The 138,030-nt window shown below is 45.0% G+C and overlaps 16 protein-coding genes, 1 non-coding gene and 1 pseudogene across 25 annotated transcripts in view; 12 read left to right on the top strand and 6 right to left on the bottom strand.

The window, feature by feature from the left end:
- The window catches only part of LOC101774666 (60S ribosomal protein L10), a 2,271-nt gene extending 2,115 nt beyond the window's left edge, over positions 1-156 (top strand). Inside the window, exon 4 of the mRNA XM_004977071.3 lies at positions 1-156. This exon is cut by the window's left edge and continues 110 nt beyond it. The gene's annotated coding sequence lies outside the window, so the exon portion shown is untranslated.
- A 26,331-nt stretch (positions 157-26,487) lies between these two features.
- LOC101774257 (acyl-coenzyme A oxidase 4, peroxisomal) lies at positions 26,488-30,809 on the bottom strand. The gene is made up of 13 exons (XM_004977070.3): positions 30,650-30,809; positions 30,430-30,531; positions 29,400-29,506; positions 28,873-28,950; positions 28,664-28,787; positions 28,479-28,552; positions 28,289-28,348; positions 28,063-28,172; positions 27,749-27,908; positions 27,581-27,657; positions 27,321-27,492; positions 27,121-27,213; positions 26,488-26,915 (listed from the first exon to the last, which is right to left on the bottom strand). The coding sequence occupies exons 1-13, from the start codon at positions 30,663-30,665 to the stop codon at positions 26,787-26,789; spliced, it is 1,302 nt and encodes a 433-aa protein (XP_004977127.1). The 5' UTR covers positions 30,666-30,809; the 3' UTR covers positions 26,488-26,786.
- Positions 30,810-32,251: 1,442 nt separating this feature from the next.
- Positions 32,252-38,633, bottom strand: LOC101773857 (acyl-coenzyme A oxidase 4, peroxisomal). The gene is made up of 13 exons (XM_004977069.3): positions 38,500-38,633; positions 38,258-38,374; positions 34,867-34,973; positions 34,563-34,640; positions 34,327-34,450; positions 34,139-34,212; positions 33,962-34,021; positions 33,737-33,846; positions 33,429-33,588; positions 33,271-33,347; positions 33,012-33,183; positions 32,808-32,900; positions 32,252-32,596 (listed from the first exon to the last, which is right to left on the bottom strand). Exons 1-13 carry the CDS (start codon positions 38,513-38,515, stop codon positions 32,468-32,470), a joined length of 1,317 nt encoding a protein of 438 aa, XP_004977126.1. The 5' UTR covers positions 38,516-38,633; the 3' UTR covers positions 32,252-32,467.
- A 3,477-nt stretch (positions 38,634-42,110) lies between these two features.
- LOC101767805 (transcription factor bHLH51) lies at positions 42,111-43,567 on the top strand. The gene is made up of 3 exons (XM_004978225.2): positions 42,111-42,409; positions 42,556-42,905; positions 42,991-43,567. The coding sequence occupies exons 2-3, from the start codon at positions 42,609-42,611 to the stop codon at positions 43,486-43,488; spliced, it is 795 nt and encodes a 264-aa protein (XP_004978282.1). The 5' UTR covers positions 42,111-42,409; positions 42,556-42,608; the 3' UTR covers positions 43,489-43,567.
- A 1,157-nt stretch (positions 43,568-44,724) lies between these two features.
- Positions 44,725-46,211, bottom strand: LOC101773594 (protein NSP-INTERACTING KINASE 3-like). Its single transcript, XM_012847645.2, has 6 exons — positions 46,015-46,211; positions 45,769-45,907; positions 45,568-45,638; positions 45,329-45,472; positions 45,073-45,216; positions 44,725-44,953 (listed from the first exon to the last, which is right to left on the bottom strand). The coding sequence occupies exons 2-6, from the start codon at positions 45,823-45,825 to the stop codon at positions 44,875-44,877; spliced, it is 495 nt and encodes a 164-aa protein (XP_012703099.1). The 5' UTR covers positions 45,826-45,907; positions 46,015-46,211; the 3' UTR covers positions 44,725-44,874.
- A 4,642-nt stretch (positions 46,212-50,853) lies between these two features.
- LOC101772907 (6-phosphofructo-2-kinase/fructose-2,6-bisphosphatase) lies at positions 50,854-59,502 on the top strand. The gene is made up of 23 exons (XM_004977067.4): positions 50,854-51,186; positions 51,290-51,353; positions 51,804-52,102; positions 52,510-52,725; positions 53,089-53,286; positions 53,870-53,962; positions 54,503-54,601; positions 54,707-54,736; positions 55,470-55,523; positions 56,206-56,259; positions 56,343-56,420; positions 56,649-56,740; positions 56,921-56,978; positions 57,075-57,149; positions 57,444-57,491; positions 57,661-57,758; positions 57,989-58,064; positions 58,160-58,222; positions 58,308-58,399; positions 58,633-58,701; positions 58,834-58,897; positions 58,973-59,038; positions 59,125-59,502. Exons 1-23 carry the CDS (start codon positions 50,944-50,946, stop codon positions 59,200-59,202), a joined length of 2,307 nt encoding a protein of 768 aa, XP_004977124.1. The 5' UTR covers positions 50,854-50,943; the 3' UTR covers positions 59,203-59,502.
- Positions 59,503-62,576: 3,074 nt separating this feature from the next.
- On the top strand, positions 62,577-63,922 carry LOC101772501 (E3 ubiquitin-protein ligase ATL41). The gene has a single exon (XM_004977066.3). It carries the CDS (start codon positions 62,601-62,603, stop codon positions 63,120-63,122), a length of 522 nt encoding a protein of 173 aa, XP_004977123.1. The 5' UTR covers positions 62,577-62,600; the 3' UTR covers positions 63,123-63,922.
- Positions 63,923-69,514: 5,592 nt separating this feature from the next.
- LOC101771029 (probable E3 ubiquitin-protein ligase HIP1) lies at positions 69,515-76,682 on the top strand. Of its 7 annotated transcripts, none has more exons than XM_004977065.4 (7): positions 69,515-69,717; positions 74,256-74,371; positions 74,461-75,144; positions 75,376-75,833; positions 75,915-76,013; positions 76,100-76,246; positions 76,346-76,682. In XM_004977065.4, the coding sequence occupies exons 2-7, from the start codon at positions 74,290-74,292 to the stop codon at positions 76,490-76,492; spliced, it is 1,617 nt and encodes a 538-aa protein (XP_004977122.1). In that variant the 5' UTR covers positions 69,515-69,717; positions 74,256-74,289; the 3' UTR covers positions 76,493-76,682. The 7 variants fall into 7 exon arrangements, with proteins under 7 accessions (XP_004977122.1, XP_012703162.1, XP_022684514.1 ...); XM_012847708.2 differs by having other exon boundaries at positions 71,528-74,371; XM_022828779.1 differs by having other exon boundaries at positions 71,214-74,371.
- Positions 76,683-78,090: 1,408 nt separating this feature from the next.
- On the top strand, positions 78,091-79,285 carry LOC101770626 (fasciclin-like arabinogalactan protein 11). Its single transcript, XM_004977060.4, has one exon. The coding sequence runs from the start codon at positions 78,281-78,283 to the stop codon at positions 79,058-79,060; it is 780 nt and encodes a 259-aa protein (XP_004977117.1). The 5' UTR covers positions 78,091-78,280; the 3' UTR covers positions 79,061-79,285.
- Positions 79,286-80,473: 1,188 nt separating this feature from the next.
- On the top strand, positions 80,474-84,191 carry LOC101770231 (PHD finger protein ALFIN-LIKE 1). The gene is made up of 5 exons (XM_004977059.2): positions 80,474-80,684; positions 80,774-80,806; positions 80,917-81,139; positions 83,370-83,499; positions 83,577-84,191. Exons 1-5 carry the CDS (start codon positions 80,567-80,569, stop codon positions 83,826-83,828), a joined length of 756 nt encoding a protein of 251 aa, XP_004977116.1. The 5' UTR covers positions 80,474-80,566; the 3' UTR covers positions 83,829-84,191.
- Positions 84,192-84,421: 230 nt separating this feature from the next.
- Positions 84,422-90,762, bottom strand: LOC101769827 (arginine--tRNA ligase, chloroplastic/mitochondrial). 2 transcript variants are annotated; one of them, XM_004977058.4, is made up of 18 exons: positions 90,612-90,762; positions 89,971-90,083; positions 89,764-89,885; positions 89,580-89,655; positions 89,307-89,408; positions 89,006-89,221; positions 88,269-88,349; positions 87,430-87,513; positions 87,252-87,356; positions 86,744-86,922; positions 86,498-86,582; positions 86,220-86,421; positions 86,077-86,146; positions 85,889-85,958; positions 85,464-85,553; positions 85,255-85,323; positions 84,922-85,020; positions 84,422-84,734 (listed from the first exon to the last, which is right to left on the bottom strand). In XM_004977058.4, exons 1-18 carry the CDS (start codon positions 90,706-90,708, stop codon positions 84,624-84,626), a joined length of 1,971 nt encoding a protein of 656 aa, XP_004977115.1. In that variant the 5' UTR covers positions 90,709-90,762; the 3' UTR covers positions 84,422-84,623. The 2 variants fall into 2 exon arrangements, with proteins under 2 accessions (XP_004977115.1, XP_022683939.1); XM_022828204.1 differs by having other exon boundaries at positions 89,971-90,087; positions 90,612-90,713.
- Positions 90,763-100,149: 9,387 nt separating this feature from the next.
- Positions 100,150-101,882, top strand: LOC111255696 (annotated as a pseudogene).
- A 1,955-nt stretch (positions 101,883-103,837) lies between these two features.
- Positions 103,838-108,056, top strand: LOC101769424 (serine/arginine-rich splicing factor RS2Z33-like). The gene is made up of 7 exons (XM_022828052.1): positions 103,838-104,017; positions 105,107-105,258; positions 106,252-106,291; positions 106,424-106,519; positions 106,758-106,945; positions 107,027-107,140; positions 107,579-108,056. The coding sequence occupies exons 2-7, from the start codon at positions 105,113-105,115 to the stop codon at positions 107,757-107,759; spliced, it is 765 nt and encodes a 254-aa protein (XP_022683787.1). The 5' UTR covers positions 103,838-104,017; positions 105,107-105,112; the 3' UTR covers positions 107,760-108,056.
- A 446-nt stretch (positions 108,057-108,502) lies between these two features.
- LOC101769025 (receptor-like protein kinase HERK 1) lies at positions 108,503-112,483 on the bottom strand. The gene is made up of 2 exons (XM_004977057.4): positions 111,815-112,483; positions 108,503-111,647 (listed from the first exon to the last, which is right to left on the bottom strand). The coding sequence occupies exon 2, from the start codon at positions 111,303-111,305 to the stop codon at positions 108,795-108,797; it is 2,511 nt and encodes an 836-aa protein (XP_004977114.1). The 5' UTR covers positions 111,306-111,647; positions 111,815-112,483; the 3' UTR covers positions 108,503-108,794.
- A 2,469-nt stretch (positions 112,484-114,952) lies between these two features.
- On the top strand, positions 114,953-118,925 carry LOC101768339 (dihydroorotase, mitochondrial). 2 transcript variants are annotated; one of them, XM_004977056.4, is made up of 8 exons: positions 114,953-115,118; positions 116,404-116,696; positions 116,801-116,982; positions 117,312-117,445; positions 117,633-117,798; positions 117,871-117,987; positions 118,160-118,320; positions 118,539-118,925. In XM_004977056.4, the coding sequence occupies exons 2-8, from the start codon at positions 116,449-116,451 to the stop codon at positions 118,740-118,742; spliced, it is 1,212 nt and encodes a 403-aa protein (XP_004977113.2). In that variant the 5' UTR covers positions 114,953-115,118; positions 116,404-116,448; the 3' UTR covers positions 118,743-118,925. The 2 variants fall into 2 exon arrangements, with proteins under 2 accessions (XP_004977113.2, XP_022684424.1); XM_022828689.1 differs by having other exon boundaries at positions 114,956-115,111; positions 116,401-116,696.
- Positions 118,926-120,817: 1,892 nt separating this feature from the next.
- On the top strand, positions 120,818-122,824 carry LOC101767937 (uncharacterized protein C227.17c). Its single transcript, XM_004977054.2, has 2 exons — positions 120,818-121,229; positions 122,132-122,824. The coding sequence occupies exon 2, from the start codon at positions 122,140-122,142 to the stop codon at positions 122,512-122,514; it is 375 nt and encodes a 124-aa protein (XP_004977111.1). The 5' UTR covers positions 120,818-121,229; positions 122,132-122,139; the 3' UTR covers positions 122,515-122,824.
- Positions 122,825-125,060: 2,236 nt separating this feature from the next.
- Positions 125,061-133,097, top strand: LOC101767268 (cytadherence high molecular weight protein 2). Its single transcript, XM_004977053.3, has 18 exons — positions 125,061-125,355; positions 126,058-126,264; positions 126,418-126,513; positions 126,609-126,661; positions 126,771-126,867; positions 127,731-127,804; positions 128,143-128,260; positions 128,609-128,719; positions 129,232-129,308; positions 129,870-129,936; positions 130,392-130,457; positions 131,070-131,177; positions 131,335-131,465; positions 131,617-131,683; positions 131,783-131,850; positions 131,937-132,030; positions 132,295-132,365; positions 132,453-133,097. Exons 1-18 carry the CDS (start codon positions 125,212-125,214, stop codon positions 132,793-132,795), a joined length of 1,992 nt encoding a protein of 663 aa, XP_004977110.1. The 5' UTR covers positions 125,061-125,211; the 3' UTR covers positions 132,796-133,097.
- Positions 133,098-133,380: 283 nt separating this feature from the next.
- Positions 133,381-133,454, bottom strand: TRNAR-UCG. Its single transcript has one exon. It is a non-coding gene; the product is annotated as a tRNA-Arg (tRNA).
- Positions 133,455-138,030: the final 4,576 nt, after the last annotated feature.

Genomic DNA, 138,030 nt, shown 5'->3' with positions numbered 1-138,030 from the left:
TCTTGTTTTGCTTTCTGGAACAGGAACTAAGTGTTTTTGGTATTACAGAGCCCTGTTTGAATTGGCGTTATGCGGTTGAATTAGTTATCTTGTGTCGTATTTGATTGAGAATGTGCTGCTGCTGAATGCCCCTATCGAGGATTATGGTTCTGAATCTATCGTTAATGCGGTGGTGTTTATGGTGCCACGTTAGCATGACAATTGGAATGGTCCAAAGGTTTGAGGACGAATGCTCATTTTCAGAGAATTGTTTCTGTGCCATTAGCATCCGTAGGGTGGTGTGGTCACTACTATAAAATTGTGGTGCTGATAGGAGCAACTACAAACAGGTCCTTATTAGCACAATCCTGTTAAAAACCAGACACTTGACAGGTGATTGTGCTCTCGCTGTGTGCTGGTTTTTGCGTACATTGGTTTCGAAGTTAGAATTTGGAAGTTCTTTAATATATTTTAAGGACCTTGAATTGCTGTTTAAAATTAGTTTGGGGGTCGTGCGGGCTCCACTAACGGCGAGTTTAGAGGAGACAGAAATACTAATCTGATCATTGTGATTGGACGTGGTGGTGGAAGGCAGAGAGGGCTGGGTAGGAGTAAGGGGAAGGAGGAAAATAATAAATTAGATAAAGAGACGTGAAGGATGATTTCTATAACAATTCTATAAGGCCTGTTCTAATAATCATAATTTAGATACAAATTAGTTAAGCTAATATAAGTGTACGTGAAATATATTTGTATATTATTATTGACCATATGGGAGAGATACTTTCCTACACTCTAGTTGAATAGCATGCTATAAGTTGCACGTTAGAAACATAGTATGAGGATATATAGAATTAATTTTCATCTCCCACCCCCATAAATTTAAGATAGGTTTATATCTAAACTTTGAAAGTTGTGGAATGACACATTCCAGGATAAATAGCCTACTCCATTAAGTAGATTCCAATTTCTTCAAAATGATGGGATACAAATGGGCCTAAGAGGAAATGTTACTAAACGTAACATTGAAAACGATTGTACGAGGCATATGTGTAATTGAGCATGAATATGTGGAGCTAAATGAATCGTACCCTCTGAATTTGTGCACTTGATGTCTTGTGGTTGTGGCTGGTTGGTCATTTCACGGGATGCTACTCATGCATGTTAATTCTTCTGGCCTCTTGGGCGCAGAAAGTTAATTAGTAGCTCCCATGAAAGATGTGCTCCGATCCTATAAGAGAGCAATACAGAGCCTACAACTCCCATGAAGATGGATGTGCGGTCTTGCCCATACGGAGTTTTGGAAGCTTGATTTGGTTAAGGGTTCTGTTGGATTTTGGCCCACGTGGTCCAATTTAAAAATTTCAAAGCATGCACAACCTTTAGTCCCATACTGCTAGTTTAATGAGAAGTTACCTTACTTAAATATTTAAATCTTCTCTATACAAAATAGGTGCAAATGAGAGAGAAGGAGGTTGTTCCTACACGCACGCGCAGCTCGTGCGTGACTTGGCGCGACGCGTACATGTATAGTAGGCTTTTTTTATGCTGAGCTTAATGGCGTTTCAATTCTCCATTTTCGCTATGCTGAACCTCTTGCTGCTGCGCCTTGTCGACCTTTCGGATTCGGCGTGCACCGGACTTGAAGTAAAGCGGGATCTCCGAACCACTGTAGCGTCTACACGCGACCGTTTGGTGATTCTGCAACATCTACTTCAACATGTTCCACTTCGTTCTGCGCAGGAGCATTGAGTAATTTCCTTGCGCAATTATGTTCTAGTTAGTCAGTATGTTGCCTGTTTACATGTGTTATATGCTTGCATCATTTTTTATCTATATATTTCTCCTCCAAACTGTACTTTAGGCACATATTTCCAACAGCTTCTGCATTTTGACTAATTGTATTACTTTTTTTTCTTTCTAAGTTGGTTAGGTGGCTCTAGTACCAATCCTCAGGTTCTGAGTTCGACTTCTCGTAGAAGCGAATTTTAGACTGGGATTAAAAAAATCCCCTCGTCTGTCCCACACCCTGTCCCACACCAAAGTATAGGTTTAAGGCCCGATCTAGGTTGTTGGTCGTCTCACACGGACTACGATGCCCCTATGTAAGGGTGGGGTAGGGGTTTGGGGGTTTTCTCGACCCGCGTGAGAAGGTCTTCTTCTTAGCAAAATGCCTGGGGGTTGTCTTACCCCTGCAGGTCGAGTTTTTTTTTCTAAATAGAGAACAATCACAACACAAACGCTCACATGCACACATGCAGAGCAGCTCTATCTATAACCATCTCGAAAGACTAACCCGACAAATCTTGTAATCATAAATGTCTGTTGTCGACAAGCACATCGTTGTCGGCTAATTTCTGAAATAAATTTAGAAAAATATGAGCACATTTGCCGAGTCGAGAACTTGAACTCAGGTGGGCAGGTTGCACCACAAGAAATCTGAGTCCGTGCTCGCATTTTGCTGAATTTAACCGATGTTATTCTTTCAATGCCAATGGTGACTACATCAATCTTGAGGATCTGCCGACTCAGTATTTTAGAGGTGCTTGTAAGAGTAGGATTGCGCACGTGTATCCGTAGGGTTAAGTGTGCGAGAAGCTTACAACTCTCAGGTACAAGGGTAACCTTCTCGCTTAGATACTCTCAGTTGTATAGTGATCTTCGTTTACACCCTATGGAAATTCCTCCACGATTTCATCCATTTCGAGACACGTAGGCTGGCGAGGTATCAGGGGCCATGCTGTTGAACAATTCCGTAATCAGGATACTTTCTTTAGTGCACCATCTGCCTTGCATGGGTCCACCGGAGCTAACGTGTCCACAGCCGGCCGGAGTTGCCGTTTGCACGCCGCTGGACCGGGTACACACCAAACCAAGAGACTCTAGGGAGGTCCAGCTGACTCGTTCCTTAGGTCATCCAGATTGAACTTCACTTGCCCAGGCAGCCTGTTAGTTCTGAAGAAGACTACACATAAGAGTGTACTGCTCGTCCTGAACAAGTGACGATCACAATTAATTGGCAATCTCCAAGCAACCTAGCTATCATATAATATGGTAATATATAGGAGTCCAATATTTAAAAAATTTCTGGTGGACACAAAGTTGTTCAGGCCATATCCAAATTGGCCTACTTTGATCATACAATTTGGGATGCTAAATAACGACGAAATCTTAGAATTAGTCATAGTGAACTCTCCCATTGAAGGGTTATCATCCGGGGCCATTAGTCGACGCGCGTTCGTCGCGACGGGTTAGCGGCGACTGAACGGTCCTCCTACTGTTCGTCTTCTTCGTTCTTCTTTCTTTTTCTTTCCATGTTCTTTTTCTTTCCATGTTCCTCCACCACAGCCCGCGGCCAGCGGCGACCACGCCGCCGTGCCGCTCCGCCCGCCTCCCACCCCGCCCTTCCCTAACCGTTGCCGTGATTCGCCCCCGCCGCCGGCACCGCCCACCGGGGATCCTTCACCACCCGGCCGGCGGCGCCATCGCCGCCCGGCAACCCGCAACCACCGCCGGGCCGTCGCCACCCCCGACCATCCTCTAAGGCCGCCGGCGGCCACCGGCCCGCGACCGCTGAGTCCACCTCACGCCACGGCCGCCTTCATCCGGCCATCCTGGTCCTTGAGCGGTCGCCGTCTGAAGGAAGGGGACGGAGAGGCGGAAGCCTGGAACGTATAGGGTCGCACGTGTGTCGAGTCTTTGCACGACGCGTGTCCGTCCGCTGTAGTTGGGTAGCGGCGCACGTACCAGGATTTTGGTTATCATCACACACAGGTGGAGTTTACATGCATCTTCCCTGCAAGTAGAGGCCAGCCATGAACACACATTTTATGATTGCTGGTCAATATCTGAATTAGCTATCCTGTAGAATTTGGCAGAGCATGGTTGGAAGATAGGTGTTAGTTGCATTTTTTCCACAATATCTATTCTAAACCTAAATCAGTGTCGTTGCGAAAAATCACTAGGCCCTCGCTTAGAGCCTAGGGGGCTCGACATACGTGGGCAGGAGGGAGGCAGGGCGATAAGAGTAGGATTTGTGGCATAAAGGCCATGGAAAATTGCAGGGGCGAACAAGATCTTGGTACACATTCACAGCTAATTATTATTTTTTTCTTGAACACTAGGTTCTTGCACAATGCACTACGAACTTTGCATGTGTCGAGCTATCGTGTTTTGGCGTACTATACAAAGTGGTATCGTGGTACAATCACATTACTGCACCGAATCGAAATGAAATATGTGAATTCAATGAGCTGTAACGCCCAATCATGTGAGCAATTAAGTGAAAAATACTACTCCAATGAATCGTGTGTATCATGCACTTGCAGCCTTTGTGTGGGCTCCTATATATGGCCTCTTGGCTGAGCATGTTGATGAATAGTATCTCCCATGGAAAATGTGCGCCTAGCTATAAAAGGCATACTAAGTTTACAATATATACCTTCTCATATCATCACGCCCGGTTCTCACTTTAGCCTTTAGCTTAGGCCTGTGAGGCATCGGGAGACGCTGTTGCTCAGCAACTCTTCGGTACTGCTATTTCACACCACCTCCTGGCTTGTGTGGATTCAGCACGGCCACCGGAACGGGCCACGGACCATATGTGTTGAGATCATACTTGTGTGAGATGCTCTTGCGCAGCAAGCACATCCTCTGGCGTGGACTTGTGTTCCTTCCTGCACGTAGTGGGAGGCTAAGCGCTTCCAGACTGTGACTCCACACTAGCAGCGGGGATTGTGCATGGGAAGTGGCAAGGGCAAAGGTTGTGACAACGCGACCACAATACGGACGATCAACTGGACGGTGCCGTGGTTCGTCGCGACCAACAGAGATACGTGTGGTTTGCTGGGGTTTGAACTTCCTGTCCCGTTAATCAAAACGAGATTACAATATATAGTCTGATCTCCACGAGTACTGAACTGATAAGATTCCAAACTAACCCCAATTCTATCTCTAATAACTTTCCTGAACCAACTCAATCTTAACCGAGGAAAGCTTCCAAACTATAACAAGGTAGCTAGACGATGAATAATCCTGCACCTCACCTCCTGACGTCGCCGACGCTGATAGTACTGCTGACCGAGGATGACAGACAATTACAAGGACTGCACTGCACTACGCACTGGAAATGCTGAGCCATCGTGTAGTACACCGGTACAATCACAATAACCGACTGAATCAGAATTCCATGTGAAAATCAAATGAATGGCAGCGCCCACTGTAATTGAGCATGAATATGTCGCGCGCGCTAGATGAATGTCGAATAATGCTACTCATGTTCCTCCGTCCTGTCGTCTGCGCAGCAAGTTTTTTACTGCCATGAAAAATGCATGCGTGCCTATAAAGAGCAACGCAAAGCTTACAAACTCGCAAAGTCACAAGGGTTACCTTCTCGCTTAGCTACTCTTAGTTGTATATGGAAATTCCTCCTTGATCCCATCCATTTTCTTCTCCCGAGATATTCATAGGCTTGCGAGGCACCAGGGGACCACGTTGTCGAGCAAATCATCGATATAGATACTTCAGTGCATTATCTTCCTAGCGTGGGTTTAGTGTTGCCACCAGGCGTGAATGTGATGTGCGCAAATAAAGAGTAGCGTGCAGTACACTCTGCGTCCGCAAAGAACCTCCACATTTAATTTGTTGAACGATTGTGTTAGACATTTAGCTGGTGTGATCAGACTGCATGAATGAATCAAGTTTCTGGTACAAATTCAGATAACCTCTAGTGTAAAAGATGTTCTAATATGGTCGTGCATTTCCAAGACCAAATATCGTGCATAGGCTTAGAGCTCTTAAAGGTTGGTTCCTCTTGAGAACTAGGTTCCTCAGTTCATGCATAATGCACTGTAAGCATCACATTTGCGTACTCTACAATATGGTATTGTGGTACAGTCAGATGGGTTGTTCATCTTGGCAGAGCATGTTAATTCTCTCCCATGGAAAACGTGCGCCTATAAAAGCCATATCAACTCCTGAGTCACAAGGGTTACCTATCTCATGTAGTCATGTCATCACTCTCGGTTCTCACTTTAGCCTACTCTAAAAGAGCCCGTGATATATCCTCCACGTACACGTTTACATGCCTTGGAAATCTCTTAATTTCATCAGTTCTCCATAGGAGAGATACGCATGCATAGGCCTGTGAGGCATCGGGAGACGATTTAGTTGAGCAACGCTTCACACCGGCTCTGTCGATGCACCACCCGGCTTGTGTGGATTCAGAAGCTTAAGTTGCTCCAGGGTTCCCGGTCCTGGCCTGACGGTAGCAACGAAATATCACCATGTCAGGAACATGCAAGAAGGGAACGGCACTGGAGAAGAAATCGGAACGATTCAGGTCAAGAATGAACCACAGGATCACCAACACACCAGGAATCGGAACAAGAACAAGCGATGAGCAGATAAACGCCATGTGTTTTCCTCGGAATCATCTCCTGCCTCCGGTGCAGTGCAGGTTCCTCCCTTTCTTTAGCTTACGCGTCATGTTGAAAACAGAAATTCTCTTCTGTCTCACAGAGCTTGTCGAGAACAAATGGCTTGGCTAATCGCCAATGTGCTAGCCTGCTGGACATTCTGATCAAAGAGAAATGACAGATATAGACGATTTGTATCTTCAGAGAGAGAGCATGGATGCGCAAATATCAGTCTGATTTTTCAATAAAAGAAACTTGAGGGGAACTGCAATGACGATTACTGTCAATCTGTCATCTCTGTTACGCTTATCTTGATCTCAGTTGTGAACTGATTTTTTTTCATCTGACCTTCCACCTGGAATTCTTGACAGCTGTAGCACATTTTTTTTCTCTGAAAAGTTAGTAGCACGTTTGCTTGTTCAAGAATTCAGCCTAGCATTAGCATAGCTCAATCATGAATCATGCCAAAGCTATAGTTCAGTGAAGCACTGACCATGCTATATTCAATTGATCCGTCGCTGAATTGTTGATTGGGTTGGCGATCGGCCCCTGATGATCTGTCCAGCGATCCAACTTCAGAATCACAGAAATCCCTCTCCATGACAACGGAAAATCTGTCGAGTTAATGGAGGTACAGCGGAAAGGCAGGCGATGGCTGGCGGCGGATCGCGTGTGCTGCCACTGCAACCGCGAGTGCGGTGGCTGCGATTCGTCGATGGCATGTGATCTTCTTCAGCAGCTGTTGCGCAACAATGAATGAGCGTGATGCCCTGGTCATACTCGTCCCCCTTGCAAGCCTTGATTGGAGATAAAAAAAAAAGGCTGCTTGTTAATTATCTCCAATGGAAGATGTGTGCCTATATAAAAGTAAAACAAAGCTTACAGCTCTCAACTTCTCAAGTCGTCACAAGGGTTATCTTCTCACTTAGCTATTCACGGTTACACAGTGATCTCGCTCCTCCACTCGCACACCTTGGAGAGCTCCTAGATTCCGTTCAATTCTCTGCACGAGGCGTAGTCATTGGCTTGCGATGCATCAGGAGACAATGTTGTCGTCCAATATAAAAAACTAGATAACAAAGAGCACGATGTGGCCAACGTAGACAGGACACAAACAATTTGTGTTCCATCATACTTACTGAGATGATGAAGCCCCGTTCCACCTCTATTCACTACGCTCTGCTTCATCCGCAGGCCGCAGCACCTTGCAGATATTCCCCACGTACACGTCTGCATACTTTTGCGATCTTTAAGGTTCATCGATCCTCCATGGGAGATACACATAGGCCTGTGACTGGGAGGCATCGGGAGGCGATGTTGTTGTGCAACGCTTCACCATAGTCCTGTCACTTCAGCGGCATGCTTGTGCGGATTCAGCGTGTCCAACGGAACGGGGGCGCAGACCAATGCGCGTTAAGATCATACGCACCGAGAGGTATCCATAGCTCAGCTTCTCCTAGCCAGCGAGATGCTCCGCGGCAGCAAGGGGTTTGCGTTCCATCGTGTAGGGAATTTCGGAAGGTCATGTTGCTCAAGGGGTCTTTTGATTCTGAGACTTCAGACAAGCAGCAGAAGATGCCAACAAAATTAATGATCATTACAAGAGTGACAATTGATGATACATTATCTTCTTATCAATAACTGGTACAATGTTTAACAACAAAGAGGGGCAGCACTATGGGTTGTGATTGGAGAGGATATACACATGCTAAGCCATGGAAGAAGTAGCTGTGTACTTTTAATTTTACACGACATGTTTTGATTTTCAGAATACTATCCTGCAATATGTAATCAGTTGTGCTTCAAATGTCTCAGTATAATTTTAGTTCAGCATCACATTTTTCAGTATAGTACACTAGCACATGACCAAAGGAAACACCAAACATGCACGGCTCCTAATAACAAGTGATGTCAGAAAAGGAGAAAAAGTCCGTCTTTATTCATTTTTATTATTTAAAATTGGTAATTTTTCTCTAGAAAAGTGTTTTCGTGTCTGTGACACTCATATGAAATTAATTAAACCCCATGACATGTCGAAATCGTGGTGAGGAGTAAGGGAGACTATTATAATCGATGCATAGAGGAAAAAGAATGAGGTGTAACTCTGAGGGGGCACAATGGTCTTTCTCCAATCGCCCAAGATTTTTCAAAGGTCAATATCAACATATAGATATCCCGTAGGTAAAATCATGTTTTCCTTATGTCCTCATATACAAAAATTCAAATTCATTCAATAATATTTTTATGTATAGAACTAAGACTAATGGGATAGCAGCTTGGGTAGCAGCTTCGACAGCCCCAAGCTCCTCAACCAAGTCAAAGTGAACATTCTCTTGTGCCATCTCCTAATGCATAAAGGTATATGTAAATAAAATTAATTAATCATCATAGCAACTTGTCCAATGCCTCATGTATTTGTAAATAAAAGCAATTAATCATCACAGCAACTTGTCCAATGCCTCAGGTATATGTAAATAAAAGCAATTATTCATCACAGCAACTTGTCCAATGCATGCATAGTCAAAGCAGGATACAAAGTTTAGAGCTGAATACAAAATTCATTATCTAGAATACAAAGAGAAATAGCCTAGTACATGATTCTAGATGTGAGCATGACTTCTATTGGCCCACATGTGATTAGCCCATTCATCCCTCATTGTAGCCCATGCTGAGTTGTCATCCAAGGGAACCCATGGCCATGAGAGCCATTATTGTTGGGCTCCCAAGATGACTCAGGAGGAATAACCTCATCTGTTCCATGCTCAAGTATCCAGTTGTGTAAAATGCAACATGCAAGTACCAATTTGACTTGTGTCTTGAATGGATGAAATGATTTGTTGTCAATAATGCGAAAATCGATTTTTCAAAGCCCCAAATGCCCTCTCAACTGTTATACGCAGACTTGAATGCCTCAAATTGAACAACTCCCTTGGATTGGTTGGATAGTTTCTACCACCAAACTCATTAAGATGGTATCTAGTGCCTCTGTAAGGAGGAAGGAATCCAGGACGACATGCATATCCAGTATCTACTAGGTAGAATTTCCCTAGAAAAAGTGTATACAAGTGCATTAGTCCTAAAGTTTTGCAGGTTGTAACTTTTTTTACGTGTGCTAAGTTAATTACCTTGTGGGATCCTCTATGATTTATTCATTACCTTAAAATATGGATACTATCCGTGGCAGTTTGTGATCTTAAGTGGTGTCTCATTAGATGGAGGCTTAATCATCTCATGCCTAAGTTCCCCAATAGCATAGAGCACCTCCTTGAAATATCTATGCACGGTTTCCATAGACCTCCTCCAATTTTAGTGTGTAACTCTAAAACATTGGTTGTGGCCAACAACATGAAAAAACATTGCAACTTGCTCTTCAACGCTGCTATGTATGCTATCTCTAAGCAAGTTTCTATCCCTAAGCAAATTGCATAACTGAAAGAAAGGGGCTCTTCTCATGCGAAGCATGTTTACACACTCATCATCATTGCAGTTATAAATTTTATCCAGGTTTTTTTGCCTTTCTCATCCATAGCACTCATTGGGGCATAGGTAATCCGAGGTCGTGAAAGTTGACCCATTCTAATCCTACTCATGAAGAATGCATACATATCATTGACTAGAGAAGCTACCTAAATAATTATCATGCGCCTCTTGTCTTCCCAAGCCATCTATATAAATGAAAACAAGTAGCATAGCCTAATTGTATGCACAAAAAATAATCTACTACTATGATTAACATGAAGCACCATCACATGCATGGACAAGTGCTCATTTCAACATAAAAAATATCATTGACATGGCCAAGTATGCTCAGATTAATAGAAGATGCATCATTGATATGGACAAGTATGCTCAAATTAAATAGTTAAGTCATCATTGATATGGATAAGTATGCTCAGAATTATAGGAAAGGCATCACTGACATAGAAAAATGCTCAGATTAACAAAACAAACAAGGCATCACTGAATAAGCTTTTCCCATCAAGCATGAATATAGCAAATCCAACAGAGCACCGCACAATAATATAAGCGCGACCACAAGATTTGTGAGAGGAGATAGGAGGATGGGTTAATGCTTTATGTACCACAACAACAGCAGGAAGCCGGTCAACCAACAGGTCAGATGGGAAGTGAGGGAGGAATAGCAGATCTGAAGCCTTGCACAAAAAAATAGACTCGATTTTAACCATGGTGCATATCAGAAACTATTATGGATCTATAGAAATCAAAATCCAAGGCCACAGAATTTAGATCTTTACCTTGAAACAACCAAAGAATGCAAATCCAGCGAGGATCTACACATTTGAGATGGTACAATTAGCGAATCGATGGTATTTTCACAGGATCTAGGGTTAGGTAAACAAGAACTCAAGAGAGGAAGGGGGGGAATTACTTGCCTTGCAGCACAGATTTGCAAGAAATCTCCATTGCAAATCAAAGAATAGGAGGAGGAATGGTTAGCCGTGCTCGGGGATGAAGAGGAAAACAGAGCAAACATATCTGAGAGGAGAGGAAGAAGCTCACCTGCTTGGTGACAATGAAAATGGCGAGTGAGCGTGAGGGAGGGGGAGAGGTGAGGATATATAGCCGACGAATGGTGTGAAATCGGGGCGGTAACCCAATCCTTTCTGCGCTCCTTCCCGCCTGCACGTGCGTGACCATTTTCGCCACTCGCGTGCCCACTGCCGTACCGAGCGAACCTGGCTCTGGGGAAACGAATATTTTTGCTGCATCCTGGGAGCCAGGCTTAGGGTCCCCTTTTGCACGCTACGGGCCAGGCCCACTGTCAAGACCAGGCAACCAATCACCCCAAGGTTGTATGCTGGGAGCCTGGGTGGGGGGTGATGCGCCCAACCAATCACGCCCTATATTGGGGACACCGATCGGGACGAACGCCACGAGGGCTCGACCTCGTCTCCATCTAGTCTCGATGGCCTTGGTCCGCTGAGCTTCTATGGCGTGGCATGGGACACGGTCAGACCTACAGTCTCACGAACGCCTTCTTCCATGCCAGTGAAGTTCAGCTTGAGAGAATCAACCACTCATATAGCGTGATCATCCCCAAGCGAGCGATAAGACGCAATCACATTCACATCAGAAACAAACCGCCCAATTTGCCTTCAAAACACTGCAGCCGTGACTTGATAAATTTTGATAGTGATGAGCATATACTCCCTCCATTCCAAATTATACACCATTTTTGTTTTCTAAGTTCATATCTTTTACTGTACATTTAAACATACATATCAAGGTGCATATATATAAGTAAAATCTATGAATCTAGAAATATCGAAATGATTTATAATTTGAGAGGGATTGGTTAGGAGTATGTGTGGTGTGTGACGCTTAGTGTGGTGCGTTCGTCTTCTTCGTGCTCTTTGGAAAGGAAAATTAGTTCTACAAGAGAAGAGGACATTTGACATCAAAATTGTGAGTGTTTTATAATTTCTTTTTTTAGGATCCGCGTATTTTGCTAGGCGGGCGACGGGCCTAAATAAATTGGGCTTTCGAGAAACGAAGGCCTCTACTACCTTCGAGCCCACCAGAACCTCATGGGCGGGCATTCGCTAACGACACAGGTGCCAGCCACGTGTCGTGCCGTGCCCTTTGCCTGATGGACGTGGACTTGATGATCCTCCTCGGCAAGCCGCCGCCCGCCGCCTCGGACTCGTTTCCCCATCGGAGAGGGAAACCGACCTTCTTCCCCCGGCCAAACCTACATACATCTCCCATCAAATCCCGCGACCTCAGGCTTGGCACCCATCGAATCGAGAGGTGCTCTCGCACAAAGGGGAAAACAGGTGGGGGCTCAAGTGAACAGAAGATGGCACAGAAAAGCTATAGAAAGGAGAGGACTGGGCCTTCTCAGCAGTTGCGTCATCCATCGGGCACCCAAAGAGCTGGCTCCATCACAGAACTACCAACTGCAAGACAGGACCACCCTACGTGCTAATGAGAAGCTCAGAAGAACAAGCTCCAACGATGCTCGTGCTGGTCTTTCTTTGGGTGGCAACTCTGCTGCCCATCATAGCGAAGAACTTACTGATGACGAAAAAAGACATCTTACAGAGGAAATGATGATAAAGGTACAAGAAGCGGACCTTTTAATCCAGCAACTGAATGAATTGGGTGTGGGAGAGGACATCGACGAAGAGGAGTTACAACGTTACTATGAACAGCTGCCCTGCGAACCTCCTCGTGTTGACACTTCTCTTCAACTGGACGATGAGCAGATAAAAAAGCTTCAAGTTCACCATGTTTTGTGCCGTATCAAATATTACAAGGTTCCATCCATATTCCTATCTACCATTACATGTTACGACTTGTTCTACATATCCACATTCATGTTGCTTGTCTGAATATCGCTTCACTTGTTCTATTAGACATACATGTTGGTTTGATTAACCCCTGCTTCCTATTTGATTTACCTCATTGCTCATCAGTGATCCCATCGTGTACAGGTGACACAACAAGGGCGAAAGGATGACCCGCATGATGCTGAATTGGAAGATGATTATCATCTATGCCGTCTCAAGGAAAAGCATAAGTGCTTTGTGGAAGATGAAACTAAATTAGATGGGGATCACATTCTGGACTATCTTGACAATGAGGGTTTACTTGTCTACATTGAAAAACATTACACATTTGATTGGTCCTTCAAGTACCTCACAGTTGCTGCCTTGGATAACTACCAACGCTTGGTCCCTCAGAATTGCGTATGTATTATTATATTAACTCCTGAGTAACCCTGCAATTATTGATTCTGATCTGTTGTGTTAATATGGCTCGGAGCTGATTACAATGACTTAGGCCTCCAAAATTAGGATTTGATGACGATTCTAGCTACTAGCCTAGAACTTTATGATATGAACTAAACGGGAATCTCAGTGTGTGCTCTGGTTTTACAAAAAATTAAACTGTATGTAGGCTGAGCATCAATTAAAATGTGAAACACTTAAAGCACAATTCATGACGCGATATGCAAACAAGTGACTTTATGGCATTGCATGACATGTTCACCTTGTTGCTCTTCTAGCTGGTCATTACCTTCTTTCATGAAATTGGTTGTTCAGAATGGCAGACACCTATTATTGACCATAGGTGAACTAGTTTAAAGAGAGAAAGGAAATTGTTTTTGATGAATACTGGTACATTTTTTTTGTGTTGCTATTGAGCCGCATTTTATAATAAGATAATCGGCATACTTTTTATAGCTTTAAGGTCATAATTAAAATTACTTATTGCTTGTCCTTAAAGAAGTTCTAAACTATATGTTCTTCATCCATTTTTATGTAGGGTGTCTGAGAGTATGTCCATTGGGATGATTACTGCAATTATTTTCATAAATATGAGATTGAACTAGAATATCTCGATTTCTGGGAAGAGTTATCGAAGCAGCTTAAGGTATGTGTTATAGAAAATGTTGAGCAAAGCTCAAAATTAGCTCAAAATTTTGTACAGTTCTTCCTTTTGTTCTGGTCTAACAACCCTTTTACATTGTGCCAATGGATGGAAGACTATATACATATTGGGTGGCCAACTCTTAAGGTAAGTGTGACCATACAAAAACCATAGATTGAAGTTGTTTCTCTATGTTTTGTATTTGTATTGCCATAATTACTCTTATCTTGTATAGTGGAGGAGGATATGCAGCAGAGGAGAATCCCAAGCAATCAACACCGCTACTGGCTTTTCCAATATAACCATCAGATTAGCTCATGCCGCCTATTATGTAGGATCTCTGGCACAGCCTTCAGTTTGATTTTGCCAGTTTGTATCTAACAATTGCATCGACTACTTATGTTTCAAAATTGATAGCATGAACGTGGAATTCTGTTGGTATAAGGAGTTAGATGGTGTTTACTTTGAGATTTGGAAGCGGGTCACCAAGCTAAGGTTTGCAGTTTTTGCAGTGTTTTGCACAACTAAGCACCTATGGAATACTGGTTTATTGTGTTGATAAATGCTAATAATCCATGCCTTCTCTTTTGCAACATGTTCAGAGGAGTTTTAGAGAGGCTCTCGATGAAGTCTATAAATTGGACAAGTTTCCACTACGCCACCATCTAATGAAATATGCACTGGAGAGTAATTGCTTTGAGATGGAAATGGAGGTTGTTTTTTTCCTGCACAGCTAATTTACAAATTAATGCAGTCTTCTCATTAATATTTCTGTTTGATGCTTATCCATTTCACATCTTTCCTTTTCAGTTCCACAATTGCACGGAAGGCATTACTGAAGAAGTAAGTATTTGTCTTTGTTTGACATTCAAAATGAGATCCACTGTTACGATATATTTCAGTATTTGAAACCTTTGTTCCTGCCTTTAGGTTACAGAGGAGAAAGCTCAGGAGTTGAGTGCAGATGCCATTACAAAGCTGGTACTGTACTTTCTAAAATTTCATCTGCATGCTTCATAGTTTGCTGTTGTGAAAATCATTTCCCTGTTTTTTTTTCAGAGGACCAGGCCAAAGTTCTATGCACAGTATATCAGGAAGAAGATGGAGACTGCCAGAGCTATTGGAATTATCCCCCCAGTGTCACATTGATTATTTTATAGATATGATCACATCCTTTTCATTTGTTGACAACCAAAACAGATGCGGCATAACAGGATGCGCTTTTCTTGTTGTACTCTTCATAAATCTATAATTATATCATGAAATTTGAGCTACCGGCGGGCTGTTTTCTTCTTTTTGTTGTCCACTATTTGGACAAGTTATTTTTCCCATGCTTTTTAAGAGCTTGCTATACGATGCCGATATGCAGTACAATTGTACAAATGGAAAAGTTATCTGTCTGTTTGTACTACATAGTCAGCATTGTACTATACGAACTTTTTTCTTTTTCTTTTTAGCATAACAAACGCATGAATAGGACGCCCTGATAGTGCTGACGCTGGTGGTCTATTTTGTCGATCCAGTTTGCTGTAATTCACACTAACTGTATACCCCCGTGCCGCCGTGACACACCTGGAAAATTCACAGGTGCAGCACAAGTGTGATCACACAGTAAGTAGGTAGGAACCAAGTTAAAAACACAGTGCATAAAATCTTGTACCAGCAACCCCCGTGTATACCCCCGTGCCGCCATGCCACACCTGGAAAATTCATAGGTGCAGCACAAGTGTGATCATACAGTAGGCAAGTAGGAAACCAAGTTAAAAACACAGTGCATAAATCTTGTAACAGCAAGTGCTAGTGCGGTTATCTTGAGTTAAACATCATTCGAGTTAAATCATATAGAAAATACATAAATAGGTATGTCAAGGGTTGAGTTCTATCTAAGTCCTGAAAAACAAATGCAGCAGCAGCACTCCAAGGCTATGCATCATCAGGTTCATATTACCAGCATATCCAGAATACTTGAATAGTAGCAATGTAACTTTCCGAGCATCCAGCAACAAACCAACCATAGATTACAATTAACGTATCAAGTTGTATGGCATTTTCCAAACCACAATGCAAATCGTAGACTGGCTGACAGACACTACAAATCAACGAAGCTTGCAAAATTGTAAACATTCAAACGCTTGCTAGACAACCTCCTGTCATCTCTTGTATCACATCCAATCTTGATTGTCATCTTGTAGAAGATTGCTCACGAGTAAACATATACGAGGATGAATATTGCATTGGTTACTATTTCATCAACTTTCTTGCCACTTGTAAGAAGTGGGGGCTAATGCTCATGAGCGTACAGACCACAGATAAGGAGCACGAAATCATATCTACTGAAACCATTGTAAGCAGGCTCCTTAATCTTTGCCCTGAACTGATTCATGATCTGAAGAAGCCCGCAGTGACCATTAGCATCCCATGGCAAGCTACACAGAGTTTTACAATTCTGGACTTTGGTCCTGAAGTTTTGGTCCTTCATTTTTATTTTCACCGCCACACGGTAAATGAAGAACCTTTTCTTTTCATGAACCTTCCAAAAGAAAGAGGGTTTATTTATCACCTCATAAAATTTATCAAGATTTATTCTATGTTCCTAATACCCACTAATCTAAGGACCTACACCTAGGACACCAACTCACTCTGGAGTCGGTTAGCTCTTTTAATTTCTAGTTACTTAGTGCGACGGGTCCTTTCGACGGTAGATCTGTCTTCTCACTTCTAGTGGCAGATCCACCTCAGATGAGGCTTATTTCCGGGTGGCAGAGCCAACCTACGATGAAGTCTAGACGCTTGTGATCCCAGGTGACAGAGCTAACCTTCGATGGATCACAACTTATGCACTAAGTACTTAAAAATTATATGGCCCAACCGGGAGACTAACACTTGTAAGAAACATAACTTTATTATAACACAACAATATTACACAAGAATATACAGTACCCTCTCTTTAGGGGCTAGCCTAGCACTCACCCTTTAATTGTACCATACTTCGTTCATCTACCATGCTTATGGTTGAATGGCATGGCAAGGAAGGGGTCTCTATTTATAGGCCAAGGGAGTTCATAGGATGATGACATGTGTCCCCTTCTAAAGTTTTCACTGGACAAATATCTATGTTCTACACTATCCTAATTTCTTCATGGCAACAACATCTAGTGTCTTCATGAAAAATATCATGGATCATGAATTGTGGGGAAGACTCTAGAAGTTTGTATTGGTTTCTACAAAAATGTCAGAGATATGATATGTGCTTTCCTTCAATATTCTACTAGGTTGGTTTATCTTGAGCACTAGGTTCCCCAGTTCCTGCATAATGCACTGTAAACATCACATTTATCAGCTATCGTGTTTCCGTACTCTATAACATGGTATTGTGGTACAGTCATATGGGTTGGTCATTTTGGGGGATGCCACTCATACTCACCTGGCATCTTGGCAGAGCATGTTAATTCGATCCCATGGAAAATATGCGCCTATAAAAGCCATACTAAGTTATCAACTCGACAACTCTTGAGTCACAAGGGTTACCTGCCTTCTCATGTCATCACTCTCGGTTCTCACTTTAGACTACTCAAAAGCTGTAGGAGAGATATACGTAGGCTTGTGGGGCATCAGGAGACGATGTTGTTGAGCAACGCTTCGCACCGGCTCTGTTGCTGCACCACCTGGCTGGTGTGGATTCGGCTTGGCTAACGGAACGGGGCACGGACAATATGTGTCAAGGACGAACAGCACGAATCTGAGCAAACAAGCGATGAGCGGATAAACGGCAGGTGTTTTCCTCGGAAGCGATGATTCAGATAAGCGCCGCCATGGAGCTAGGTCGAGCTATTAACTTTACTCTAGGGTTTACGACTGTTTCTAATTCAACCACCCTTACAGAGGGTGACCAGGGCCGTCGGATGACAGCTGGACGACGATGACGACTCTGCTTCTACCTCGCTTACTGACGAAACTGAAGAATGGGCAACGCAGGACTGATTGCATATTCAGAGATCCTCAGTCCGATTTTTCGATAAAAGAAACTTGAGGGGAACTGCAATAACTATTACTGTCAATCTGTCATCTCTGCTACACTTATCTTGATCTCAATTGTGAACTGATTTTTTTCATCTGACCTTCCACCTGGAATTCTTGACAGCAATACCGCATTTTTTTTTCTGAAAAGTTAGTAGCACATTTGCTTGTTCAAGAATTCAGCCTAGCATTAGCATAGCTCAATCATGAATCATGCCAAAGCTATAGTTCAGTGAAGCACTGACCATGCTATAATCAATTGATCCGTCGCTGAATTGTTGATTGGATTGGCGATTGACCCCCTGATGATGTGTCCAGCGATCCAACTTCAGAATTACAGCAATCCCTCACCAGGACAACGGAAAACCTGTCGAGTTAATGTACACCGGAGAGTGGAAGAGCGCGGTGGCAATGGTTAAAGCGTGCGGCAAGAGATCCAGCGTCCAGGAGATGGAACTTGGAAGGCGGGGATGGCCGGCGGTTCTCCGGCGAGCCGCGGCGTGACGAGCCGGCACCGCCGCGGAGCAGGTACGGCCTTTAGTAGGGGTGCGTGGGGGGGGGGGGGGGGACTGGCGCTGCGGCAGGGCGGAGGCTCGCGTGGGATGCCCCGCGGCCCGGCTGGCTGCGGCCGCCGGCGCCGGCACCGGCGCAAGCTCAACGGCTGCCGTGCCCGAGGCCGGCCCAAATATTTTCACAAAACCCCCTCGTTTGGATCGCGATCCAATATTTTACAATTAGACCCAGAATATTTGTATCGGGACCCCTAATGCGGATCGCGATTAATAATCGCGATCCGAGTATTTTCATATAGCCCCTACTAATTTACAAATAGCACCCTGCATCGGATCGCGATTGTTGCCCGCCGCCGGCGTCGTCTCCTCTCTTCTCCCTCCGCCCGATCTACCCCAGCAGCTGCGACCGGACTTCGGAGGCGTGCTCTATTTGCCGGCGTCCCCAGCGCACGTCTGAGATCGCACGGCCGGCCATGGCGCGCGGCTTGCTCAACACCCCCGCCTCCGTCTCCTCCCTGACCTCTCTGTAGCATGAGTATCGCGTGTGCTGCCACTGCAACCGCGAGTACGGTGGGTGCGATTCGTTGATGGCATGTGATCTTCTTCTGCAGCTGCTGCGCAACAGTGAATGAGCATGATGCCCTGGTGGCCTGGTCATACTCGTCCCCCTAGCTTGCAAGCCTGATTGGAGATAAAAAGGCTGCTTGTTATCTCCAATGGAAGATGTGTGCCTATATAAAAGTAAAACGAAGCTAATTACAGCTCTCAAGTCACAAGGGTTAACTTCTCACTTAGCTATACACGGTTATACATAGTAATCTCCTCTTAGATTCCGTTCCTTTCTCTGTACGAGGCGTAGTCATTGGCTTGCGAGGCATCAGGAGGCAATGTTGTCTACCAATATCGAAAACTAGGTAAGTCAGGGCACGATCTGGCCAACGGAGACAGGACACGGACAATATGTGTTCCCATCATATGCTACAGAGATGATGGAGCCCTGTTCCACCTCTATTCACTACGCTCTGCTTCATCCGCAGCACCTTGCAGTACAGTTCTACTTCTCTATGCTTGTGCATTACCGTGTAAGTTCCTTGGGCAAAGAAGGCAGCTAGCGATTTGCCAACAAAACCGTGCGTAGTGAAGAAGAACGTGCGTTAATCTCTTGTATATCTTTCCTAATACTCCATCAATATCGATTTACTTGTCGCTGCTAGTGCAAATGAGAAAGACTCTTTGTCGCCGGTAGCCTGGAAGAAAGGTATTTCTCTTTTTTGCCCCTGACTCAGCGCCGATCCCCTTCTCCGCCGCTGTCCGCCCGCGCCCCGCCCCGCACCCCCCACCACCCCGGACGCAGACCCTCACCCTCAGCGAGTGCTGCCTTTTCCGAGCATGGCGAGAGAGAGAGGCCACTGGAGAGCCCGAAGAACGTCTCGCTCATCATCCCGGCACCAGCCCCCGGCTGTAGTGACTAGTGGCGCCAGGGCACGGGTGAAGGACGCAGCAGCGCTGGGGGGCTCGGACTGGATGGCGGAGGAAGCACCGATGGAGCCGAGATCTTGGGCTCCATGCCACCCGACGAGGAGCATGGTGAAGATCTTGCTACCCCACCTAGGTGCAGCTCCGAGGCCGTGGCGGAGGGGAGCAACGGCAGGGCCGGGAGGGCCTTGGGCTCGACGGAGGAGTCCAGGGCGGCGCCATCACGTTTGGGTGGAGCCAAGGAGGAGCGGCGGCGCATTCGGGAGGAGCAGCGGTAGTCGTGGCGTGGAAAATAGAAGGGCAAAAGGGTAAAATCACTCTTTTCTTAATTTCGTCAAACTAACCGGGAACGACATCTAAATCGATACAGAGGGAGTATAATGCTATGTGCTTCTTTTAGATTGCATGTTTTCTTGAGCACGAGGTTCTTGCATAATGCACTATATATGAAGTGTCCGCGCGCGCGTAGTACAGTAGGGGTAGTATATATGATGGTCCAGAACCATTATTTAAAAACCGAATCAAAACAAAATATGGGGATTAAATGAGCTGCAACGCCCAATCGATATACTACTCCAATGAATTGTGTGCGCTGGATGCATCATGCACTTGATGACTTGCAGCCTTGTGGATGGTGTTGGTGATTTTGGGGGATGCCACTCATGCTCCTCTGGCCTCCTGGCAGAGCATGTTCAATTCATCACTCCCATGGAAATTGTGGGCCTATATGTAGAAGCCTTACCGAGTTTGCAACTCTTTGAGTCACGAGGGTTACCTTCTCATACCATGAACAATCGGTCCTCACTTTAGGCTACTCATCAAAAGCTGTATAGACATATACTGACTAGGTAGTATGCATTCTCCACGTGCACACGTTTACATACTTTAGAAATCTATAGATTTCATCATCAGTTCTCCACGGGAGATACACATAGGCCTGTGGGGCATCAGGGAGACGTTGCTGTTCATAGATGTGCTACACACTTGTTATGTTACTGCATGGACCACCTGGCTTGTGTGGATTCAGCATGGCCAACGGAACGGGGCAGGAACATCTGTGTCCAGATCTACGCGCCGAGAGGTTGTGCTTGAGTTGAGCTTCTCCTAGTAGATGCTCTGCGGCAGCAAGCACATTGTCTCATGTTGATCTGGTTGATGCAGTTGAAGGACACGACCATGTGCCTACTGAAAAACAACATAAGAATGTACTTCTAGGCAGAGCATGTTAATATATAGGAGCATCTCCCATGGAAAATGCGCGCCTATAAAAGTCATACTTAAGCTTACTACTATTGAGTCATAAGGGCTACCTTCTCATGTCATCACACTCGGTTCTAGCTTTAGGCTTCCACTCAGAAGACGTACTCCATAGGAGAGATACACATAGGCCTGTGAGGCATCGGGAGACGATGCTGTTGAGAAATGTTGGACTCTGGTTTTGTTACAGCAATCATTTGTCCAAGGTGGATTCAGCATGGCCAACGGAACGAGGCACCAACTATATGTGTTCAGATTATACACACCGAGAGCTTCCAGTGTGGCTCTACCCCGATGTGCTGTGGTCGCCGCGGAAGACCTCTGGACAGCAGAGTCTCCTGCAATGCAACGCTGGACAGTTTGGTCGTCTGCCAATCCTTCCTTAGCCTCTGCAGGTTGACAATTAGTGTCTGACTAATAACTGATACAGTGTTTAACAAGGGTGACAATTAGCCTCTGCAGGGTGACTGTCGATAATTTATGTGCACTGGAGTTGTCCAATTATCTATTCCTGAACTTTTGCTGCTCAATGCTCATGACAAGAACGCGTCACAGAAATGACAAGAATTTTCTTACTCAACAAAACTCATACTAGATCTATTGTGCAAAAACATACAATTCAAGATCAAATTTAAGAGAGGAAATGGATTAAGGACATCACGGAGAACTACAGCTTCATTGCTAGTTAACAATCAGTAGGTAGTGGAAAGATACAACAAATATGAACTGTGAAAAAACATGCATAAACATAAAGTCAATTGAGTTATCTCCACTTCAAGTACAAGCTGAGAAACATAACAAACTTCACAGATCAATACAGCAGTTAAATATTTTTATTATAAAAAACTGAAACAATAACAAACTTGCGTTCGGAGGTCAATACAACATAAGATCTCACAGCAGACAGCACTCACAAGCATTCTCAAATACACTAGAACAAACACACCCAACCTTAAGACATTTCTGAGAAGTACACATAACCGAGGGTGCCTCTTCGTTATGATCTTGTCAACTTTGTTGGTTTCATTCTTAAGCAAATGCTCATGTACGTATAGTCCAATGATAACTTTACAAAAGATCATCTACTAAACTCATTGTACACCTTTTTGTTGATATTCCTACCATGCTTGTTCAGCTTGTTCATCTTTGACAAAAAGCCACCATAATCATCCTTAGCGTAACCCTTGTGACTTAAGGACTCATAAGCGTAACCCTGGCACCATCACAGAACTACCAACTGCCAGAGAGAAGCAGCAGCCAAAAGGCTATCCATCTTCTCCAACTCCAAGGGAGTCCACCCTGCGAGCTAGTCAGAATCTCAGAAGAACAGGCTCCAACAATGCCCGTGCTGGTCGTCGTTCCTTGAGCGGCAACTCTGCTGGCGAAGAACTCACCGCGGACGAGAAAAGACGTCTTACATAGGAGATGATGAAGAAGGTGCAAGAAGCGGACCTTCTAATCCAGCAGCTGAGTGAATTGGGTGTGGGAGAGGACATCAGCCATGAGGAGCTGCAACCTCGATTTCATTCTTGATAACATTTGATGCAAATCTATTTTCTTGTTCGATGGGGAATTTGATTTCTTTGATCTTAGAACATTTAGAGAGCAGAAGGAGATCTTGCCGGCGACAACCGCGGTCGCAAGGAGCGATGGTGATCGTCGCAAGCAGTTGGGTACACCAAATTTACATATGTTTTGCTCATTTTTAAAACACCATCCTACAATATATTATTAATTGTGCTCCAAAAGTCTTGCATAAGAAATATCTAGTTATATAATTAAATGCGATCCAGTTCTATTACGCATGTTTTAGTTCTTCATTACATTTTTCAGTAGTACATGACCAAAGGGAATACGCTTTTTAAAATTGGCAAATTTATCTTATAGATGGTTACCATAGTTCCAAATTATTCACATAACACTATGAAACCGTCACTTTTGTCTAAAGGATGATGGGGGAAGGTTGCAGAGCTATACAAAACTTCCGAGAATTTCGACAAAAAAAACCCCATATGAATGGAGAATGGAGCATTGCATCCTTCTACAAAACAGTCGGGATACACTTAAACATATATCATCTACGTCGTCTCAAGGAAAAGCTAAAGCGCTTTGTGGAACATGAAACCGAACTGGAAGGGGATCAAATTCTGGACTATCTTGACAAGGAGGGTTTGCTGGTGTACATTGAAAAAGACGACACATTTGATTGGTCCTTCCAGTACCGCACAGTTACCGCCTTGGATGACTACCAACGCTTGGTCCCTCAAAATGGCGTACGTATTTTTTATATTAATCCATGAGTAACCCTGCAATAATTTTATCCTGATCCAAGGTGATTAATAGTGTTTTGAGTTGTTTTACCTCCTCGATGTATGGGTTTCAGACCCGGTTTTCCCCTTAAAACTGGGTTGTTTCTTCTAACAAATCACGCGGCAAAGCTTTTGCTGCCCTTTCAGAAAAGAGAGAGAGAGAGAGTGCGGCTAGGTGCTGATTACAATGACTTAGGGTGTTTGGCACACAGGGCTAAAGCCCCTATCACATCGAATGTTTGACACTAATTAAGAGTATTAAACATTAGTTAATTACAAAACTAATTGTACAACCCCTAGGCTAAATCGCTAGACGAATCTATTAAGCCTAATTAGTCCATGATTTGACAATATGGTGCTACAGTAACTATTCACTAATGATGGATTAATTAGGCTTAATAGATTCGTCTTGCAATTTAGCCTAGGGGTTCTGCTATTAGTTTTGTAATTAGCTCATATTTAGTCATCCTAATTAGTATCCGAACATCCGATGTCACAGGGCTAAAGTTTAGCTCCTGTCTCCCAAACACCCCCTTAGGCCTCCAAAACTAAGATTTATGCCTAGAACTTTATGATACAAACTAAATGGAAATCTCAGTGTGTGCTCCAATTTCATGAAAAGTAAAAAGTTACTAAAGTGTGTGTATATGAGTTCATGTTATGTAGGCTAAGCATTAATTAAATTTTAAAACACTTCAAACGCAATGCATGCTGTGATATGCCAACAAGTGTGTTTATGGCACTGCAGGACATTTTCTTTCACCTAGTTGCCCTTCTAGCTGGTCATTATCTTCTTCATGAAATTGTTCAAGGCTTTTTTTCCCGCTGTTGAGAATGGCAGACACTTATGATCGGCCATAGATGAATCAGTTTAAACGGAGAAAGGATTTTCTATTGAAATACTGGTACATTTTTTCTGTATTGCTAATATAGAGCGGTTTTTATAATAAAATAATTGAGATATTTATTTTGTAGCTTTAAGGTCATAATTGAAGTTACCTATTGCTTGTCATAAAGAAGTTTGTAATTAAATTACATATTCTCCGTCCATTTTTATGTAGGGTGGCTGTGAGTATGTCCATTGGGATGATTACCGCGAGTATTTTCATAAATATGAGATTGAACTAGAATATCTCAATTTCTGGGAAGAGTTATCAAAGAAGCTTAAGGTAATGCATCGTAGAGTATGTTGAGCAAAGCTCAAAATTTTGTACATTGCTTCTTTTTGTTCTGTCTAACAACCCTTTCAATTTGAGCCAGTGGATGGAAGATTATATACATATTGGATGGCCAACTCTTAAGGTAAGTGTGACCATACAAAAACCATAGACTGGCATTCTTTATCTATGTTTTGTATTACCATAATTACTCTTATCTTGTTCAGTGGAGAAGGATAAACAGCAGAGGAGAATCCCAAGCAATCAAGATCGCTACTGGCTTTTCCAATATAACCATCACTTTAGCTCATGCTGCCTAATATGTAGGATCTCTGGCACAACCTTCAGTTTGGTTTTGGCGGTTTGTTCTAACAATTGCATCGACTTCTTTCGGTTCAGGAATGCACTGATAGCATGAACGTGGAATTTTGTTGGTATAAGGAGTTAGATGGTGTCTACTTTGAGATTTGGAAGCGGGTCTCCAAGCTCAAGGTTAGCAGTTTGCACTATTTTTCAGTCTTTTGCGCAACTAAGTAACTATGGAGTGTTGGTTTCTTGTGTTGATAAATGCTAGTAATCCGTGCATTTTCTTTTGAAACATGTTCAGAAGAGTTTTAGAGAGGCTCTGGATGAAGTCTATAAATTGGACGTTTCCACTTCGCCAACATGTAATGAAATATGCACTGGAGAGTGGTGGCTTTGAGTTGGAAAGGGAGGTTGGTTTTTTCCCCTGCGCACATAATTTGCTAACTAGTGCAATCTTCTCGTTAATCTTTCTGTTTGATGCTTATCCGTTTTACCTCTTTCCTTCTCAGTTCCGCAATTGCACAGAAGACGTTACTGAAGAAGTAAGTACTTGTCTTCCTCTGACATGCAAAATTGGATCAACTGTTATGTCATATTTGAGATCTTTGTTCCTGCCTTTAGGTTACAGAGGAGAAAGCTCAGGCCTTGATTGCAGATGGTATCACAAAGCTGGTGCGCTACTTTCTGAAATCTCCTCTGCATGCTTATCATAGTTGATGTGGTGAACATCATTTCCCTGTGTTTGTTTTTTCAGAGGACCAGGCCGAAGTTCTGTGCGCAGTATATCAAAAAGAAGATAGAGATTGCCAGAGTCACCTTAAGTACATTTATTAATATATGTCCATATCTTCCATTTGTGGACGATCAAAATAGTTGCAGCCTCAACATCCTTGTAAGATATGTTTAACCCATTGGATGTGCTTCTTCATATAAATCTTTTACTAGATCATGAATCTGAGCTATCAAAAGCATGTTTTCTACCTTGCTTGTCCAAATGTGGTTCTATTTGGACAAGTTATTTGTCTGTTGCTTTTAAGGAGCTAATTACACCATGCAGTACAAATAGGAAAGCTATCCGTCTCTTTGTACGACATTGTCGTCATGTGGCAAGCGTTTAAACTATGCTTCCGTTGGGAAGGGAGCAAGCTTGCCCTAAGCTCATGTATGATGCTAGTTCCAAGATAGCGTCCGTGTTAATGTGCTCTGCTGTATTGTAGTTTATGCTAATGAGCCTGTCCGTTTGGAAACCATTTCAAACGTGACAATGATTTGGACAGCCGTGGCCTTTAAGCACCGCTCGATGTTGCCAAAACTAATGCATGAATAGGACGCCCTGATAATGCCGGGGCTGCTGGTCCATTTGGTCAGTCCACTTTGAAGTAATTCACACAAATTATGTTCGAGAAAAGCATATCCGAAAGACAAACGTCTCCATTTTGGAATGAAGTTGATTAAAATTAGAATAATTTAGCTTATGATAAAACTAAAACGACTTGCATGTCAGAATTAAAATAGATGCAGCACAGTTTTACCTTAATGCTTTTCTTTTGGCTAATTAACCTTACAGCTACATTTTTTTCCCTTCGGTGGATAACTAAATAGAAACGCAGCTTAAGAATATACCATTGTAGGATGGTAGAATTTTCTGCCTTATACTATAGTATCGAAACCACTATATGAAAATTCTTAAAAAAATATTCTGTTAGATCAGGAATTCAATCCGTAATTACATATTTTCTGCCTGTGATATAGCAGCAGCATCTACGCAGGAATGTTAGGCATTATTCCGAGCTAGGAGCATTTTGCAACACGAAAATGACCACATACACCATCTGAAAAAACTGACGATGCAAATAATAATAATCTTCTGTTGCTCTTATTCCCAATCATGAGAATATACAAGGCGGATGTCTATTGTGTTCACTGTAGCTTCCTCTGTAAGAGGAAAAGAAGAGAACTTCACAAGCGTGATTTCGTTACCACAGCAGGTTTGAAGCTCGCGATCCCAGTAATCTCTCTGCCCGTCACCAGGCTGTTAATGTCATAGGTGCCCTCGTAAGAAAATATTGGCTCCAAATCACAGAATGCCTGCACAGATAAGGACCGTTACAGACACTTTCTTTCTTCATGAAAGATTGAAATTTGAATCACACTGTTTACACAGTGCAATGAGCCTATCACAAACAAGCAAGTAGTAGAAAAGCTTTGAGGTGATCTTAAATTTTCTAACAATTTCAACATGTCTGGAGAAGATCAAAAGATGAAATCTCAGTAAATGTTGGGTCCCTCTTACCTTGGCAACCAGAAAATCAGCCAAAATGCCATTGCCACCCAATAGCTCTCGGCCAAGAGAAACTACCTCCCTGGCCTTCCTAGACGTCCACGCCTGCATCCAATTGGTCTCAGTAGATTGTACAAGATACAAATAATGATGCAAATTTCGTGGGACCCAAGAGGAGAAAACGATTGCTAGCTATATTGCAGTTTACCTACCTTTCCTAAACTAGCATGGCCTGGCGTCATTTTGCCTGACTCGTACAGCTTGCATAGTCGCCAGCCAATGAGAAGCATGGCCTGAATGTTGCCAAGCATTCGGACAAGCTTCTCTTGGTTGAGCTGAAAGGCCGCCAGCGGGGCTCCAAATTGTTTCCTTTCTTTCAAATACCTGTTCAGTAAAAGAATGTGATAAAGTGGAAATCTTAAACATATCAGGCTGAATAAACTGAATATAGATGTCGTAAGGTGATTCCCACCGATGGCAGATGTCAAAAACTCCCATTGATATGCCTATCGGTTGCCACGCCACCATAATGCGAGACATAGCGAGAACCTGTTTCAGAAGTTAAAACTTTAACCAAATCAAGTTCTGATTATCCGACAAAGCACAGAGTGTGAGAGGTTGTAAAAGATGTATCAAATACCTTGTTTATATCCTGAAATGAATTGATACCTGTTAATCTGTCTTCCTCAGGGACAAATACTTTATTTAGAATTATGTCTCCATTTTGAACCATTCTGAGTCCAATTTTGTTTTCAATTTTTGTGGCTTTTAGACCGGGAGCTCCTTTCTTCACAATAAATCTAAAATAGTGTATCACATTCATTGTCAGCAAGCAAGGTATTCCTTTCACTGATCAGCAATAGACATAGCTTCATACTGAGATGAACAAGAATAATATTAACAGTACCAGCAACACAAGGCTAGGGAGAGGGGGGGGGTGCGGAAGATGATTACCCGTTTAGTTGGTTTGTATCTGCATTCCTAGCTAAAATGATGAGCACATCTGCAAAAGTGCTGTTACCTATCCAGCGCTTTTGGCCATCTAAATGCCAACCACCAGGAACCTTCCAAAATAAAAACCAACATGATAAGTTAGTGTGAAAAGGCCACACTGTTATCATCAATAGAAATATCCAAATTTATATTCAGAAAAAAAATCATGCTTCCAAATAAAATACACCTTGGTTGCTGCAGTCCTTAAGGAGCTTGCATCACTTCCATAATCTGGTTCTGTCAATGCCTGCAGGAAGCAGACAGTTGTCAGAGGAAGGTGAAATATCAAACAGCATGCTCAATACTGAGATGCCGAGTGGTGGGTGCTGACATTACAAAACAAATGGTTAAAAAGTAAATTGGACAGTGTAACTCACCCAACAACCAACAGTTTTGAACTGCGCAAGAGATGGTAAGTATTTCTGCTTTTGAGCCTCAGATCCACAAAGAGCTACACTTTCAAAGAAATGAAACACTGAGCTTTAGTGCACAAAGTTGTTTTCTTAGCCAAGATCAAATGGAACATAATGTATAAAATGTTCTGAAGCAATGCTAGATTTACCAATCGTGGACATAGCCAAAGAGGAGTGTACTAAAATAAATGTGGAGCAACTCGCATCAACCCGTGCAACTTCTGCTATCGAAATAGCGCTAGCTGTAAGCGACAATCCTGGGCAACCATACCCCTGTACATTTGAAGGGGAAATCAATGAAATGTTGTGTACGTAGGCCTGACATTCGAAAATAAAGCACAAATTGTTTGGTCTGTACCTTTATTGTACCTCCAGCTAAGCCAAGAGATGCAAGGTTGGGAATGGCATGAAATGGGAATTCTGCCTTCTCCCAATACTGCAGAGTGAAATGAAACCATGTAAATTTATGTCAAGATGAGGCAGTATCGCAGACTTGCAGTGCATCAGCAAGTCAAAATGTCATGGTAGAGAAGAAGCATGGCACCTACTACACCACCACAAGATTTCAGCACACAAGACATGTCTTACAAAGAAGCTACTCCATATTAAAAAATTTGTGAGAAAATCAGAACTATTGCATATGCTGCATATGTTGTTTATGAAGTCTTGCTAAGGGAAACTCTAGACAGATAATTATATTCTTAACAAGTCTGAGTCAAGCAGTTCTTCTCTAGCAGCATAAGACCTTTTTATTGATCTTATCTGGCTACTTCAGTAACCCAGTATGTACATGTGAACTATTTTTATCTTCTTCAGCTCGATGAAGAATATATCTCCTACCATTACTCGTTAAAAAAAAGGTAAATGTATTTAGCAAGAACGTACTTCAGTCATAATGGGTGCGATTTCCTTTTCCATAATACCTCGGACCTTCTTCCTGAGTGCCTTCTCTTCATCAGTAAGCAAATCATCAAACTGATAGTAGTCCGACACTGCAACCAAAAACAGGTGAGCTCAAAAATAGATAAAAATGCCAAGTCATAATTCACCTGCTGCAAATTATGATACAGTAATCCAAGCTTGTAACACTATGCCATGCTAATGAACCTAACTGCCACCGGCATTTAGTTACAAAGTAAGCCTAGAGGAGATGGAGATTGAAAAAAAAAATCTAGTTCTTTCTGACAATGACAGAACATAACAAAATAGGTCCACATCACTTGTGGTTTAATGCAAATTGTACGAGTGAGCCGCCCAATTATTATCGAATCAGAAGCACTCTTGTCACAAAGAAAAGAACAAGGAAAGTCAATTGTTATTGTCGAAAGCTACCCATCAGATCAGATGGACCATTAGTTGACGCTACTGTTTTTAATGCACACCAAAGACTTCTTTTAGTTCCTACATAACCACGCCACAAGAAATCCATATCCTTCTAAGAAGCATTTAGCCTTTGTAATTTAACTCTGAATCCAACCAAACTCCACTGAGCATAACCATGGATAAGAGGGAAAAATCATAAACACAATCCAACAATTTTTTGGTAAATGGAAATTCCAAAACATGGTTGCAGCCTCCGGATGCCCAACTAATACATCATATTCTCTGCCTATAGCATCTCTAAGAACCTAGGAAACACAGGAGCGCTGCCAATCTGCACCCAATCAAGCAACACAAGACTAGAGAGATTACTTAAAAAGGATGAACAGGAAAGTCAATCCTCCACTCTAAAAGCAATGAGAAAGACATTGCTCTCAATCCCTTTCTCCACGCAGAAGCAAGGAGAATTTGCAGCTTACGCAACTTTAATTGATTGAACCGAAACTACTCCGACCTCTCCAATCAGAACCAAAAACAACCAAACAACGGGCACGACAGAAACAGCGGGAGCGGAGGCAGCGAGGGGACATCTCACCGGCGGGCGGGAAGAGCGACGCCGGCGTTGCCTGAGGGAACGCGAGCGCCACGTCCAGCGCCGGCAGCCCGACCTTGCTGCCGGCCCCGGCGCCACCGCTACCTGCAGCAGCAGCAGCAGTGAAAGGAACTGGTCAGCCACGGCGAGATCAAAAAAAACAACCCACCACCCGATTCCCCCAACCGGATCCTGCCGTCGGGGAGCTCGGTCCGCCACCCACCTCCCAAGCTTCCCATCGCCGCCCCGCGCCGCGCTCGAGGGCCCCGCGAACTTCCCCTCGTGGATCCGGCGAGCTCCCGATCAAGACGGAGCAGTAGGTGGAAAGAGGAGGAAGAGGAAGAGGAAGAGCGGCACGACACGATACGAAACGATTTGGAGGGTCGGAGAGACTGGGCTGGAGAGCCTTTAACGTGCTGGAACGTCCGGGGGGCCACCTGTCATAGGAAGTGAGCTGCGCAGGCGGTGACATCGCCTGTGGATATGGATGGGATGGGCATGGGCTCCCACGTCCAATCATCAGCCGCTGATGATGACGGCAACAGGCTCGCAGGCCCACATGGCGGTGGAAGGGCCGGGCTGGGCTGGCGCCTTGCCTGGAGTTGACGGGTCGCGTTTGCGTTGCAGCCGTTGCGTGGCGTGTCCGTCGGCTTGGCAGCAATTGGCATGCGTTGCGTCCCCGTTGACACGTCACGGATAGTACGGATTATCTTTGGGTCCAAGGCCTTTTTTTCCCTTCCCCTAACAAGGTGTCAAAGGTTTCACGTCGATTTCCTGTTAAGGACTTGATCAGCACGAGATCGAGATGCCGATGAATGCCAATGGTCTAATACTCTAACGGAGCAGCACAACTTTGCGTAGGTGCTAATAGAAGGTAAAGGCTATATCTCACTCAAGTGAAATATGGTCTTCCCTCACTCGAATTTTCTCACCGGAATTAAGCTCTGGCAAGATGAGGAGGTTCGGGGGTTAGTGTTTTGGGGTTGCTGAGGTTGGGAACTCACTGGCAACCTTAGAGGGAGGACCAGCGGCGATAGGCCGGACCAGCGGAGGTGGCGGGCATGGGGCGGTGAGGCGCGGCGACGGGGGCGCCACCGGCCGGGCGGCGGTGGATGGCGGTTGGGCGGTGCCAGGGCGGGAGCAGCGTAGCCTACGGCGGTGGTGGTCGAGATGGCGGTGGTGTCTTTGGCGGCGCCAGCCGGCGGAGACGGAGAGGGTGGCGGCGGACAGCGAGGCGGAGGAGGGAGGAGGGAGCGGCGGCGGTGGGAGGGCGGACCTCGCCGGCGCCGATGAGGTATCAAGGAGGAGGAGGGAGGTGGGGGCGGATGAGGGAGGGACGGCGTTGGGGTTGGTGGGGGGGGGAGTGGGGTGGGGGAGGGGGAGATAAAGGTAGAGAGAGGGAGTTGATCCGAGCCGTCAATTTTAAATCTAATATCTGAGAAATTCGAGTAAAAAAATCTTTCATTTCACTTGAGTGAGGGATAGACAATGTCACATGAAAATATAACGTGCGGTAACAACCCGTACTTCCTGTCCTTTGGCCTGCACTCCTGCTGAGGGAGAGACATGAAAGACCAAGCTGGCTGAGTCGAACATGTTTGAAGTTGTAGGCAATTTTTTTTCAAATAGTAAAACTCACCCGAGCAACCGTTTCTCACTTAGTCTGATGACAACGTTCAAACTCTCATTAAGAATTCTTTTGGTGATAACCCCCCCCCCCCCCCCCCCCCCCCGCCCCCAAAAAAAAAAAAGTTGAGAATGTACTCGCAACATTTTGCAAGGTAAAAATGACTACTCCAATGAACGTTAGCTGAGAAACTGACACTTAAATATCAACATCACTCTTTTGCTTCTCGTATTCCTACACTTTGGGGCTACAAATCACAAATTGGGCATCGCAACGGACACAAATGACACAAACCGTTTACAGCACCAATTGGGCATTCAGCCAAAGTTTGCAGGCATTCAAGCACACAAACCATCCTATTGCAGTTCCAGCCACTACTTAACACATCAACTCAAGGGAAACGGGAAAATAACTTCAGAGGCGTGATTTCGCTAACATGGCAGGCTTGAAGCTCGCCACCCCAGTGATCTCTCTGCCGGTCACCAGGCTGTTTATGTCATAGGTGCCCTCGTACGAGAAAATCGGCTCAAGATCACAGAACGCCTGCAAAGACAAGGATTGTTACGGACATATCCATCAGGGAAGGACGATTTGACTCAGTTTTCAAGGTGCAATGAGCCCATGACAAACAAGCAGCTAGGAGAAAATCTTAAAGAAAATATTGGACTTTGCAATTATTTTCCCATGTTAGGTGAATATCAAAAGAAGTAGTCTCAGTAAGACAGTAATGTTGGCTTTTTGGGTCCCTTCTTACCTTTGCGACTAGAAAATCAGCCAAAATGCCGTTGCCACCCAATAGCTCTCGTCCAAGAGAAACTACCTCCCTGGCCTTCCTGGATGTCCATGCCTGCATTCAGTTGCTGTCAGTAGATTGCACATGAAAACAGTAATGATGAAATCATTAAGATGAGGGAACCGTTCAACCAATGCTGGCTATTGTGTATTGCAACTTACGAACCTTGCCTAAACTACTATGACCTGATGTCATTTTGCCTGACTCGTAGAGCTTGCACAGTCTCCAGCCAACGAGAACCATGGCCTGAATGTTGCCGAGCATTCGAACAAGCTTTTCTTGGTTGAGCTGAAAAGCAGCCAGCGGAGCTCCAAATTGCTTCCTTTCTTTCAAATACCTAGTTAGTGACAGATTGTGAGATAGTGGAAGTTTAATGCTATCAGATCGAATAAACTAAAGCCAGATGTGCTGATGTGATACACACCTATGGCACATGTCAAAAACTCCCATTGATATGCCTATTGGCTGCCATGCCACCATAACGCGAGACATGGCAAACACCTGCTTAGGAAGTTTAAAACTTAATAAAAATCTTCATCCAAAAAATGGGGCAGAGGAGGTGGTAAAAGATGTATCCAGCACCTTGTTTATATCCTTAAATGAATTGATGCCAGGTAATCTGTCTTCCTCAGGGACAAATACTTTATTTAGAACTATGTCTCCATTTTGTACCATTCTCAGTCCAATTTTGTTTTCAATTTTTGTGGCTTTCAGACCGGGAGCTCCTTTCTTTACAATAAATCTAGAGCAAGTGTCTCATATTCAGTATCAGCGAGCAGGATAATATTTTCATTGACAAACAAAAGATATAGCTTCATACTGACATTTAGGGGCAATAGAAACAGTGCCGGCAACATAAAGACAGGAAAAAAAAAGGAAAAGACGATTACCCATTTAGTTGGTTTGTATCTGCATTCCTCGCTAAAATGATGAGCATATCTGCAAAAGTGCTGTTACCTATCCACCGCTTTTGACCATCTAAATGCCAACCACCAGGTACCTTCCAAAATAAAAACCAACATTATAAGGTAGTGCGGAAAGGTCATGTTGTCATCTCACCTAATATTTGCAAATTGATCTTTCAGAAAAATGTTACGCTTCCAAACTAATTTAACCTTGGTTGCTGCAGTCCTTAAGGAGCTTGCATCACTTCCATAATCTGGTTCTGTCAATGCCTGCAGAAAGCAGACAATCCTCTCAGAGAGGTGAAGTGTCAAATAGCATGCTCAATACTGAAGTGCTGACAGTATAAGCACAAAGCGCTAAAATATAAATTGGACAATGGAACTCACCCAACAACCGAGAGTTTTAAACTCAGCAAGAGATGGTAAGTACTTCTGCTTTTGAACCTCTGACCCACAAAGATCTACGCTTGACCAAAAATAAGAATTGAAACACTTAGCTTGGGTGTACAAAGTTATTGTTCTTGGTATCCCATGGAACATAAAGTATAAATGGTAACGAAACAAAGCTAGATTACCAATCGTGGGCATTACAAGAGAGGCATGCACTAGAATAAACGTGGAGCAGCTTGCATCGACCCGTGCAACTTCTGCTGTTGAAATAGCACTAGCTGTAAGTGATAGTCCTGGGCACCCATATCCCTGAAATTCCCAAGCACAAATAACAACAATAAAATTTCAGTCACATGTTGAGCATATGGGTGAGAGCTGACAATCGAAGATGGAGCACAGATAGAACTAGTTTGGTTTGTACCTTTGTTGTACCTCCAGCTAGGCCAAGAGTTGCAAGTTTAGGAATGGCATGAAATGGGAATTCCGCCTTCTCCCAGTACTGCAGAAGTAAAATGACACCGTGACAAGATACGGCTTGCAGCACATCAGCAAGTCAGAACTATGGAGTAAACAACCGTATCTCACAGCAAAAAAACCAGAAGCGTAGTGCACTACTACAAGGTTTGCACAAATGATATGTTTCACAAAAAAGCTACTCCATGTCATGCATATTGTGACATGTGAGAAATCAGAAAGGCTTGTAACTGTCTTTAGCAAGAACTTACTTCAGGCATAATGGGTGCGATTTCCTTTTCCATAATACCTCGGACCTTCTTCCTGAGTGCCTTGTCTTCATCAGTCAGCAAATCATCAAACTGGTAGTAGTCCGACACTGCAACCAACAACAGGTCAGATCGAGGCTCGAGGGTAAGTAAATGGCAACTCATAATTGAAATGCTGCAAATTTGCAGTAATCCAAGTTTGTAGTTTGTAAGCAACACTGTGGAATGCTGAAGAACCTAACTGCCAAAGCAACCCATCTGATGGTATATCTGTTCAAGTGTTCAATTACAGATTGCAAAAAACAATCGAGTTCTTTTCTGAAAAACAACAGAACTACAGAACATAAGAAAACAGATCCACATCAATAGTGGTTTAATGTAAGTTGCCCAAGTGAACCGCCCAACTATTATCCAATCAGAAGACTCTATTGTCGCAAGGCAAACTATTTTTTTTTTGAGCGATTCGAGGGGGAGAGCATCCCCACCTACTTTGTATTACTTCAGAGCTTATCGCAAGCTCAACAAAACAATGAGTTTCAGCATTTTACAATTGATGGGGGAGGGGGATGCGTGTCGCATTTTACATATTGAAACTAAATGGTGCACACCAGGCTTCAGCTACCAATCGATCGGCCCTCGGTAGTCGGCAAGACCATAAGCGAGCTTCCTCTTTGCAGGAGAGCAGGAGGCGTGGCAGAGAGGGCTCCAATCCTCTGAACACAACATCATGCCTGTGCTTCCACAGCTGCCAAGAGCACAGGAGGAGGTACGTAGAGTAGAAAGCGTCTGGGACGGTGGGCGGCCGTTGAAGCTCCCACAGTGTTGATACAGAGGCTGTACCACTGATTTCCACCCCAATTGCTGCCCAGAACTGAGTGGCGAAGGAGCAGTGCAGGATCAAGTGGTCTGTGGATTCACTTCCAGAGTTGCAAACCTCACAAAGACATTGTCGACGATGTTCTTGTGCAGTAGGTTTGTTTTGCACTGTATCCTGTGCTGGACCAGCAGCCATGCGAAGAAACGTACCCGAGGCGGCGCATGGTTTAGCCACACAAACTTGTAGAAGGTGCAGTTCTCGTCAGGGCGGACCTGCATTGCCGTGGAGTACACAGGGCCAGCACGCAGCACGCCGTCTGTTGCTGCGAGAGAGCAGCGTCGTTGGTCAGGTGCATCAGAGAGGGCAACATCATCCAGGAGTCCGTCCAGAGCTGCAAGTTCGGCGGCCGCCGCTCTGGTCAGGCGTGACACAAAGTGCGTGCGGAGCGGCTGGGACAATGCTTCAGCAACAGAAGCAGTCTCCTTGGTTGCATGGCTGTGGAGGGCCGGGAAAGCCTCGACGAGTTGGCCTGTGGGCAGCCAGTTGTCAAACCAAAAGGAGGTTGATAAGCCGTCGCCAATAACAGAGACCGCGATGGCCCTGTAAACCGGCAGGAGTTCACGCAGGTCGTCCCAGTGCGAGCCCCTCACTTCCCCTTGCAGCGAGGCAAGAGTGATCTGATCTTGGATCCATTTTGCCCAGGACTAGTCACCAGGATGATGTAGGCGATGCAGGAGCTTCAGCACGAGGCACTGATTGAACGTCCGTAGGTCCTTGACGCCAAGTCCTCCTTGTTCCTTGGGAACACAGACACGCTCCCAAGCAATCAGGCATTGGGCACCGAGAAGTAGAGGATTCACCTGACCATAAGAAGGCACGTCTCCGTTTGTCAAGCTCATCGATGGTCCCTTGAGGAAGAAGCATTGCAGAGAGGATGTAAAACAGGGCGCTGTCGAGCACAGCATTTACCAACACAGTTGTACCCATTGCATTAAGCAGCGACGCTTGCCAACCTACCAGATACCTGTCTGCTCGGGCAATCAAGGGGGCAAAAGCATTCAGGTTAAGTTTCACATTGGATAATGGCATCCCCAGGTACTTCTGTGGGAACTGTTCTTGCCAGCAGCCAAGGATGGAAATAAGATGCGGCAGTTCCTCAGCATCCACGTTCCTGGGAACCACCGTGCTCTTATGAAAGTTGATCTGTAACCCAGTGGCCTCTGCAAACTGGTCCAGCAGTTGTTTCAGTCGGAGGACGTCAGTTGTAGCCGCTTTGAGGACGATCAACGTGCCGTCCGCGTACTGAAGAACCGGGCATGCAATGCTGTCTGCAGCCGGGTGGTGGACGCCGCCGTCGGACTTGATTAACATCTGCAGAACATCAGCAACCAGTAGGAAGAGGTAGGGCGAAAGGGGATCGCCTTGCCTTAGTCCACGTTTACAGGTGAACCATTTTCCAGGGCACCCATTCAGGAGAATTGCAGACTTGGAGGTGCTTAAGATATGTTGGATCCAGGAACACCAGGTTGAAGGGAAGCCTCTGTGGTCGAGGATGCGTAGTAAGCTGTCCGGAGTCAAAAGCTTTTGCGAAGCCCAGCTTAAGAACGAGAGCCGGCAGCTTACGTTTATGGCAATATTGGACAAGTTCCATGGCATAGATGAAGTTTTCCGATATTGAGCGTCCCTTGATGAAGCCCGTCTTGTCCAAATCAATGAGCTTGGCAATCTCTTGCTGGAGCCGGGTGGTAAGCATTTTTGCTAGGATTTTCATTGGGCAGTTCTGCAGACAAATCGGGCGGAAATCTCCTGGCTTGACTGCACCAGTCTTTTTAGGCAACAAGACAATGTATGCTCTGTTGATTCTGTCCAAGTCGACCTCCCCAGTGGCAAAGGCCTGCACGAGGTTCATGACCTTATCTTTGACAGTGTCCCAAGCCGCAGCATAGAAGCCTGGCCCAAATCCGTCAGGCCCCGGAGCACTGTGTCGATTCATTTGCTGGATTGCCAGTTTGGCTTCAAGACAGGTGAAGGGCGCCTATTTGTAATTATTGAAAGCAACCCATCTGATGGTCTATCAGTTCAAGTGTTCAACTACTGTTCAAGACTTGAAGGTACAGTTCCTAAACAAGAAGGCATCCAAGTCACAAGAAATCTGTATCTTTCTAATCGCTTATTAACCGTGGATAAAAGGAAGAAAAAATAATAGCAGTAAACTCAAATTTCAGAGCACGTTTGCAGCCTCCGTATGCCCAACAGATCCCTCGTATATATTCTCCTTCTGACAGATCTAGGGGACTAGGACACACCAGAGAGTTGCTGATTTGCGCCGAATCGAGGCAACGCGAGACGAGACATCACTGCAAGTCTGCAAAAGGATGGATAGGACGGCACATTCTCCATTCAAAACTCTAAAGGCGATGAGCATGGCATTGCTACAAATTCCTTTTCCAGATGGAAAGCAAGGAGCATTTGCAGTTTAAACCACCGTAATTGTTACCTTTCCAACTTGAACGGGGAGGGAGCTACACTAGCACGAGTGAAACAGCGGAGAGCGAGCCAGCCATGGCAGGGGCTCACCAGCGGGCGGGAAGAGGGACGCCGGCGTGGCCTGGGGGAACGCGAGCGTCACGTCTAGCGCCGGCAGCCCGACCTTGGCGCCAGCCCCGCCGCCGCCGCCACCGCCACCGCCTCCGCCTGCAAGCACGATGTGCGAAGCAGCAAATCAGCCACCTCGAAAATCGAAACCCAACCGGGAGGTTCGGTTTCCACGCCGGATCCCGGCCGCCGTTCCAGAGACCAGAGGTGCGTTCGCCACCCACCTCCCAAGCTGCCCATCGCCGTGCCGCACTCGAGAGCCCGCGTGGTCGTGGAGCCGCTGAGCTCCCGACCAAAGGAGTACGAGGAGAGGAGGAAGACGCGAACTCGAGACGAGGAAACGAAACGCTTCGGACGAACGAAGCCTTCACGTGTGCGGGAACAGGGGTCGTTGGGTCGTTCAGGGCCCACTTGTCATCGAGTGATGTCGCAGGAGCGGCGCGGCGCGGGTGATTACCTGGCAGAGGACAGAGGTGGATGGATCGGTGCGCACCAACTGCACGGTGGTCCCGCGGGCCGCGGCACATTATTCAACAGATCGGACCGGAGTGAACCACCAGACCCGCGGTACTCTATGTTTAAGGTTTACCGGTCCAACAACACCAGTCTTAATGGAAGATTTCATGAAAGTTTCATGTGCATTAAATTCTATATCACATCAGAAAATTTGTTAACAGCAAAGTCATTACGAGGAGAGAGAAGGAAGAGTTTCATCAAATGTCAGAGGAGTTTTATCCCCATGACACTCATCAGTCACCAAATTCTCAGTCTTGGTAAATGTGCAATAAGGGTCCCTTTGGTAGGGCTATTTCAACAGCTCCACCACCGGCTTCAGGAGGAGCTATACCAAACGCCTAAATCTAAAACGGCTTTGGGGGCGGAGCACTGAAGGAGCCGTTCGCACAAATGAACTAAGGCAACGGAGCCGAAAATAGCAGCTCTGCCCGACTCCTCCTCATCTCCACAAGCACGAGTACCCCTCAAGTTTCGTAGCTATTACAACAGAAATGGCACCGTGTCTCTCCATCCCTCGTCCCCCTCTCTTACCGGCAGCGTGGCGACATGCAGCCGGCCAAAGGACCACCAATGACTGGTCTAAGTGCTTCACGCCTCGTTCCTACCCCAGCTGGCGCTAGCACGATTGTGCCGCCCGGCGGGGCCCAGGCACCTGGCTCTGCGGTCTAGCCTCGCCTGACAGCAACGGATGCCTTATGCAGCTCGGGCCAGCAGCTGCGGAGTGCCGGAGTAGCAGCACAAGCGCCCGAGCAGCACCAGATACGATGCGACAGCAACACGCCAGCACACATGGGGATGGACGGAGGAGCGACGCGATGTGTCGCAGAGCAAAAGAGGATGGAGCTAGAGTGCGCCACCGTGGAGAAAGGATAAGGAAGAGTCAAAGGACAAGGAGCAATAAAGAAAGGAGAAAAGGATAAAAAACGAAGGGAGAAAAATGGAGGAAAAAAGAGAGAAAGAGAAACTATTAGTTTAATCTATAATTATATATGTTAATCCTTTTCTATTTCATATGAAATTACAAATATAAATTGAAGAAAAGTACAAATTCATTTGTACAACAAGTGAAATAGCTAGGGGCACATTGGACATTTGACATCTTTCATTCATTTATGAAAAATAGGAGAAGTCGTTTTGCCAAACGGTTTACTAAAACGGTTTCAACTCCACCGCAGAAGCCACTTCACCAACGGAGCTAGAGCCGGAGCCGTTTGCGGAGGAGCTGAAGCCCTTCCAAAGGGACCCTCAAACTGTGCGTTGAGATTGGCCTTAGACCGTCGAACCATCAGCTCTATTGTTACTTCATAGCCGTTGACGTGTAATATGATTCTGTTAGGATTTCGTGACTTTAGGAGATACAAATCGCCAGCTCAATAGGACCGTACCTTGGTCCAATTGCGCGGATGAATTTATAATCAAACAAGATTGGATGTCCATATTTTCAATTTAGTTTGTTCTAATCTGGTTTTAACAACCACTGCTACAGCCCACGGCCGCTGAGGGGTAGGGGGTGCTTTTCAAGTGGAACAAGTCGGTTTCATATGTCAGAGATGCATTATGTTTTTGGGTGGTTGGTTGCCCGCTAGCGGAGAGAGTCGCCACGCATCCAGCTTCAGCTGTGTAGGAGAAGAGGGTTAGAGCGCAAGGATGCCTGGACGGTCATGTCATGTTTGCTTAACATACCGGGAAGCATAATTTTTTAGAAACTAGTTGTAAATTTTGCCAATTAGAGTTCACTCAGTTGTTGGAAGAAAAAAAGGGCTCTTTCAACATCTAGGAACCAAGCCCTAGGGACGGAGCTAGTTTTGTTGAGGTCAACATGGGCAATGGTACAGTACACTCAGGTTTTGTGAACTTCGTTAGATGTGTACACTATCAAAGATTTTGGATGAAGAGATTCGTCTCGGAATCAAAGACAATAATCGCACACATAACCTCCAATTTTCTGGTTCATCCCGTGACCCACCGTAAAGCCCAAACCTCCCAACATTATTTAGGTCCTGTTTGGATACAAACTCCTAAAGTTTAGTAGTGTACTAAAGTTTAGGACCCTCAAATTGCTAGTCCTAAAATTTAGAATAGAGCTATTTGGATGGACTACTAAAGAGACCTTAAAGGGAAAATATCATTTTTACCCCCCAATTACTCCTCTAAACTACCCCTGTACTGTTCACGACATTAATGCATGCGAGGGCAATAGGGGTAGAGGGGACTTGGGGACCACTTTTAGGAGAAATAGGATCCATTAGTATCCCCTGATCCTCCTAATGAAAATGACCCTTCTAAAGTTTAGGAGTGCACTTTTAGGATCCATGTTTAGATGCACAAATACTAAAAGTATCCTAAAAATGGACTCTTAATTTTTAGGAGGGTGTATCCAAACAAAACCTTAAGACTTTTTCAGTCGAAAAGGTAAGATTATTGAACATTAATTTCCGACACACAAGCAGCACTGTTCTCCCTTTGTTTTTGGGCGGCTGGTCTACACGAAGTCCCGATGCATGGACCGGGAAGAAAGAGTGCCAGTCCAAGGGCTGGCTCCGTCGTCCAGATCAAAGATGTCAGTGATAATAACTTAACACGTGTCGCTCCCTCGTTGGCCGGTCAAAGGAAACCCTCTCGTGCGCCGCATCCGCTGAGACGATATCTTCTCTGGATCCCAAGAGGATTTCCCTCCCCCTGCTTTTCTTCAACCCGATGCCTTTGTTTATTGTTTTTGCCAACCCTCCGCCACCCCCCCCCCCCCCCCCCAACAATATGCCGCAGGCTAAGCACGTGCGCGAACAAAAGCTTGCCGTACCTGTGGCGGCGGCGGACGGGTCCAAGACAAGAGGCGCCCTGTGTGAAGCCGCAAAGCGTGGCGTGATGTGAAAGCGGAGGGCGGCGGCACGCAGCTACGCGACACGCCCAAGCCGTCCTCCCGGCCGCACTCGCCGTTGGACGCACGCACCGTGTCCCACTCCCACCCGGCCACCCGAGCATGCTACGTCATATCGTTTGTGTTCTCACTTCTCAGCAAAACATAATCACTCCCACCGATAATAATGATCGTTCATGTTAAAATTTCTGGCGGCACGTACCCTACAAATGATGATCCGATAATAATTGAGCGAGTTGGGATATGTGATAGAGTATTCTTTTTCGAAACCAAATCTTTCATCAAATATGGCTCACTCCTACCTTTTGACCAATTGAGCCTACTGCCCATCCATCGTCTCACCCAAAAAAGAGGAGAATAATGAATAAAAAGAGGTGTGGTTCTAGTGCCCATGTCAGTCCCAAGATCACAAGCATCCATGCTGATCCAAAAGGACGGAGCGTTCCCTAGTAGGGAACAAATGTGGGAAAAAAAAGAGATTTTTGGGGTAGTTGGTCAACAGTGGCTCACATGCACAAAATCAAGTACTATATCATGATCGAGGTGACAATCCGGTTCGCAAGCACATCCATCTACCCTAGAAACGCTGTTGCTGTTCTTGTTGCATACTCCCCCCTGCTAGGTTTAAGTGGACCATAGCAGCTGGCCAGCTGCATACTGCAGTGGTTTAAGTAGCCTTTGGCCTCTTCACTTGCTTCACTCACACTCGCACTGACACACCAAGCTTCTCGAAGATATAGGTAAGGAGAATGTAATCCTTCTTCAATCTGACAGCATTTATGCATTCATCTGTCTCATCTTTTGATCTTCATGTTCCTGCTGTTTCGTGAGATTTTCGCTGTTTGTGGCATCATGATGAGATCTTCTGGCTTTTCTTTTCTTGCAGCTTTTGAGGTTTCACTAGTGAGAGAGGACTCGGTTGTTCAGAAGTCAGAACAGATGGCTACTGCATCTGCATGCCAACCGTTTCAAGAAGGGAAGCAGCGACGGCAGCATCCGCCACTGCACCATGGCGGTTCTGTTCTTCCTCCAGTGTACAAAGGCACGGCTCTGCCTCTGCGACAGGCCAGCTCGGTGCCGCATCCGGCCGCGCAGGAGCTGCCGCCGTCGTTGTCGGGGAGGAGCGCGACGGAGGCGCAGGCCATGAAGGTACACAGCGAGGCCGAGAGGCGGCGGCGGGAGAGGATCAACGCCCATCTCGCTGCCTTGAGGAGGATGATCCCTGATGCTCGGCAGGTCTGCATGAACTCTGCACTTCTTGCCATTTCAGAGTTTTGCCAAAAAATGATTAACAGAAATGTTACTGTCTGCTCATGAACAGATGGACAAGGCCACCTTGCTAGCCAGGGTGGTTTGCCAGCTGAAGGACCTGAAGAGGAAAGCGGCCGAAACCACACATCCACTGCCCATCCCTGCAGAGGCCAACGGCATCACCGTCAACTGCCACACGGGCGGCGGCGCCGCCGGCTACGGGAGGCCGGCAGCGTACATCAGGGCCTCCGTCAGCTGCGACGACCGGCCGGGCCTCCTCGCCGACCTCGCCGGAGCGCTCCGTGGTCTGAGGCTGAGGCCGCTGAGAGCAGACATGGCCTCCCTCGGAGGCAGGGCGCGGTGTGAGTTCGTGCTGTGCGGGGAGGAGGGCGGTGCGGCGATTGCCGGCCGCGTGAAGGCTCTGGAGGAGGGTGTCAGGCGGGCGCTGGTCAGTGCCGCGTTCCCGGAGACGGCGTACGGATGCAACTATAGGAGCAGGAGGCAGAGGGTTTTGGAATCTCATTGTGTGCTTGGACATGAGCTCGATCTCGGTGATCAGGGGTGGTGATTTTGGAGATCAAGGGATGAATGTAGTGACTTTTTATTTTTAATACATATCCGCCAAAGGGTTTGTCGTGTACTCCCTCCATTCCGCTATGTGTTCTTCCTTGTATTGGAAGAAAACGGTTCATAATATCTGTCCATTAAAAATATCAAAAGTGGAGTTATTGCAATATTTCCACTAGTTTGGGGGAAAAAAGAAATATCAAATACTTTGGGGGGAAAAAAGAAATTATGGTACATATACTCCTATCATATTACTCTACTTAATAGGGGTATGGATGGTCATTTTACATTGACTTTTTACTTGAGAATTGGAGGCTTTGATTGCAAAGTGTTAGTTTGGAAGGGAAAAAGACCGGTGCATGTAGAGCGCTCATCGGAAATGCACAACCACATTCCACTGTCACGTCACGGACGGTGAGGCCGCGAGTGTCGCGGCCTGGGACGACGTCCTGGTCGTGCACCCCGACCGCGCCGCCGCGATGCGGACGACGCGCACGCGGCACGCCGGACTTCCTGGGGCAGAGGGCGGCGCCGGGCGTGGGCGGGCACGGCCACGGCGCGTGCCGCGTGGGACGGGCCCGGGCGCATGGGCGAAGGCACGGGTATGGGCAGTCATCGATTCGACGTTGACTTGAGGCACGTCTCGTTCCGCGGAGACGGCTTGCCGGTCCCGCCGCCCTGGTGGCGCGGCAAGTGCGAGGAGCCGGCGGGCGGAGGTGACGCGCGCGTGCAACAGGAACGTTGTCCGCGTGGGGTACGACTCCACCGCGCTGCTGCCGAGGCCCGGCGAGGTCAGGGAGATCGGCCACGGGACGCACGCGGCGACCACGGCCGCCGGGAGCTCGGTGCGCGGCGCCAGCGTGCTTGGCGCCGACGACCAAGTGGAGTCCGTCATGCACAAGAGGAACACGTGCCGGAGCACGAGCAAGATCACCGGCGCCGAGCTGAACTACCCGTCCTTAGTGGCGCCGGCGGCGGCCGGCCCGATCACGGCCAACCGGACGCTGACGAACGCCGACGACACACGTCAGGTGCGCGGCGGGCGTCGGCTTGCCTGCCGGGGTCAGGGCCCAGGTCTTGCCGCCGGCGTTAGAGTTTGGCGGGCGGAACGACAAGAGGAGCTTCACGGTGAAGCTGAGTTGGGACGCTGGCGGCCTGGCAAGACAACGCATGCCGAAGGGAGCTTGAAATGGGTGTCAACGATAAGAAATAATTGCAACGTTTCAAGGGTGGAAAAACCTCTCATATTTCCATTGTGTTTACAGGCACAAGCAGATTCAGTAAACAGATCCTGATTCCCAGCTGGACAAAGCTGAAGATCCGACGTCCTACTTAAAATTCGTTGAGATCCTCACAAAACATATATTAAGAACCAGAAACGCATCCATCAAGTGATCCAGGACAGAAACAGCATCGATATGATGAAGCTTGTAGTCTTGTTGCAAATGGCGTTGTTCTGCAATCCTCTGCCGAACAGCAGAAGTGGGCACTTTGAGAACATTTGATTCAACGAGATCGATGATACATCATAAGGAAGAGGCAAATAGTACATTTACAAATCAAAATCCATGTAAAGAGAACTTACAGATAGTTGAGGTTCTTGAGATGTCCAAATGAACTTAGGATGGTCCCAGTGAGCCTGTTGTTTGACATGTCAAGGGTATCTAGCATCACAAGCCTTCCTACGCTATGAGGAATATGGCCGGAAATGACGTTGTTCTGCAATGCTCTACCAAACAGCAAAGCAGATCACTTTAGAACCTATGGTTCAATCGGATTGATTCTGCAGAATACAATAAAGAGTGCAGCTGCATATCAAAATTCAAGTAAAGGGAACTTACAGATTGTTGAGGTTTTTGAGATTTCCGAGCGAACTTGGGATAGTCCCATTGAGTTTGTTGCTTGACATGTCAAGGATTTCTAGCATCCTAAGCCTCCCTATGCTGTCAGGAATAGGCCCGGAAATGGTATTGGCCTGCAATACCCTGCCGAATAGCACGTTGATGATACATCTCAAAGAAGCCTAAACTTTGAAGTGGCATGCGCCGTCAGTAAACAGAGGGAGTGAATCGGAGCTTACAAGGTCTGCAGGCTGGTGAGGTCCCGATCCTGGGCGACAATGTCCCAGACAAGCGTTTGTTCCATAGCTCCCTGCAGATAGAGTTATGCATTGCGCGTAAGAAATAAGAAGATGATACATCGATCCGAACTTTCGAATCAGGCACGGTTGGAGCTAGTGCTGAACGGAAGCGGCATCAGCAAAGAAAGGTACATGGCGTACAGATGGGAGACGTGGGCGTCCTCGGTGCACACGACGCCCTTCCAGTGGCAGGGGCATGGGTTGTCGGCGTGGATGAACCAGTTATGGAGGACGTTGTCGGGGTCTTTGAGCTCCGCCTTGATGGCCAACAGCGCCGCCACTGCGGTACAACCACAAAAGATAGGCCCGCAGGCAGCTAATCAGCTTCAATTTACAGGAGCTTATTACAGCAACTTAGAATTGGGAACTCGTGCCCAAAAAAATTACCGTCTGGTGGAGCTGATCTTTCAGAGCAGCAGCAAGATTTTGAAAAAGAAGGAAGAGTGCGTGTTTCGTACTTTCATCTTCGACCCAAGACGGGTACGGCTCGGAGGCGTAGGTCCAGAGGTCGGGGAGATCGCCGCGGGACGACGACGGCTCGATCAGGCCGAGCAGGCCGGCAATTAACGCCACCCGCCACCACCGCGTGCACATCGCCCCATCCATATCCATAGACACTGCAGATTACAGACATGGAGTGAGAGAAAGTAGAGGAGACTACGAGGTTTCAGCATCACACGGCTAAACCCGATCGTCGTTAAGAGCAGAATGCTGGTCGGCTTCGCACGAAAACCCCAAACACACCACCCGTCAAAAACCCCAAAACGCCATAGACGCGTGGAGCGGCGCAAAGCTTTCGCCTTGGATCGCGATTTCTCGAGACTTGGAATTTGGAACCACTCCAGGTCAGGCATTAACGCGAGCAACCGAATCGTGACTGGGAACGAAGCTCCAACCTTTTTGCGCTGCGGAAGCAGGTTGGCGGAGGGAGCGAGGTGGCGGGCGAGCACGTACGGGCGGCCGCCGCAGGAGTGCGCGTGGAGAGGGCGAGCTGGCACGGCTGGAGTGGATCCGAAAGGTGCGGGCGCAGAGCAGCCTAGCTTGGATGGCGCAGGGAGAGCACGCCGGCGAGCAGAGGAATTGGCTCAGGGGAGGGCGAAAATGTTGGGGTTTTTTGGGCTCCGCTCGATCTTGGTCGGCCGTAGAGATGAGCAGCTGAGGATGGGTAAATCAGGGAATCTTTTTAGTAGACGTATTGTTGTTCTTTTTCTTAAATGAAGTAAAGTGTAGAGAATTTTGAATTTTCTCCCGTATGCGTGTATTGAAACTCCCTCCTGTCATAATTCAAAAATACAAAAGAATTAACAGGGCATGGATTATTTGTAAAATAATTTAGTGTTGAGATTACACAAAAAGACAACTATTATATTTTCAAGTCTAACTTAAATCACCATCATCTAGGACAAACCACCACAAGTGCGGACGGATAAAAAAAATACGTACAATAGACCTACCAAAATATAAGAAAAATAAATTTTCAAAATAAAATAAAATAAAAAGGCGAATTGAGCATAGCTCAGTTGATAAGATTACGTACAGTGGAACCTACCCACTTGGATTCGAGTTCTCAACTCGGCACGCGGCACGGTTACTCGCATTTTTCTTAACTTATTTTAGGATTTAACCGGCGCTATTCTCGAGGATTTGCCTCAATCTTTTGGAGATGCTTATAGAGGTAGGCCGGTTGCATACTTATGTTTATAGAAGTGAATGTACATACGTATATGTGAGTGTCTATATCTATACTGTGTAATTCGAAAAAGATAAAATAAAAAAGTTCAAAACCTTGGAACGCCGTGCCCATAACTCCATAGAGATGCATGCAGGGTGAGCGTAACTTCAACACTAACCTACTCCGACACCAGCAATGTGTTTGTGGAGAAGCATCGACTACCAATTTTGTTTAACTGAAAATGAGTAGGCTGTTGAAAAAAACTAGCGTTGACAATTAAAATATCGACAAACTAGACAAAAGAACACACAAAATCAAGAGAGTAGAAGTCCAAAAAACTACTCCCTCCGTTCCAAATTATAGGTCGTTTTGACTTTTATAGATACATAGATATTATTATGTATCTAGACATAAGGTATATCTAAGTTCATAACAAAGTTTATGAATCTAATAAAGTCAAAACGACCTATAATTTGGGACGGAGGGAGTAGTTCACAACAATGATGAAAAGCAAACCTTCCAGTGGAGAACTTGCACAAACCACCTTTTCTAGTAAATACATTCAAGGAACAAAACTCTTCGTGCACCCTCGTTGCTATGGAAAAGCAAAACCCTAATCATAGAAGAGATCTAAACAGCTAGAAAAGTTTCTTCGAGGATCAGACTGTCATAATACTTAGTGATTAGTGATTAGATGTCTCATTCCTACTGTTTGTGGAAATGTCTTGTAGAGAACATGTTTGAAGAAAACTTTGAAAATTTTTGTTATGAATAAGTTTTCAAAGATTCATTTGAATAGTTTTTCAAAGAATTTTTAATAAATTTTATGCAAAACTTATTTGAATGAATATTTCATAAAAAAGTTATCTAAAAAATGGTTTCAAAAGTTATCTAGAAAGTTTTTCATTAAAGTTGAAATTTTTTTTGTGTGATCCGGATGGTAAAGTTTTTTCTTTAACTTCCCAATAATGTAAAGTCGTGATTCGTCATTTCTGATTGGATGCAATGCAATGCATACATCCTTACTGCTAAAGAAAAGTGAAGCCTCTAAGGCCTATGCACACTGTTGGCTAGTGACCGTTAGTTGCTAGGAATCACCGTGAAAACATTGACTACAGTAGGGTCTCATGTGTTTTGAAATTGGAACTGGAGCACCTCACTAACTGTGGGTCCCACGAGAATAGTCCATCTACCACAGAATATATTAATCAACATACTGAAAGTATTTCAATAAATTATTTTGCAAACTAATATTTTTGTACATGCTCCATAATTTTTCTCTTTCACTTAATCCGGATTGTTTCGTCGTGCGTATGTTACAAAAATTAGTTACTTTTAGACTTTTTCTTTTTGCTAATTTTCTTAATCTGAAAGCACATTTGATGTTTTTTCACCCACATTTTTTCAACGTTGCAGCGTTAGGTGCTATTCCTTTTCAAGTGGCTTAAACAATTACATGTCTCCTATAAACCACTTTAGTTATCTTCTTCCGTTTGTCCCACTTATATTTATTATAGAATAAATAATATATTTGATTAGCTATCATCATCAAATCTTATAGAATATCAGAATCTATTGATATGCCACATATATTCATTCCATAGCTAACATTTGTTTTCAAAATGTCTTTCTTAACAAAGGTTTTTTGAAATGTTTCTTCATTTTACAAAAGAGAAATCACATTTCTGTTCTTCCTTATAATTAAGAAGGATTACCACAGTAACAAACGATCATTTTGGGATAATGGAAAAAGTAGGCTATTTTAGGTTGAATATAACAAGTTGTTATATCTCGACGTGACCCTAGGTGTTTTCCTGTATCATCTGTCCTTTGTAGCAAATGCAAAGATATTCAAGTTGGTTAATCTTGTTAGGTTTTATTCAAATACATTTACAAGTAAATATCATTTTTTTCGAGAAAAATAAATATCATTCTAAACTACATGATTGGTGTTTAAAACACTGTATGGTACACGTATTGTGACATGGTATAGAGATTATGTTGGTAAAAGAAAAATCTTAGATGAAGGCCATTGTGAAGGAAAATGACCATAACAGATAACAAAATGAAAGGAGAAAGTGATCAAATAAATCCTAACACAACGCTGAGAAAAATTACAATACTACGCCTTTCTAAGATAATATATATTTGAAAAAGGAAAAGATAAATAAAGTATTTTACAAGACACACATCTTTCTTAGAAGAGCAACGTCAAAGCTCCACTGTCACTTTCTTAAGAAAAAAAATTCAAATTACTCCCCTCAAGTATAACCAAAGTCTGGACAATATTTCTATATCATATGGTTCAATTTACTCGTTAACACAATTTATCTTTTTTCTTTCTCCATGCACAAGTGGAGTCTTAAATTCAAATTTTACAAGATGATAGCAGACATCACAAGACATAAGACATGTTAGAAAATATATCATGTTTTTATCATTATTTTGATAAGGTAGGATATTTAATAATAAAATTTATCCTTGAGATACAAAATTATATAAAAAACAATGATGAAAAATTAATAAAATCTTTTTTAGTATAGATTATGATGCCTACTACAACCATGTAAAGTTTCAAATTAAAATTCAACTTGTGGAGAAATAAAAAGGATAAATTACATTATGGATTAGTTGAAAACAAAAACATAGTTCAGAAAGTTACGTAGACTTTCGCTATATTTGAAGGGAGTAATCAGAACTTTTTCCTTTTCTTTATAATGATAGTGATTTAAAACAGGAATTTTAAACCGGAGCATTAAAAAAACAGAGGAGTTAGGGCATTAGGCAAGCACGGGCATGCTTGGTTCGTGACCATGACGGGCCACGCCAAACGGCGACGCGTCAGACTAGATTCTCTCTGCTTTGGTTGCTTGCCACGCTACATAAAGCTACTAGGTAATTCACAAGTGTTTTTCCCACCGTAACTTAGTAAGGTGTTTGGATCCGGGATTAAACTTTAATCCTATCACATCGAATGTTTAGATACTAATTAGAAATATTAAATATAGACTATTTACAAAATCCATTGCATAGATGGAGGTTAAACGATGAGACGAATCTATTAAGCCTAATTAGTTCATGATTTGACACTGTACTGCTACAGTAACCATTTGTTAATGATGGATTAATCAGACTTAATAGATTCGTCTCGCCGTTTAGTTTCTATCTGTGTAATTAATTTTATAATTAATTCATATTTAATCCTCCTAATTAAACTTCAAATATTTGCAACTTCGAATATTCGATGTGATGCCTAGGATCAAACACCCCTTTAGACGTCGAATTCCTGCACCACATGTTGGTGGCGGCCGCACGCTTGGCGTGGGCGCCAGGCCACGAACCAAGCAGCCCGGGCCCCGCGCAGACGCGGCGGAGCCGCCGCCGCAGCAACGCGGAGGACGACGCTGCCACGCTGGCAGGCGGCCCCCCTTGCTTATCCCCTCCGGCGGGCCCCGCCCTCTCCGCTCCTTGCGGGTTCCAAGGCCTCCGGCTCCACAGCATCACTCCCATCGCTCTCCCGATTGCATTCGCCCCAATCCAAACGGCCTCCCTCCATTAAAACCCCCTCCGCCACCACCACGTCCACCACCACCGCCCCAATTCCACGCCCGCGTGCTTGTGCCGCTCCACTTGTGCTAGTAGCCATGGGGACGTCGGGGTCCAAGGGCATCGACGGCGTGGGTGGCCTCGGCTCTCAGGCGGCGGGGGTCGGGGCGGCGGGCGGCGACGGGGAGGCGGGCGAGGGCGGTGGCGCCGCGGAGGCGTGGCACGGCGGGGCGCAGCTCTACGTGTCGCTCAAGATGGAAAACGCGCGGATCAGCGGCGACCTCGTCCCGCACGTCTACGGCTCCGAGCCCATCATCGGCTCCTGGGACCCCGCCCGCGCAGTACGCACGCATGGCAGCCGAATTCTTCTGCTCTGTTTGCTCCCGCTTCTGGTTTTCCTGCCGCGGGGAATGATTCGCGTTGCTGCTGTTTGGTTTTATGCAGCTCGCCATGGAGAGGGAGCTCGCGTCCATGTGGGAGCTCAGCTTCGTCGTCCCGCCGGACCATGGTGCGTTGCCTCTCGTGGCTGTCCTGTTCCACTAAGTTAACATCATGGATTTCAATTGGGCGTTAAGTTTCCTGTTCCTGTTCCCTAATTGTTTCATTACACTTTTTTGTAGTTTTGTTTGACCTTTTGAGTTCTCCATGGGCTCCTAGTAGATTTTAAACAATGGGTTCTGCTAACGTTTTTCCTTTGTCTTTTGTACCATTCTGATTCCCATTTGTTCGTTCATTGGGACAGACTTGTTTGATTCGACTAGAAACTGAAATGTCGAGCTATGATGCATATTGCTGCATGCATTGCTCTGAATATTTGAACCTGTGGATGTTACCGTAGAAACACTGGACTTCAATCGAGCAGAGTTGTTTGGTTCAATTAGAATCAGAAATGTCAATCTCTGATGCAAATTTCTCCATGCACTGTTCTGAATATTTCAACCTGTGGGTGTTGCTGTAGAAACGGTGGAGTTCAAATTCTTGCTGAAGCCCAAAGACACAGCAACCCCGTGCATCATTGAGGAAGGGCCAACGCGGCTCCTTACTGGAGGCATGCTTGAGGGCGATGTGAGGGTTGCACTTTTCAAGCTTAATGGAGATGATGAGGTGCTCGAGTTCAGGGTGTTCAACAAGGCGGACATCGTGTCACCGCTCGAACTCGCTGCGAGCTGGAGGGTGTACAAGGAGAACTTTCAACCCTCCAGAGTCCGGGGAATCCCTGATATCAGTATCAATGTCGCACCCACTCATGCAACTGAGGTGAGAGCATTTAATCTTGATGCTTAATGCTTCCCTGTGATGCTCTGTAAGTTGCATTTGGTTGCATAGTTCCATGTGATCCTTGTAAAACATTCTTAAACTGCTTTATCAATATTCTAGATTCTCTACAGCCATACAGGTAGAAGGGGTTATCTGCTTTTCCAAATGGCATCTTATTTGATAGTAAGAATGCTAGCAGGTTTATTACTTGGTTTTTCCTCCCATGCCTTTTGCCAAACCCTCTTGGTATTGTCTGTAACCTGAGACCTACAAAAACAATATCTCCTTATCATTTCCTCATCCTTTTCTAGTAATTATCCACACGCTCATTGCTGTAATTGCACACAGATGCCAAGCTAATCTGTAATGTGGTTTCTCACAGGTTGCTGTTTCCTGTCTTTCTACAGGAAGGATCAGCGGCTACTTTGGAACTTGACTTGGAGCATTATGTTGTTCCAGCCCCAACTGCACCACCAAATGAATACGCTGCAAACCTTACTGCGACTCCTGCATCCTTGATTCAAACTGGAGCATCGTGGACAAATGATATGCTTCTTAGTGATGGGATTCAGAGTCCAAGTACTGTTTCTGCGGATTTTGAAGGCTGTAATAACCTCAAAAAGGTTGGCTGTTAGCTGGAGAAGTTGGTGTAAAATATTTGTCTGTTAATGCATTCTATTGATATATTTTCTTTAGAACGGAAGTCCATATATTTAAGTCTCGTACATCAATTACAGAGGACCATACATTTTTCTTGAATTTCTTCGTTTTCCTTTCTCTTATTGGGAAATTTTAAGTTCTATACCTGAAATTTATCCTCCTACCACCATGGAACCAGTCTGGTCTTGGTTATCGTTTCATACAACATTTGTTCATATGTTTGATTCCTTTATGGTTGTATCACACGTTTCTTTTTTTTAACATAATTATATTCTGCTTTTCTGTAAATCAAAACAGAATTGAAAATTGACATATTTCTTTTGTAGAATATTGAGGCCTGGGCAACAGATTCTTCTAAAAAATTACAAGGTTCTGGACTCATTGAGTCAAAATCAGTTGGTACCTTTACACCACTGCAAAAGCCAGATGGTCAAAAGGGGCTGTTCATTGACAGGGGCGTTGGCTCTCCTAAGCTTCCAAAATCAGCCAGTGCATACTCCCTGGCATCTGGGCTTAGTTCAAAGGTCAGTATTCCCTCCATCCCAGAATATAGCTGTGTTTAGACTTTTTCAGACAGATTATGGAGGGTGATGAAAAGACTAAATTGTCCCTGTTTACTTGGTGGCTATCTTGCGTGTTAATCGTGACTTTGCGGCTGATTTAAGCAGTGCTGCATGCTTGAATGTGCCAGATTTCCTGCCGCATTTTCCTTGTGTCATCCTAATCAACACTAGCTGTGCACTTCCTACCGATGAGGGCGTAAATGTAGGAAGGACATTTTGGTCAGTTGACATTTAAAAAATAGAGTTGGAAGTCCAGATGTAGCTATATTTTGGGACAAAATTTGAATGCTAAACGTAGCTATATTCTGGGATGGAGAGAGTATTATTTATCCTTTACTAACAGTATATGTAGAAGGGATAGATAGTAGGCATGAATCTGCATATGCATAATGATATTGTAGTATTGGACTAATAGAGATAATATTTAGATGTCAATACCCATAGTTGTCCAGTTGAATTGATTAAACGGTTCTAGATGTGGTGTGAGAAATGTTTAAGAATGAGGTTTGTATTTTTCATCTTGACTATTGTTGACAATCTACAGACCATGCCAGAAGCAGCAGGAGCTGTTGCAGCTGCAGCTGTAGCTGATCGCTTACATGGGTCAAAGGAGGACCGGAAGCTGGCCATTGTTTTGGTAAATAGTTGAAATTGTGTGATAATTTAAACATTTTCATCTTGTATATAATCCCAGTGTTTAGTGTTTATTTGTGATCCTTTCGTCAACAAGACAAGTAAACTTTGCCTGTTGCATTTTTGCTACCTACCTGTCCTTTTTAGTGTTTGGATGGATTTAAACCGATGGGTTCCTATGGAAAACTAAATTGAATCCTGAGTAGTATTGTTAGTAGTATTGCACTGGTGGGTGGTTGTCAATAAGACGATCAACATGCTTTTAATTTTATGCTTTTTGCTGTTGGGTACAGGACTGAAGCATTGCCCTTTTAAGCATATATAAGTGCTTTTAATTCAGAGAACTAACAATCTAAATCTCCTTCAGTTGCAATCCCGAAACAGAACTTGCCAGCCCCCTTGACAAAGTATATTTGTCTTCCTGCTGAGCATAATGTCACCTTTGTGTTCAAAAACCCTTATCTGCCTGAACACATCCCAATATGTATTGAATGCTTGTTCCAGAAGATGGATCTCCTTCTGAATATATTTACTCCTAAATCAGGTTGGCTTGCCAGCTCGTGGTAAAACCTTCACTGCAGTTAAGCTTACAAGGTACCTTCGTTGGTTGGGTCATGAAACTAGACATTTCAATGTTGGGAAGGTAATGTTATTCTTACTCTGATAGACTAGCTTGCATAGTTAATATGTATACTTTTGTTGCTTGCAAAATTAACTGACCTTCCTTTTGTCGAAAATGTATGTGCAGTATCGCCGTCTGAAGCATGGAGCAAACCAGGTAACAACTATGATTTGCTGCAAGTTCCATTAGTGGAGCATATGTGATCTATGCTTTGCTAAATGTTATCATGGCAAAGAAAATGCGAGTCAAGTTTTTTCGCTATATTACTATACTTAAGTGTATTAAAGCCAATCATATTGTGGCTATTTATTCTTAGGTTCACTTTATTTCATGATTTACATTATGCTTGGAACACATTTTAATGGAATAACTTTAGCATGGGTGCAGCATGGATCTGGGATGGTTATAGGGTGGAAGTCACCATGTTGATATTTACCGTTACCATGATTAATGATGTTCTCATATTGGTTGACCCAGTTAATGTGTAGACTTTTAATTTTATGGACTTTTTAGGGCATAGCCACTCCCCTAATCTGAGTTTCAGGACATGCCGCTTCTATCTCTTATGGATGTGTGGTTCCAAGACCCTCATGTCATTGGCACATGAATGGCCTATCTTTATTTCTTTATACTTGCTTAGGGGAGTGGCAAATCCTCAAAACTACCTTATTTTAGTTATAGTACTTTCTACAATTGTTACTGTATGTTCTTTACATCTTTGGCTCTGATTATTGTCCCTTCTTGTGATTTCTGATAAGGCTACTATGCTTGCGCATATTCTACTTGTACATCTTGCTGGATTTTTCAATGCCGTTATTTGAGCCTATGTCAATAAACCTAATATCCTGTTCTAGAGTGATCTAACAGGTTTGTATTTTTGTTGATTCAGGCTGCAGATTTTTTCCGTGATGATAATCCTGAAGGTATTGAGGCACGTAATGAGGTTAGCACGCTTATTGACTACTATGCATTTTCCTAATTAGTAGTTCAAAATACTATTACATCCATTCAAAATAGGTGTCATCATAGACCATCTTCTGATTCACCAGTATATGCTCTTCTATGTTTTCAAGAAAGATGTCTTGCAATCTTTTCACTGGCCCCCTTTGAACAGCACTTTGGTAATCATAACTGGAACACAGTAGTTTTTCAGATTCCTGCTGGAATTGAACTGTATTCTCTGAAGGTGACGTGAAATTTCTCAAAACCTTCTTTGTTCTAAACTGGATATTAGGTAGGATTACCCTGGTAATTTTGAGCCACAAATCAATGGGTTAGGAATAGAAGTAGAATTTTATTAATGGCTTCTATAAAAACTTCTTGTAGGGTTTGAGTGCTTCAAGTCTGTATTTTATATCCAGTACAATGTGTCCCCTGCCTCTTTTTCAATTTAGTCACACTTTGCCATTAACTATAGTTTTATGACTTAGGGTTAGCTCCTAGATTCTTCTCATGAAGGTTCTACCATGGTCAGAATATCAAATTAGCATCCTACATTTTTAGAAGTCTAATGTGATTTTATGACAACCACCTTTAGAAGGAGAATATTAAAGCATAACTGTGTCTTTGTTTCAGTATATTACTTGCAACTTGCTACATTATTCTTCTGGCGTAAATTTTGCCAGGTGGCTGCTTTAGCAATGGAGGACATGATAGATTGGATGCATGGTGGAGGTCAGGTAAGTTAGCTTTGCATACTTGCATAGCCTGCTTGAAATAATAAAATGTTATACTCGATCTGACTAGATCAAGTTGTCTATAGGTCGGTATATTTGATGCAACAAACAGCACAAGAAAACGAAGACATATGCTAATGAAAATGGCTGAAGGTAACTGTAAGGTAATTGATAGATTAGCACTTGTATTCACATCAGTTATAAATCTTTTATATTTTCTTACTTAAATCTTGAGCTAAAATTATCTCATATATATGAAAGTCACTAGAATATAATGCTGCAATGTGTAAGTTTATCAAATAATTTAATGTGCATTGGTGCATTTGGTACATTGCCACCTTGCATTTGTAATCTTGATCTTCTCTCTTCCTGATTGAAGTCATTTTCTGCAGATTATATTTTTGGAGACAATATGTAATGATCCCAGAATAATTGAAACAAATATACGGCTGAAGATACAACAAAGTCCTGACTATGCTGACCAGTGAGTTTCCCAAAATTTACCCTTTCCTAGATAGAAGTTAAAAAAAAACTTGTGTCATATCATTAAAGAAGAGGAAAGAAACACATTTACAACCATACACCCAGACTCACACAAACTCAACCCTAACACCCCCACAATTTAGGATGAATTTCAGCCTGAATACTGTTAAAATTTTTGCAGGCCAGATTATGAAGCTGGACTGCAGGACTTCAAGGAACGCTTGACGAATTATGAGAAGGTTTCAACCATTTATGCTCTGTTGAAATGCTGCCTAAGTAGAATTCTTGAGTTTTGTGAACTATTTGGTCTTAAATGAAGTAGCATTCCTTTGTAGGTCTATGAGCCAGTGGGGGAAGGTTCTTACATCAAAATGATTGACATGGTAAAGGGGCAGGGTGGTCAGTTACAGGTAAGCTCTTCCATACCTTTGCATATTGTACAACACATGACTCAACATTAGGAATTTTGCATCCCTAGGTGGCAGAAGGATCAATGGTATGGGTACAAGTTTTATGTAATTGAATATCTCTGGAAACACTTGAACATGCATGTTATGTAAAATGAGGACTTATTTAGATAAGTTATTTACACAAAACAAGTCAATTTTTTTCATTGTATGTTTTCATTTTTTGAAACTTGAGATGCTATGTTTTGTTCAGTGATACTTCATTTGAAAATTCTTCTTTTATGATCTTTTACCCAGGTAAATAATATCAGTGGTTATCTCCCTGGGCGGATTGTCTTTTTCTTGGTATGTACCTTTAAGCTCATATACAATATATGATTGCTTGCTCTTTCTGAGTAGGCGTAATATCTGCATGTTCTAACAATGCACATATTTACTTTCTGTTTCAAGTTTATTTCCATTGGTGTATTCAAAATTAATTGATGGCACATCTTCTCGCACTATGCAACTGCAGGTGAACTCTCATCTTACACCACGGCCTATTTTGCTTACCAGGCATGGTGAGAGTTTACATAATGTAAGAGGACGAGTTGGTGGTGATTCAGTCCTAAGGTATGCTTTCCCTAAATTTCAACCTGATTCCTTCATATGATACTTTCCACACTTAGTATGCCATTTTGAGTTTGGCAAGTAAAATATTAAAATCCATGGTAATTTTTCAATTAGAAGTTTAGTTATTGCACCATAAAGAAAGCAGCATGTAAATGTATTGATCTTACAGGAATTATCTTGCTGTATTGAACTAATAATTCCTCTTTTAAATGGCTGACAATGGCGCTCAGTGAAGCTGGAGAGCTGTATGCAAATAAACTAGCCAACTTTATAGAAAAGCGGCTCAAATCTGAGAAAACAGCAACTGTAAGTAATTTCCCATGATTGAATGGTGGATTTAATCATCAGAACGTGGGCTGACAGAGGGAAATGTTTTAAATTTGTACTATCCAATTATTTAGATATGGACTAGCACCCTTCAGAGAACAATTTTGACAGCAAGTCCAATTATTGGATTCCCAAAGGTATTTGGTTAGATATTCCAGGAATCGTCTTTCAGAACTCTTGCAAGCTAGGCACATTGACATTGCTTGACTTTGTTGTTCATAGATACAATGGCGTGCTCTTGATGAGATCAATTCTGGAGTTTGTGATGGGATGACATATGAAGAGATAAAGAAAATTATGCCCGAGGAGTATGAGTACGTACGATAATTCTTTTCATTGGCACCGTGTAAATCCCTCAGTAGTTGTTTGTTCATCTGAGGTGTCAGACCTATCTGTTAATTTTTATTCGTGTCTTGTGCAAATTAAGCTAAGCTAAAATAAAATAAACAGTATATTTTTTACACTTTTGAGTTGCAAAACTTGCACTGTGGTACAGTACCTAATATCTGGATCTGAAGTCACCACTATGAACCCTTGTTGCAACCAGGTCACGCAGGAAGGACAAGCTTAGATATCGCTACCCTCGTGGAGAGTCTTACCTCGACGTGATACAGAGGTTAAAATTATAATGCATAATCATTCAGCCAAACTATCTATATGTTTCCCTGACTTTTCTGTACATCAAACTACGAAATTTTCAGTATTTTTGTAACTAAAGCCTAACTGCTGATGTCGTGATAACCCTCAGGTTGGAACCCGTCATCATCGAGCTAGAACGCCAGCAGGCACCAGTGGTGGTCATATCTCACCAGGTAAATTGCTACGGTTGCTGAAAGTTGGTGTGCAGGGACAGTGATTTCTGAACTACCTTTCCAATTGATTGATAGGCTGTACTGCGAGCACTATACGCATATTTCGCAGACAGGCCTTTGAGAGAAGTTCCAAACATAGAGGTGACAACATCTGATGTATTAACAGTGTACTAAGAAACAATAAAAAATGCTGCTAATTTGAACTAATACCATTTGTTCGTCGGCAGATGCCACTACATACCATAATCGAGATACAGATGGGAGTCACTGGTGTCGAAGAGAAGAGGTACAAGCTCATGGACTGAATTGTGAATACACATAAAGGCAGCAGGCTGGCTGTTTTGTATAGTCATACACAGCAAATATAGATAACACAAATACTGGAGTACAGTTACCCGATTTTTAACTTTGCCCAGACGGTGTTAAACCAAGTCCGTTGTAAATTTTATTGAAAATACGTATTTGATCATTGTAAAGGCAAACATATTACTAATAAGGAACTGTAAAAATAACACGCTTACTGCCACAACTGGCAAGTGAAGAATGCAGACAAACTTGAAATAAACAACTCCAGACCCTGTTCATAAGATATATGAGCAGCCAAATCAGTTGGTCATGTACTCCTGTGGCTGATGTCCTGACCAGTAAACCATCAGTGCTTGTCAATGTTTTTTAGTGCTTGTCAATTTTCTTTGAAAGAACGATGCACAAGATAGTGTGTTTCATTGGTATAGTAGAAAATAAGGACTGTATTCCTGGGAGGTTATAGATAGGAAAAAGGAAGAGAAAAGAAGAAACAACGAATGAGGACTGTATTCCTGGGAGGTTATAGATAGGAAAAAGGAAGAGAAAAGAAGAAACAACGAATAGCAGAAAATACAAGACTACAACCCTGAGAGGTCATAAGGAAGAGAAAAGAAGAAACAAAGAAAGACTCACTCGGTTGGATTAGGACATCAACACGGGTGACCACTCAACTCAAAGCCGCCACACCCGACTGGTTGGATTGAGGCGTCAACGTGGCCTCCCCACTTCACTCTCCACGACGGCACCCACCAACTTACACGCTCGTTTATTTGCCGAAACCTCCAGGCGTGGCCCTGTGTCAACAGGAAACCGATAGAAGCAGACTGCACCGCACCGAAAAGGCCACCGCCATGCGAGACCATCCGTTGTAGTGCCGCTGCAACACTACCCTCCACCTGATGGAGTGAAACCACCAAATCCGGGCCTCTCGCAGGTTGCCTCGCAGTCGCCATCATGATAATACAACGCCCGGGGGCCTCGCCACATCCACCGTTGGACTCCACCTCGCTCTCGTCGCCTCGAAGAAACATCGTACGCGGGGCCTCACCTCTCCCGCCACGGTACTCCACGTCACGGATTCGTTTCTTTTGTCGTCGTCAGAGTGGTGAGCAAAGTTGCCCCGCTCGTCCAGATTTCCATCGATCAACCAAGCCGCCACCGCAGGTCGACTTCGCCTCATTGCTTCGCCCACACAAAAGCCTCCACTGCCAAGTCAGCAAACCAGAGAAGTTGCTTGCGTTGTCTTCTGACGATGTACCACACCGGGTAGCCTAGCCAAACTGAGGAACCCGCCACAATTCGCTGCAAGCCTAGTTGTCCCTCGATGCCGTTGCCGCAAGCGCCGTCCACCGATGCAGTCCCACGCCGCACTAGCCATTGCCAAGCAATGCTAGCCGCCACAGTCCGCTGCAAGTAGCCAAAACCGACACCATGCGAGAACCCCTAGCCGCCGTCATAATTGCGATCGCCTCCACATAGCCTCGACAACACCCATCAAGCTTGCCACGTGGCAGAAATGCCACCACCAGCTGCTACCGCCCATGACCAATGGACCAGCAATGCCACCAACCGAGATGGGTCTCTAAAGACGACCTCCAAGGAGGACATGACGCCAATAGCGCCGCCGTCGCTGTCCATGGACTGGACAGGGTTTTCACCTAAAGTACCCCGTGCAGTAGGGTTATAGCTCAGACATGACGCCCTCAATAGGAAGAACGACGCCTTAGGGCGCCGCCGTCATCTCCACCAGCAAACACCAGTGAGGGCTTTCGCCCAAAGCATCCCAACCCCTCGTTGCACGTTCACGGCTCGGCACTCCCGAACTGCAGTCACATCACCCCATCTGAGCAGCATCGCCGCCGCACCTCCACGCACCACGCCATCGTACCTTCGCCTCCGCTTGCTTACCACCGCGTCCACCGAACCCCCACTCCTCACGGCCTCCTCCACTCCGCGCGAGCACCCACCAGTGCTCAGCCGCCTTCCTCTCCTGTCGCCGCCTCCGAAACTCCTCAACCGAGGAGAGGTGGCCCGACGACGCCTGCAGCACCACCTTGGTGCCACCAGTGCGCCCCTGCGCCAGGTGTGCCTACCGCGCCTCCATGGCGTCGCTAACACACCTTGCACAGGCCACCCCGGCTACGACACCACGCCGCCGCCGTTGAAAGCACAAGAGCTACCATGCCCCGACCTGTCGTGCACCCTACTTGGCCGCCATCACGGTGACGTCGTGCAACCACGCACTAGATCGGCCGCCCTCCGTCCGCCGCCGCTGGCCGGTCCTCTCCTTCCCCCACTCGGCGCCACCTCCCTCTGCTCCCTGGGCCAGCCTCTGCGGGCCGTGCCGCTCAACCTCCTTCGCGTTGACGCCGTGGAGCCACACGCCGACCTCCGTCCGTATGCCGCCGCCGGTCGGTCCTCTCCTTCCCCCGCACGGAGCCTCCTCACCTCCACGTTGTTGCTGCCCCCCACGCTGTCGCCGTCGGCCCCGGCCACCACGGCCTTGACCTCCGCCGCCGCTTGGGCTCGTCGGTCCCCCCACCGGGCAACGAGGCAGAACCACCGCCCACCACACCAACATGTCGGCCCCCACCAAGCCCATCCCCGCGACGCCTGCGGCCGCCCACGCCGCCCTTCCATCTCGCTCTGCCGCCCGCTCCCCTCCAACGCCACCGGCGAGGCATCATCCTTGGCATCCCGATCGTCATCGCCCTCCTCCTCGTCGGCGGGCTGTCGCCCCCGTCATCAGCAGATCCACCCTCAAGGCCACCGAATCCGCACCCGCCGGTGCTGGATTCGACCGCCCACGCCGGCACCGCCATGGCCATCCTCTCCATTGACCAGGCGGCCGTGTCCGCCTGGACCCGAAGAGGGGGGGAAGAGCCACCCCACCGCCGCCGTCATTGCGGCCGCTCGGGCTTCCGACGGACGGCTCGGCCGGCGGCGCGGCGAAGGGAGGAGGGAGAGGAGTGGAAGGTGGCGGTGGCAGTTGCCCGCTATCGCCCACGCGGGGCGACGTGAGGGGAGCTGCTTGCTCTAAGGCTTGTCATGGTTGTACTCTAATTAGACTTGTGCAACGACCTGCCAAACTCTGAACTGTCGAATGTCAAAAAAAAAAACTCTGAACTGCCATGTTCCTCCTGTGCCCATGTGAGGACACACGGCAGGCAGTTTTCTTGCTCCAGAAACCCTGCTCAAATGATGGCACGGCCGTCAACACTTCAGCAGCGTGCCAAAACTTCCCTCGATTCCATGCGGCATCCATGAACACTCCCTCTTGTCCTCGTCTTCCTGCAAGTATATAGCTAATACTTCTCAGTCCTCGCTCGCTGGTGTGATCAACTGATCATCATGTGTGCATGATTGAAGTCGGAGATTTGCATCGCCTGCACCGGCCATGTCATCGTCGTCGTCGTCGCTTGCTCGTTACGACGCCAACGTCCTGCTGGCCGCGGTGGCCGCGCTCTCCGGGGCGGTGGCCTTCGTCGCCGCGCTCCACCTCTACGCGCGGTGCCTCCTGCAGCGGCGCGTCGCCCTCGCGGAGGGCAACCCCCGCGTGCTCGTGCTGCGGCGCCCGCCGCCGGACGACTACGAGCTGGAGGTCGTCGTCCGCGCCGGTGGTCACGGCGCGTGCGGCCAGGGCGCCGCCGGGCTGGACGCTAAGACGCTGCGCGCGCTGCCGGTGTTCATGTGGGAATCGTCCAACGTCACCGCGGCGGAGCACGACGGGCAGTGCGCGGTGTGCCTGGGGGAGATGGAGGACGGCGAGCTGGGGAGGCTGCTCCCGGCGTGCAGCCACATGTTCCACGTTGAGTGCATCGACGCGTGGCTCGGGGTGAGCTCGACGTGCCCGGTGTGCCGGACGGTCGCGGCGGCGGCGGCTCTGGCTGCCACCGTGCCCGTGGCACCCGATGACTAGTATATACGCATGGTAAAAAAAATGTTTAGAAGGATGGCTGAAATGCTTTATCTGCCTTTCATTGTTTTTTTGAAGCAAATTGGCAGGAGCTCTGCCTAGAAATAGAGTTTAGTACTACAACATCACATGCCAAAGATGTTGGCATGGATTCTCCACTTAATAGACCGCCCGATAAAAATTAATTAGCTAGGGAATTGCTATATCACACCCGAGTGTTTTATCTATATCCCATATTCCCACACTCGAATTTTTTCGAACCCTTCTCTTCCCCTTCGTTTTCAACTCCGGTGAGCTTTTAGGGTTGGGGGGTTTGGGGGAGGGGGCTTACCTTTGTCCGGCGGACCTAGAGGGCGCTCCGAGCGGCAGGGTAGCGGTCGGTGGTGGTGGGAGAGACGGCGGCGAGGGCGCCGCCCGCCGGGCAGCGGTGGACCCCCGGTTGGGAGGTGGAGGCGGCGGGGGTGTGGAGCTTCAAGCGGTTAGCGTCGGCGGCGTCGGTGGGAGGCGACGGAGGCGGCGTTGCGCTGCCGAAGCCGGGAGGGGAGCCGTCGGCGGCGGGGGAGCACGACCGGATTCGAAGAAGAAGAAGATGGTGGAGATAGGGGCAATGCCAAGAAAGAGTTTAGCGCGGGGCCGTGGTGGAGGGCGGCTCCGACGGCGGCAGGCGGTGCGGCGTGGGGGCGAGCCGGCGGCCTGCAGGAGACGAGCGTCTGGTCTCCTCCAGCGAGCGGACGAGGGAGATGCTAAAGAGACAAGGAGGAAAGAGAAGGATTGATCTGAGCCATCGGGATCCTACGGACACAAAAATCGAGTGCAGGGGAGAGGTTCCAGCACTTGAGCGTGCGGTAGACAGTCCCATCAAATATGCCATGAAAAAAAATCACAAGTCATTAGAAGTTATAGCTTACAGCTCGAAATTCGCAAATCAGATGCAAAAAGTGTGCTCCGATCTTGCGGTGCCGCGTCGCCAACTTGCCGCCGTCCGGCTACCGGCTGGCTGCAGCCACCGCAACCGCCCGCCACTGATGAGCAGTGGAACGCAGTGGTGATGAGATATTGGGCAACAGGTGGAAGCATGGGCTGGTCGTGCCTCCTGGATCGAAGCAGAAATGGGCCTGGGCCATTGGGCTGCTAACCACCTACTCCTATAACTTGGGCCTCCACAGTTTCCACCCAAAAAGTCAAAGCAGCTCATCGCCTCTTCAAGTCGTCTCGTTTCCGTTACTCAGAAAAAAAAAAAAAAGTCGTCTCGTTTCCCTCCTACTCCAGCGAACTTCAACTCCAGCGCCGGCCCCGGCGCTCGATCCCCGCTAACCATGACGGGCTGACGGCAGTGGCTTCTTGCAAGTCGCAACGAACCCAATCCAGTCTCTCTACCAAGACACCCAACGAACTCTCGGAACTAGACGATCGATCGCACAACGGATTGCGCCGGATCCAACAAATTATTACCTTCGACGTCAGTCGCGTCGACGTTGGCTTGGAAATCCTTGATCAGGAGCCTGCACATCTCCACCTTCCCCGCCGCCGCGCCCAGGTTTAGCGGCCCGTGACGCTTGCTCCCCAGGTCGCCGACGGCCGCCACCGCCTCGTCCACGCCCTTCCCCGCCTTAACCAGCTTCATCGCCGACTCTGCAATCCGAAATCACCCCACCACCACAGGGAAGAAGAAAAGATTGAGCAGCATCAGATGGTCGATCCGTCAAACAAAACGCTCGCGGATGTGTTGGAGGTTTTGCGACCAATTACTCCTCGCGCGAGGGATGTAGCCGTCGAACGCCGCGCCGAGGAGATCCGCCACCGCGCGATCGACGTCGTCGCTGTCGGAGTGATCCGGCACTTGTGGCGGCTGGAGGTCCAGTTGCGGCGCAGGGATGACTTGCCGAAGGTGGAGAGGTCGTCGGGGATGGCGGCGGGTGAGCCCATGGCGGTGAGCTCCAGGAGAGCACCAAGCGGAGGAGGGTGACCGCGCGTGGAAGAAGGAAGGAATGCAGGGATCAATATGTATAGATTGCTTCTCACTAATGATGATCGAGTTATATAAGGTTGGTGCTGCAATGCAAGGCATGTCCACGTCGATTAATTGGGATTAAGGGCATGACAACCAGTGTTCATCTCTGAGAGCCTCAAATTTATCATACAGACATGTATATAGACATGTCATACAACTCACATATAAGGGTATGTCTCTGAACTGTTTAATACTTTGCATGCAGTTAGGATCAACTATAAATAAATTTTTGTATACCATCATGTGGCTATTTTATAGAAAATGTATCAAGGATAAATAAGAGCAACATGATTACAATATTTTTAAAAACCATCAATATAATAATTATATTTTATATAGATGCAACATCTTTTATCTAATTTCCTTTGTTTCCATAGCGTTGCCATATGTGCTCGATTAGATCCTTCTTGAGTTTCCTATGTGTTGGTCGAGCTTTGATAGTGGAATTTCTACGAAGTACCTCTGCGAAGGTATGATTAGGGTTGTTCTTGCACTAATTTAGCAAACAAAAATTAAATGACTAATCAATCAAACAGTAAGTTGCAGTGACAATCCAAAAATGAACACAAGTACTGCCAAGACTCCATTTCAACAGCAGAAAACAACTAAACCATAGGCAACTCTGTGTTGCTAGCATAAATCATACCAAACTTGTAGTCACAGATCTGAGTTTTGAGTGATTACCATGATCCAGGAGAAGAGGGATCGTTGCCGGCCGCATCAAACCAAGCTTGAGACGGTGAATGAGGGAACGGAAATCCATCTATGCTGGGGAAGCCACCAACGTTGGATCCATTAATGGAGGATGGCGCCGTCGCCGCGCCCTTGTCGACACCACCGGTGGTTGGACGGGTGCCTGCTGCCGCCGAGCCGCCACCACGTCCCAGAGAGCGGGCTGTCACCACTGAGCCGCCGCCACGACCTAGAGAGAGAGACGTCGACGCCGAGAAGCCACCGCGACCGAGGGTACGGGCTGGGGCCGCCGCCGCCGCATCCAACGCCAATGGTGTGGTCCCCTTCTTCTTCCTAGCTGCGGCCGCCATGGAGTTCGGAGGTGGAGATGGGGGCGGAATGAGGGAGCTGGGAGATATGGCGGGGAAGATGGATTGGGCGGGAGTTTGGAGATGGGGGCGGAATGGGGGAGCTGGGAGATATGGTGGGGAAGATGGATTGGGTGTGGAAAACTCCCGCGTGCGCCCAAATCTCCTGCCACCGTGCGCCTCCCGCGCGGGATCCGAGCGTGCCGTCGACTCTCGAAGACGAGGCCGTACAACGGAGCCACCGCCGTCGGTTCCACCTCGGAGCATGGGAGATGCCCGTCGCCTCTCGAGGCGACGGGGCACGCGTCGCTCAGCTCGACGGGGGGCTTCATGAAAAATAACCTCGCGAAGAGACGAGAAAAAGACACCGTTGTACATGCCCTAAGGATTCTATATGCTAGAATTGAGGCGCTAATTACCTCTGTACTGAGATTTCTTTTAAGGCTTTGACTCAAATAGGCTACGGAGGAATGCCAAGCAGCGGGAAGACTCGTTTTGTCAGGTAGGCATTAAATCCTATGCCACATCAGCAGTTTTGTTGACTTGCCAATCTAATTACGAGGAGAGAGAAGAAGGGAGTTTCCTCCCCATGAAATCCAGCTGGCACGGTTACATAGTCCCATAAAATCCAATGAAAGTTGCACTGAGAATGTTATAGTTTCATCGCATGACACAATTGATCATAACTCTATGCAAAAATTAATTGCTACATGTTGTCTATGAAACTGTGCAATGAAATTGTACACTAAAAGTGACAGTTTTATTTCATTAAAAAGATGGCATCACAATTTTAGTAACATGCGACGAAACCGTGCACTAAGACTAACCCTCAAATCAATTTCCATAAATCTCAGTTTAGCGGCGACTCCAACAAACAATTGAGTAATTAAATATGAGTATGTAAAAAACAGGAATTGGATTTGAGCATTTACTAGGTTGCAATAGTGGCTGCTTACCCGAATATACTCTTAGCGTTTGGAATGGCTTGTCGTAAAACGGTTTCAGCTTGGCGGACTGCAGATGTTGAGTGTTGCCGCTGTGGGAGGCAGAGACATTATTATTCAGGCTGCGGATTGCACTTGCACTCATGCTCTGTCCTCCCTCCATTCTCTTCCGACAGAACTCCCTTCATTTATATTTATAAGATGCGGTATTTATAAGATGTGGTATGATATAGCACGATCTTTTAACTAAATTTTGATCATTTATTTATCTTATATTATATTGTTTATGGCTATAAAATTATGATCATTGGAGAGTATGTTTGATTATAAATCCAACCACATCAAATTTACATGGAAAAAATAAAAATAATGTTGGCTAAATTATTGGTCAAAGATTGTAAACTTTGAATCTTGGTACGTGTGCTCTTACGTGTGCTCTAGCACAATGATCAAGGAAAACAATTCTGCCCATCATCCTACTTAGGCTATTCCCAATAGGGGGTTTCATCTCGTGGTTTCCAAGCGTGACATGTCATAAAAAAAAGTTTAAGTAGATGAATGAAACATTGTCTCCCAACATAGAGTTTCATTTCGCAGTTTCATAGGGTGGACATATCATTTAATTGCAAGGCATATGATTGGACGTGATGAGATGAGATGAAACTCTCTAGCCCCAATGCTAGTTTCATCAGGTTTCATAGTCTTAGAAGCAGTGTATACAGACTTTCATCTTGATGAAACTCCTTCCCTCTCTCTCCTCTTAAATTTTCTATCATGTCACCATATTAGCTTATGTGTCAATGTATTTAATGTGCATAAAACTCCTATAAAACTACCACTGGGAATAACCTTATCATCCATTTAATCAGACCATTAACTAGTCTTCATAAACAAATGATTTATTAAGGTCTAACTTCTTGATACCCATGTAGTCAATCTCGATTAAAAGAATGAAGAGTCACGTATCATATCCGAGACAACCAAAGTGGATGGATAGTTGGACTGAAATAAAATTATCAAAAGAATTTTCAGATTTGGAAATATACCTATTAAAAGAGAATGGAAGGTGTAGTGGCGATGAAGGTGAGGAACAGGGGAGGAAAGAAATGCAGACGGGACTTGAGAAAATTGAACACAGTTTCTCTTTGCCCAGTCAAACAGGGAGGGCAAAACAATTTTTCCACAAAACTCGTGCTAACAAAACTGCCCCCCTCTATTCCAAATTATCAGCTTTATCTCAAATCTAGAAAGATGAAAAATGGGGCCACATAAGCTATAAAGTTAGATACAAAGATTCCAGATTATGAGAATTACATGTTAGGATCTCATACAAATTATAAAAATGCAGAATCTAATTATAAAATTATTAGTACAAATGCGAGAAGAAAAGGTATCACCGTGGAAGACTCATCCAATTACTGTCTTGTCTTGCCTCACCTGATTTCGTTGGATAAGGCTAGCCTCGCCAATGGAGGCGAGCCAAATTAGCTCTCACTGGAACAAGGGAAAATCTCGAAAGCCTAGTTAACGAGGCAGCTAACAGAGGACCCAAACGTTACGAGGCTAAGTTACGAGCCTTGTTTAGCCAGGCCACGCGAGCGCTGGTAAGGGTACTAAAATGGACCCTAAGAATAAACCATATCTGTTGGCTTTGCTCTAAATTCATTGAGTAATTTTGGAGGAGAGCATAATTTGTTTTTGCCGCTAGTGAATCGAGAGAGTATTCGAAGAGGTCGCCAGCAGCCCAGCACCAGGATCCATGGGCTGAGAGGACAAAGAAGAAAGAGATGGACGAGGATATCCTCCCTGTTGAAATTGCACAAAGCACATCAATTATTGCTTAGAGTCATATTTTTTTTTCTTCGCTACAAGTTTATATGACTATAAATGCATTCTGGAGGGAAGTTACACGTTTGATCCGAAGCATCAAATTTTGTTGAATTGATCTAGTACTTGTACATGGAAGAAGATTTGGATGTATACCAAAAATTTACCACGGCATGCAATGCGTGTGAAATGGCAGCGACGTAGTGGGTCAAACCTTGAAGACAGAGAAAAACGTGAAAGAAGTAGAGCCACCGAGCCAGGACACGAGAGAACGTGCCGCGCCGTGCTCATCCGTTCACCGGGACCGCCGCCGAGGCCACGTTGGCCGTGTCCATTGCGGCACGATTCCACTTTCCACACACGACCCATCTCACTGGTGGTCTAGCCGTGCCCGAGCCAGCTCGCGGGCCCCACCCGTACCATCCTGACACGTGGGCCCGCCGCTCCGGGCCCAAAGTCCACCGAAAATGCACCCACGTGCCACAGATCGGCGGGCCCAGCCGCCTTTCCCACCTCCCGCTCCGACTTATAAATAGCCCCGCCTCCCTCCCCCACCCCCTTTCCCCCGGAACGAGATCCTCTGCTTTGATCCCTCTGCCTGGAAGAAGCCACAGCAACAATTCCTCCGCTCTCTGGAGAGGCAAACAGGGGCGGTTGCGTGCTCGCGAGAAGAAGGCCAGGGAGGCGGTGCGGGGAGCGCCCCCCCCCCCCCTCCCCCCTCCGTCCCGCCGGGGAGGGAGGCGCCGATTCGACCAGCCGATCGGCCGTCCGCGAAGGTATACCCCTCCGATTCGGCCCCCTCATCCCCCCTTAGTCCGTCTGGTACTGGTGTGCATTCGATTTGGTCGGGGGCACTGTGCGGTTTGATCAGGGGTTTTTTTGGGGGGCACAGTGACCCTCGCTGGTGGGTTGATGCTCGTGGATTTGGGAGGAATCGGAGGATCGGTGCGCGAGGTTTGGTGTTCTTTCGCTGCTGCGTCGCGGTCAAAGTAATCGTAATGGGGGATTTGGGGTCGCTGATCGTTCGGCGCCGTCTTAATTACCTGGATTAGTGCGATTTGAGCGGCATGGTGCAACGATTCTGCGCGGGGAAGCGTGGTGGTTGCTGGGGTCTGCAAGTGCCCCGAATCTCCTAATCCACGGTGGTCTCTTCACCTCATTTTTTTTAAAAAAAATTGCAGTCCTGACTCCCGTTTCCTCTGCCTGCAATGGTTCCCGAAAAAAGGCGTGCTGCAATCACAGTTGATTGCTCAGTGATCGGTCTGCAGAGCTGTTTGCTTCCTCTCTATCATCTAATCCCACCGGCTTTTTTATGGAATAATTCAAATCCCAGCGATGCGCCCCTTGTACCTCTTCAGTGAATTGATACAATCCCAAATCCATTGCTAACTTCAGCTTCTGCAGATAAGTCGTGGATATGACTTGGTATGGTTGGTCTTTGATTAGACTGAGCTATTAAGGTCATGTTGTTTACGTGGAAACACATTCTCTGCAAATGGGGAATGCTCCTGATCCTGCTGATCTCAGTTTCGAAGCTTGTTTTGTCTTATGGTCATGTTTAGTTGATATCAATCAAACAATCGTTAGTGTCAGATGGTACTTGCATCACTATGTCTCAGCTATCTACATGTTATCAATCTGTTTTAACCCATTGCTTCTTTTACCCCATCTGTGAATGGCCATTCTCCACTTGCAACAATATGTCACTATGGTTCAGCTTATACCTGGATCTTCCTTTCCAACTGAAGCTCTCTGACTGTATGGATGGCTAGTTGGCGTCTAACTGTTTAAGGAATCGGTTTCCCTGTCCCAGTTTTACTTACTATTAGTTTAGGGACTCCACACACATATTTGACATACCAGTGAAAGTGTTTGAGACTTACTTTCAATCCACCTTGAAGCACATTCATGGGCGGTGCTTTTGACCTCTAGAGTTAATAGTTTGGAAATTCTTTTCTGCATCTCCCTTTCTGTTTATTAGCAACGCATCTTTTGTAACAGAAGCCAGCAAATATATTTACTCTCAATCTGAACGTCATGTATCTCCACTTATCTATCTGTGATGTGACGATTTATGATTATGTTGATATTTTTTGTCACAGTTCCTTGTAAACAACATGAATACTCATAATTTAGATTTTAGAAGCTATCCACTAGGAATATAGTTCATGCACCTCTTAACGTATATTGGATCACAAGATAAAAATCATATGTATGACTCGCGCTATGTCTCAGACTTCAAATGTACCTTCTTCCTGTGACTCTTCCACAGCCATTAAATTATTGAAGACACCCTTTGATGGTTCAATCCATGTTGGGACTCTATAAGTTCCATCAGGCAAAGAACATATAAGTTCTACATTCAGTTTTTCTTTAGAAGTGGAAGTGTTGAATCTGTTAAAGGTACAACACTGTTTGTCCTTTGCTTTGATGGTAATGCATGAAATTCGAAGTTACTAGCACCAACATGTCTTCCGCATCTTCAGGTATTCTTTATTGGTATTTATAAAGACCATATGTCTACAATATTGAATATTCTATTTGTCAGAAATGGCACAAAAACCGTTCTGTCTTATGGGAATGCAGGTTAGTGAGATCTGGCCTCCACAATAGTCCACCTTGAAAGCAGAGAGGCTTATTAGAGTTGGAGTTCAATCTTTGGGGACATATTGATTCTGTTATTTGTTTTGACTTCAATTTGGGGGCATATGCGGGCTTTAGATTGGGAGGAACTTCCGTTTCAACGATAAATATGATGGTGAGGTACTCAGGTTAGTGAATAGTTTCAGAATATTGCAGCTACATATTTGTGCTGGTGAATAAGGTATCAAGTCCTGGTGAGATTTTCTCTCCCCTGGAGTCCATGCCTGATGTGAGCATTTCCTTCTCTCTAGCTCCTCCAGTTTGTTTCTCTTCCATGGTCCAAATAAATCTTGAACCAAGGTTATTCCAAAAAAAAACTTGAAACAAGGAAAGTGTGCTTCTTTTGGAGAATCATCTAGCTATCAGTTCAGGTATTTGTAGTGTATTATTACTTCGATAATTTGAATTGTGCTACTAATGACATTGCAGGTACTAGTTGAACGCTGCACTAAAAATGGAGTTTCTTTTCTTGTTTGACATCTTGATTTCAAGCTCTCATTAAATGTCAAACAAATGGGCAAAATTTTGGGCTGCTTGATTAGTGTGTTGCAGTGTTAAGTGATGGATACTGATGCGGCAAATGAGATCCAGTTGGTCTAGGCCTTCTGAGGACCAATGTTTTGTCCGCAGTAAGAGCATATGTTCAACATCGCTGTTGGACTTGTGTTACCCTTAGGGTGAGAGATGGTGACTTCTCTTACGAGATTGTAACAGCTTTTTAACTGCAGAAGAGAGGCCCTCTAATGTGATTTTTTGAAGACCCATTGCTGCTAACTAAACATCATTCTGAGGACTGGAAAAGGTGGACCAGTGCCACTCTTAGCACCTACCGCCTCTTTAGCCCATTGGTGGTTTGTATGGTGAAATACATTGCTCAAGTATAAAGACGAGAAGCGTAGTCGCATGGCACACTGTTAACTTATGCGAGAGCTGGAGAGGGATATCGTGATCCGTGGAAGTATTGGCCAGAGCAGCATGATCACCCACTAGTCCTGATTTGGGTGATTGACTTACGGATAGATTGGTGTAAATTTTGGAAAAGAACCTTAAACGGTTGTGTTTCATATCAAATTAGTTGATCTGAAGATCCTTTCCAAGTAAAAAAAAAACAGCTTATCACGTAGAACGGGCTGGTGCAAGGGTAGCTGGGCCCATGAAGTACCAGTTTATTTTGATCACTGGGAGAACACCATTTGCAGATAGCCATTCAATGTCATTGAAAGGAAAAGGAGGCTAGTTGAAATAGGTCAATTGATGGTGTTGGAAACAAGGTGCATTTATTCTAAGCAGAACAAAAAGGCACCACAATATCAAGGCGGAACCTTAGCAATCTTGTGCATCTGGCATTTATTTACATGGCATTTGTGCACCTGACATGCTAATGCAATGTCTACCTGTCTTCATGAATACTGGGGCTTCTGGAGCTGATAGCTAGCACTATAACTTTCTGCCTTACATATCCATTTTCCTTCTCATTTTAGAGTTGTATAATTTATTAATTTCTCTCCCTGTGACTTAGCTCATTCTGATGGGCCTTTTTCATGGCATGTAAAGATCGAAGATCTGACTGGATTTTTATCCTTGATAGAATGTAATATGAACTGTATTGTTTGAGAAGTGCTGCCATATAATTTAGTTGTACATTTTTTTTTACTTCTTTGCCTAGCTGTATTACCACTGGTACAGATGCTTTCAGTAGGGTTTTGCCATTTAAGATTGGTCCTTTCACTTGGTCAGAGTCCTGATGTATGTTTGTACTGCTTTGCTTAAAAATGTTGCAAGGCTAGTATCTTTATAGGTTAGGTATTAGGATTTTCGTAGTTCATACTGAACCATTGCAATATCATCTGTAATTTGACCCTAATATCAATAAATCATATAGCTGCTTATCTAGTGTTTGTTCTATCGTTCGGAGATAAAATGGTTGCAGTCTTGATATGCTCCTTATAACTATTTTGTCTAAAACCTGTCTAACTTTGTAAATAGTGAGGTATCAATTCATCTCTTTGTTATCTTCAAACAACCATACTTTTGTTTATAAAATAATCATGAACAACCATAATAGCAACAGTTACTAGTCAATTATTTCACTCAATTTATGTTGCTACATTTCTGATTGGCCTTTTAGTTTCTTTTTTCTTCCATTATTTGAATGCAAATAAACTTTTACAAAAGATGAAATTTAAGTGTGGCTTTAGCTGAAGTATAATATTTTAGGTAGACTTCAGATGATACACAGAGTTTCTCTTCAACTTACATATACATTATTAGCATAACATAAGTATCCAACAAATCAGTTGCAGAACTTGGTAATCTAAAAGTTAATAGATTATTTTGTTGTATTAAAAGGTAGAAATTTCAACTATTCATATGGCCTATCATTACCTACCAGGCTCAGATATTGCCATTCCTAAAGCTCTAGGAAAACATTTCTGCTACTTGTATTGAGGGCTAATGTCGGGTTTCCATTGGGCTTTTGACATCTAAAATGTGTGACTAATATCACATCTTGCGGTTCTAAGGTTTGAATTATCCTTAATCTATTCCATGAGCTTAAGCATTTGTAATTATATGTATAATTTATTTTCTTTTTTATTAGCAGCTACATCATCATATGCCCCTGCAATTTATTTCACTGGAACACTAATACTGTATCTATGTAATTTTCCAGGTTAAAGGAAATCTAATCCTGCTGTTCATGTGCTATGGCGGGACATCATCATAACAACACACATATGCCCAGGATGGATCAGGTGAACCGGTTTCAGAATGAACCACCGCCTTTTGGTATATGGACTTCACCGATAATACCACCTTATTACTTATTATACATCTCAATTATCGTGAACTCATTTAATTATACCCTGCTGCCTCAGGTCCAAAGCTATTTATGCACCCTAGAAGTGATGCAGCAAATGCATCAAGTTATGGGGGTGCAACAATAAGATCAAATGAGCTTCCATCCTCAAGTCACATTGGGCAACCTCATACCCAGCCGATTGAAGCCCCTGGAACCATGCTTGCATCCTATGCTGGCTATCCTCATGCTGGAAGCTCCAGTAGCACCTATGCACCACATAATACTCATCACCCGCCTGCTTTGAGCTATCCACATAGGTCTGAGGATTGCTTCATTCCAAGTTCCCATATGGATGACAGAAGGGTTGCACAGAAGCGGAGAAACCCAATTATTCATCCAATGGATGGAGCCAGTGTTGGGAGCTGTTATGCTGCTAGTTCATCCAATCCTCAGTTCCCTCGCTACATGCCTCCAAATCCTATTCCTGTTCCTGAACCCTGCCCTCCTCGAATACCCCCAAATATGGGTTCAAGCTATTGGAGTGATCATTGCTTTGGTAATCATGGAGGATCTCAGAGGAATGTAAGAGGGCGACATGATCACAATTCTATTCATTTGGGATACAGTCCTGCTGCAGCTTGCTCATCAAGCAGCACTCATGGACCACCACGCCATGCTAATGCAATTGGTCCTTCTCTAAGTACAGCAGCGCCTCATGATAGAGCTCCTTTTTCTGTACCTCCAAGAGTTGTTCCCCCAGGTTAATTTTGTTCCCTGCTCTACTAACTTTAGTTTTGTGAGTTTATATTATATTCAGGTCTTTTTGCTATACACAGTAACAATAATATTGTACCATTAATTGCAGTATAGTTTTTGAGTTAATTTCGGTCCAGTACTATTCAAAATGAAGTAATGGATTGCATATAATACCAATTTTCTCCACTTTTTTTATGTTCTCCAAGAAGTCACTAACTTTAATGTGGCTCTGCAGGGACTGATGGTAACTCTAGCATGGCATTCAGAGAGAGGCCATACTATCCTGCTCCACAGAGGACCAACGTAAATGTCCCCCCTGTTCCGACACTTCCTGGTTCTTCTGATAGCATACCCTTTTTGCATGGGGGATATGCCCCCAGGGCAGTTCCTCGTAACACCATCCGCTCTTATCCCGCCCCAGCATTTGGGTCTTCCTCCAACTCTGCTGCGGTCTCTCATGAGCCTGCTATCCCTAGCTACCCACCTGCTGTCACTAGCTACCCACCTGCTACCTCAGCAGCAACATCAAGTGCCCCTCCATTTCATGCTGAAGTTGCTGCATCTTCGAGACATCTGGGGCATGTGGCTCTAGGCCCCAGTGGTAGTGCTAGAAGTAGAAGGCTGAGGGATTCCTACCATGCTTTCCATCCGTTGATCATCGAGGAAAATAATTTGAGAGGATCAGCAGCCGAGGTAGATGTTAATTCTTTTCTCATGATTATGCTAATGACATCAATTTGGAGCACGTAACTAATTTAGTTGCACTCTGTGTAGCGGTTTATGATGCTGGACCAGTTAGTTATCCATGAATCAAGAGAAGATTCTGATCCTCACTGGGACATGAGATTGGACATTGATGACATGAGTTACGAGGTTAGGAAGAATCTAGATATATGTTATCGCAAACCAGCATGAAAATGTCCTGTCAGGAATGTAACTTTCTATGTTGTCATATGCAGGAACTGCTGGCTCTGGAAGAACGAATAGGCAATGTCAACACTGGTTTGGCTGACGAAAAAATTTCAAGCTGTGTGATGGAGTTATCCTGCTGCAGCTCTGCTCTTGCCCAGGATGCTAAGGAGAACGAAAGATGCGTAATTTGCCTGGTAAGATTTTATACCCATGTAGAATAACAGAGTTCACAGTACATCTACAAATCGCTGGCATCAGTAATTTTGATGATCCTTAACTGGCGGGCATTGCAGGAGGAATACGAATTCAAGGACTATATGGGGAAGCTGAAATGCGGTCATGACTATCACGCCGACTGCATCAAGAAGTGGCTGCAGGTGAAGAACATCTGCCCAATCTGCAAAGCTTCTGCGGCTGATGACAGCGGAGGGACTGAATGAAACGTCCCTTTTGCGCCATTTATCCTAGCTCAGGCCCAACTGTATCTATTCACTGATCCACTTTGTCTGTGTAAATAAATGGTCCCTAAACGGAATTATTTGTGAGCCGGATTTGAACTCGACATTGTGCCCAGATGTAAATCTTAATCCTCAAGCTAGTTGTTTATCCATGGCTGCGTTGCATTGTTCAGAGATTCACATCCCTGTATCGTTCCTGGAGATTCTGAGGGGTTTGTTCTGCTGGAGGGCGCGGCCGTTAAGAGGTTGTTCTCTTGGCAGCTTGGCCTCTGCTCCATGGATGGTTCGTTGTTCAAATCAGTGACAAGACGTGCGATCTCGTAAGTTGGTTGCCTCGAATTCGAATCGTCCCATGCTGGATGGCCAGTTTTATTTGCTGCCGATGGATGCACCACCCTCCTGATCCAGATGGTTGGGTCTAATGTTAGCATCTGCATCTTGCTCGATAGTAACTACAGCTGAGAAGAATCTACGCATGTTAATCGCAAACTTTTTGTATCGGAAAACACTTCTTTTCACCTGAAAGTAGACCTGACGGCCACAAGACAGGCAGGTAGCAAACACATTTTCTTCAGCACGTTTAGATGCAGAACTATGTCTTAAGTCGTTTAGGACAAAGGTAATGCTTTACGTACAACGATTTGAGCACAGCTGTTTTTTTAGAGACGGTGCCTCAGCACGTTTTTCATTAAGAGGAAGAGAATTGCAGCGACGCAACTACGAGAGAATCCTCGTAGCGCAGAGTTACAAAACATCATCAAAGAAAGTGGTAAGCAACCCAACACAACACGAGCCGGAACAGCAAGAAAAAGGATAGGAAATCACCAACCCAGCAGATCCAAAAACAACCTAAACATCTTGACCTGGAAAAGATAGATCGTCTATAGGGTTGCCTAAATGCGCCCATCTACATAGTTGTGTTGAGCACAACTATGTCTAATACATATATGAGCTCAGCTTTCAACCGTTGAGCTCAGCTTTCAACTGAAATGGTTGTACGCGTAACAGAAGTGCAGAACTCGGGTAAGGGGATACTTCATTGTCTGTTATCGATTCGACTCATTTTGAGAAATTGTTCATTGCCTTTCTTTATTCCTTCGGGATTCGGTCTCAAGTCGTGCTCGAGAATTGTCCCATCGTGATCGAGATCACGGCGAGAGCATCATCACGTACGCGAGGCACCATACACACAGTGACAGGAAATCTTTCCTGTGTAGGCTCCATTGCTCATCTTGCCTTGCATGTCTCGAATCCAGGCATGCAAACCTCATCTCGATTCACCATACACACAGCTCCAGCTCGGACGGAAAGCTCCACACCGATGCGATGCGATGCGAGCTGTTATCGTTAGCAACTCTTTACCCGATCACGCTGCCCCGGTTTAATTAGTTAAGCCATCTTTTACGACGTCCATCGCCACCTAATTAAGTTATCACACAACTCTCTCAGAGCAGGAAATGGAGATCCGACCCCAATCCCTCAACCCAAACCCCACGCCAGTGGAATTGCTGCTCCGCGAAGCAAACCGCGCACCTGCTAATCAACGTGCCATCTATTTCCCAGCTCGACGTCTCGCCCATGGCGGCAGCAGCTAGGCACCCCCGGCCCCACCATCTCTCTTCATCCCTCTCACTCCTCAGCAACTTCCTTCTTCCTTCCTTATATAACCCACTCACCCTCCATTGATCAAGAATACCCAACCAAAAGAAGCTACAAGCTACCACTAGCAGCTAGCGCCGTCAGGCCACGCAGACACAATACAGCTAACCCATGGCGGCGTCGCACCTCGCAGCGCTTCTGATGCTCGCCGCCGCCGTCCTGTCCGCCGCCCCGGCGGTGCGCGGCCAGGCGGCGTCGGCGCCGGCGCCGGCACCGTCGGCGCCGAAGACGATCACGGCCATCCTGACCAAGGCCGGGCAGTTCACCAAGTTCCTCCAGCTCCTCCAGTCGACGCGCGAGGCCGAGCAGATCACCAACCAGCTCAAGGGCAAGTCCTCCAACGGCGGGCTCACGGTGTTCGCGCCGCCCGACAACGCCTTCACGGCGCTCCCCGTCGGCACCCTCAACTCCCTCTCCGACCAGCAGAAGACGTCGCTGGTGCAGTTCCACGTCGTGTCCATGGTGATGCCGGCGTCGCAGCTCGAGACCGTCAGCAACCCGCTGCGGACGCAGGCGGGCGACACGGGCCCCGGGAAGTACCCGCTCAACATCACGGCGGACGGCACCAACGTCAACGTCTCCACGGGGGTCGTCAACGCCACGCTCGACGGCACGCCGCTCTACGCCGGCGACAGGCTCGTCGTGTACCAGGTCAACAAGGTGCTGCTGCCGTGGGCGCTCTACGGGCCGGCGCTTCCGCCGGCGCCGGCGCCCGCGCCGACGCCGAGCAAGAAGAAGAAGGCCGCGACGGAAGCCGCGGCGGATGCGCCGGCGGCGGACACCGCGGCGGGGACGACGGCGTCGGAGGCTGCGGCCCGGGGGATCCGGGGCGTCGGGGCTGGATCCTGCGTGGCGGTCGCCGTGGCAGCGGCTCTGTGGTGGGGCATGTGACCACAGTAAGAAGGCATGCGTGTCTTGTCGTGGATGGCGTTTCTAAATTTCCCTGAGAGGTGGTTCTAATTCATCAGTTCCTTTTTTTTGTTTTAATTTGTATTTCGGATGTACTTGGCTTCATTTCGTAATGTTTATGTTGTACTTTCAAATTGTACATGATATTGTGAGCACGCGTATTGTTATCCCAATTGTTTTGAACATTATTTACCTTCAAATTTACTAGGTTACCAACTTTGCAGTGAACGCATGGGATTGTTTTTATTAGTCATCTATCATCACTAAGGCTCAATTTAAAGGGTCATAGTTAAACTCAAGAAAACAAATCTAAAAGGACTCATATAGAAATAAACTATTTTTAGGGAAAATTATCTGTGAGACTAAAAAATTCAGAAGACACGGTGCTAATCTCTCTTTGTTGGTTATATTATGTGTATAATACTGAATTTGGTTTTCCATCCGAGAGATCTTTTCCAAAAGAAAACATCTATCTATTTTGCCTTAATATATTCCCACTTTTAAATTGTCATATGGTAGCCTTTCCATTGTTAGTCTGATTGGGCTATTCTTATATATTAAGTTAAAGGAAATAAATTCCTTTCCTCTAACTCTAATATCTACTTTCTAGAGTACTACATCAGTTATTTTTTACTTTCATGATCTCCATGGTGTGAATATATGTCTCTCAAGTATCTATATTGATAATATATTCCCTCCGTCTCAGAATATAGCTACGTTTAGACTTTTTCAAAGTCAAATATTTTCAACTTTGACTGCGAATATCTCTATAATCATAGAGACTAGTAACATAAAAAATAATGTTAGTAGACTATTATTAACTTTTTCTATTTGAAATGAATTATTTTTGGAGTTGACTTTTAAAAATGCCAAATGTAACTATATTTTGGGATAGAGGGAGTAGTAAATGTGTAGATTACAGGAATAAACTATATGACCCACCAAGTAGAGGCTACCCAAAAGATTTCTTTTGTTAGGCATGCCAAAAAATTTCATTCCGCACGGTACAAAATTCTTCCTACAAAGATTTGCTATTATTGAATGTTACTTAGATGATCCAACACCTTGAAAATCAAATCTTCCGTATTTACTTTTCGACATGTTGCTCAAAATTAAAACTTCATTTAGAGCGATGTTTACATTAAATCTGTACATAATTCACCATTTACATATCTGCTACTCTTACTTGAGAAAATAAATAATAAAATACAGATTATAATAGCGACCTACCCATTTCGAATCAAGAATTTGAACCGTTTCATGTAAAATTTGCATGAAATTTGAGTCCACGCTGCAAGACGGGTTTATTTCGCAAATAATCACCTTTGCAGGGACCCACACGAAAAACCGCAAGATCTTACACGTCTCCCCCTTTTACCCCGCATCACTCGTGTCCTCGTGTACTACTCGTCGCTCCGCTCCCGACCGCATCGCGATCAGTCACCTCCTCTCCGCCTCGCCGGAGATCAGACGAGGCGCCGACCGGAGATGGACGCATCCTACCGCCGCGCCGGCGCCGGGGGCGGCTCCGCGCCGCGCACCGTCGAGGACATCTTCAAGGACTACCGCGCCCGCCGCTCCGCCATCCTCCGCGCCCTCACCCACGGTACGCGCCCGCGCCCCTCGCAGTTCCTGCTTCCCGCCATGCCCCGAGCATCGAGACCTAACCCTAACCCCCTTCATCTCGCTTCGCAGAAGTGGAGGACTTCTACGCGCAGTGCGATCCAGGTGAGCCCCTTCCCTCCCTTCCTCGCGCGATCTCTCCGCGTTGTGGATGTCGCATGCGATTTCGATTTGGGTACGGCGAGCTGATGCGGCCTGGGATTCGACTTGGGTAGAGAAGGAGAACCTGTGCCTGTACGGGTACGCGAACGAGGTGTGGGAGGTGGCGCTGCCGGCGGAGGAGGTGCCCACGGAGCTGCCAGAGCCGGCGCTCGGGATCAACTTCGCTCGCGACGGGATGAACCGCCGCGACTGGCTCGCGCTCGTCGCCGTCCACTCCGACTCGTGGCTCGTCTCCGTCGCATTCTACTACGCCGCGCGGCTCAACCGCAACGAACGGTACGATTTGCGATCTCCACCCAATTTCGCCTCTGTTTTGCGATCTCCACCCAATTTTGCCTCTGTTTCTCGAGGTCCGATGCTTTTGTTGTTGCTGCTACTTGTTCCTTGTTAGTGTGCTGTCTCTGTTGATTGAGACATAAATGTGTCAGGCCCTTTTCAGGAGTATTCTGTGAGTTGAAGTGGATGTCTGAGGATACACATGATGTCCTGTGTCCTCTGTTTGCATGCCATTGGTGTGTCTGGATTCAGCACTTGCTTTGATAAGTACAGGTTCAGATTTGGGCCTTTTGCAAAAGTCTGTGGAATAGAAATAATTTTCTGATTAAGTTTATTCCCATATAGCAATATAAGTCGTACATGTTTGCCTGTGTTGTTCAATTGTTTGCTTGTGTGAATTAATTTATAGTTGCTTACAGAGTGACATTTTAGTGAAAAGCATGGAGCATCTGTGTTTATAACTTTATATGTGCTTATATGTGCTGTAGTAAGCATGATGGGAACTGACCTTGCATGTGTGTTTTGAAGTTCTATTCTTCCCTAAGCTGATTATAGCTATAATGTCCTAATGAAAAGTAGTGTTCTCTGTTCCTATGGAAAGCTGAGGGGCAGCACTTCATTGTTATCAGAACGTTTGTATGCTGCGGAACTACGGATCCCTCCAAAGTGTGCAGATGCTTAAAGCATGCTTTTTGGTTCTAAGTTGGTTCTGTTTTGGAAATGAATTTCATTGCAGCGTAAAGATACGATCGCACCTCCATGTGAGGAATTTCCAGTTTTATGATTCTTGATAGACTTTTTACTCTGATCTCGATTTCATGAATTTTGTCACTTTTGACATTCACGTTTCATTAGTACTTATATTGCATACACACAGTCACCACATTTAAGCTCACTATGCCTCCTCCTGCTTTCAATAGCCAGTTTTCACTAAGATAGCAGCTATGTTTGGATTTGGTGGATGGTTTTCTGATTATGGAGTTTGCTTAACATTTACTAACCTTACTGCATAAGTATCTATTGATGACCATGGCCAAATCTGTACTAACAACAACAACAAACCTTTTAGTTGCAAGCAAGTTGGGTTAGGCTAGAGATGAAACCCAGCAATATCCACATGAAAAAACATAAAAAAGAGGTAGTGGCAGGGTAGTAGTAAGAGCCACAGGTCAAATATGTACTAACTGCTAACTAATTTGATTTGACAAAATTATTCTTTATGGTTTGAAACTGTGCAGTCCTGCAGTACCTCACATGCAAGAATGCTGTCTTTATTGCTGGTTTGTTAAGATCATTTGTTGGTCTTTCAACAGTGGATAGAAAGAACAATGATGAATAGAGGAGATAGGGTGGGTATAATTGTGTGAAATCCAACTAATAATATGTATTTTCCCATAGGCAGTAATCACTTCTGCTTTAAGATCTGCATTTTTTTCCTCAAAGAGTAACATGCCCTCCTAATTATGTGTTGCAATGATACATAATAATGTTTACTTAAGAGTTGCAACTGTTAGATACCTACGTTTTACTTCTTGTAGCCAACACATTACTGTGTAATCAGCACCTTTCTGTACAGCCTGAATCTACTCTGCATTTGGCATAAACAACAAGGATACTGACTTCTGGACAACGCTTTGTGCACTACAGCAGTGCTTTTACAAATAGCATGTTCTGCTCAACTCCCATGCAATTTTGCGAAATTAAATTTATGTTTTAGCTAAACTTCATGATTTGTTAAATGTAGAGTATCTTTTGATATTTCCAGTACTTGATTTGGTGGAGCCTTTATGGACCAAGGGTATCTTTTAAGACTTAAAGAGTAATCAGTGACTAATTGAATTCTTATTTCTTTGATACAATAATGAGTGTTGGAATCTTAGTCAGCAAGTAAGTTCACTTGTAGGTAGTAAGCCACTGAAACAGGCTTGTATCCTATGGCTCTTGTTTTGTAACGATAAATGTGCCACTGTCTTTATAAAATATTGATACAGTTAACTTTGTCTGGTCAATTATACTAAGCAGTTCTGACTTAGCTTACATAGAAGCCAAGCATTTCATATTCCACTCTATGCAACATTTTACATGGTTAAAGTTGCAGTAATCCAGCGTGGCACAAGTATAAAGGAAGTTACTGTAGTATAATAGCATTTTGTTAACTAAACAGAGAAAGAAATACTATTTTTGTAATAGTTTTGTGTTTTCTTTAATCGCTCTCTCTAAAATCCAACAGGAAGCGTTTGTTTAGCATGATGAACGATCTGCCGACTGTTTTTGAAGTTGTCTCTGGTGGGGTGAAACAATCCAGGGAGAGGGACAGATCCGCTTCCGACAACAGTGGTAGAAATAAACTGTCAGTGAAGGTAAGAAGAATTTGTCACTTTTTTTACCACCTCTTCTGTCTCATGTTATGATACTGAACTTCCTCCTATCTCTCCAGCAAACAAGCGAGCCACGCATAGAAAATAACACCAGGGAGCCCGACGAGGGCTATGACGAAGACGACGGCGACCACAGCGAAACCCTATGCGGGACTTGCGGCGGGATATACAGCGCGGACGAGTTCTGGATTGGGTGCGACATGTGCGAGAAGTGGTACCACGGCAAGTGCGTGAAGATCACCCCCGCGAAGGCAGAGAGCATAAAGCAGTACAAGTGCCCAAGCTGCTCAAAGAGACCTAGGCCGATGTAGCACCGTCGTCCTCCGCGCTAGAGGAGGAGGGGCTGGGCGGGAGCGCCCGCCATAGATGGAAACCTGAACAAGCAGGAGGGTCCGGAGTTACTCCTTGTGCAAGAGTCAATACCGGTCTTGCGACGTTTACTGTATCTTTTCGATTTAGCTTACGTGTGACGACGATGGTGATGCTAATGTGATCACACATATTGATTATAGTCTTTCTTGTGGTTTCTCCATGCCCTGGAAAGAGTTAACGGTAGTCTGTATGTTGCCGGAGAAGAAAATAGGGGCAGTAAGGAAGCCTTTGTAATGTGCCGAAAGTGAATTGACCACCTTATGCGACAATAATCCGAGAGGTTTATGTTCATATTTACTCAAGCATGGTGTTTTGCTTCGCGAGCCATGTGAGATTGCTACAGTAAGCTACCAAGTTTGTGATAATCCGTGTCATGATATCATCGGCCGCTCTGAACGCATATTCAAAAGGTGAATACGCCACCAAACACGTAGCTCGTAGCCAATCCATCTACCACCAAAACGGAAGCACCGCAGCTCCCAAACACGCTTGATCATACAGCATCAGTGATGTCTGAGGAGCTGCGCACGCGAGACAAACAAAAAACAAATGCAAGAGATCAATTCTTTGCAAGCATATTTTGCTACAACCTTGAATCCCTTCGGCTTTCAAACCGGGCAGTGGATTAGAGTATGTTAGCTGCCTGGACTAGGTTACAAGACCAAAACTGCAACCATGATGAATAAGGTTTCTACGTGAACTGATTTTCGAAGATAAACTGAACACAGGGCCGGTCACAGCTTGTAGACCGGTGTAATTCCGAGCAGCTGGAAGCACTGACGCATGACAACGGCAGTCGCTTGGCAAAGCAGCAGCCGGCTTGTCTCCTCCGGTGACCCGACCACCTGTTAGGTTCAACGTAAAATAAGACAGCAGTTTGAAAGCATCAGATTTTCAGTGGGGCATTGCTACCCTATGAAAATAGTGGCAGTTTCTGTAATTTGTATGAGTTGTTGCCAATCTAAATACCCAAGAAATGATGTGAGATTCATTTTAAGGGGGGAAGAGTGATGCAAATGGAAAGAAATATACCTGACAGTTGGTATAGAATTTTGTGAACATTTCGGATAGATTGTACAAGTATTCACACACAACATTTGGAAGGAGATTTGTGCAAGCCTCTTCAACAACCTGAAACAGATTAGAGCCATTAAAAAAAAGCAAACTGATGCACCTTGCTTAGTTTTTACAAGTTAGACCGCCCCCCCAAGAAAAACATTATTGGAGTATCCAGCAAGGCCAAAACACATACAGCTAAAGATCCAAACACACCCAAAATGCCCCTCTAATTAACTGATAATTCATCATTCGTGTGGGGTTTCTGACTCCCGGAACCTTACAAAATAAAATTCACTAATTAGTTACCTCTGCAAATCGGATCAGATACAGCCCCAAGACACGCTCATCTGGATGGTCAAGACAAATGGCTCCACTCTGAGAAGAAAGCAGAAAACAAAAATTCAGCTCATGTCTGAGACATGAAAAGTGGGGCTAAACCTTCACAAAACCAAAGAGAGCTAAACCTGCACCAAACCGATGAAAAAAAAACTGCACGAGTTAAAGACAAGGCTTACCATTTTCAGCTCTTCCACATCCTTGTTGGATTTCCGAATAATGGAACAAATGCGAGCATGAGCATACTGAAGGTACACAGCAGTATTTCCCTGTTCACAGAGAGATTGAATATCTAAGCAGAATGACAATTAATAAAAGTTGCGAGAAGATGAACTGAGCTTGAAATATGTGCAAAGCCAAGACTAGATAAAATAATAGACTTAAGTAAGAGTTTGCATGAAGATGAACTGAGCTCAAAATACGTGCAAAGCCAAGATCAGATAAAAGAATAGTGACAGTAACAGGATCACTAGGAGCAACGTTTTCACTCAAAAGGACCATAATTGATAGTAAAATATGAAACATACTATAGAAACTAGATAAATCATCAGGATAACAAGATTCCTACACAACCAACCACATGAATATTGGAGTCTGATTTTACCTTATCGCTTAGCATCTGTTCAAAACTAAATGTGTAATTGGTAAGCCGATTGTTCTTCAGATCAGCATACCTGAAGCAAAAGTTTTACAAACACATTACAATAAAGATTGTCAATTAAATAATGAGTTATTCATATTTCAATTCAAGACATGATGTATCTTTCAGAATTAAGATATTTCAGTACATACTTCACGGCGCCATATCCAACTGCCTCTGAAGTTTGTTCTAATTCCTCATCAGTCCAGTCAACAATTTTACCTTAATAAAATAAGGATCATATTTAGCTGAAGTATTAATAAAGAAAGCAACGTTCCAAAGTAGTGCAATTTACCATTTTCAGTAAGCCGCTGTAGTAGTTCTGATTTACTCCGAGATTTAGCCTCATCAAGCAGCTCTACCAATCGAACAACCTCAGTACTACGAGTGCGGAAGCGCTTGCCATCTGACCCAAGAACGAGACCAAATCCAACATGACTCGTTTTTGGAAACTTCTTTTCATTTGGATCTGGGAGCCAACCAGCCATCCTTGCAGCCTATAGAAGACAACGAAAGATTCAATAAAAGCACGGTAAAGGGAAAACCTCTCTTTTGGTGCTACTCTGTGCTTACTTTGAAAAACATTTCAAAGTGCTGCTGCTGGCCAACATCTGTTACATATATTATCCATTCTGCCTTCTCAACATTGAGCCGATACCTCCATAAAACCAGACAAAAAAATGTTAAATCTCACTAAGTATATTACAGTGAAATGCATCAACTACAAAAATGTGTTCAGTTTGCTTCCATAGAGGAAGCTGAATGAGACCTCAAAAGCACAACATATAGAACACATATCAATTATTATTTAGCACTTACCAAAGAGCAGATAAATCTGTTGAGGCATAGTTGAACCCACCATCCCTTTTAACCACAATCAAAGGGATCTGATAACCTTCAATAAATATTACTTGAGCACCCTCACTCTCCTGGATCAATCCTTTGCTACTCAATTCCGCCAGCACTTTGGGTATATAAGGATTATAGAAACTCTCCCCCTGAAAGGATACATAATTGGCTTCCTCAGCGTGTCAAAGCATAAATCAGTGGCATGGTCGGGTGCTCCAGTACAGTGGCAGACAACATGAACTTAAGCATTTAACACTACTAATAGACCATGTACATTCTTTGTGAATAAATTGAACATGGCAGAAGTTAATGCAGCAAATATCGTAGACATTTTCGATTATAAAAGATGCATAGAAACCAAAATGTTGATGTTAATCTGAAGTCCAGAATATTCTCACAGTAATTTCAGCTTGCACCTAAATTCTGTTCACGATCAACCTTCTCAAAAATGAGTTTCACCTACTAGGAAGTGGTGTACCTTTTCTTCAAGCTCCACATTTAGGCGCTTGTACACCAAGTCAAATTCGCTCCTGCTGATGTCACAAATCTTTTTCCATGCTTCTCGATATTTCTCTTCCCCTCCCTACAGATTAATACATTGGTTGGATGAGAATATGCCAACCTTCCCAGACTCGACATCCAAGATGATCACTCACCTGTAGCCGAACAACTCCTTGTTGAGCCCTCTCTTTAAACTCAGGATCATTGTCAAACCTATTCTTGGATGCTTTATAGAAAATCTGTCATATAACCCAATTGAAATATGTCAGTCCAAATGGTAGGCACAAGACGCGTTGTCACATGCCAAAAGCGCAAAATGTCCAGAAGGGTCCATTGATTTTGAAACTCACTGGCATTCTTTGATGGACTATGAAGAAGGAAAACAGACAACCAACTAGGAAGCAGGATACTGCTCGATTTGGAACATGAAGGTACCAACGAAAAGCAAAATTATTGTACTGACCCTCACGAATACACGCATTGAAGACAGATAAGGCAATGTAGTGGAATTCAGCACAACACCGCAATACCATCACATGCTTCACTAATTCATGCAAAAACAGACAAGGCACAAACCACTATAGCAATAATAGTGTGCACAGGTTAACAGCTTAAGACACTGAATTAGTGATAGAATCATTTGAATAGGATCAAACCATATTTATATTGATCAAAGATTATTGTTTGGTCTTTGGATGTATGGTTTGAGTTCATATTTCATGGAAATTATTGATATTATCTAAAATACTATTTTAAATATATGATCACAAAACATAACGGTCAATTTGGCATCATAATTGACTTAGGAAAGTAAAAATTTTCCGTTTCTTAACTGGAGGAAGTATTTCAATATTCTTCCAGGCAAGTAGCTCTTACATGAACATCTAGGATCAAATTCAACCATCTCAAATCATGCTTGTATATGTTTGCATGTTTCCTATGCAGGAGAGGTAGGTTACAAAAATTTGCGTCATTGCATTGAACAACACCTTACCTGGAGGTCACCAATGGCCTGGCTACCTATTTCCTGCCAATTTGGGAATTTTTCAAACAGATACTCTATGAGCATCCCAAACTGCATGAACAAACAGAAACACAGTAGTTAGTACGTGCAGCTGTAAATGGTCTCAATCTTTCAGGCATCCTACATGGAAGCAGTAGATATATTTCTGCTAATAGTAAGATACCGAGGCATAACTCCAGCAGTCCAGCCACACACAAAATCATTTGATTTAAGCATAATTTTAATTACGAGACGGAAAATGTGTAGACAGGAAAGCCTAGATACAGAAAGTTGCACATATATAACAGAAGTCATACAGTTAAGGCAAACAAGGTCCATAAAAAGAATCACATATAACAATCAGATCGCCTCAAAAGGTGGAAACAAATTCAAGGTATCAGGCTACAAAACCGAATGCACAGTGCAGGAAATGATAATGCAGGTTGTTTAAGGTAGTAGGCATATAGCTCGTATGAAATGACACCATCCGAACCTGCCCATTTGGTGGCACAAAGAACAGCACCACCTGAACCTTTTGCCCAAGGAAGACATACAAAATTGCAGGTTTATGAAGAAACAATAGGCTAGCATAGAAAAGGGCGAGCCCGAGAGAGAGTACTTTTCACCTAAACTAAGTAAAAAAGCAGTTCAACCATAAGTATGTAAATTCATTTCATTTCACACAAGGCAAGTAATAAATGTTTAGATTACAGTGCAAGGCTTGCTACCTGTGTACCCCAATCTCCCACATGGTTTCGCCGCAGAACATCAACATTTGAGAACTCAAACATGCGTGCTAATGTATCTCCAATAATTGTAGACCTTAAATGCCCAACATGCATTTCTTTTGCGATATTAGGTGATGAAAAATCAATCACTGCCCTCTTTACTGGTAGAATAGGTGCCCAAGTATTGATACCATTGACAAGCATGTCTTGTATTCTCTGTAATAATGTATATAATTAATACGCAGGCATAAATAGTACCATGGGTAGTACAAGCATATTTTATAGATTAAAAGTATCAGACCTTTGCAACCCAGCTGTTTGATAAGGTAATATTCACAAAACCAGGTCCAGCAACAGATGTGGACTCAATAATGTCAGAGGAAGGCAAGTTCTTTGCAATGGCCTGGGAAAATGTGAAGAGAGCACAGAGCAGTATGTCAATAGTGTAAAAGTGCTTGAGCACGAATGATAAAGGTGAAGTGGATGAGCAAGTAAATAAATAATTCCAGACCACATGGAAAAGTCTCCTACTCCCAATTCTATAAAGAGAAAAGGTAGACACATATACACATACCTGTCCAATAGCATTAGGGTTTTTGAAACTTGTTCCAGATCCTTTAATCTTTGACCATAATCCCATAGCATTGTTGCTGCAGATGGTTTAGGAGGAATCAATTGACGAGCACGTTGAAGCAGCATTGACAGCTAAAGGAGCTAAGAGTGTATGTATAATGTAAAGTAAAATGCGAACAACATACCACTGGTAGTCAGCAAACTTTGCTGAAACTTCAACCATTGGTTCTACCTCCACTTCAGGGACCGTAGCCCGGAGGGACGAAATGACCAGCCTGGAAAGCTGTTGCTTGACACTCCCAGCACCCTGCACAGTCGAACCAAAATCAAGCAGGGAAAGCAGAAAAGGTAAGGAATGCGATCGTCTGCAGAGTCAGCAGATCAACACTCACAACAGCAGGTTCCTGCCCCTGGGCGGGAACCGATGTCGATGTCTCATCTCCCATGGTGGTGGCGCTGCAGGGTAACCGCAGAAGCCTGGAGGAAGAAGCTGCTCTACAGTGACCTGGCTAGGTAGACAACACCAGAGCAACAATACAAATCCAAATTAAGCAATGAAATAAGCATAAGTAATCGATTTGAAAACATGACAAGTGCAGTGTTCCTGACAGGGTATCCCAATCCACCGACACAATCCAAACCTAGTGTGCCCCTTGGTTAATTCGAAGCAAAATTGGTGATAAACCCTCAACCATTTCTTTTTGCACCGAAAATCAGACGTGAGCACTCGCGTAACGGTATAAGTGCAAACGAAACGGATTATAGAGCGCGAGCCCCAATTTACCTGAGCAAATCTATGAACATTCAAACCCCGAGCCTCACTAAAAAAACCAAAGGGAACCCACCCGCCGCTCCTACCAGATTCTAACATCACTCGGACTACCAAACCCTAAACCCAACGTCGCGTCACACCCAGACCGACCCTAAAATTCCCCCGTTTTCCCGGGGCAAAATTGGGAGTAGCGACCGTGGGAGGCGGTCGGAGCAGGGGATTCGGGGAGGAGAGGCGAGATGAAATGGAGGGCGGGCTCACCGGAGCGCGGGGGGCGGGGGGCGAGCGGGAGGCGGAGACGGAGGCGCGCGGGGGTAGGCGCCGCCACTGCAGTTGCTGCTGCCGCGAGAGCTCGCATCCTCGCCTCGCCTCGCCCCGTCAGTTAAATACTCTACCCCTCTCACGGTCAGGTGCGACCGCAGGGTAGCGTGGCGAGCGCGAGGGTTTTGCCTTTTCCTTTCCTTACTTATCGGGCCGCCCCGGTCCCGGCTCTGTGCGGGACGGGCGGGTTTTGGATTGGGCCCGGAGCGCGCTCCACCGTCGATTCCCTCCCGGCCACCCTCATTGTTAGGGGTGTTTGTCACATTGGATGTTTGAATGCTAATTAGGAGAACTAAATATGAGCTAATTATAAAAATAATTGCAGAACCCTATGCTAATTCACGAGACGAATCTATTAAACCTAATTAATCCATCATTAGCAAATGGTTACTGTAGCACCACGTTGTCAAATCATGGACTAATTAGGCTTAATAGATTCGTCTCGTGAATTACACTCCATCTGTGCAATTAGTTTTGTAATTAACCTATATTTAATACTCCTAATTAGTATCCAAACATCCGATGTGACGGGTGTTAAATTTTAACACCCTATTACCAAACAGCCCCTTACTGATCGTAAAGTTTGCACTTGCAGAATAGGTGTCGCGACGCGCTAGTTGAAGGTGTACATAACCCTTTATAAAAAAAAGTGTACATAACGACATACGGATTATGTAGTTGGGATCGATTTCTTGCTATATAGTCTTAGATAATAGTTCTTTTTTCTTTTAAAACATGGATACATTATACTACATGGTTTTAAAATGTAAGTCGAACTTTCATAAAATAGCTAAAACGATCTACATTTTAAAATAGAGGTAATACTTAACTCTTAACTTGATGTAGACATCCGATAACCCACATGTTTGAAATAAGAAAAATGTTCATTTTTGACCATCCAGCTATTGTCTTCGTTTAAGTTTGACCATACAATTTCAAAATCAAGAATCTTCAACCACTCGACTGTCAAAACCGTTTGCAATTGATCATCTAATTATTTTGATAGATGGTTTTGCTGATGTGGACCACACATGACAGTGAGTCCATATGGCCGAGGCGACGGGTGGCAGCGGCATTAGGAAGACAAGAAAAAAGAGTAGAATAGTTTTGACAGTTGGGTGGCCAAAGATTCCTAAATTTGAAATTAAATAGCCAAATACAAACGGAGGAAAAAGAATAAATAGGTGATATTTGATCCAATGGCTCGGACTCCGGAGCCATCACCCATCAGCAGTGTCACCGAGCTAGTACGACCTACCACTACCAGTACAGCAGCGCAAGCGTTGGCCGTTTCGGAAACGCCATCGTTTTCCCCCGGCCCCGGCCGCTCTCCTCCCTGCAGGCCTGCTGTGTCTGGAGACCGTCTGTTCCCATAGCGGAGAGCGCCCGTCTTCGTCTTCCCCACGATGGAAGCGATATGGACCGGTGTTCTATGCCGAGATGTGTGCCCTTCTATCTCTAGTTAATATATTTTACCTCTAGTTAATATATTTTACCTTGTATTTTGATTTTTTTCCAACGTGTATCTACAACACGTCTGCATTCACTGTGGATGAGACATAAAGATGCTTTATGCCATATTCAGTATGACCTAAAGCGTCTTGAGAACAGCTAAAGCTGTGTTATATGTGCTAAAGCTGTACTCAAGGCACCCCAACGGCTCTCTCTGCCATATGTGCTAAAGCTGTACTCAAGGCACCCCAACGCCTCTCTCTGCCATATGTGCTAAAGCTGTACTCAAGTCACCCCAACGGCTCTCTCTGCCATATGTGCTGCAGCTTTTCTAGCCCCATTAATTTTTGGTGATATTCACCCTCCAACGGCTCTATCTCCCATGCAACTTTTCCTCTCCCATTAATTTTTTGTGACATTTTTTTACAACAATCACGTGTAACAATAATATTTTTTTACAACAATCACGTGTAACAAGATCATACACTACCTGACTACCTGACTACCATACGATCTCATACCAATCACCGTTACATCACCATTGCACCATATGCACATCTTTACACATCCTATGTATCATCACCGGTACATCACCATTACACCATATGCATAGCTTTGCACACCCTATGACCATTGCTGGAATATCAATGTCCAGTCAAGGTATAACACCATTTCACCAAATGTATTGCACACCCTATGTACTCTAACTTCTATGTTATCACTTTGGCCTCAGCTAGTACATCACAAATCTAAATTACAAAAAATTAAATTGTTGCATATAAGAAATAAGAAAACATTCACTTCGGAAGAAAACAACCAGCTAACAGAGAACCGAGCCAACAACTATGAACTTTTCTTTTTCTAGTTTTGTTCTGATCAACTTATGTGTTCCACCAAGCCAATAATTACGAATATATTTCATAAAACAACTTATCAAGAGCTTTCGTACAAATGTGCTAAAACCTATTGTACACCATTGCCATTCACCTTCACAAAAAAGTAAGAAGATGGAAGGAAGGAAAATAAATAGTTTGCAATAAGCATAAATGTCGGGGCACAATCCAACAACAGAGGGAGGAGCTGGGGGAAAAAAACAAGAAAGGTTAATTGGTAATGAGAAAAAGTGAGAAAGAAATAAGAAACCCATGAAATAAGAAACCCATTTCACGGCTGCCTAGAGAGTAGCTTTCTTGCGTGCACTTTCCTTCTCCTCGACGCTTCTTGCTCCTGGTGTTGGAGTAGTCTTCCGGGCTTATCCACGCATGCTTGGCGTGATATTGTAAAAGCATGGGACTTCTATTGTAACCACCAGTAGGCAGTTGCTTGTAGTCATTGTTGTGCACTTTTGTTGTACGCTTGACATTCCAACTTCTTGAGACGGAAGTATTTGGTGTATTCTGCAAGATTCGTTAACACAAAAAATGCATGTGTGAGATAAATAGTCGAAACAAGCAGTTTGTGTACTTTTCTTGTCGACTTGTTGGCCTTTTACGCCGTTGGTTGGCTCGTGGTAGCTGCTGACCCATCTTTGCGAGTCATTGGGTGAGTTGAATAACTCAAGATGACTTGTTTCTACAAGTCGGTACTGGAACGCTAAGGCCCTAAGAACTGAATAGCTCATAGTTTGCAGCTAACCTGCCTTTACGAGCCACTTGATGAGTTGACTAACTCAGGTAGACTTGTGAATACAAATCGAAACTGGGGCACTGAGGTCCAGAGAGCTGAATAGCTCGTGATTGCAGCTGACCCGCCTTTGCGGGCCGCTAATGGAGGCGAGGACAAGTAGTTGACTACCGCCGAAAAGTAATTGTATATAAAAGAAAAGTTGAGGCCAGTGGTCTGTGTACAATGTCCCGTAGTCTGCTGATTAGAGGTAGAAACGACAGAGATGCTCGATGTTCCACGCGTTCTCAACGTCTTCGCTAGAGAAATGCTACAGCCTATAGGTGTTGGAGTTGTTCCAAATTCACTCCAGGATATAGGCCGACCTTCCCGACCCTTTACACTCAGGGTCAGGCGAGGCGGAGAATCTCCCGACCCCGGGACTCGGGGCCGGGCGAGGCGGAGCGTCTTCCGACCCCTGGACTTTGGGGTCGGGCGAGTCGGAGCATCTCCCGACCCCAGGACTCGGGGTCGGGCGAATCGGAGATCGACCCTTAAGGGGTCAGGCGCATCCGACCCCAGGCTTGAGGTCGGGCGAGGCGGAGTCCCAGGCGCATCCGACTCCAGGACGAAGGACTCAAGGTCGGACGAGGAGGAGTCCCATCCTCGTACGGGACCAAGAGTCCGTATAGCTCAATACCCCCTGTCTGGGGTTTCGGTACTATAAATACATACACCCTTGCTAGGGTTTCGTGCGACAGAACAACAGAAGAGAAAGAGATCATCAGATTCTCTTGTAAGCCGCCATAGGCGTGTAACCCCAAACTCTTGATATAGTGAGATTGTTGCCGGCTGGTGCCCGTGGTTTTTCCCTTTCACATTGAAGGGGTTTTCCACGTAAATCGTGTGTCTCCTTTGCGGTTTGATTCTTTACTTCATATTCCATACGCCGTTCGTTCCTAACAAGTGGTACCAGAGCTTTGGTTGCTGTTTGGATTTCATGTCGACGTCGATGAAGTTTGATCTACCGCTGCTGAACTACGACACGCGGTTCTCGCTATGGCAAGTCAAGATGAGGGGAATTCTGGCGCAAACTCATGATTATGATGAGGCGCTGGATAGCTTCGGGAAGAAGACAAAGGCCGAGTGGACTCCAGAAGAGATCCGCAAGGATCAGAAGACTCTCGCCTTAATACAGTTGCATCTTCATAATGATATTTTGCAGGAGTGCCTGAAAGAAAAAACTGCTGCAGCAATATGGCTGAAACTGGAATCGATCTGTATGTCCAAGGATCTAACCAGTAAGATGCAGATGAAGATGAAGCTGTTCACCCTGAAGATGAAGGAAGAAGATTCAGTGATGAGCCACATTGCTGAATTCAAGAAGATCGTCGCCGATCTAGTATCAATGGAGGTGAAGTATGATGATGAAGACTTAGGTCTTTTACTGTTATGTTCTTTACCAGCTTCGTATACAAATTTTCGTGACACCATACTCTTGAGCCGTGATGAACTAACCTTAAAGGAAGTTTATGAGGCTCTCCAATCAAGGGAGAAGATGAAAGGTATGGTGCAGAATGACAGAACGTCGTCCTCCAGAGGCGATGCTTTGCTTGTGAGAGGCAGAACTGATAACAGATCCTCCAATGATGATGGAAGAAAAAACTATGAAAGGAGAGGCCGTTCAAAGTCCAAGCCGCATGGTAACAAAAAATTCTGTGTTTATTGCAAGCTAACAAATCACAATGTTGAGGATTGCAGAAAAGTACAGAATAAGGAGAAGAAGAAAAATAAGTCGGCTGGTAAGGTCTCTGTTGCTGCTGCCGTGTCTGATGAAGAATCTGGAGATAGTCTGGTGGTATTTGCCGGTTGTGTTGCTGGTCATGATGAGTGGATCCTTGATTACCAGGGATGTCCAGAAATCTTATTTCATTGAGCACGCTTGATGCAAAAGGTTACAAATATTCTGGTTCGGATGGTGTTCTGAAGGTATCAAGAGGTAATCTCGTCTGCTTAAAGGGTGATCTCAATTCTGCAAAATTATATGTCCTTAGAGGGTGTACTTTACCTGGTTCTGATTCCGCTGTTGCTGCTGTTACTAATGAGGAACCTAGTAAAACTAACCTTTGGCATATGCGTCTGGGACATATGAGTCACCATGGTATGGCAGAATTGATAAGGAGAAACCTACTGGATGGCTGCACTTCGAGTAAAATGAAGTTTTGTGAGCACTGTATTTTCGGGAAGCATAAAAGGGTACGTTTCAACACTTCTGTTCACACCACTAAAGGTACTCTTGATTATATTCATGCTGATTTGTGGGGGCCTTCTCGTAAGCCCTCGCTTGGTGGTGCTCGTTACATGCTCACAATTATTGATGATTACTCTAGAAGAGTGTGGCCTTATTTTCTGAAACAGAAAGATGATACTTTTGCCGCCTTTAAGGACTGGAAAGTCATGATTGAAAGGCAAACTGAAAGGAAGGTGAAATTGCTTCGCACTGATAATGGTGGAGAGTTTTGTTCGCGTGAATTTAATGATTATTGCAGATCAGAAGGCATTGTAAGACATCACACCATACCCCATACTCCACAACAGAATGGTGTGGCCGAACGCATGAACAGATCCATCATATCCAAGGCCCGTTGCATGCTGTCTAATGCCAGGATGAGCAAGCGTTTTTGGGCTGAAGCTGCTAATACTGCCTGTTACTTGATCAACAGGTCGCCTTCTATTCCACTAAATACAAGAACTCCCATTGAGGTATGGTCTGGTACGCTTGCTGATTACTCACAGTTGAAAGTTTTTGGATGCACTGCATATGCTCATGTTGATAATGGAAAATTAGAGCCTAGAGCTATTAAATGTCTTTTCCTTGGTTATGGTTCGGGTGTCAAAGGCTATAAATTGTGGAACCCGGAAACAGGAAAGACCTTTATGAGCAGAAGTGTTATTTTCAATGAATCTGTGATGTTTACTGACAGCTTGCCCTCAGATCAAGTTCCAGACAAAGAACTGCAGCGAATGCGCATGCAGGTGGAGAACGCTCGTGTTGATGCTGATAACCCCGACCCCTTGGTCGCGGGATCGGATGCGCCAGACCCCTTGGCTCCGGGGTCGGCTGATGCTCAAGCGCCAGACCCCTTGGCTCCGGGGTCGGATGTTGCTGATGCGCCAGACCCCTCAGTCTCGGGGTCGGCTGATGCTCATGATGATGTCCAGCAAACTCCAGAGGAGGATCTACCCATCGCTCAACGCAAGTCCAAAAGGACAGTTACCCCTCCTAACCGTCTCATTGAAGAGTGTAATTTATCTTACCATGCTTTGAGTTGTGCTGAACAGGTGGAGAATGTTCATGAGCCCGCAACCTATAAAGAAGCCATTCATTGTGGCGATACTGAAAATTGGATTTCGGCTATGCATGAGGAGATGCAATCTCTTGAGAAGAACAGTACATGGGAACTTGTACCTTTGCCTAAGAATAAGAAGGCCATTCGCTGCAAATGGATCTTCAAAAGAAAGGAGGGTTTATCTCCAAGTGAGCCTCCAAAGTATAAGGCAAGGTTAGTTGCAAAAGGCTACAGCCAAATTCCGGGTGTTGACTACAATGATGTTTTCTCTCCAGTGGTAAAACACAGTTCAATTCGCACTTTCCTTAGTGTGGTTGCTTCACATGATCTTGAGCTTGAGCAATTAGATGTGAAGACTGCGTTTTTGCATGGAGAACTCGAGGAGGACATATACATGGACCAACCAGAAGGTTTCATAGTGCCTGGCAAGGAGAAATATGTGTGCAAGTTGAAGAGATCCTTGTATGGTTTGAAACAGTCCCCTCGACAGTGGAACAAGAGGTTTGATTCATTTATGTTATCACACAGTTTTAAAAGATCTAAGTATGATAGCTGTGTTTATATCAAGCATGTTAATGGATCACCTATATACTTGCTGATATACGTTGATGATATGCTGATTGCTGCCAAGAGTAAGACTGAAATAAACAAGTTAAAGAAGCTATTGAGTAGCGGTTTTGATATGAAAGATCTTGGTAATGCTAAGAAAATTCTTGGTATGGAAATTAGTAGAGACCGAAATTCTGGTTTGCTATTTCTTAGTCAACAGAATTATATCAAGAAAGTTCTTCAGCGTTTCAACATGCAAGATGCTAAGGCTGTAAGTACTCCTATTGCACCCCATTTCAAGTTGTCAGCTGCTCAGTGTCCTAGTACAGATGCAGAGGTCAAAGACATGTCAAAAGTTCCTTATTCTAGTGCTGTTGGGTCTTTGATGTATGCCATGGTTTGCTCTCGCCCAGATTTGTCATATGCTATGAGTCTTGTTAGTAGATATATGTCTAATCCCGGCAAAGAACATTGGAGGGCAGTTCAATGGATTTTCAGATACCTCAAAGGCACAGCAAATTCCTGTTTAAAGTTTGGAAGAACTGATGAAAGTCTTGTTGGCTATGTGGACTCAGATTATGCTGCTGATCTGGACAGGCGCAGGTCACTCACAGGCTATGTGTTTACTGTTGGCAGTTGTGCTGTGAGTTGGAAGGCTACTTTACAGTCGGTTGTTGCTTTGTCTACTACTGAAGCAGAATATATGGCGATTTGTGAAGCGTGCAAAGAATTGATTTGGCTGAAAGGTTTGTACGCCGAGCTTTGTGGAGTTGAATCTTGCATAAGTTTGCACTGTGACAGTCAAAGTGCAATTTACCTCACTAAAGATCAAATGTTCCATGAGAGAACTAAGCACATTGATATCAAGTATCATTTTGTGCGTGATGTGATTGAAGAAGGTAAGCTGAAGGTATGCAAGATCAGTACTCATGATAATCCTGCTGATATGATGACAAAGCCTGTTCCTGTTACTAAGTTGAGCTGTGCTCGGACTTAGTTGGTTTAATCGGATAGTCCAAGAGACTATTGTTGGCACCAGTGGTTTTCCTTGTCTTTATTCTGTTCAGGATGAAGGGTTAATGATACAAGATGAATTTGTCTCAAGGTGGAGTTTGTTGGAGTTGTTCCAAATTCACTCCAGGATATAGGCCGACCTTCCCGACCCTTTACACTCAGGGTCGGGCGAGGCGGAGAATCTCCCGACCCCGGGACTCGGGGCCGGGCGAGGCGGAGCGTCTTCCGACCCCTGGACTTTGGGGTCGGGCGAGTCGGAGCATCTCCCGACCCCAGGACTCGGGGTCGGGCGAATCGGAGATCGACACTTAAGGGGTCAGGCGCATCCGACCCCAGGCTTGAGGTCGGGCGAGGCGGAGTCCCAGGCGCATCCGACTCCAGGACGAAGGACTCAAGGTCGGACGAGGAGGAGTCCCATCCTCGTACGGGACCAAGAGTCCGTATAGCTCAATACCCCCTGTCTGGGGTTTCGGTACTATAAATACATACACCCTTGCTAGGGTTTCGTGCGACAGAACAACAGAAGAGAAAGAGATCATCAGATTCTCTTGTAAGCCGCCATAGGCGTGTAACCCCAAACTCTTGATATAGTGAGATTGTTGCCGGCTGGTGCCCGTGGTTTTTCCCTTTCACATTGAAGGGGTTTTCCACGTAAATCGTGTGTCTCCTTTGCGGTTTGATTCTTTACTTCATATTCCATACGCCGTTCGTTCCTAACAATAGGATCCTGGGCCTGTGACCTTGGATACGATGTAAGGCCCATCCATGGCGAATTGAGTTTGTGCAGCCCTGTGGTGTCTTGGATACGCTTGAGGATCATGTCACCGATGTTGAAGGAACATCCTTTGACGTTGCGAACATGATAACGGTGGAGTCCTTTAAGGTACCTTGCTGACTGGACGAGTGCCGCATAGCGGGCTTCTTCTACACTGTCTATGTCTAGGCGCCTTGTTTCTTCTGCCACGCCTTCATCGTATTTGTTCGACTGTGGGAGATTTTCACATGACGTCGGCAGGAAGTATGGCTTCTGATCCATGTACTAGGAAGTAGGGTGACTGCCCCGTAGGTTTGCAAGGCTGAGTACGTAGCCACCAAAGTACATTGGGTAGTTATTTGAGCTACTTACCTCCCTTGGTGTTGCCAATGTCGTGCAGCCCTGAGTCACCGATCAGGAGAAAGACACAAGTTTGAATCAGGTGTGATACTGCGTTTGCATGATTTCTTCTAGATGGTCCATTGGTTTTTTTTTTTTGAAAGGTCGATTGGGTTGTTGGCTCCCGCCGCTTCCTCCATCCGTCCATCGGCCTAAACACCACCCCTCGCGGCGGCTGCCACTTCGCAGATAGCGACGTGAGCTTAGCTAGCTCTCCAGGTACAAAGCCGCCGCACAACAGGCACGTGCGCATTCTGACACGTGCGGCCTAGCTAATCCCTCACGTGGAGCACGCCGGCCGTGTGTTCTTCATGCCAAACGCGCGCGGCCTCGATCGACCTCGGCTCGATCTGTCGCGCGTTGCCACCGGCACCATATATGTTTACTACACAGTACACACTCGCAAGAACTAGCAGTTCAATCAGTGTGCGTGCTCGATCCATCTGCTCTCCAAAAGAGGAGGATAGAGAAGGTTAGGTGACGATGGTGGCGGCGAGGAACAGCTCGGCCGGGATGCCGGCGGCGGGGAAGAAGCCCCGGAAGCCGTACAAGATCACGCGGCCGCGGGAGAGAAGAGGGCCGCCGACGAGCACGACCGCTTCCTCCACGCCCTCTTGCTGTGACCGGCCCCATTATTCTCCCCAACTCACTCTCGATCACCATACCTGACGGGCTGACATGCTCCATGTATCTCTTCCAGAGTTGAGACAGATCACTGACGGAGCAACCATGTCTCTTGTGGCTTGCAGATTCGGCCGCGACTGGAAACGCATCGAGCAGTTCGTTGCCACCAAGACGGCCACTCAGGTACCTGAGATTATTTGCATTTTTATATATAATATAATAATATAAATATGCAACCCAGAGCTTGACGATTAATCGATCGTCTGTCCATGGCTCAATTCAACTAGCTTGTTGCGTGTTCCAGATCCGCAGCCACGCGCAGAAGTACTTCCTCAAGGCTCAGAAGCTGGGCTTCGAGGCGGCGCTGCCGCCGCGCCGTCCTTCTTGCCGCTTACGCTCCCTGCAGCAGTCAGAGCCACCCTGACGGCAATGCCGCGGCGGCCATGGCGGCACAGCAGGTGTGGCCGACGGCCACCACTCCGTCGATGATGAGCTCCATGGATTTCGCGTCTCCGTCCGGCGCCGCGCAGCAGAGCGCCGACTGGGCGCGCGCCTCAGCCGGAGTCGTGACTGCTGGCCGAGCCGCAGCGGCGGCGAACCGGGCGGCGCCAGCTGGGCTGCCGCTGCCACGCTGGCGCAGGAGGACGAGATGATCCAGCTGCCGTTGCCGCCAGGTACTAGACGCTGCTGAACAATTCACCTGCTTTGCTTAGTTGGTGTGATCGTGCAACAGGCCAAGGAATAACAATTCGTAGCTGAAAATACAATCTGTTCCCGTGCCGCAGGCCATCCGCGCTTCGCCCTGGTGTACAGGTTCGTCGGCGACGTCTTCGCTCCGGCGCGGCGGCGCGGCCGATCGAGGCGCAGCTGCGGCGGCTGCAGGGCATCGTGGATCCTGTCGTCGTGGACACGGTGAGCCCGCGCTGCATGCCCTTCTTCTCAGTCGTCAGCAGATAATCAGTTTGGTCTCGTTTACATTTACACATTGCAATTCCATCTGCAGCTACTTGCGCTCGCACGTTCTCTGTTTTGTTCTGATGAGCAGATCTTGCTGGTGCTGAGGAACCTCCAGGACAACCTATTTGCTTAGCCTTAGGACTTGAGATTAGGTGGTATATGCTGACAGGTTAGCTGAACAAAGAACACAGGAAAGAGATCCTTTCACAATTTTTTTTTTGAGATGGGTTAGGACCCCTACTGTGCTTTTTTTTTTTGAAAAAACTCTACTGTGCATTATTTTTCACTCTTTTTTACATCTGGATACTTTTGAAAGATGTACAGAGGATTCTCGGGCTGAATTTCTTGGCTGCTTTTGAAAGATGTAGATGAATATCCATAGGGTCCTTTGGCACACGGCTGACCGGCAGTGGCTGATTAGTCAGTTGGCAGTGTGGAAGCGGATTATGCGTGACGCGAGAAATAGGATATTACGATAATTGGTTTTATTAAAAATCGACGTTGCTGGAACTCAGTTTTTCGATTTTACGGGTAATTGTTTTACTTATACCGTTATACGGAAATTTGTTACACTACCCAAACATCGATATGAAAATACGTACTGGGACGATTGGCTTGACGATGTCGCTAGATGGCGTGAGTGCAAGAGTACAATGATGTGGTAACAATAAGTAAACCGGGAGGTGTACTGAATACTCCATCCTCATGGGCGGAGGCACGTTGATGCATCCCGGGAATACTCAAGATTTTTAAGTAAAAATCAAGTATGTACGTGCTATATATACATGTGTATATTTATTAATTGGAAGACACTCAGCAATTCTTATTAGCCCGATACATACAGCTTGAACCAACCAGCATCATCCGTGCTAAGACCTAATTTGTTCCACCCAAAAGTCCCAACTACCATAAACACGAAGGATTCTTTCACAATAGCTGGCATCGCATCCCGCTCAAGCTCAGGCTCTCACCTCTTCCTCTTTGATTTCTCTCAAAATCCATTCTCCTTTATCAAATCCCTAACCCTGGCTACAATTTCCCAACTTCATGCATCTTTAGACGGAGTTGTAGCGCACTCGTACGTAGTGGTATCCTCAGGCAACCTCACAGCGATGGACCAAATAGAGGTGCACCTTCGGTGAGCTGTGGAAGCGCATTAGTGAGTAGTGAAACCAAAGATTCCAATCTTATTCCATGCTGACCCTTTTACCTTAACTTAGTAATTAACCAGCCCTGCATTGTAAGATGAATGTTTCTCAATTGCTAATTCTAGCCATGTTCCGGCGACAGCGATACACACGATGATTAAGTTGTGAAAGACATATACCCGGGATGAAGTTGGGCAAAAGCTTACCTCTAAACTATACCATTTGGTTCAGTTTACCCCCTAAACTATGCTATTTGGTTCAATTTACCCCTTAACATAATTTATCTTTTTTTTCTCCGTGCACAAGTGGAGTCTTAAGTTCAAATTTCGCAAGATGATAGCAGCCATCATAAGCCATGCTAAAAAAATATATCATGGAATTTCTATCATTATTTGATAGGGTACAATATTTAATAATACAATTTATCCTTCAGCTACAAAATTATATAAACACTAATGATGAAAAATTAATAAAATATTTTTAAATGTAGATTATGATGTCCACTACCACCATGGAAAATCTCAAATTAAAATTCAACTTCTGTATGGAGGAAAAAAATGACAAATTGCACTATGGGTAAGTTGAACCAAATAGCATAGTTTAGGGGATAAATTGAAACAAAACATAGTTTGGGGAGTAATTTGAATTTTTTCCTTATTTATTTACACTTTCCTATCACGACATCACCAATGCCAAAGTTAAAGATCTGGTGGTGGCCGTAGAAACAAGCATACCTAGCATGAAAAAAGGAATATCCTGCAACATAATATGTGTAGGTGTCCTATGTCGTGTGCAATTGCAATGATGCATATTCTATTTTACCCACTGTATTTAAGCTCTCTGTTTTCGTTGTTGATGTGTATGTAACTACGTGTTGGTTTATTTAATTACACGCATTGCAAGTTTGGTGTCCAAGCCTTTGCTATCTGCCTGCCGTGCTATTATGGCAGTTGCACACTTGCACATCCCATGCAGTGCAGGTTGTTATTCTATCTATATAATAAGATCATTAGTAAAAAAACTTTTTCAATAGACACGTGCATGTCACATACGTACATGTCTGGTTTACTTGTGTTCACAATTCACACACGTGAATCTGTGTACATGCCGAGCGCGAGAACTTCGTTCGGAAAAAATCTCGAGAAAATAAATAGATGAATGGGAAGAAGAATCTGAAACCGTGTCGGCCATTCGGCCCATGTCAATCGCGGGCCCATCAACCCCCACCCAGTCCCGGCGGCCGTGCCACGGCTGTCGGCCGTCGCATAAACCCGGGACGCGGGCGCATCGCCAATCAGTGTATCACTCTCTCTTTTCATCTTTTGCCTCGCCGTCGCCGGGGCCGCCGCCTCCTCGCCGGCTAGGGTTCCCGCGGCACCGCTCCGCTCGCATCCTCGGGGGGTGCGTGCTCTCCGCCGACCCGAACCTTCCGCCTTCGATGATTACTCCCGTTTGTATATACCGCCCGCGTAACATTCACGGGGAGCCAGCGGGTTGGTGCGTGGGTTCTTCTCGCTTTTTTTTAGCTGTCGCGTGTTGTTCGTGGCTTGATTTGCCTCATGATCATCGTTTGCCTGTTCGTTCGTGTGATCCTAACGGTCGTACCGTCGTAGCACAGGCTCGCGTTGGAATGCGCGATCTTTTTTGGCGTGGTTTGGTTGCAAAATGCTGCATTTTTTTTTTCTTTTTCCGTTGTCTGTCAGACCGTATTAGGATGGAGGGAAATTTGCCGCTGGTAGGAGGCCTAGGTGTGGGAGGGGTTATGCAAATTAGGGTTTTGATTTGCATTTTTTTATATATTGTCTTAGCGTTCTGTGAAATTTGTAGTGGCCTGATTATTGTCCCAGTAATTCTAGTCTACGGCACGTTTAGTCTCTGTTGTTTCCAGAACCATTTGAAATGCGATAGTTGATTAGTTGCTGTGGTGTATGAGAATTTTTGTGTGCGCGATCATCTAAAGTTGACAGATTTTGGCATGATTTGTTGGGGGTCTTTATGCTGCATTTTCTTTTCCTTTTTCTTTGCCAATGCCAAGGAGCCTCGGTGTGAAAGGGGCCTTTCTAACTAGAGTTTCAAATGCATCATCCGGTAGGTCTAATCTTAGGGGTTTTGGGATGTTTGATTGATGGAAGTATGATCTTTGGCTCGCTAGTCTCTAGTTCAAGTTTTTCCCCCCTCGAAAGAGAGCTGCATATCATTATATTAAGGCATTTGTGTGGCCTTGTTCTTACGGGGATCATCTGAAATGATAAGAGTTCAAGAGTTTTCCTGGTTCTGTGTGAGATTATCTTGATCTTTGAATTACCTTTTGCTGCGAAGCTTGGCACAATCTTTGTAACTTGTCTTGTGCCATCCATAGCATGTATCCGACCACTACACTGTTGTACTGCTGAAATGGTGTGCAGTAAATAGAAAAATAATATTTACAGAAGTAATTACTCTACTGCATAGGAGTGGCCTGATTAGGGGAAGGTAGGATAATTAATTGAGTTCTGCTGCACCAGGTCCATGCAAGTTTATTTGCATCTCTGTCGCACAAATGTTCTCTGTATAGTTATTGTATCCTGACATTTTCTTGTCCTGCAGTGCAAAATGCCTCGATATGATGACCGCTATGATTACGATGATCGATACGACCACTATGGTCGACATGGTGGTAACACTAAGTTGTACGTGGGTCAGATTTCTCCACATACTCGGATACATGATCTTGAAGACCTTTTCAGCAAATATGGGAGGTGAGCAAATCAGTTCTGAACTTTGACTTTCTATATTTGTGTTTGGAGTTGCTCCTGAAATGAAATTGTGCTGCTTGGTTTAACTTGCTTTCTGGAAATATGTTATATACAAGTGATCCCCATTCCCAACTGCAATTGGTTCTCTAAATGTTGGCTAAAAGTGAGCCATGCCATTATAAAATATAAATATACTGCAAGCTTCAAGGCAATTTTCTCAAGCTGTTCATTCAGTGACTTGCAATCTGCAGATTAGTTAAAGTACACCAAATTCGTTCTTGATTATCAAAATATTAGGGTTCTTTATCATTGGTGAAATTGTAAGCTTAGTTCTATTGATGATCTTTATTTGGCTCATTAATAGATATAAATGATGTTTTCTGTAGCTACATCAGTGCTTCACAATTTGGATCCCATCTGGTCTTCTGGATATGTTCTTCATAATAGAAGTTATTTCTTTGTAGGCTGATGCCCCTTACATTCTCTGCATTGTGACATAATGCAAATCATTGTGTACAGTGTATAATGGGAGTTGATTCTGGTTTGTCTCTCTTTGCTAACACAAGTGGAGACCAAAAGTTCAGGTTTTGTTTTTCTTTTTCCTGAGGATTCTGGCTTTCAAACTTTTTACATTGTGCTGTCTGATCGAGTATGTTGCGCTCCTCCTTGGCCTTTCGTTTCCCTTTCTCTGTTGCCAATTTTCCATCACATGCCACAGTCCCTTATGAGTTTTATTAACTAATAATTTTGTTGAAGGTTTTATGGATTGTCACCCTAACTCGGTGTCCATGGTGGGAGTGTGCCATTGGCGGAATTGGTGTCTGTTGCACCAAAGTTTTGAGCAGATTTTAGAAACCCTTTTGAAAAGTTCTGCCCTTTTTTTGTCGAAAAATTACACTTATGGCAAAGTAATGTTCAATTTGACTACTGGCTGGGGATACATTTTCATTACTTGGGTCTTGACGGAGTTACTGTTACTGTCAACCATTCTCGCAGACTGAGGAAAGTGGATCTGAAGAGGGACTTTGGCTTTGTTGTAAGTAGATCTCGTCACTCCTTTGATGTGCAAGATGTGCTCCTGTAATCTTTATAGTTGATAATCAGTACTTCATTATCCTCTTCACATTTAAGGCCAGCCATGTGTTTTGGTTTGCTGGATGTACTGCAGGAATTTAGTGATCCCCGGGATGCAGATGATGCAAGGTATGACCTTGATGGCCGAAAATTTGATGGGAGTCGCATCATTGTTGAGTTTGCAAGAGGGGTAAGCTTTTGCTGTTATCATCGTTACTTACTTCATGTGAGCTTTTCTATACGCTTCGTTTGTTGTATGTTGTGGACAATAGAGCTTTGTTGAACTACTGCCCCAGATGATAGTGTTAATTGGCTGTATTTGTTGGTTGCTCGTTAATTCGCTGTAATTGTTGGTTGCTCTATTCATTTATACTTCAGCGCCCTTTTATTGTTCTCTTCCCTATTGACATGTTTGTTGATTTCCCTAGGTGCCACGTGGTCCAGGAGGTGTCCGTCAATATGACAAAGGACCTCCTCCTGGCCGCTGCTATAACTGTGGGATGGATGGCCACTGGGTTCGTGATTGCAAAGCTGGTGACTGGAGAGATAGATGCTACCGCTGTGGAGAAATGGGCCATACAGAAAGAAACTGCCAGAACAGTCCAAAGGATCTAAAGTATTTCCTTGAATTCTCTAGGTACCTTGCATGTGCCCTTATTTTTTAGTATACATTTGATTTGGAAGTTCACAAATACAGGCGAGGGAGAGGCAACTCAAGGTCTCCATCTCCTCACCCTGGAAAGGGCCGAGGGAGAAGCTACTCAAGGTCTCCGTCTGCTCGTCATGGAAGGGACCAAAACTGGAGTTACAGGTATTGCATTAAACCTTGGTTGGTTATATGCTGCAGTTGTACCATCTGCAATGCTAGTTGCTTCTGCTTCTTAAGGATGAAAATGAAGTGTGGTCATATAATGTTATTGTAACCTGCAAGAGGTTGCAATTGTTATGTTCCACTCATGCTGTATATGTTGATGTGATAAGGAAATATGTTGATTTGACCAATCTTTACGGTATTCTAATTGGTAATCGGTGCTCCTAAGAAATGTTCTAAATTGCTTTGTTATACTTGTAGCCTGTTAGAAACAGCTACATTACCTCTAGAGGAGTTTCCATTTAAAAATATGTCTTGCAAGAAAATGACTGCTGAATTATTTTATGCAATGCTAAGCATGTGAAAGTCAGTGCTTTCCAACCCTTCCCTTGACATTTGCTTACGTAACAAAGTTATTAACTGTGTTCTCTCTAACAGTCGGCCTCCATCGCCAAGGAGGGATTACTATCACGCTGGTGGTGAAGAGTTGCCACCAAGAAGCCCCCATCACAGCCCCATCCCCAGGAGGAACCTCCCACCAAGGGAACAAGCTGAACGCAATGGCTCATATCATGGTGGGAGCCCCAGGAAAGGTGAAGCTCGGGGGAAGCGCCAGTGACCCGGAACTTGATTCTGGGGTTGTGAATTCTCAAACTTTCTCTCCTGAACCTTGATGGCTATGGACTTGAGATTCTGGGGTTGTGAATTCTCAAACTCTCTCCTGAACCTTGATGACTATGCGTAGGCATTGTCTTAAGAATCTTAGCTTTAGTGAAGATTGGGTCCCTGGATCCTCAAAAAGCTCACCTCAATGCTGCAAATTTTGCCGAGGCATTGGGACCTCATATCTGAAGGATCTTTATGGGAGATGGTGCTCTGTTTCGAATATTGCCTGCACTGAATTATGTTTCTGTGACCTTGATGATCGTGTTGCCTTAGCTTACAATTTGTTTTTATGAGGAGATGCCATCTGCAGAATGCATCCGTTTATTCTTATGCTTAACCTCAGTACTTAGCGAACATGACACATCAAATGTGAGGTTTTGGTATGTAAATTGCAACTTCAGATTCTAGTGAACCAGGGTGCATAGCCTGCAACTTGCACCTTCAGATACACACATACATGCACGACCGTACCGTATTTTATCCATCACGTGAATGTGTTGAGCATGTTGCTGAACTATCGCAGCAAATCAGGGCCCTCGGCAGTTTGCACTTTAAAAACTGGCCTGCAACTGTCTTTTTATCTTCTACTCCCTCCGTCCCGTCCCAAATTAGGTATAGTTTTAAATGTCTATATGTACATAGCAAAAAGCTATGTACTTTAAATTTGGGATGGATGGAAGCGGCAAAATCAGGGCAAAGAGGTACAGCAATATCCAGCAAAAACAAACAGGGTACACGAGTAAAATTATTTAACGAACAGCCTGTAATTCCAGCAGAATTATACTTCCAAGAATACTAGTAATTACATGGGCAAGCAAAATTTCAATTCAATTCAGAACTCGGTGTTGTATGTCAGGGGATGAAGGGATAGACAGTATAGTCAACCAAGAGGCATCTGTTCCCCTCTGAAAAAAAGAAAAGAAATGAGAGGCACCTGCTTCTAGTTCTTGTAACATTTTTCAGCGACTCTGGAACAATTGAGTCCAGCTCACCTTCCCTCAGCATTGATCAGCTGCGAGAAGGCATTACTCGTCGACATGTCGGAGTAATCGATCCCTGTGTTGCTTTCATCTGCAGTGCTGAGCTCTAGGGAGCTTACTACTCTCTTGGTGTTTGAAGGGAGTTCAGAGATCTGATTCATGCTGTCGATGTTGGACATGTCTGGGCCAGCCTCCTGCAGCTGCAGCACAAACTCCAGGTTCCACAGCACATCGCCCATCGTGGGACGCTCGACGCCATACTCTGCAAGGCATTTCTCCACTGTCTCCCCGAATTTTCTTAGTGCTTCAGGCCTGACTGTTTCGGCAATGTGCTGGTCCACTATCTGATCAAGCTCTCCCCTCTTTTGCCACTTGATAGCCCACTCAGCAAGGTTAATCATGTCCCTTGGAAGAGTTGGGTCGATAACCGGTCTTGCACAGATTACCTCAAGCAGAACCACACCAAATGAGTACACATCTGATTTGTCTGTCAGCTTCTGTCTCCGGAAGTACTCAGGATCAAGGTACCCAAAGCTCCCTTTTACTGCCGTGCTGACATGCGTTTGATCGAATTCAGGCCCGACCTTTGAGAGGCCAAAATCAGAAACCTTGGCCAGGAGATTTTCATCGAGGAGGATGTTTGCTGACTTGACGTCACGGTGTATGATTGATTTGGCAAAACCAGTGTGAAGGTAGTGGAGCCCTCTTGCTGCTCCTATGCAGATTTCCAGCCTTTTCTTCCAGCTGAGAGGCGGCATATCACCACCATACAGATGGCTCTTCAGAGTGCCTTTCTCCATGTACTCGTACACCAAGATCATCTCATTGTGTTCATCGCAGTAACCAATGAGTGACACGAGATGACGGTGGCGTAGCCCTGACAGCAGTTCAATCTCCGTCCGGAACTCCCTCAACCCTTGGTGAGACTTCTGGTTGCCCCGCTTTACTGCAAGTTTGCTGCCATCCTGCATCACTGCTTTGTAGACCTTGCCAAAGCCTCCAATTCCAATGACCATCTGCTCATCAAAGTGGTTTGTCGCATCTTGCAGCACGACAAAAGGAATCCTGTAGCTTGTATCACCGCTAGTTCCAGATGTAAGAGTGGTCCGGCTGGTTGTTCGGCTACCTGTGGTAAGGAAGCTAAGACCATTCAGGGGTGTCCAAGAACTTGAGGGCCGGCTTGTCAGTGGTGCACGTGGCTTCTTCTTTCTTCTGCAGCAGATGCAGAGAACAGTACCAATTATGACAGCAGCAAGGCCTCCAAGAACAGAGCCCAATATGACGGCAAGATGGCTCTTTGCCCCTGGTGGTGGTGCCACGACGACAACAGACCCGGTACTAATGTTCATCTTCATGATCTCCAGGCCATTCAAGATGCCATCTGGTGCACTATTCTTTAAGCTAGAAGGCCCAATGCTGATGCTGAGCTTACCAGATGGGTCACTTGATGGCAAGACAATATCCATGTAAAATGGCACTGCCAGGATACCGGAACTCTTAGCGGAGAGATCAAGATCTTTTGACGCTGGCAAGCTATCCACATATACATCAAAATAGAGCTGATACTCAGCCTTGCTCACTATGTCACAGAAATGGAACCGGATGAGATAGCTCGACCGACCGTCGACATCGAATTGCCATGTCATATTGGACATGGTGCTTGTGTTTTTCTGCACAAGCAATTGCCTTGCAGTATTGTATATGCTGTCTGGTGCATCCTCTTGTCTCGCTAATCCGTCTTGGTAATTCAGCTTTCCTGGGAAATTAACAACTTTAGTGGCAGTCGAATTCAAGAAGGAACTCTGATCGGTAACCCATGTTCGCCAGAGCGTGTCATTGTCAGGAGTCACCTTCGGCCCCCCCACATTGATCCTGTAGAATGTCTGCAATGGCTGCACCGACAGGCCGAGATACTGACCAGGGTTCAGAGTTTGCGCCGAATTAGTAATTAAATCATCAGGAACTGAGATGACTTCGATAGCATTGATGAAGGCCTGTGTGTTGTTGCCAAGAGGCACAAATGTCAGGATGAGCATGTCCCTAGTGATGTTGAGAGAATACTCCTTGAACACAGGCGCAGAACTGCTCGGCGCAGTGAAATTGTCGAGGAGCACAATGTCTTGCGTCGACACCTTGAAGTTCGCCGTGGTAAGATCATACTTCTGGTATTTGAAGGGGAACAAGTGAAGCCGGACAAAATGCCGGCCGCGGCTCTTGAGCTTGAAGGCGTAGGACGATGGCTCGTTGAATATTCTGGCACTCTGATACAGCATAGCACTGTCGAAACCCGAGACCAAATTCGGCGAGGTGGTTGCTGCGGTGCTTTGGGAGGATGTCAATATGGCCGGCCCGGAGTTGTCTGCCTGGAAGACCCTCTGGTCGACGTTTGCATCGATCGTGGAACCACAGTTGATGAGGTAGTTGTCTGCAGGGGTGAAATCGGCGCTGCAGGTGCCGAGAACCCAGATGGCTGCAGTGAAGGCTAGGACCAGTTTGAGGTTGACAGTCCTGCTATCCATGACGAGTTCTGGTGCAGATGGAGGCTAGAAGGATGGAAGGGTCATGAATCGCAGAGAGGTGTATAAAGGCTGGAACTGGAAGTGCTATATGAGATAGGTGCAAGGACTGAAGAGAGCAGGAATGCTTAATTTCTTTCAGAGCCGCAGGCACACCGCTGAACCAACGAGACCATTCCCAGTTGCAATTTGCAAGGACAATCAGAAATTGGAGAGGAGGAGAGGAGGAATGGAGAAACTGGAATTTGGCTGGGGGCAGGAGTGGGGAAACAAAATCACGGCCAGAAGCAGAAGAAACCTCCGTTGTCAGGGCTAGTGGCAGCGTTCACCAACCAAGAATTCGATCTGCGCAACAGTTGGGCACTAAATTGTCAGTTTCTTCTCCAGCATAGAGGGATTCAAACACTTTAGAACACAGCAGACAGCACAAGCCCTGAATCGCGGTAATCAACATGAAGCAGAAAGCTGAGGGCAAGGATAAATCTGCACAAGCGTCGGTGGCGGAATTTTACCTCTGCTGAGCCTGAGCGCAGGCCCCAAGAAGCGGCGCTCCGGTCCCTCTCCCCGAAGAAATAACGGCGCCGGCACGGAAAACCGAAGCTTTCGCGGAGCGGAATCCAAGCGGCGCCCCAGGACGGGAGAGAATCCGGCCGGAGAACCGAGGGGCAAATTGGTGGTAGTGGCAGGGGAGAAGCGGAAGGGAAAAGCGGCGGGCCACCCCCGAGCGCAGGCGTGTTGCTGCTGTGCTGGCCAGCGGGCGGTTTCTTGAAGCCGGGAGCACGCAACAGGTGGAAGGGAAGGAAGCGGGGCGAGGCGAGGCGACGGGCACCGCCTGCCTGCCTGCCTTTTTGTTTAACAGCGCAGCAAAAACAAAGCAGACCCCGCGTCCGCGTGGAACGGGGCAATGGAAGGGGAGAGGAGGGGGATTGGAATTAGCCCCCGCTCGCGCGCTAATCCGAGGCAAGCGTCACGATGATGACGACGGCGGCGGCGGTGGTGGTTGAGGGTTGGCGAGAAGGTTCCCACTGGAGGAACGAGTCTCACTCTCTCCTTCTTCCTACTCCTACAGCCGGCGCATGGCGGCGGTGGAGACGACGAGCGAGCGAATTGCGAAGGTGGCGTGCCGGGCCGTGCCGCGTGCAGGTGGGTAGCGGAAGACGGAGAGCAGGAGAGGAGAAACGGCAGGGTCATTAATTAATCTGCTGTATGGGCCCACCTGATAGAGAGAGAAACGGGGTTGTAGAAGAAACAAGAAAGTTGGTGGGCAGTATACCAGTACACAGTATTCGTATGAAGCAGGATTAATGGAAAGATAGAGGGGGGTGATCTGTGCCTGTGCGTGGGCTCGGCAAGATCGGGATGGCGCGAGCATTTCGCTACGCGCACGCGAGAGGAGAGCTTCGTCAGGCCGCTGCCCCGTGGGCCCACGCGGAAGAGGAAGAATGATCGAGCATGAACCGGTACGCGAGATACGATAGGCAAAGCCATAGCACGCATTCAGGCTTATCGTCTTCTTTCAAAAATCACATGCTACGATCGTTTTTTTTTTTTGCGGAGAAAGAGATGCTTCGGACGTGCCATGCCTGCGTCGTAGTGCTTGTGTACGTGCGCGCGCGCGTGCATGGTCTTATCGACGCCGTCGTGGTCGCAGCTAGCAGCCAGCCAGGCGATGATGCCGTGGCCGTCGCGTACAGGCACACGCGTGCTGGCCTGGCTACAGCCATGCAGCGACGCGATGCGGATACGAATACGATAGCTTGTACGACTCCATCCAGTAGTGCAGTACAGCCCAGCGTTGGCCTGTGCCGAAAGCGGCGTGTCTGCCCCTCGCTGGACTCGACCGACCTGACTCCAGTGGCATGTGTATGTTGTGGACCGACGGACCGACCGAGTCTGCAGCAGGCAAAGCCACACCTGCGCGTTGGTGGTTGTCTTCGTGAGAAAGCTTCAATAGGGCACGCGATTTTCAGTTCACACGTGACCTGGAACACGCACGAGCCACCGATCCAGGGAGAGACGACAGAGAAACGGGGACAACCAACAGGTCGTGTTAGTGTAGGCTATGCCACGGTGGATGGAAATGGAACCCACCTTCTACATCCTTTTTGGTAAGCCTGGCCGGCTGGCCTGTGGATCATGGAAATTGGAAAGTATCTCTCGTTTTCCTTCCTTCTTTCTTTTTTTATACTCCCATTTTCTGACTGAATAAAAGGGACGGGCGGGCAGCCGGCAGGGGCCCACGGTGACGTGGCGGTGATGGGCGGACGCGTGCCTTGGTCTCTGCTGACGACAGGTGTGGCAGTTGCAGTTGCAGTTGATGGGGGTGGTGGCGACGGCGAGGCTAATCAATTCAGGTGCGCGGTGCAGGCCACCGAGACCGATCCGGGGTCTGCCTCCCCAACGCATTCAGCGGCGGCTTCAATTCAGTCGCACCCTTTTCTTTCCTTTTCTCCACCCTTTCTTTCCTTTTCGATTAAATAATAGACGCTATCCTTCCATCCCAAATTATTATTTATTTTAAATTTTCTAAATACATAATATTTGCTACTTATCTGGACATAATATATATATATATTTATATATATATATGCGCGCATGTCAAATGTATATAGAAAAGTTAAAAAAATAGTAATCTAGGACGGAAGGAGTATTTGTTTATTTGTTATTGTCTCGCTTTGCCTGGCTTGTACCACAAGGGTCCGTACCCAGATGTCGCCAGCAGGCAGCAGCTCTCAATTGGTTAATCGATTGACGATTGCTCAACCGCCTAGCTGATCCATTCTTTGCTTGAGACCGACGACACACAGAAGCTGGCAGAAAATACGGCGGGCATTCGGCCCAACACGGCCTTATTATGCTCGTGGTTTTGTTTAGGAAAGTGGCCCAGTATATGGTCCGCATGGGCTTCTAAACGGTTCGAAAGTGGCCGTGCTTGATCTTCTCCCCAAACAAATCGTTAAGGAGATCGACGTGACACTTCGTTGAAATCACCAGCAACCGTAAAAGATGCGACGATGACTTGATATGTTTCAACATATCCCACGTCTTGTGCCTCTTGTTTATTTGTGATTATCTGTAAACACAAGTCAAGTGTTACGAAGTCAAGTGTTACGGTTCACCACCCCCTTCCTAAACTAATGCATCAATGTGATACTGATAGTAAAAAAGTAAAGTCACACTTATATTATTATTCAAAATACCTAATTCGTCGCTGTGGCTTGAACTGAAATTATCAAAACTAAGATTCTGCTTCGGGCATGACCTTTGCTGCTACCGCCATCGCAAACAGCTTGAGCTTGGGGAAGAAAATCAATCTGCACACACCAACGAGCTCCGAGAACTGTTATCCTGCTAAGGTCGGGTAGCTGAGCCGATCAGTCCCTTATTCAGCCAGAGCAGGAAGACAAGCAGGAGACGCAGTGCAGAAACAGAGATCACAACCTTCCTCGACGACGATCGCAGCCGAAGTCGAAGAAACCGAGGTGTCTGCTTTCTCCATCTACTGCCGTCGATGATCCGCAACTGAAATAAGAGGGCTCCGATCTTTTAAAAAAAGAAAAAGAAATAAGAGGGCTCCGTCCTCCGTTGATCTGATTGGGCCCATGACGAGCCCAGCCATCTCCCTCCAACGCGGTTGAGAAGTCAGGCCCACGAGCGGGTTCCGGTTTCTCTCGTCTTCCGCAATCCTACCCAGTCGCCGCCGGCGGCGGCGGCCTGTGCGCCGCGAACCGAGCTGAGGACAACCATTCCGCCGCCACCGGCCTCCGCGCGAATCAACCGAGGATAACCACGCCGCCTCCGCCGGCTTCCAACCAGGTAAATCCAATCCCTTGATCTGCTAAATTGATCCCGAAGCCGCGTAGATGCCGTCACATCGGCCACAAATAACCAAAGCCATTGCCGGTCTCCCAGCTAGTCTCCTCATCTGGGTTCCATCTGACTCGCTGGACAACAGAGACTCCGGCGGTTGCGGGAATGCGTAGACGGCAGCCGCCGCCACGCTAGTCGTTATTGCCGCCGCCGGCCCTGGCCTCCCTAAATGCTGCTTCGATTAGTTCAACCCGTTCTCTAGGTTGTTGCCTAGTTTGATGTTCTACCTCTTCTCGGATCTCTTATCTTCTTGTCCAGATCTGTCTGTGCTCATGCGGTTCCCTCCTATGCTTATTTTCCCCAATTTTCCTACTCGAGATGTGGAGTGGCTGATGGAATCAGCCTTTACTTCAGCTGTAGCTCGGCCACAACCTAGCCAGATGATAGCTAGGGCAGCTATTAAAAATCAAGACAGTTCAATTCGACATTTTAAAACTGATTGGGTATATTTTGCACATAGTGCCAAATAGTGTTGATACAATTTAATTACATAGGCCGAGTAATAATGCTGCATCTTATTTTCAGCTGGATCATCGTTGCTGCCTTCTTGCCTGTCAATATGTACTCCCTTCGTTCCAACTTTCTTGAGAGTCAAACCATTTTATGCGTGACCAAAATTATAGAGAGAATTACAAAGACTTATGATAACGGATGGATATACTATGAAAACATATTTAATGAAGAATGTAATGGTACTTATTTGATATCATAAACATTAGTACTTTATTGTTCAATAAAGTTGGAATGGGAACAGAGAGAGTAGCATTTTACGGGCAGTGTGAACCAGGAAACACTCAAATTTTCTCATGCACTGCAGCTGTTTAGTGCATTCCATAGTTCCTCAAGTTAAAGGGTTTCACACATAGTGAAATCAATCGAAGCTTGATATGCCATTCTGAATAAGACTTCAGATTCAGTTTGGCAGTGGGTCATGCCTTCACTTTCTTTTGTGCCATACTATGCTACATGGATACGTCGGCAAGGTGACGTATCCCATATCGGATATGTATCTGTATCGGATATGTGGTGAATATGCAGTAGATACGTATCGAGTAGTATCCGGAATAAAAATAAATACAATAAATGTAGATACGTGGGCTGATACGTATCAGGCCAACTTTGCGATACGGCCCAGTCCAACAACACACCTTTCCCCACAGAGAAGGCAATAGCAATTCTCTGAAAATTAACTATTATTTCTTGCCTGACACAGAAAACTTCTATGTTGCAGAAATTCGATCCTTCTGTGATTTGTGAACACAGTTTTGGGAAGCCAATGCAGGCCGCCTCCACCACCACCACCGTCCGCACGCACACGCACACGAATCCTCTGTCGGCCTCCTTCCTCCAGCTGCCTCCTCCTCGCCGCGTCAGCTTCCACGCTTCTCCGCGCCTGAGCCTGAGGGCGACTGCCATGGCAGCCACGTCGCAGCAGCAGGAGGAGCAGCTGATCATCACGCGCCCCGACGACTGGCACCTCCACGTCCGTGAAGGCAGCGTCCTCGAGGCTGTGCTGCCACACAGGTTCGTCTGATCGTCGTTGCTGCTTGGTTCTTTGGTGGGCGCATGCCGAGTGTTCGACGCAATGTCTCTGAGAGGTAGTTGTTTGGCTGTGTTCTCTGTGGCAGCGCGAGGCATTTTGGGAGGGCCATCATCATGCCCAACTTGAAGCCTCCGGTGACCACGACGGCGCGCGCGCTGGAGTACAGGGAGGAGATCATGAAGGCGCTGCCACCCGGGAGTAGCTTTGAGCCACTCATGACCCTTTACCTCACGGACAACACTAGCCCAGAGGAGATCAAACTCGGAAGTATGAATTATCTCCATGCAGTTACATGTTCTTCAGACCTTTTTCATCTTCAGATCTTAAGCTGCATCTTTACCTGTGGCATGTAGATCAACTTCACGTGTCATTTGTCTGGTTGTTTTGCGTTGCATCCATGTGCTCCTAATGAGTAAAAATCCAACAAGTAGTCAGTGCTATTGTTGGATTCACTGTCTATTTGTGGTAGACTCACACACAATGCAATGCAGATGTACATATGTGCTAATGTGCTTAAAATACCAAGGTTGTGTGCATTTATCCATCTATGGATTATCTGGATGGTGATGTTTATGTTGAATGCTATGTGGTTTTAGGAAAGAGTGGTGTAGTCTTTGCTGTGAAGCTGTATCCTGCCGGAGCAACTACCAATTCCCAAGATGGTGTCACTGATATTGGGAAATGCATGCCTGTCTTCGAGGAGATGGTCAGACAGGAAATGCCCTTGCTTGTAAGTAGCTTTGGTGCATTGCATCCTTGATGCACTACTGACCTTTTGATTGGAGTTGTGATACACGTGACTAGCCTTTAATGGACATAATCTGTTGAATGGTTCTTGCTTCTACTATTCGGTAATTTATTTTTTGCTGCACTTCCTTATGCAGCGGCTTTTATGGGTACTTGTGATTTTTCTTCAGGTTCATGGAGAAGTCACGGATCCGCATGTTGACACATTTGACCGTGAGAAGGTTTTCATTGATAGAATATTGGCACCACTTGTACAAAAACTTCCACAGCTGAAAATAGTCATGGAACATATCACAACTATGGATGCAGTGAACTTCATAGAATCATGTGAAGAAGGTGCTGCATTACTGCTAGAATGGCATTATACTTCTACCATTTTCTATGATTATAACACTTTCATGTTCCCAGGTCATGTTGCTGCGACAGTGACTCCCCAGCATCTCCTCCTCAACAGGAACGCTTTATTTCAGGGTGGCTTGCAGCCACACAATTACTGCTTGCCAGTACTGAAAAGAGAGACTCATAGTATGTTGCAATCACCCTCCAATAAGAAATGCTACCAGTTGTTACAAATGCACAATGATATTTCTTTTGGTTCATGAAATGACTAGACATTTCCTAAGCAATTATGAAAATCACCTCCTGTTGTTTCTGTAATTTTGAACAGTAGTTAACTGTTTCTCAACCTTCTACCCAGGACAAGCTATTCTATCTGCTGTAACAAGTGGGAGTAAACGGTACTTTCTTGGCACTGACAGTGCTCCCCATGATAAACGGAACAAAGAACGTTACTGTGGATGTGCAGGAATATACAGTGCTCCTGTTGCCTTGTCCCTTTACGCGAAGGTATTTGAAGAGGTAATCTCTATATCTATCACGTCCATCCTTATCACTAATCTTTGCTTCTAAGAGAATACATGATCATTTACCACCACCACTACTAGATTTCAAGAAAATTATCTTGGTGTAGATTTGTGTCAATTTCACAATACTGAAGTTGCGAAGTATAACAATCCATGTGGATGTTGAAAATTCTCTTTCTGATTTGGTTTTTGGACATGTTTCCACTATTTCAGGCTGGTGCCCTAGATAAGTTAGAAGCATTTACGAGCTTCAATGGCCCTGATTTTTATGGCCTCCCAAGGAACACTTCAAAGATTGTCCTGAAAAAGAGTGCCTGGAAGGTTCCTGCAACCTATACATACAGTTCAGGGGAGATTGTGCCCATGTTTACCGGCTGCACCCTTAAATGGCTTCCATCTGATCAGACCGAAGAATAAACAATATTGTTTACTTGGGAAAATCAATTCCATTTGTTTCCCCCTTTCTGTTAGAATCAGCATAGCAAACTACGTTGAATTCTTCAAGGCTAGTTTAGCGAGAATAACATATTGAAAGCAACGGCGAAATGTTTGCTTGTTGAGCTGTTATATTATATCCTTTTGGGATTGCAGACTTCGTAAGGAATCGGTACTCGTAGCCTAAGAGGGGGAGAGGGTGAATTAGGCAACTTACTTGATCTATAGCTTTCATTACTTTACATCAAAACATAAACTAGATCATGCTATCTAGATGTGCAATCTATGGTTGATCTAGTGTGAAACCATCATCAAAAATAGGTTTTACAATGCCAATCTTATCAAAATACTAAAATACTATTTTAGGAAAGTAATGGCACGTAAGTTATCAAAATACTAAAATACTACTTTAGGAAAGTATGGTACTCCCTACGTCCCAAATTGTAAGTCATTCTAAGAATCTTGAAGAATCAAAGCATCTCAAGTTTGACTAAAATTATAGAGAAAAGTATAAAGATTTATGGCATCAAATAGGTATACTATGAAAATATAATTGATAAAGAATCTAATAATACTTAGTTGACATTATAAATGTTATTATATTATCATATAAATTTGGTCAAATTTGAGATACTTTAACTCTCCAAGATTCTTGGAATGACTTACAATTTGGAACGGATGAAGTACATAAGTTGCAAGTATGAAATGCGGAAACGTAAGAGAGGATGAAGGAAGCAAACTCTTGATACATTTCCGTCGATGTGTCCTTCCCCGTGAAGCCGCGAGCCTCTCCAATTTCAGCATTTTCCCTTTGGCTGAGCTAAATTGCATCACGCAAGTATCACATCGAGCTGCAGCAGCCCGCAAGCCACACGTCAGCTCTGGTAACAAATCTAGCACCCATCCTCCCTGCTCAATCCTGACACGGTGGGGGGACCTTGGCGCCAGCATTTCGGAATTGGTTTCGTCAGGGATCTATTTGTGAAATTTTTTCGCGAAAAGGGCTAAAATGCAAAAAAGTCGGGCCCTACCACCCCATCCCAACCAAACCACGATGCCTACACGCAAAGCGCCGCCGCCCCCTTTCAGCACCCACACGAGCGCCGCCGCTCGCCGGAGGACGCATCAGTGCCGCTCCCCACCGGTGAAGGACCTCCGCCCGAGGATCCTCTCCAGCTTCGATGTGCCCATGAAGAAGATCTGCGACTCTGCTACACTCAAGGTGGAGATTCAGCAGTAGGCTGGTGAGCTACGGTGAGCTTTTTTGCTTCGTCAGTTCTTGTTCGACACTTCCCTTTTCTCAAATCCTCCATTCCTCCGTCAAGTTCATTTAATACCTGCACGTTCTTATTTGATTTTTGGGTGCAAGGTTTGACATTGAGAACTCGTGATGGAGATGCTTGACTTTCCTATGCCCGTGCTTGTTTGCTGATTGGAAACGAAAGGAGCAATACAGCAATTGCAATATAATTTCAATGTTGGCTGCTAATGCTTTCAGAATTCTAATATGTATTATTACTTATTTATTAAAAAATACTAAAATGTATCCACGTATCATGTTGTTTAAGAAAATGCCGTATCCACGTATCTGTATCAGGGTAGCATAGGTGCCATATAGTCACGTACCTTTCTATGGTGCTTGATCAAGGCATAATATTTCTATGTTGAAATTCATACATTTTTTCTGCTACCCTGTATTAAATTGAGAAAAACTGCCACAATATCTCATTGTAACCACATCATACAAGAAAAGTTGCATGTTTTGAGATTAATAATTTAGGATATGTTTATTTGAGGTCCGTAGCAACGCACGGGTACAACAGCTAGTTAGGTGTAAATGTTTGAATGTTTCTAAATTTGGTGCTACTGTTCATTGCTTAAATTTGGTGATGGCTTCAGTTCAGACTTCAGAATGTTATTACTTTGCCTATTTGTTTGCCAAATGAACTCAGTGTGAAATTACTTTATGTTTGCAGTCTCCAATCAAACACTTTCCTATTTCTGATGCTCCAGTTTATTTTGATTGGACAACAACTACGAAACACGGATACTCCACCTATCCGATACGGATACCACGTATCCCCGATTAAATGGGCCGAAAACTTCGGATCGGAAACGTTTCCGCGCCTGGATTCGGCCCAGCCGGCCCAACATCACAGCACATCCCACCTCCTGCCCTACTCCCGTGACCCGTCGGGCGTCGGCTCTCCCACGCGCAGCCGCCTCACGCAGCGCATCGCCGCATCCTCCCGCTCGACCTGACGGCTGACGCAGCGCCTCCGCCTCTCGTCGGCCGCCGTCCGCTGGCCGCCGTCCGTGAGGCCGCCTTCTGCCAGCCGCCGTCCGCCTCCCGCGGCCACGGGCCGCGAGGCCGCCTCCCGCCGGCCGCAGGCTGCCTCCCGTCGGCCTCCGTCCGCCCGTGATTACTCCCGTCGGCCTCCGGCGTAAGGAGCCCCAGCCCCTGTTCAGGTGCGTGACTTCCTCTGATAGTGGTAGTGCAGGCCTCCCGTGAACCGTGAGTTCCTCCCAGTAATGGTAGCATAGCATCCGTAAAGTGCATAGAGATTTACATTTTCTGTGTAGTGTATCCAGGCAATTTGGAAGTATAATCCATAGTCTACAGAATAAGGTCCCATGCAAGCATGGATGGTGGATTAAGTTCAGGGGCAGTGTGATCTTTATAATGTTGGCTATTGCACAGTTGTTGATTATCCTTTCTTTTCAATACTTAACTGGTTCAAATACAATTGCTTGGAGAATAGTAGCATATAGATTGCAAGTAGGAGGTAACGCGATGATAATTGGCCAATCTCCAGAATCCTGATATGAGTTTATATTGATTGATTGCAGTCCCAGGCTCCCATCCTCTCCTAAATTAGAACCTGCTATCATGTTATTCTCAGTGTAATAGACCTTAAATGTCTCTATGTTGAATTTGAACATCTATTTTGCAATTTAATATGCATTGTTATTTATTTATTAAAAAAATAGTTAAAACGTATCCGCGTATCGGGTTGTTTAAGAAATTGCCGTATCCGCGTATCCGTATCCTTCCGATACCGATACGCGTATCCGTATCCGTGCTGCATAGGACAACAAGCAGATCACATTTTCTTTCTTTTCTATGTCAGTCACTTAACTTTGCTCATTATATGAATTAATTAGCACCGAAAGGCAATAGAGTCTCTGATGTGCTTCCTGTAGCGTTTTCAGCTCTGTACATTGCTATGTGGCCTGTGCATTCTTGATGCCCACAAAAACTTATGAGCTCTTTGCCACTTTGTGATCAGATGCATATCCACTAGCAGTAGTAATACTATTTGAACCCAATATATATAATTCTTACAATTTTTTGGATTCTTATTGTGCAGATAGGATTATGGATGCGAAAGAGAAGCCACAGATGACCAGCAGCATGCCGCAGCGGCGTCCGGACTGCATAAAGTGCTTTGATGCTCTGTGGTTTTGCTACTCGCCATTCCACCAGATGCAGAACTACTACCGGTATGGGGAGTTTGACAACTGCTTTGGCAAGTGGGGTGACCTTGTGGACTGCCTCGCTCTCAAGACGAAGCGGGCTGCAGAGGCGGAGGAGATCCTCATCGCGCGGGAGAAGGCCAAGCCACACATCTGGACCTTCCGGACAGTCGATGAAGCGTCAGAGAACTGGTGGAGGATGTATAAGCATCTTGTGTTGATGTCACCACCACTGCCAGGTGCTGCGCAGCCTCCTCCCAAGTCTGATAAATCTTGAGAGTTGAGGATGTTTCTGCAAGTGTTCTGTTTGTGTTTATGTTGCATTTTGATATTAGCGGTGAGTTCTGTTGAAATCTGGTTGTAAGTTACACACCTATAAAGTGGAATCATTGAGTTAGAAAGACAACTATCTGATGAATTCTGAATAACTGGGACTTGGATTCTTATTGGATTTGGATCAGAACACAATAAAGCTGCTTATGTAGCGGCGTTTCCCATTACGAATATGTAACACATCTATACTGTCATGATCAAGTTTTGTGGTAAGGTATTGAACCAACGTAATGGAATCATGAAGGATCTGTAAACCTGAGTCGTCTTCTTTGAGATCAGAGAAAAAAAACTGAGGTTGCAGCGTGTCAGTCTTATGGTCGCAGAGCAAATGATGTCGAATCTGTGTAAAGCTACAAATTGAGTTATTTTTTTTTAAACGAAGAGGAATGCAATATTTGCTCAGCGAAGCCTAGAGGAATGCATTACTGGCGATTTGTTGATCGTTTCTCTTGGTGTTTTCAGTCAAACCAAAAGCAGCTTTCTACCTCTGTAATCTGTTCTGAAGAGGATGGAGTCGAAGTTTGCTGGTTGTTTTTAAGCAAGCAAAAGCAAAACCATTTTCTGTATCCTCTGAAGATTGCCATATCTGCTGAATTGCTGATATGACTTTGAAGCTCCGTTTCTGTCTAATGCTGAACAGCTGAAGACGGCAGAAATTCTCCTGATCTGAGCAGCGACTTTTCAAAACTTCAGATGGAGCAACGATGGAGCCGGAGCTGCAGGCGACGCTGGTGAAGGTACCGGGCGTGTTCGTGCTGGTGCAGGCGCTGGTGTACTCATCCTGTCGCAGTCCTCCACCGTGTTCTCGCGCACCAAGAGCCTCGGCCTCCGCCCCGCGCGCTCCCTCAGCGCACGCCGCATGGTCGCGATGCTCTCCGACCTGCCGCTCGCCGGGGAGCCCCCGCCCGTCGCCGCCTTCGCTAGGACGCGGTCGTCGTCGTTGTCGTCGCCCCTGCTCGCCGCCGACCACCTGAAGGAGGACTGATGAGAGGCCGCCGGCCGGCCGTGCGGGCGTGCCGCGTAGCTAGCTTAGCTAGCGAGCTCCTCATCACCATTCATTCATTCTTTCGATCGATTGAGGCGTGTGGGTTTGAGTACTTTGGTTGTAAGTTGCTTGGTTGTCCAAATTTCATGGAACTTCGTTTTGCGCATGTGAATACTACTTCGTCGCAGTTCAGTAAAATTGTGCTTGTGTAATTCTGTTTTGTGAAGATTTTGGAAGGGGATCATCCCATCTGTCATCTGTGAATTGAAATGGGGGATGAACTGATGATTAGACCTTCTCATGCAAAGGATCCGGTCGCTGTGATTTATCTTCTCATGCGAATCATCTTCTTTTTCTATCAGCAAAGGCAACTTAGGGGGTGTTTACTTCCACCTTGCTAAACTTTTAGCTGCTAAACTGCCAAACACCCTTGCTAAAACTTGCTAAAGTTGAGTTGCTAAAGTTTAGCACTTTAGCAAGTTTTTGGTTGTTAAAACTTGCTAAAAGGTGGACTGGACAACATATACCCCTCATTTATTGCTTGTCTCCCCCCTCATGCGCACCTTTAATAAGGGTAGATAGGTCCTTTTACAGCTCATTAAATGCCTTTTAGCAAGAGTATCCAAACAGCTTTTGCTAAAGTTTAGCAACTAAAGTTTAGCAACTTTTAGCAACTAAAGTTTAGCAAGTGGGAGTAAACACCCCCTTAATGTGTTCCCTAACGTACGTGGAAGAACTAAGGGCCTGTTTGGTTTACATTGCTTATGCATAAGCAAATAAGTTGCTTATTTGTAGTTGCTTATGCATAAGTAAATAAGTTGTAGTTGCTTATGCATAAGCCAAAGGTGTTTGGTTTGAGTTGCTAAATTTTGAATGAGGTTGCTTTTGACATGTTTGTCCCTAATAAATGAGAGAGAGAGAAAGAGGGAGTCATCCAGCCATAAATGAGGGTATGAGGGTAAAAAGTGCCTTTTAGCTTGTGTTGCTTATGTGCTAAAAATAAGTAGCCCCGTAAGCAACTCAATAAGCAAGGGTGTTTAGTTGCATAAGCAAATAAGTTGCTTATGCATAAGCAACTCAAACCAAACACCCCTTAACTTGTTTTTTTACCTTAATAAGAAACATTATTGCAGCATAGATCAATTCCTAACAATGGGTAAATTTCAAAAACACATTAAAGAGGTGTACCGGAGCAGTTCTCTTTTACTTATATAGTTTCTCGTATAGTCTATAATTGTTAATTGCCGGATGACCTTCATGTAAAGATGAGCAGTACTTGCCCCGTAAAAGTTTGTATGTCGAAAATGTCAAACAGGAATTTGAATTTCTTTTGAAACATAGAGCATTTGATGTTTTTAACGTTTATTAGGCTGCACGCAAGATGAGAAAAAGAAGGAAAAAGTCAGTAGTCAACTGTATCACTTGACACCTTGACCAAGAGAGAAGCCCTAGAGACAAAAGTGGTAGAGTTCACCGCCAGTGGGCCCCGCACGACATCCAAATCGAAGAGCACGTCGCTGACACACCACCCTCCCTCTCTTTCGCCGCATTCTCCACTCCGCTGGTCTTCGCCCTCCGTGTCGCCGTGGTCGGTGCCGTCCAAATCCAAAAACCCTAGCCCCCCACCTGTAGCCCCTTCCCGCCGGGTCACCGGAGATGTCGTCGTGGCTGCGCAGCGCGGTGAGCCGGGCGGTGGAGGTCGGCGGCCGCAGCGGCGTCGCCCGCGCCGTCAAGGGATACGCCGACGCCGTCGCGCACCACGCCGGCCAGGCCGTGGCGGACATCCTCCACGACCGCATGGTGAGCTTGCTTCCCTCCTTTTCCTTAGCGCTCCGAGCGGGCGTCCCCTGCGGCCTTCCCAAATCCTAATGCGGGGCAGGTCTGGGGCGCGATTCGGAGGTGATGTATTCCCTTTGAGAAGTGAATTCGTTGCATCTGCACGCGAATGCGACGCGCTTAGCAAATCAGTTGTAAATTGGAGCCTTAATTTGTGGCGGTGTGGCTACGACGTCTAGTGCTGGTAGCTTGCGATGCTCCGAACTGAAGGTTGGGTGCTTCAGTGTCGAAAATGCCCCTTTCTTGCTTGTGCTACTGAGGTACATGCTGAGGCGGTGTGGCATTTATACTCCTTCATGTATGGGTGGAAGATCACATATAAGTTTAAAATGATAAATTAACATTTTTATCACTTTTAAGTTTAGTCTATGACCTGAACTTGTGAACCATAATGGTCCATTCGCAAATCGAACTTTTCTACTTGATTCTCCAATATGCATGAGTTCAAATATCTATCATATATGTTAAGATTGAGACGTTTCGGTTTGTGCTGTAATTTCCTGTTCTTGTGCTGTGAGACACGGAATCACTGGCACAGTGGCATACTAATGAAGGGAGAGTAAAAGTTAACTTCTAGTCCTAGTTTAGTATATATGAATGGACCATTGCTGAGTCTTTGACTGCCTCCTTTGGTCTAAGTTTGTTCCTTTTCTGTGAGACCTGCAGGGTGCTCAGAACTACAAAAGTTTCAAGAAAACAGTAGCACGATTGGAAGAGGCAGCAGTTTCATGCCGTGGGGGTGAAAGAGTTGAATTGTTAAAACGTTGGTTGGGAGCATTGCTAGATGTTGATGCTGAACTTGGAGGTTCGGATCTGAAGGCTTCTGAAGATCATGATCCTTCTGGTGAAACGGACACTTCTAAAGCACCAATGGTGAGTTTACATGCTCACAAATTTAATCTCACGGCCGTTTGTTTCATATGGTTATTTGGTACTGCTGAATTTAGGCAAGTTGTTTGTATATCTTAGTTATCATAGACATGCTGAAGTACATATATTCTTCTTAAAATGAAATTTTGGAAGTAGGTTTTGTTCTATGATGCTGATATTGACGGAGCACCTATGAACTTCCGTGATGTATTCTTGTACAGCCAAGCACTTGAAGGTATTACACTGTCCATGGTGAGTTAATTGAACCATGCTCTCCTAGCCACATTGCTATTGTTTGCTCGTACTTAGGTTAATGTTAAGGGACTAATTATCTTTTCTATAATAAGATTCTTGAAGCTCCTTCTGAGGAGGAAGTTTCACTGCTTTTGGAAATATTCGGGTGAGTATGCTTATGAAATCACATGCCTGATAGTGCTTGTTTTGCTATATATTTTTCAAAAGTGAAAAGATCCATATATTTAAAATTGCAATGCTATTGACTCCTGTAGCATATGTCTTACTGGTGGGAAAGAAGTGAACAAGGAAATCATGAGCAATGTACAAGACTTGGCCAAGGCATTTTCAGAATACAAAGATGAAGTCCTGGTATGCTTACAGTTTGCCTTGAGACATATCTGTTTTTCTTTAGAAAAAAATCACTAAATTTTGTTTTTTGGTGGAGTCTTTGAAATTGATGGAACCTAATAATTCTGGATTTGTGTTACATAGGTGGTTACCTAACTTTACTATTATTGGATACAACCAGTAGATGAAGCTTTTCTCCTAAGTCCTTAGTTTTTTTGGGCCCATCTCTGTCAACTACGTTTTTGGGTCTTGAAATGTGGGATTGGCAACCTGTGTTTTTTTCCCTAAAAAAACTGCCTAATTATATTTCTTCAAAAATCTTATAAGTGTTTGCTTAATCTTACACCAAGCATGCCTACACTCAACTTTTCTTGAAGTTGAAGTTACTGTTAGGATATGGAACTAGTCAAGGTTTAGTGCAAAGACGAAAGACTAATAGATATTCTGGTTTCGAGGGCATTATATTTTATTTTTTATTAGTTTAGATTTTGTTCTGTGATTGTTTTGGTCTAGACTTGGAGCTCTCATTTACTCTCGTTATTTGATCCATGGCCTGTGCATCAATAAATGAACCGGGTCCCTAATCCCTGACCTAAAATATGATTTTCATCTGGCCTTTGTCAATCCTCATAGCTGGGCTTCATACCCTCATGTACCAACTCTTAGCTTTGAAAGCAATGAAGCAGATATGGTTTCAGTGTTCCTGAAAAAGACTGAAGTAATTTGGGTAACTGTTTCTTTTGACTTTAAGCTAAAATAGATGCATATTCACTATGGGTTATTGTTTGTGAAACATTTCCCGAGATGCACATTCACATATAGTTATGTGTTAAAAGAAATTATTTTGTAATGTGTCCAATGGTTCACTGAATCTGTGTGAACAGGTGAAGCGTGAAGAACTACTTGAATATGCCCAAAGCATCATTTCTGGACTAAAGAGAAATGCTGACATTGTGAGGTGAATACAGAATCTGCTAAATACCTGTGAATATGTTATAATGAATAGTTGCTTCAGCTTATTTTCTTGTAGCTTAATTACAAATATTTTTTTGGTAATACTATTACCTTAATTTTCTTGGCAATTGATCACACCAAAGGAACAAAGTGCACAAACTATACAATATCCATACCTGAAGGCCTCTATCAAACCTCTGAAATGTCAAATACTGTGGTCATACCAGAAATAATTGTGCATTTCTGCAACAACAAAAGGACCCAAATACTTTTAAGAGACATATCATTTTGTCCATGGTTTCAGGCTACATTACCTTATTCTGCAATTTGTATTTATTTCAGGATAGATGCTGAAACCCTAGAGTTGCAGAGAAAGCTAGATGAGAAGCAGAAGTCACGAGCTCAATCACCTGAAGATCAAGTTAAAACATCAGAGAAGATTGCTGTGGCAAATCTTGAGGTATTACCCACTCCTTCGGGTACATGTAGTACTTCTCATTTTGGACATACATGTGGACAGACTTTTTAAATCTTTGCTAACAATATATTTCTAAATATTAGTTGGAAAACATGATAATTGCATAAAGATTTGTCTCGAAAAGTACTATCATGCAATTTAACTTTATTAAATTTAAATTTTCCCTTGTAATTGTGCATGCATATGAAACGCCTACTGAAGAATTGGTGGCCAAAGTATCTGTGTTGGTGGCCAAAGTGTTTATTAATCTGTTTTATTATATTCTACCTTTCTAGTGATATTTTCCTTTTTAAGGTCTAAAAGCTGATAATTGATCTCTGGTTTCTCCAGGCTTTCAAAGAAGCACTTAGTGAAGTCCGGTTATGCTCTAGAGTTGAAGAACTTCTACTGAAGAAGAAATCAATTACTCCTGGAGATTCCCTGGAGATTCATTCTCAGAAGGCATGTGTGCATTTTAGCTTTAGATTCTTTCAGTTTTGACTTGCGATCCGTTGAATTGTTGTGGAGTGTAATTTAGGCTATTAATCATAGCGAGCATTGGGGTGCTGAGGAGTATATTCCATTTATTTGAACTTTCTTGGGCTTATCCTATGTTTTTGATGGTTGAGAGTGTAAGGGCACCCCCTTTACTTTAGTTGCAAGGCTCTGAAATGTTAGTTGTAGATCTTCAATTATCTTCTTTATGCTCTGTACTTTTCTCTTCTATAATGAAATGAAATGAATTGTTGTTCTCCTGCATTTTTGAGTGAAAAAGGATCTATTCTTAGGAAGCTTCACGTGGGTAGAATTTATGTGGTTCATAGCTTTGTATAGTTTTTCTTTTGGGACTGTTAATTGCTGTAAAACTTTCAGGTCTACCTTCAAATAGTTGTTCTAGTAGCTTCTCATCACATACTCTGTTTATAGCTGCATATCCATGGCCTGCAATGCTAACAACATTCAAAATTTATCAGGTGGATAAACTAAAGGTCTTGGCAGATTCCCTGGCAAGTTCATCCTCCAAAGCAGAACAACGTATTTTGGAGCACAGGTTTTGTTTCTGATTTTTTTCTGTATTGAATATTTTTTATGGCATACAATCCCATATGAAAATAATTGTTTGCTTTGGTTTTATTCTTTGGTTGAAACTCTTGCTCCATTGCCATATATACATGCTTGCAACTTCCCTTTGATCATGAAGGACTCAGTTAAAAATTAGTTAATTTTTTTATGCTAGTCCAAGCAACATGATGAGAAAATACCACATTATGTTTGTTTTAACATTGTAATGTGTCATATGCTCTGACCTGAGTATCAGAGCTTGCATGTTCCTTTTTTTGGCTTCTTGTGGTACTGAATAGCTGACTTTTCGACACTTAGTACTTGCACTTAACAACTTCTATTTGTGAATATGTTAGTTTGCTGATCATGCATAAACTCTTCACCATTTTTTTTCTGTTGCTAACTTTCTATGAAAGAGTGTCTTTGTGTAATTCCATTTTTCTTTTGCTGTAATTTTGTAGAATGTAGACCATTTTTTCTTTGCAAGTCTGAGATAACCACATCATGGTACCAGCAACTTGATGTGATTTTTCATTTGATCTTGTACCAGGCGTCAGAAAGAAGATGCTCTCAACTTTCGTGTGAAAAAAGAGAATGAAGTCAGTGCTGCTGAAAAGGTAAGAGTGCTAGCTAGCTTGCATATAGATGTGGAAGGTATCGATGCACTTTTGGGACTTAAAAAGAGGGCAAATAAACAGAAATCCCTTTTGGAACATAGGATTTTCTACTGATAGCGAATTTCAAAGGAAATCTCACATTCACTGTAAATGATTTTAACTTCCAAAACAGGACCTTGGTTTAGATATCTCAAAATACCATACATCTGTTGAATTATACCTATAGCTTGTCCCGTTTTATGCTATAGAGTAATAGGAATGCGGTTATGCACGCTTATTTTGGTTCTCTAAAAACATACATTTACCTGTATGATATCAACTTTTCTTTGCATACTGTTTTATGCATGCTATGAAATAAATGCATGTGCTTTGGTGTGTATCTCAGGCTCCCAACCTGCTTATACCGTAATCAAATAAGATATCCTTATCTTACTTTCTTTTATATGTCCTGATAGGAATTGCTTGACGAGATTACTGAATTAGAGAAGCAAAGAGATGAGCTTGAGGCACAGCTGAAAAAGGTACCTTTTTCCTTGTAGCTTGTAAGATTCCGTGAAGATATATTTTTGTAGTTTCATTGTATTGGAGTATTTACATGCCTTGCCATCTGTGATCTACTGATCTACTGGTATCTAATATCATGTTCAGAATATTGGACGCATATTGTGGTTTGGAATCTTCTTGTTTGAAATTTGAACATCTCACTCTTCTATTGGTCTGATTTTAAAGACTCCTTGGTAATGAACTGTGGCTAATGAGAGGAACCTGGGATAAGATCCCTGTTCTGAAATGCAAGCTTTAGGGGATTGCCAGGAGTCCAGGACATTTAATTGGTGACATTAAATTTGATAATCTGGGCAAAAGTGCTGTTATTTATCTTTTTCTGTCTAAAAAATGTCCTGTTCTTGTCTGAGTTAAGAGCCATTAAACTTGAAAGAGGAATACATCATGATAGCTCGGTTGTACTGTACCTGGCATTAAGCATTAGTCCCTTGCTGGAGAGGTTGCAAAAAGTCACACCAGAATAATCAATAACGTGTCATTTCTCTTCAACATGCTCTGTGAAATTTGACAAGTACACCATGATATTCTGTTGAACTATGTTCTTTTGTAAAGATATTCCTCATTTGCAGGTCAATATATCACTAAATGCTGCTACTGGTCGGCTCAAGCAAACTAGGGAAGAGAGGGACCAATTTGATGAAGCAAACAATCAAATCATATTTAGCTTGAAAAAAAAGGTGCTGGTGTTTACTTTTGTGGTTGATTCAGTCTTATTTGAACAATATTCCTAAGAACCTCACATGATACTTTCAATCAACTTGTGGCCTGTCGATTCTTTTTCATCATATTTGTTGCTCAAGATGGGCTTGTCTCATTCTTTCCAAATCAACTTAGGAGGACGACCTCTCAAAATCCATCGCCTTGTGTAATGTGGAATCCAATATAGTCAAGATCTGGATCAGTTTCCTTGAGGACTCATGGAAGCTCCAGTCCTCATACAACGAACAGAAGGAAAAGAAAACATGGTATGGTAGTTTTGTTTCTGTGCAGTTTTTGTTGTTATTTCATCATTTGCTCTATATGCTATTGTCTTTTAATTGAACAATTCCACTATGAAAGCTACTCTGGATGTGCTCACCTTGCTTTACCCTTTGTAACATGTTATGGCATTCTCAGTGACGAGCTGGAGAAATGTGTGAGTGATTTTCTGAAGTTGACAAAACATCATCTTTCAGCATTCAAGGTAAGTGAAACCTATTATTCATGTCTGCTGGAGTCATTCATGCAGTACGATATCTGTCTCCATATTGTGCTGTCACAATTATGTTTTTCTATTTATCAGGAAGTCCTAAACCCATTGATCGAGAGTATCAAAACATATGTTGATAACTTGGCTGTCTTAAACTCAAGGTACTTCATTTTTTTTTTCAATTTCTGTCATGTACTTTGATATGTCCAATTGGTTTGGTAGTTACTTGGTTTTACTTGCCTTGTAGGGAAGAGGCAAAAGAACATGAGGATGATGAAACATCTGAGAAGACAAATCCGCGTAAATCCCTTGAAGAGGAATATCTAGAAACAGAGAAGAAGGTTCTACTCAGTCACCTTGCTTTAACCTGGTTTCAGAGTTCAAGTGCTACATTTCTTTACCAGTTGATTTTATGTGCATGCTTTCTCACTGCTTTACATATTTAACATACTTGAAATAGGATACAAGATCAAAGTGACTCTCTTATCACTTGGGAAACATAATATTTATTGTTATTCTTAGTTTATAGCTTCTAGACCTATTGAGCTTTTTCCCCTTTAAAAAACTAGACCAAACTGCCATATGATGTTAACAATCTTTTTCAGATTATAATTGCTTTCAGCATCGTTGATCACATAAAGAGGTTGTTTTATTCCGAGCAAGGGGCTAATTCGAGGTACCATCTGATGTTCTCTATATGATTGATTATTTTCAAGTTTGCACCAACGTGATCTTACTCCTTGAGACTTCACATATTCTTCAGGAGAGATGACCCAGAGGTGAAGAATTTAGTTGATGAAATTGAGAAATTGAGGGAATCATTCGAGTCTATAGAAAGGCCAACACTAAGCATAGAATCTGAGAAAGCGAAGCCACTACCTGTTGAGGGATCCAAACTGAGTCCTTCACCTCTTCAGGCGCCTGCTACCCCGAAAGCTGCACATGTTGACTCACCCAAATCTCCCATGAAACCCGAGCAGCATTTCGATTCTGACGCAGAGCTTGCAACCCTGGGGTCAGAGCTCGGGAAAGAGGACAAAGAGTACTCAGGTGAGGAGATCAGCGGGTGGGAGTTTGACGAACTCGAAGAGGATCTGAAGAGTTGACATCATGAATCGACCAACAGAAAGCAATTCGGTTACAGTTTGCTTCACTGACATGTATTATTTCTCAGAAAAATGCACTGGTTGATGTGTATATAATGCTGTTTGATTGTATTGTCGCACTGTCAGTTTCTCCTGTTTTAGGAGATGCGGGCTAAACTGTGTAACCTGGGCAAGGCATTTGCTATTTGTTTGTCCTTGCCATGAATATGTTTTATTTTGCGTGTACACTGAACACTGTTGTAACAGCTGTAAATCCAGAAATCAGACATTTGAACATTTGACAAAATTTACCACCTTTATGACCTCGGATTGTTGGGTTTTAGATTTACATACATCTCGTCATCCCGAATGCAAATCTATCAGGAGTCCGCATATATCCTGCCTCACCCCTGGAAATTCACATCCAATCGGGGCCCAGTTCTGCTGGGATAAAATTCACTCATGATACGCTGCAAATAGTCTACGAAGTTGCAATTTGCAAGACAGATCGCGTTTTACCTTTTAGTCGTGACTCGTGAGCCCGATGGCACGTAAAATGGTGCACGCATATATTAAAAAAAAGGAATAATAACGAAAAAACTATTGCGACCACAGTGGGAGTCGAACCCACGACCTTCTGATCCGAAGTCAGACGCGCTAATCCACTGCGCTATGCGGTCACTCGTGCCAAATGTTCTCGTTTAGTTAAATTGTCATGTAAAAACTGTTGCTGTTCACAAATCACGAACACCCCCATCAGGACGTCCTTCCCACTTCAGATCATTGGCCCATTGCGCCTGATGCATACGTAACTAATCCCTCCGTTCCAAATTACTATTTATTTTAGCTTTTCTAGGTATAACTTTTGCTATGCATCTAGATATACTAGGTACGTAACAAATACTACAAAAGTTGAAATAAATAGTAATTTGGGATGGAGAAAAAGTAATAGCGTAAGCCAAAGCGATCTCAATGGAAGACCCAGGCAAGCATGACGCCGAGCTGACCTGCATTTTTCTAGGCTCCACCCATATTTCCATGTGAAAACCAGGTGCTGAATCAACACTGCCTCCAGATACCCTTGCCTGCCTAGTGCTGCAGTGAGCAGTGAGCTAGAGCTGACACCGCAACATATTCGTGCGGCCTGGTTAAACAAGGCACGGACATTTACGAGGCAATCTATACAACCCGTAGTTAGTTGCACACTTCCTCCGTTTTTTAGAGTTCATTTAAAAATTTTAAATGAAGAGAGTAATTAAGTAATCCTAAACGTAATACCAAGTAATCATTCCAACCATCTTGTTCCTATTTCCACTCGAGGATTATAACAAAGGTCAGAGTACGGTACTTCCATATTTCGTGTGGCCTGGTTAAACAAGGCACGGGCCGGGCATTTATGAGGCAATCAATACAACCCATAGTTAGTTGCACAACTCCCTCCATTTTAGATATATTGTGGGGCCTTACTCTTAAAGTCCCGCTGATTATCTGTATTAGTTCCTGGATTAGTATGCTAATACATTTCTCATCACGGATTAGTATCATAACTAATAAAGGACGCATAAAATAATAAAAAATAGTTTCACCTATGTGTAGCAGAGAGTGGAGCTGTCGCCCATTCCGCAAAATGAACCATAGCACCGGGAACCCTAAGCTTGTATAAATGAAAGTAAGGCTGAGTATACTTATGATTGGAACCCAGCAAATTCTAGCATTGAAATTATATTAAATGTAGGATTGATCAAGGCAAGGGAATGGGGTTTGATTTCATCAATAAACCTATTTTATGCAAGGTGAGGTGATGATGAGTTCTAAAAAAGGAGGAGAAAGAAGGCATACTTATTATGTTGTTGGCCATGGAGGAGGAATCTTATCTCCCCTACCAGTTCCCAAGTTTTAAGGAGCACCAGAGATCGTCAGGGTCTTTCTAGCCAGCTTATACCTTGTTCAAAATTACTCTCTTAGAGCCTTGGCCCTATCTCACCACACCCAAGTTGTAATTACTAATCGACGGGAGCTTTGATTACGTGGGCTCGCGATCGTGAGCCTCAACCATCCGGATAGATTTATAACTCTGCAGAGTTTGTACACTTTACCCATATGTCCAGTCAACCCATACCTTCCGGTAGGCGGTACTGACCTACGAGATCCATACCCGCCTATGCCTATCGCTAGGAAGCATTCCCTAGTTCCATCTACGGACATACTGGGGATATCAACCTGGGAAAATGTGCACATAATAAACATGACCTCTGCCCTCAAGGTCTCCGACCCTCTCAGTCAACCCGTGCTGACCAAACCTGGGACTATGCGAAGGTCCTGCTCTAGCATATTGTTGCCCACCGTGGCCCCTTGGGATGGATTTCTAGGTTCAACTACCAGGGTGTGAACCAAGACCTCACGTAAATAGGCACTCCCGAAGGTTGTACCTTTTTAACACGTATGGTTGCACATTTCATTAGAAAGACTTTCCCGTGAGCCCTTATGCGACCGAAGTAAGCTTTTGGGACAGGATCCTCCAACGAGGCTGCCCCCTTACTTCCTTGTCCTATCCTTAGGGGTTTCTAACTCTTTAGTTGGTTCATTTTATCAAACTCATGCCTTCTACGGTTTTTCATAAAAACATTGTATTTGAAATATTCTAATGAATTCTATCTCTAATGAAAAATAGGGCAAAAGTATGATCAAGGAGTGGATGCTAGGACTTTCCTTCATTAGGGATCCTTAATTCATCTCCTGGGTTGATCAGGATCTTGACTTCTCGTCTTCCGAATCCTTGGCTTCTTGTCGGAGCCTGGTCAGGCTAACGCGTCTACTCGTCTTCTGGATGGCCGGTCCTTTGGCTTCAAACCTTTTGGATCCTTAACTTCCGGCCGGATCTTGGTCGTATCCTCGGTTCACACAAACATACAAATAGACAATAAATTCTAGCAATCAATATACACTAAAGAAAATGAAGAAGAATGGATGTCGGAGGCTTTGTAAATTATCGGATTTCTAAAGGATATTTCCCGAATAATTTATGGGTATTTTATTAATTATTTAGAAATATTTCTAAATAATTAATGGAGGGGTTACTAGATTTGTAAGAGATTTCTAAGAAATTACGAATGGATTTCTTATGGTTTTGGATGGGCGACATAATGGCTAGGGTTTTGTCAATAATTAGGGTTTCAATTGGGCGACATATCGGCTAGACTGGGTTGATATGTAAGGTTTGGATCGGGTAGCATATTGGCTAGGTGGTGGAAGGGATTAGGAGTTTTGAATAGATCCTTAAGGGTTGGGGTCACTAAGGAGTTGTGAAAACAAGTCAGGGTCAGGGTAAAGGAGACTTGCGCGGCAGTTGGTCTGTCCTAGTACTAGAGGATAGCACACAAGGCGACAGACGCAGTCAAGCAAGACTAAGTGGAATAGAAGTCAGAGAGCTTGTACGATAGACACCACTTCAACCTGCCCTAGTGCTAGGGGGTAGAACACAAGGTGACAGGTGGGGCCGATACAAGATCAGGCAGATGTGTGGCAACGATTGGGGTTAGCAGCAATAATAGGATAGTGAGGCAATAGCTGAGTGTTGTTACAGTCATGGGTAATAGTGGCTAAAGGTTGCACGACGCACTTGACTTTGACCCGGCCCGACACCTAGGGGTTAGTACATGGCGGCGGGTGGAGGTGGTGCGGCATTTTTCTAAAAAGTTGGGGCTATAAGACCTTAGCGATATTTGGTGTACACATAATAGGGCTTTTCTATTATATGGGAGGATGGTAATTTGGAAAAGGGGCTATATGGGATGAACTTTGGAAAAGGAAAACATGGATGGTCTTAGAATATTTTTTAGTATTTTTGGATAATTTTTGGAATAGAGGAAGGTCTCTAAGTAAAAGTTTGTGTGCACTTACTGAGTGCGCGTAGCATTTTTGAAGGGGCTGACGTAGTGGGGTGGGACGCTTGGCACACTGTGCCATGCGCGGCCCCCGTGGGCTTTGTGGATTGGGGCGCTGGGTCTATGGTCCAGGTGGACCGCGCCCAGGCGGATCAGGAGGCAGGGTGGCGACGGATGGGGCTTGACGCCGTCTCCCCAGGGTGGAGCTTGCAAGCAGTATGTGAGACAGGGTGTAGACAGAGGGACACCGGGGCAAACGGCGCTCCGGTCGTCTTCCTCCTCTAGCTTAGCCGCCATGGGAGAAAGGTAAGGGGGGCTGGAGCTTGGGGGGGAAGAGTGCGAAAGAGTGCTTCGGGCCTTGTTTGGCCAAGAGGGAGGCGTAGGGAGCACGAGGAGGAGGCACGCGACCCATGCCGGGGGTTGGAGAGGGGAGGAGGAGAGGGGCGGAGGCGCAATAGCTAGGGGATAAGACGTGGCCTGCCTCGGTGGTGCGAGGCTCCAGCGAGGGGCGAGGCGGCTATATATAGCTAGGAAGCAAGGATGCAGGGACGCTACGTTGCGTCGAGGATGAGGACTGGGCAAGGTGGCATGGTGGATGAGGTTGACGGGGGCATCGTGCTACTGCGCCGGCGAGGATAAGCTTGGCGGCGGAAGCAGGGAGGAGGGATGTCCCGGTAGCAGCATGGATGAGGATGGCTCGGGCGAGGCTTTGTCTGGTGGCAGGGATATGGAGGAGGGGAGGGTGCACCGACGCAGGCGTAGGGCGTAGCAGTGTGGCAGCGCGACAGGGGTGAGGGCGGAAGGGGGAAGGGATGCTTGGGGTCAAAGTAAGTGAAGGGGAGGGTACTGACACAGCGGCGTGGTGGCAGTGCAGTGGCGTTAATGGTGGGGTAGCGGTAGAGGTGGCGTGGCCGGGATAAGGCAAGGCTAGCACCAGTTGTCAGGCATTGCGTCGAGGATGAGGACTAGGCAAGGTGGCATGGTGGATGAGGCTGACGGGGGCGTCGTGCTACTGTGCCGGTGAGGATAAGCTTGGCGGTGGAAGCAGGAGGAGGGATGCCCCGGTAGCAGCATGGATGAGGATGGCTTGGGCAAGGCTTTGTCTGGTGGCAGGGATAGGGAGGAGGGGAGGGTGCACCGGCGCAGGCGTAGGGTGTAGCAGTGTGGCAGCGCGACAGGGGTGAGGGCGGAGAGGGGAAAGGGATGCTTGGGGTCTAAGTAAGTGAAGGGGAGGGTACTGACACAGCGACGTGGTGGCAGTGCAGCGGCGTTAATGGTGGGGCAGCGGTAGATGTGGCGTGTCCGGGATAAGGCAAGGCTAGCACCTGTTGTCATGCTTTGGCGTATGGTGAACACTGATTATGGTGAGTGT

Source organism: Setaria italica, chromosome VII (genome assembly GCF_000263155.2).
Source record: "Setaria italica strain Yugu1 chromosome VII, Setaria_italica_v2.0, whole genome shotgun sequence".
Classification (NCBI taxonomy): Eukaryota; Viridiplantae; Streptophyta; class Magnoliopsida; order Poales; family Poaceae; genus Setaria; species Setaria italica.
Note: the sequence above shows the minus strand (reverse complement) of the source record. Positions and strands in the feature narration are given on the sequence as shown.

Excerpts from the sequence above, each read along its gene's own strand:
- LOC101774257 (XM_004977070.3), bottom strand. Across the intron at positions 28,951-29,399 it reads TCGCACCCATTATGACTGAA|TATTGGGAGAAGGCAGAATT; the intron begins GTACGTTCTTGC and ends TTCACTCTGCAG. Across the intron at positions 28,349-28,478 it reads TCAAAACTGTTGGTTGTTGG|GCATTGACAGAACCAGATTA; the intron begins GTGAGTTACACT and ends TGCTTCCTGCAG.
- LOC101773857 (XM_004977069.3), bottom strand. Across the intron at positions 33,589-33,736 it reads GATACAAACCAACTAAATGG|ATTTATTGTAAAGAAAGGAG; the intron begins GTAATCGTCTTT and ends CACTTGCTCTAG. Across the intron at positions 32,901-33,011 it reads GTCATAGTAGTTTAGGCAAG|GCATGGACATCCAGGAAGGC; the intron begins GTTCGTAAGTTG and ends AACTGAATGCAG.
- LOC101767805 (XM_004978225.2), top strand. The coding sequence starts at position 42,609 with ATGGCTACTGCATCTGCATGCCAACCGTTTCAAGAAGGGAAGCAGCGA. Across the intron at positions 42,906-42,990 it reads TGATCCCTGATGCTCGGCAG|ATGGACAAGGCCACCTTGCT; the intron begins GTCTGCATGAAC and ends GCTCATGAACAG.
- LOC101773594 (XM_012847645.2), bottom strand. The coding sequence starts at position 45,825 with ATGCCCCTGCCACTGGAAGGGCGTCGTGTGCACCGAGGACGCCCACGT. Across the intron at positions 45,217-45,328 it reads CTCAAAAACCTCAACAATCT|AGCATTGCAGAACAACGTCA; the intron begins GTAAGTTCCCTT and ends GCTGTTTGGTAG. Across the intron at positions 44,954-45,072 it reads CTCAAGAACCTCAACTATCT|AGGATTGCAGAACAACGCCA; the intron begins GTAAGTTCTCTT and ends GCTGTTCGGCAG.
- LOC101772907 (XM_004977067.4), top strand. The coding sequence starts at position 50,944 with ATGGGGACGTCGGGGTCCAAGGGCATCGACGGCGTGGGTGGCCTCGGC. Across the intron at positions 51,354-51,803 it reads CGTCGTCCCGCCGGACCATG|AAACGGTGGAGTTCAAATTC; the intron begins GTGCGTTGCCTC and ends GTGTTGCTGTAG. Across the intron at positions 56,979-57,074 it reads GCTTGACGAATTATGAGAAG|GTCTATGAGCCAGTGGGGGA; the intron begins GTTTCAACCATT and ends ATTCCTTTGTAG.
- LOC101772501 (XM_004977066.3), top strand. The coding sequence starts at position 62,601 with ATGTCATCGTCGTCGTCGTCGCTTGCTCGTTACGACGCCAACGTCCTG.
- LOC101771029 (XM_004977065.4), top strand. The coding sequence starts at position 74,290 with ATGGCGGGACATCATCATAACAACACACATATGCCCAGGATGGATCAG. Across the intron at positions 74,372-74,460 it reads GAATGAACCACCGCCTTTTG|GTCCAAAGCTATTTATGCAC; the intron begins GTATATGGACTT and ends CTGCTGCCTCAG. Across the intron at positions 75,145-75,375 it reads TCCAAGAGTTGTTCCCCCAG|GGACTGATGGTAACTCTAGC; the intron begins GTTAATTTTGTT and ends GTGGCTCTGCAG.
- LOC101770626 (XM_004977060.4), top strand. The coding sequence starts at position 78,281 with ATGGCGGCGTCGCACCTCGCAGCGCTTCTGATGCTCGCCGCCGCCGTC.
- LOC101770231 (XM_004977059.2), top strand. The coding sequence starts at position 80,567 with ATGGACGCATCCTACCGCCGCGCCGGCGCCGGGGGCGGCTCCGCGCCG. Across the intron at positions 80,807-80,916 it reads CTACGCGCAGTGCGATCCAG|AGAAGGAGAACCTGTGCCTG; the intron begins GTGAGCCCCTTC and ends CGACTTGGGTAG. Across the intron at positions 81,140-83,369 it reads CGGCTCAACCGCAACGAACG|GAAGCGTTTGTTTAGCATGA; the intron begins GTACGATTTGCG and ends AAAATCCAACAG.
- LOC101769827 (XM_004977058.4), bottom strand. The coding sequence starts at position 90,708 with ATGCGAGCTCTCGCGGCAGCAGCAACTGCAGTGGCGGCGCCTACCCCC. Across the intron at positions 90,084-90,611 it reads CCCCCGCCCCCCGCGCTCCG|GTCACTGTAGAGCAGCTTCT; the intron begins GTGAGCCCGCCC and ends CTACCTAGCCAG. Across the intron at positions 86,147-86,219 it reads ACAGCGGCTTACTGAAAATG|GTAAAATTGTTGACTGGACT; the intron begins GTAAATTGCACT and ends TATTTTATTAAG.
- LOC101769424 (XM_022828052.1), top strand. The coding sequence starts at position 105,113 with ATGCCTCGATATGATGACCGCTATGATTACGATGATCGATACGACCAC. Across the intron at positions 105,259-106,251 it reads CTTTTCAGCAAATATGGGAG|ACTGAGGAAAGTGGATCTGA; the intron begins GTGAGCAAATCA and ends CCATTCTCGCAG. Across the intron at positions 106,292-106,423 it reads AGAGGGACTTTGGCTTTGTT|GAATTTAGTGATCCCCGGGA; the intron begins GTAAGTAGATCT and ends GATGTACTGCAG.
- LOC101769025 (XM_004977057.4), bottom strand. The coding sequence starts at position 111,305 with ATGGATAGCAGGACTGTCAACCTCAAACTGGTCCTAGCCTTCACTGCA.
- LOC101768339 (XM_004977056.4), top strand. The coding sequence starts at position 116,449 with ATGCAGGCCGCCTCCACCACCACCACCGTCCGCACGCACACGCACACG. Across the intron at positions 116,697-116,800 it reads GAGGCTGTGCTGCCACACAG|CGCGAGGCATTTTGGGAGGG; the intron begins GTTCGTCTGATC and ends TCTCTGTGGCAG. Across the intron at positions 117,988-118,159 it reads ACTGAAAAGAGAGACTCATA|GACAAGCTATTCTATCTGCT; the intron begins GTATGTTGCAAT and ends CCTTCTACCCAG.
- LOC101767937 (XM_004977054.2), top strand. The coding sequence starts at position 122,140 with ATGGATGCGAAAGAGAAGCCACAGATGACCAGCAGCATGCCGCAGCGG.
- LOC101767268 (XM_004977053.3), top strand. The coding sequence starts at position 125,212 with ATGTCGTCGTGGCTGCGCAGCGCGGTGAGCCGGGCGGTGGAGGTCGGC. Across the intron at positions 126,662-126,770 it reads CTGCTTTTGGAAATATTCGG|CATATGTCTTACTGGTGGGA; the intron begins GTGAGTATGCTT and ends TGACTCCTGTAG. Across the intron at positions 131,466-131,616 it reads CAGAAGGAAAAGAAAACATG|TGACGAGCTGGAGAAATGTG; the intron begins GTATGGTAGTTT and ends TGGCATTCTCAG.